General features: G+C 40.3%; 1 protein-coding gene across 1 annotated transcript; it reads right to left on the bottom strand.

The window, feature by feature from the left end:
- Positions 1–1,003: 1,003 nt before the first annotated feature.
- Positions 1,004–98,555, bottom strand: LOC125645055 (hyalin-like). Its single transcript, XM_048869979.2, has 9 exons — positions 98,492–98,555; positions 98,016–98,204; positions 31,298–31,396; positions 21,880–22,116; positions 15,399–15,644; positions 13,248–13,466; positions 5,528–5,794; positions 3,524–3,760; positions 1,004–1,468 (listed from the first exon to the last, which is right to left on the bottom strand). Exons 1-9 carry the CDS (start codon positions 98,553–98,555, stop codon positions 1,257–1,259), a joined length of 1,770 nt encoding a protein of 589 aa, XP_048725936.2. The 3' UTR covers positions 1,004–1,256.
- Positions 98,556–121,896: the final 23,341 nt, after the last annotated feature.

Raw genomic sequence — 121,896 nt, 5'->3', positions numbered from 1 at the left:
GCCCTGCAGGGGGGTGCCGGGGCTCAGGGCACTGGGTTTCAGCTGCGGGGCTCTGCACCCCCTCTTCCCCCAAAAGGGCTCACAGTCCCCCGGGGAGCAGCAAACCCTAGGTTAAGAACCTCTGGTACAGACAACTTAAGTGACTTACCCAACATTTCACAGCAAGTTAATGGCCAAACAAGGAACTTTCTCCTGACTTTCATTCCAGAGCCCTAATGAGTAGACTACATTTGTCTTCTATCTTTTTCTGCGAAAATAGCTATACGGGGCCAAATCATCAGCTGGTAAAAATGACACAACTGCATTTCAGTTAAGAGCGAGTGCAAGCTATGCCAGCGAAGGCTTAGGCCCAATGTCTTTATCTAATTCAGGCAACTACAGATCAGTTGCTAAGTAGTGATACTACCGATGCTGAATCCAAGACAACACATAAATATTGATATATTTTAATTCTGGACGGGATCTTGTTAGTTGTAAAATAATTTTACAGTCCAATTCACAATATAGAATAGAGGCCATTAACAGGCAGAGCTGGTCATAAAGTTGAAAGAAACATGGGGAAGGAAAAATCCCTCTATATTTTTCATGGAAAATTGTTTTTTTTCAGCCAGTTCTATTGATACTCAATATTTGCATGCCCTTATCACAAAGTTCTAATAGATACTTCCTATTCTAATGCTAGGATGAAAAAGACTGTCATAATCTTACATAACTCTGAGGTGCATAATTATTGACAAATACTGACTTTTTAATAGCAGCCACTCTACTCTGAAACAACTTAGTGTAACTTTGTGTTAACAAATATCCCCATAATGATGCTCCTACATATGACTTCAAAATTGCCCTCACCAGTTTTACATTATAATTAAAAAATAAAAAAGTGGAAGCCACCGAAAAGTCCCCCAATGTAACTCACTAGTATCCTGTCTCCTATCAGTCCATGTATGTAACTCACAATGCCAAATTTCTCAAGTAGTAGCAACAATAGGGGAAGCTCAAGATATTTGACCATTTTCTTTTGCACCAGTAAAAACCAACCAACCTGTGGTTTAAAGTTCAGTGTCATCCACTTCCACAGAAGAAAGAAAATGATAGTGATTATATTTTTACCCTAATTTTATTTTACAAGAGGAAATAAGGTTACAGCACAAACTGCTTTCAAGGAACAGTCTGAATACTTGGATAATATGTAGTTCTCACACATGCATGCAAATACATTCCAAAAAAAAAGTAACAAACAATACAGTCATTCCATCTCACGTGCTTCCACAGAACACTGTTACATTGCGGTAGCCATTCCACTTTCTGCAGAACTCTCTGTTTAATTCACAGTACTGATAAGCTGAAGTTTTCCTCTGAAAATATTCCAAGTGTCCTACCAGCATGTCTTGCACTGCTCTGTCATGGCAGTCACCATCAAAGTAAAAGTTCTGATCAACAACTTTTGGCTTTTTATGGATATTTGGTTCTAAAGAAACAGGCAAAGAAAACACAGGATTAATTTTGACCTAGCCGGTCACCTCAGTGATGCAGAGCATCCTATTTTGCAATTTAAACCAAATGCTATGAGGATAGTTTTGATTTTAATGTTTACATATCTGGAACTTTTAATACAACAAATATCATAAAAGAATGAATTGGTAAGATTAAAGGTAAGGACTAAGGCTCACATTGCTTTTAGTGGGTTTTGAATGAACCCGTAGGAAAAGGACCCTGCAAAGACTTACAGATGTGTTTGTAATCTGAAGTATATAAATTGACCCACTGGGTTTACTCTCATGCTTATCATGACACACGTGTATATGTTTTTGCAGGATCAGGGCCAAAATAAATAAAATGAATAGGACAGAATGCAATCAAAATTATGCCAACAATTTTCTGCATTTTGAGCATGGCAGGCTGAAGAGAGAGACTGAAGAAAAATTTTATAGCATAGACCCTTTTGCCTGGAACAATGCTTCATGTTCACTCTCTCTCTCTCTCTCTCTTTGGGCCTAAGATGAGTCAGGGGAGAGAGCATGGTCATGACCAAAGCATCCACAGTCTTCACGCATCCACCTTCTAGAAGCCACTATGAAGATGTATGGGCTATAGTTACTACTGTAACCCTGGGACTGTCGAAGCAACTAAAGATGAGCCACATGGATGTCTCAGGATGTGCTAGTGGGTTCTTATAATTATTTATACTGTGATAGCATTCAGAATGAGCGAGGCACTTTCCAAACACAAAGATAGACACAGTTCTGCCCCCAAAAGAGCCAAAAAACTTATATTCCAAGGATAGAAGGGACTGCTGTGATCATCATCTGAACTCATGTATAACACAGGCCACAGAACTTCCCCTGGAATAATTCTCAGAGCACAGTTTTCAGAAGAACATCAAATCTTAATTTAAAAATTATCTGTGATGAAGAAGCTACCTATGGTAAATGGTTCCAACGGTTAATTACTCTCACTGTTAAAAATGTTTTCCATACATCCTGTTTGAATTTGCCTAGCTTCAACTTCTAGCTACCTGATTGTGTTATACCTTTCTCTGCTAGACTGAAAAGTCCATTATCAAATATTTGTTCCCTATGTAGGCGCTTACAGAGTGTAACCAAGTCACCCCTTAATCTCCTCTTTATTAAATTAAATAGATTGAGCTCTTTAAATCTATCCCTATAAGACATGTTTTTTCTCGTCATTCTCATGGCTCTTCGCTGAGTCCTTCCCAATTTATCAACATCCTTCTTAAATTGTGAACAGCAGAACTGGAGACAGTGTTCCAGGAGCGGTCGCACCAGTGCCAAACAGAGAGGTAAAATAACCTCTCTACTTCTACTCGAGATTCCTGTGTTGGTGCAGCCAAGCATTATACGTTCACCTTTTTGGCCACAGCATTGCACTGGGAGCTCACATTCAGGTGATTCTCCACCACAACTCACAAATCTTTTTAAGAGTCATGTTTCCCAGGACAGAGTCCTCCATCCTGTGTGTATGGTGTACATGCTTTGTTTACAAATGTATACCTTTACATGTAGCCACATTAAAATGCTTATTGTTTGCTTGTGCCCAATATGCAAGCCCTTGAAAGGCCCCTGTGCAAGTCCCATATATTCAGGTTCTGTTCTTGTGAAAAGTAATCAGTTAATAAAGCTATGGTGCTTTATTCCTGTAATCCCCCACTGGTTAGAGAGTAGTATGGTCTCTCATTGATATGTCTCCATTTTCTGTGTAAAGACTCTGGATTGGTGATCAGAACAAAGCTCTTCATGGACATAATTAATGTGAAATATCTACACTCCCTCACCATATTTTTAATCTATAATTAAGTAAATCAAGCAGCTGAACTCAACCCACCTCAAGTGCTGATTTGAAAAATCTGACAAGTGTTATTTATAGAAAAAGGGTAAACTACTTTTAATGAATACTTGAAATATAATTTACATGCCATCAGGCTCATCAAAGTGGTGAAAATATAACATGAAAATAAGAATTTTTAATTAGTTACAAAGTTTTTCCTTCATTTAAACTTTCTTACCTTGGCACTTATGGTTTAAACTTGGCAAATTTGGGCCAATGGGCGTGAATGTGCTTGTGAAGGTCCACCAAAGTCCCTCCTCTGAGCATGCATATATTGGATATGGATCCCTGCTAAACTGGTATTTGCTTTGACACAGTACAATACAGTCAATGGTCATAAGGTCCATGCCTTCCACTGAAGGATAGCCACAGACTATGGCTCCATGCTCCGGCAATTCCATGGTGCATGCAATTGCTTTGTGTATACATAAAAAAAGACAACAATAAAAACTGAGTTAACAATGAGTGACACTGTTTACATGTACTAAAAAGTAAATTATGCAAAATATTAGACAGAAATTCTTAAAATATTTCTATAAATTAATATACATGATAAAAATGTTGCTGTTGGGTAAATCTTCAAGATGATGCGACTAGTCCCCTACAGTGTGTAAAGGGAAACTAGTTCTTATGTGCCTATTTGTGTAACATAGGAAACGTTTGGGATTGAACCCTTGCGTGGACGTAAGACTCAGCCAGTCTTCAGCAATTCATTATAGCATTATACTGGAAATAGTATTTGGGAGCATGTATGGACATAAGAACGGCCCTACTGGGTCAGACCAAAGGTCCATCTAGCCCAGTGTCCTGTCTTCCGACAGTGGCCAGTGCCAGGTGCCCCAGAGGGAATGAACAGAACAGGTCATCATCAGGAGGAACACAGCTAAAATTTTCAGAAGCAGTCAGGGAATTGGTGTGACCTGCTCCTGGGGTACTCTGTGGAAAGTGGGTTCTCAGTAGCCCTGAAAATCAGGCACAAGATGTCTCAAGTGGGATACCCCACACAACTGTGGCACACAAAGTGTGTGAGTGACCGCTTCTGAAAACGTGCTTGTTACAGATGATTTCTTTGAATAGAGAGGAGCCTGAATCAGAATGCCAGATCTTTCCCCTCAAGCCTTGTCTCGGCCCCAACTTCCAATCTGGAGCCAAACTTTGCATCTCAGGCTCATATTTCATTATAAGAAGTTGGTTTGAATTCTATAACTTGTGTGAAGATCTGTACCTGGAGCCATTGAAGGAAGCAATTCTTTACACAGAGCTGACACATAGGCTTCAGTGAAAAGCTAGTGTGCTGCGTGAGGACAGAGAGCAAAGCTGTAAGAACCGGGAAGGGCCATCCCTAGCCATTTTGGTGCACTACGCAGCGCCCCCCCCCCCACCACCACCAGGTGGCTGTGTGGGGCCCCAGGCCTCTGTGGGGGATGGGAGCAGGAGCACAAGCCGGCGGAGTGGAGTGGGTTGGGGCTGGGTCGTTCCATTTCCTGCCGCCCAGTGAGTGAAGGGCAGACCCGTCCCGCACTCATGGGTGGTGGGAAGTGGAGTGACCTGGCCCCAGCCTGCTCCGCTCTGCTCCCTTGGCTCCCAGGCTTCGGGGGTAGGAGGGGAACCATCCCCCAGCACTCATTGGTGTCACAGAGCAGGCTGGGGCTGGGTCGCTGCACTTCCTGCCACCGCCGGTGAGTGTAGGTCTGACCCTGCTGCAGTCCTCAGGGGAGTGTGGGGGTGGGGTGCGAAAAGGCTGGGCGGGGACAGAGCAGGGGCATGGCTTTGGGGAAGGGGTGGAGTGGGGTCAGAGCTGGAGCAGAGCAGGGGTGGGAAGAGGTGGGGCTGGGGGGGGAGCAGGGGCAGGGGCCATGGGGAAGAGGTGGAGCAGGGGCTGGAGCAGCACACAACTGTGTAGGGCACCAGGAAATTTGGTGCCCCAAAGTTCCTGGTCCCCTACGAAGCTGCGTACTTTGCTTATGGGTAGGGAGAGCCCTGGAGCCGGGGCAGGGGAACATTTGGGGATACATGTTTTCCCTTGCATATAAATGGCCTGTAGATGTAGACAAAATGTGAGAGTTTATATCCTAACCCCCACTTGGTATTAATAATCAAACAACAAATGCCACAGGACAATTAGCATTAATACTTCATTATATTCTATTCTGTTGACCTTAAGTATAAGCCAAACACATACATTTCACAGAGATCTCAAAGGAACATTTGGCTTGGTTTCCTGAAAGATCTGTTGCTATATATTCCACTGAATATTGGCCATATGCCAGTTTGTCTCCATTATTAACATTGGACCCTCCTTTTGTGATTGTCAGTGGACCCCTGGAGTTGTCTTCAAACACAGGCTCCTTCCAAGACAATTCGGGCAAGTCATTCCAGTAGGGGTTTCCTTTTTTGGTTTCTATCTCAATGTTCTGAGGACAGGAGATCACTACAGGTGGTTCAGTATCTGAGGAAAGAACAATATACATAATAATATATATCAGACTTTGGCTATTCCAAATGCTAAGAAGCATAAGAAAGTAATATTGATAGTCTATGTTTCACAATAAGATGCAATGAGACAACCCTGCTGCTCAGATCTAAGGTTATTTAACTGCATGTTTCTTAACTGAATAGAATTGCAATACACTTTATGCAAAGGCATTGTGCCATTGTACAGTATTTAAGACATTTGGACCAGATCTGGATCCCAAGAAAGTCAATGGGAGATTTGCCAATGCTTAGCAGTAGTGCCGGGATTTGGCCCATAATTAGTTCTCAACAAAGCATGTTGATTTTACTTACAGTGGGCTAAATTCTTCTCTCCATTACACCAGTTAAACTTTACTGAAGTCATCGGGCTTCCCACTGGGTGTAACAGAGAGGAGAATTTCACAAGGTCTTAGGGTTTGATGTTCAAAGGTATTTAGGGGCTTGCAGATCAGCACTTTAATATCTTTGAAAATATGGCTCTTAAAGCTTAAAAAAAAGAAATTAATTAGACTTATATCAGGATACTTTTAGGACATAAATGCTTCACCCGCCTTTGAAAAGTGACATCTACGCTGCCCACCGTGTAGCGCATACTCAGGAAAGGTTCTGCACTGCCTTTGGCACCTTATGTAACGTGTACCTGTGCAAAGGGAGTGCAATGTGGTGTAAATTACTGCCAGATCAGAATGTGAAAGTAAAAATTGCCTAAGCCAATTGAAACTACAGGAGCATTTGGGTTGAATAGAATACACTTACTCAACTGGAATTTAGTCAAGTCCCCACACCGCTCTTGGCCTTCCCCCAGAATCTTTATCCCCTTGTTCTGGGGCACAATTTTTCTATAATGGGGATCCTTTAAACTGGAATTTCAGAACATTCCCATAGCATTGTGTGATGTGGGCAAAATATTTCCATTCTGATTTTTAAAATGGCTATTTTTCACTTTTCTCTAAGGCTAAATAGCTCTTGTTTTCTACAGGGGCTTGTTCACTAGACTAAGAATCTCTAGTAAACAGCTTGCTGCAGCTGTAATTAAAAAGCTAATTACATTGGGCTCTATTTGAAATATATGAAATCTTTAATGAAGTACAAAATTGAATCAGGAAGCTTGCAGGGAAATAATAAAAAAATAATAATTTAAGGCAAAAATGGAAACATGTCAACAAAAGAATACAAATACAAAAAAAAGCCCCGATTTTTGGCACAGCATACAGATAGGATACGGTGACATGGCAGTATAAAGAAGCAAATTCAGGTAATCTTGAGAGACCTGAACACTTAAAAGCAGAGAGAGCCAAAAATAGTATCCCCAAAACTTCCCCCAGATTTGAAGGTGAACTAAATGTGACCTTTTTAAAAAGTCAGATAGATAGATAGATATAGATACATTGTTAAATAAATTTGCTCTGCCTATGTAACACAGGGTAAAACAGAAAGGGTTACACAACTAGCAGGCTAATTGCCCCTGATTCAACCTTTAGAGATAGATAAGCAGATAATAGCTGCGGTTTTTTGTGTGTTTACATATATATTGTTAGAGGTTGACAATGTAACCAAATGGTTCCTGTATGTCACTGTATTCTGTCAATTCAGAGATCAAAAGGAGATGTTAACATTTAGATGAACTGTGAGTGTAGTTTCAGAGTAGCAGCCGTGTTAGCCTGCATTCGCAAAAAGAAAAGGAGGACTTGTGGGAACTTAGAGACTATGCTCAAATAAATTTGTTAGTCTCTAAGGTGCCACAAGTACTCCTTTTCCTTTTGTGAGTGTAGTAATATCATTGTCTTCATTTCTCTTTGAAGTATGTAGTAAACTACCTGTAAATGCAAAAAGAAAAGGAGTACTTGTGGCACCTTAGAGACTAACCAATTTATTTGAGCATGAGCTTTCGTGAGCTACAGCTCACTTCATCAGATGCATACCGTGGAAACTGCAGCAGACTTTATATACACACAGAGAATATGAAACAATACCTCCTCCCACCCCACTGTCCTGCTGGTAATAGCTTATCTAAAGTGATCAACAGGTGGGCCATTTCCAGCACAAATCCAGGTTTTCTCACCCTCCACCCCCCCACACAAATTCACTCTCCTGCTGGTGCTAGCCTATCCAAAGTGACAACTCTTTACATAATCAAGTCGGGCTATTTCCTGCATAGATCCAGGTTTTCTCACATCCCCTCCACCCCCATACACACACAAACTCACTCTCCTGCTGGTAATAGCTCATCTAAACTGACCACTCTCCAAGTTTAAATCCAAGTTAAACCAGAACATCTGGGGGGGGGGGTAGGAAAAAACAAGAGGAAACAGGCTACCTTGCATAATGACTTAGCCACTCCCAGTCTCTATTTAAGCCTAAATCAATAGTATCCAATTTGCAAATGAATTCCAATTCAGCAGTTTCTCGCTGGAGTCTGGATTTGAAGTTTTTTTGTTTTAAGATAGCGACCTTCATGTCTGTGATTGCGTGACCAGAGAGATTGAAGTGTTCTCCAACTGGTTTATGAATGTTATAATTCTTGACATCTGATTTGTGTCCATTTATTCTTTTACGTAGAGACTGTCCAGTTTGACCAATGTACATGGCAGAGGGGCATTGCTGGCACATGATGGCATATATCACATTGGTGGATGTGCAGGTGAACGAGCCTCTGATAGTGTGGCTGATGTTATTAGGCCCTGTGATGGTGTCCCCTGAATAGATATGTGGGCACAATTGGCAACGGGCTTTGTTGCAAGGATAAGTTCCTGGGTTAGTGTTCTGTTGTGTGGTATGTGGTTGTTGGTGAGTATTTGCTTCAGGTTGCGGGGCTGTCTGTAGGCAAGGACTGGCCTGTCTCCCAAGACTTGTGAGAGTGTTGGGTCATCCTTTAGGATAGGTTGTAGATCCTTAATAATGCGTTGGAGGAATTTAGTTGGGGGCTGAAGGTGACCGCTAGTGGCGTTCTGTTATTTTCTTTGTTAGGCCTGTCCTGTAGTAGGTAACTTCTGGGAACTCTTCTGGCTCTATCAATCTGTTTCTTTACTTCTGCAGGTGGGTATTGTAGTTGTAAGAAAGCTTGACAGAGATCTTGTAGGTGTTTGTCTCTGTCTGAGGGTTTGGAGCAAATGCGGTTGTATCGCAGAGCTTGGCTGTAGACGATGGATCGTGTGGTGTGGTCAGGGTGAAAGCTGGAGGCATGCAGGTAGGAATAGCGGTCAGTAGGTTTCCGGTATAGGGTGGTGTTTATGTGGCCATTGTTTATTAGCACTGTAGTGTCCAGGAAGTGGATCTCTTGTGTGGACTGGACCAGGCTGAGGTTGGTGGTGGGATGGAAATTGTTGAAATCATGGTGGAATTCCTCAAGGGCTTCTTTTCCATGGGTCCAGATGATGAAGATGTCATCAATATAGCGCAAGTAGAGTAGGGGCTTTAGGGGACGAGAGCTGAGGAAGCGTTGTTCTAAATCAGCCATAAAAATGTTGGCATACTGTGGGGCCATGCGGGTACCCATAGCAGTGCCGCTGATCTGAAGGTATACATTGTCCCCAAATGTGAAATAGTTATGGGTAAGGACAAAGTCACAAAGTTCAGCCACCAGGTTAGCCGTGACATTATCGGGGATAGTGTTCTTGACGGCTTGTAATCCATCTTTGTGTGGAATGTTGGTGTAGAGGGCTTCTACATCCATAGTAGCCAGGATGGTGTTATCAGGAAGATCACCGATGGATTGAAGTTTCCTCAGGAAGTCAGTGGTGTCTCGAAGGTAGCTGGGAGTGCTGGTAGCGTAGGGCCTGAGGAGGGAGTCTACATAGCCAGACAATCCTGCTGTCAGGGTGCCAATGCCTGAGATGATGGGGCGTCCAGGATTTCCAGGTTTATGGATCTTGGGTAGTAGATAGAATATCCCAGGTCGGGGTTCCAGGGGTGTGTCTGTGCGGATTTGATCTTGTGCTTTTTCAGGAAGTTTCTTGAGCAAATGCTGTAGTTGCTTTTGGTAACTCTCAGTGGGATCAGCAATGGTTCCCTCACCCCACCTAGCAATATTGTTAACCTATCCAACTATACTCTCAGCCCAGCAGAAGCAGCTGTTCTATCTCGGGGCCTCTCCTTCTGCCCCTCCACCCCCACGAACATGATACAGTTCTGTGGTGACCTAGAATCCTATTTTCGACGTCTCCGTCTCAAGGAATATTTCCAAAATACCTCTGAACAACATACTAATCCACAGAGGTCTCCCTGCCAACACTACAGAAAGAGGGATTCTAGATGGACTCCTCCTGAAGGTCGAAACAGCAGACTGGACTTCTACATAGAGTGCTTCCGCCGACGTGCACGGGCTGAAATTGTAGAAAAGCAGCATCACTTGCCCCATAACCTCAGCCATGCGGAACGCAATGCCATCCACAGCCTCAGAAACAACTCTGACATCATAATCAAAAAGGCTGACAGAGGAGGTGCTGTTGTCGTCATGAATAGGTCGGAATATGAACAAGAGGCTGCTCGGCAGCTCTCCAACACGAGTTTCTACAAGCCATTACCCTATGATCCCACTGAGAGTTACCAAAAGCAACTACAGCATTTGCTCAAGAAACTTCCTGAAAAAGCACAAGATCAAATCCGTCACCTTCAGCCCCCAACTAAATTCCTCCAACGCATTATTAAGGATCTACAACCTATCCTAAAGGATGACCCAACACTCTCACAAGTCTTGGGAGACAGGCCAGTCCTTGCCTACAGACAGCCCCGCAACCTGAAGCAAATACTCACCAACAACCACATACCACACAACAGAACACTAACCCAGGAACTTATCCTTGCAACAAAGCCCGTTGCCAATTGTGCCCACATATCTATTCAGGGGACACCATCACAGGGCCTAATAACATCAGCCACACTATCAGAGGCTCGTTCACCTGCACATCCACCAATGTGATATATGCCATCATGTGCCAGCAATGCCCCTCTGCCATGTACATTGGTCAAACTGGACAGTCTCTACGTAAAAGAATAAATGGACACAAATCAGATGTCAAGAATTATAACATTCATAAACCAGTTGGAGAACACTTCAATCTCTCTGGTCACGCAATCACAGACATGAAGGTCGCTATCTTAAAACAAAAAAACTTCAAATCCAGACTCCAGCGAGAAACTGCTGAATTGGAATTCATTTGCAAATTGGATACTATTAATTTAGGCTTAAATAGAGACTGGGAGTGGCTAAGTCATTATGCAAGGTAGCCTGTTTCCTCTTGTTTTTTCCTACCCCCCCGCCCCAGATGTTCTGGTTTAACTTGGATTTAAACTTGGAGAGTGGTCAGTTTAGATGAGCTATTACCAGCAGGAGAGTGAGTTTGTGTGTGTATGGGGGTGGGGGGGATGTGAGAAAACCTGGATCTATGCAGGAAATAGCCCGACTTGATTATGTAAAGAGTTGTCACTTTGGATAGGCTAGCACCAGCAGGAGAGTGAATTTGTGTGGGGGGGTGGAGGGTGAGAAAACCTGGATTTGTGCTGGAAATGGCCCACCTGTTGATCACTTTAGATAAGCTATTACCAGCAGGACAGTGGGGTGGGAGGAGGTATTGTTTCATATTCTCTGTGTGTATATAAAGTCTGCTGCAGTTTCCACGGTATACATCTGATGAAGTGAGCTGTAGCTCACGAAAGCTCATGCTCAAATAAATTGGTTAGTCTCTAAGGTGCCACAAGTACTCCTTTTCTTTTTGCGAATACAGACTAACACGGCTGTTCCTCTGATACCTGTAAATGGTGGGAGATGGACAGTTGCCTTATGCTAACCTATATAGCTAACTACTGGTGATGCTTAGGAAATAGGAGGTTACTTCAAAGCCACTATTCTTCACCCAAGGAACACCTGCTGTCAAGAGTCTGACAATAGCCTGCCAGGGATTTATAAAAAGAGCTCTTGGGCCTCCATGTCAGATCTGCTTAAGCTTCCTCAGGGGAAGTTTGAGTCACAAGACTGAGATCTCCAGATCCAGCCTGGGCCACCCTGATATTGGCCATTGGACTGTGACCTACATAACTGATTCTGAAAGAACCTTTTGTAACACTGAAGCTCACCATCTCTACTATGAAACTGACCTAAGAACTTTATTCATAACTGTATGTATAATGACCTTTTAACCAATACTCTCTCTCTTTTCTTTTTAAATAAATTTTTAGTTTATTTAATAAGAATTGGCTGTAAGCGTGTATTTGGGTAACGTCTGAAATAATCAGTGACCTGGTGGGTAATGTGTCAGATCCTTTGGGCTTGGTAGAACTTTTTATATGATGAACAAGATTTTCAGTAATCCTCATCATATTTGACTTGGCTGTCTGGGTAGGAGCCCAAGGCTGTGTTGTTTTAAGGGAACTGTGCTTTTGGCTTCTGGGTAACCAGTAAGGTATTGTAGAAGCTGTTGTGTTGCTGGCTTGCTGAGTCTAATTATTACAATAACCTCCAGTTTTGGGGATCATCTGCCCCATTCTTTGCAGTTTGCCCTGATTGAACAATCTCAGTGTGGCCCCCGCCCCCAGAGCCGTGGTCACAACCCAGTTTTTGGCTTGAGCCGCAAGTAGCAAATAATAAAACATTGTGAGAGAGTTTATCCTATCAGTCTTTCACTCTGGACTGCAACTAAAATGAACAGCACCAAAAATTAACAGCAAAAGTCCAGAACAAAGAAGTTGAATTACAATGAAACAAAACTTTTTAATGTTTGTCCACCTTGCTTCTACCCAATCCACAAAAAGAGAGAAAGGGCTCATTGCCATCATGTTCCCAAACCAACGTCACCTACAGAAGTACTTGTATGGCAGATCCCCTGGAGTGCCTTTATTCTGGACTCGTTTTCATTCATCCCACTCCTGAGGACCTCTGCAGAATCATATATTTCAGCTAATACATTTTGGATTCAAGTAAAAGTTGACACACTGATCTTACAGCTGTCTGTCCTTCATAATTTCCACATAGCCTCTGAGAGATGCATTGGACTTTGACACATTACACACTTCTGTAAACTCATGCTCACCTGAAGTACTTTCTGAAAGCCAAAGTTTAGTATATTACAATACATCTGTTATATCTGTACTGTGTTTAGTACATTACAATACAGCTGTTATATTTTAAAATATATGATTTTGATGAGTTAAGTAGATGTAGTTCAAAGCAAGTAGAAAAGGATTTCCAGCTCCCATCAAGAATGATGGGAGCTAATGGTGCACATTAGTGATAGGTTAGGGCATTAAATATGTACGCCTTTAAGATTATGGTTTATGTTATGCTGCAGCTAATCGCAAATGATTGCATATTATGAATTACCACAGATGGAGAGAAGACATTATGAAGCATATTAAAAAACAGGTAGGAGAAAAAATACTGTCCACCACTACCACAGTGACATTAACAATGTTCTGAAAAGACAATTTGTTACCTCCTTGGTTGTTTCCAGGCCCACAGTTAACAGAAAGATCTGATATTCTGAAATTGCCACAGGTGTTTGGGTGCTTGTTACACTGGGAAATAACAGAGGGATCTTTGGCTACAATTTGTTCCACAGTTGCTAGGATGTTTTTTTTCACGGCCTGTTCATTGCAGTCACCCTCATAGTACTGTAGTGAATCTCCTCTTCTGGACCCTGTGCGACGCCTGACTGTTAATAGTTCATATAACATGAGGTTAGTTAATAAAGATATGTCCAAAATGCACAAAAGTGTTATGGAGTTTTCATAGAATAGAGAGTAGAGTCCTGGCAAGTGCAAATGTATCACATTACTTAAACACAAGGCCACAACAGAAAGCAGCATGAGGGATTTATCAAAACCATAAATATACTGCTCAATACTTGAATGAGGGGTAAAAATGTCACTTTGGTTTCACGGGTAAGACTCTAGCTCAAATAAAAAAGTAGCTATTTGTGATGGTTTATCACATACAACCTGACAGGAACAAATTTACCACCTGAGTAGCACACTGCCATTTCCGGTAACAGATCACAAACTTTCAGTGTTAACAGAGGGCTCTATGCAAAAAAAAAAAATTTTGCTCCACACTCTTGGTTTGAGCTTTCAGAAAGAAACTGGCCACGCTTTCTTTGTCATCTGCAATTGCTTACCATAGACAGATGACTGGGGACACCTCTGTTAGACCCTGTCTCCATCTATACGCCCCATTCAAATGATAAAACTATGTTTTGATGTTTAAAATTAATCCATCTGCAGATTAGATTAATTGCCTATGATGTCGCCAATCCCCAACAAGATACCTCTGTTTGATCCCCAAAGCCAAGAAAGCCTCTGCTGGGGGTAGTACAGAGCTGCACCAGCCAAGCAAGAGTTCCAGAATGCACTGTGCCTCAGGCAGGCCCGCGGGAGAACCCAGGGTAAGTAGTTATGACACCACCCTTGGCGGTATGGGACTGCTCTGCGTCCTTTGCAGAAGCTAATGCAGGCAGCGCTCTATGGTGCTATTCCATCTGGCCCTGTTTCCTTAAATATATGGTTCTCTTGCCTCCTTGGAGTCCTTCTTGGATCTGTTTAAGAAATTATGTTCTCTTTCAATTTCTATTTGAAAAGTATCTAATAAAAATGGCCAGTAGAGTACTCACCAGTAAGGGCTTGTCTACACTGGGAAATTTACCAAAATAGCTATTTCAGTATAACTCTACAAGTGGACACACTTATTCTGGAATAAGACTGCCCTTTTCTGATTTAACTTAATCCATTTAGAAATTATAAATTAAAATTTTAAATAATTATTCCAGAATAGCTATTTTGGTCAATGTCCAAGCATAGACAAGCACTAGGGTACACCATCCTTCTGTAGTGATGGGGAGGTGAGGGAATAGCATTAGGCTTGCAAGTCTCAGGAAGTATTTTGGAAGACCTCTAAGTCAAGAGTTAAAGGATCTTAGTTCAACAATTTAGTATTAGCCAGACAGTTGTGCTACCTTAAAAACATTAATAATGCTGAGAAATTGCCATCAAAATCTAAAATACCTGTTCTCCATAACCAACAAAAATAACTATATTTTGTAGGACCTACACACACTATTTGTGACTGCTCAACTCCTGACACTATACATGATGCTAGTGAATAATCATGGTAGTGAGCAATACTAAACCATAATGGCTTTTTTTATTAGAAACATGGGGAGGGAAGAAGAAGTAAAGATTTGCTAAAAGAAAACAGGCAAAATGTGTAGTGAGAGAGTTTATTGTCAAGCCACTTTGGAAGGCTGTCAATAAAGAGGGAAACCCCATTGCACATACACACAACTTTTATGATCAGACTTTGCAGGAGAAGCAAAGTGGGTAAATTCTCAGGCCAACTTCTGCTCTTAGTTACACCACTGTAACTCCACTGCATTCCTCTGTAACTGACATCAGAATGTTGCCCTGAGAACCAACACACTCTCATTGAAAATGGAGAAACAAAACATTCATTTCATGGCATAACTAGAATCCATATCTTCATGTTGTCTTATACAAAACTCTAATAGCCGCTGAATGTGTAAATCAATAAGCTGTCAGTCATCAAGAGTGTTTAAGAAAGCTAATCCATTGAAACTTTCAAGCCTGCTCACCTGTGCAAGTCTCTGGCATGTGAGCCTTTGTCATTTGCCAGGCTTCATCCAAATGAAACCAACTTGTCCCAGACTGAGAAGGCTGGCAGAAAAACACTGACCCTGCTCTCCGATGGAAACCAGTGCTTTTCATGCAGAATGGTACACAAAACTGCCATTTGTTCATTCCACTGCCAGGATAAGATAACGTTCCACAAGCCAAAGACCCATCAGTGGGAGGTTGGGCAGTGCATGAAAGATCTGGCTCTACGAGCAATATAAAAACATATTAAAGTATGAAGTCCATTAGTATCACTGTAGTAGAAATACAGTAAGTAAACTGCCCACAAAGAAATACATGCTTGTAATTTTTTTTAAACAGTTAAGTTCTTTACTGAATGATACCATTTTCAAGTGCTTAGGAGATCTGGGATGCTCAGAGTGGGTTATTTCTAGAACTCTTTGAAATTGTATGTTCAAAACTTTTTTTAATGAAACTTTTCCATTTTTCAAAACCAAGTACCTTCATGGAGTCTTCATTTTTTCCTCCAAGTTTTACTGGAAATGAAACTGAAAATATTAAACTTAAGACATTTCAAATGACAGCTATTCAGTTTTCTTGTTTGTTCCCCTTTGTGCCACTGTGTGCAGCAGAATGAAGCATATCTGGGACATGTTTCATTTTTCTTTTGTCATTTTGTCATTTTTCCAAAGTTGGAAAAGGGAACAATGTAGCAAAAGAAAAAAGAAAAAAATGTAACAGTGGGAAAAGCCTGGGGCATCGTTTTTTATAGCAGTCAGTACCAAAAAAATGGGGTGGGAGAGAAGGGAAAAGACATGCAAATCCAAAATTATTAAAATCAAAATTCAAGAAAGAAAGAAAGAAAGAAAGAAAGAAAGAAAGAAAGAAAGAAAGAAAGAAAGAAAGAAAGAAAGAAAGAAAGAAAGCTCTGATTTGAATTCTACAAAAGGGAAACAAATTGATTTTTTTTTTTTTTGCAAAATTAGTTCCCCATCATTTGATTAGCTGTGAATCTAGTTTTACTGTGTGGCAGAGCAATGACTTGAACCAGACAGGATATTATATCGGCTCATTTAGTTGTGCATACTCACGAACAGCGATAGATGACAAAAGCAAAATACAGCTGATGGGCCAAATCTGCAGCCAGAGTAAACTGGCATAAATAATGGAGCTAAACTGATTTACATCAGCTGAGGTGCTAGCTCTCTAACTCACATGTGTAACATGGCCCTTTCTATCTCCAGCAAACTCCTCTAAGTTCAGTGCCACCAGTCACTTTCTCCATTACTGCTCTTCAACCATCTCCCAAATGTCTCTGGGAAGATGTTTTTAACTCTATTCAAACCCATTATATCCTTTGCTATGACCATGTGACTGTAATGGAGTCATGCAGTCACAATACAGGCGTCAATCAAAACTGTTTCAGAGTAGCAGCCGTGTTAGTCTGTATCCGCAAAAAGAACAGGAGTACTTGTGGCACCTTAGAGACTAACAAATGTATTTGAGCATAAGCTTTCGTGAGCTACAGCCCACTTCATCGGATGTATTCCACTGAATGTATCCAATGAAGTGAGCAGTAGCTCACGAAAGCTTATGCTCAAATAAATCTGTTAGTCTCTAAGGTGCCACAAGTAATCAAAACTGTGTTGATGATGCTATGTCTGCCATCTGGGACTTAAGCGAAAGGGAGCTAATGAAACTTCAAAGCAATCTCTCACTCTAAATTCTTGCATTTCAAAGGAGTTACTGTCTTTGAGACAATGGATACTGTCAACTCCCCATCAAGAGAGACAGTGTATATTGTTCACACTTAAGTGTACGTCCACTAAAGTATTTAACTAACACCACTTGATATTGAAATAGGCGGATCTGGGTCTGTTTACCTCTTCTCCAGGGAGTCCCTTCCCCATTTAAAAAAACTCTTAAAGCAATAAATGCATGCTATGTAGCTTGAACACTTTTGCTCCATGAATTTTAGTTAATATATAGTGCACAACCTTTAGTCAACCATGGTATTTCAACCCCTCTTGTTTACAGTGACACAAGAAGGGGATGCTGCCTTTCAGAGCACAGTGTTTGCTCTGGCTTACACATTCCTGAGGAACCATTCCCCTAGGAATGTTTCATGGTTGGAGTATGTGGTGAAAGAAAGGAATCACAGTTATATAGGCCAGCCAGGGCTGACAGGAAAAATAGTATCATTTACTCTGTGTGTGTGTGTTAACCTATCAGTTGCGTTCTTCTTCTGAATAAAATAAAACATGCTTTTGGCATCTTTCCTCACATCCCACAATACTTTATAAATAGCTCTGCACTATGCACACATACATATCTGACACATCACTAAGCAACAAGCCGTTGTTACACGGAGACAGAGAGTTGATTGCAGAATTAGACCTAGAAATATAGTCTGGTGATTAAAGACCAGGCATGCGCACAGCAGTTCCTGACTCTGCCACAGGGTTTCCTTACTTTAAACCTCTATAAAATGGGCATAATGACACCTACCCATCTTTGTAAAGTACTTTGATATCTTTGAATATAAATCACTCTACATATGTGACATGTTCTTATTATTCAAAAAATTCTAGAGGATCTTAATATTTCAGCTAGACCCTAGGACCCAGAACAGTGTAGGGGAACCCCTCCCCACTCCCTTCTCTGGGGTCACTAGGATCCACATGGTGTATCCCCCTGTCCAGCCCTGTGGCCTCAGGGAAAACCACAGAGAGAACCCAGCCAGAGACTCCAGCCAGTAGAACCAGTAGCAGCTGAAGCAGGGATAGCTGCACTGGTGGGGTAAGAGTATATGGGACCCAGCCAGGGCACTATACCCCCGCAGCCAAAACTGTGCAGAAGGGCCCCACACACTCTGGGGGCACCAGGAGCCAGCCAGAGATTCCAATCAGTCAGACCAGAAGCAACAAAAGCAGGGACCTTTTCCACCATTGGCCATTTCAATGAAATTTGTACGAAGTTCTGTCTTTCTTGGCCCTGTGTTCCAATCCCGCCCCTCCCCTCACTTCTCCTCTCCCCAGTCTTTTCACCTCAACTTCACTCCACACCTGCCCCTCCTTAACCCCTTCTCCCCTGACCTGTCTCCCTCGCCTTCCTTCTCTTCCATTTTGTTTCCATATAGCTGATCCCCTCCAAAGTAACCTGAGGATTCTCTGATGGTTTGTCTCCAGCTGACCCATGCTTCCCAGGAGCAGAAGGGGCAAAGGGCCCAAGACTGATATGGAGGCACAGAGCTCTTCCCAGCTGATAGCCCTGGGAGCAGAACTATGGCTTGTCCCACACAATGGACTGATCACTTTGTAGATATTCATGGAATTTTCCATTTCCCTCTACAATCCCTACAAATTTCAGAGCAGCAGCCGTGTTAGTCTGTATTCGCAAAAAGAAAAGGAGTACTTGTGGTGCCTTAGAGACTAACCAATTTATTTGAGCATAAGCTTTCGTGAGCTACAGCTCACTTCATCGGATGCATACTGTGGAAACTACAGAAGATGTTTGTTTTTATACACACAAATCATGAAAAAATGGGTAAATAAAATATCAAATAAAATAAACACCCATTTTTTCATGATTTGCGTGTATAAAAACAAACATTTTCGGTATTTTCCACAGTATGCATCCGATGAAGTGAGCTGTAGCTCACGAAAGCTTATGCTCAAATAAATTGGCTAGTCTCTAAGGTGACACAAGTACTCTTTTTCTTTTTACGAATCCCTACAAAGCCACCTCCCTGTTTACAAGAGGGGATGATCAGGCCCCATGTCACCATAATGACCTATACAAGCTGTCATTATGCAAGGCACTGCATTTAGCCGTATGCAGTGGAAATCTATCAACTGCATGAAAAAACTTGTACAGATACAGACAGACATCATCTTCCTTTCCAAATGCAAACAGATGGACATCGTACCAAAAGGATTGAAGGTAAAAAATCCATTACAATCTACATACCACACAGACTATGCTGACAGCTTGTGCCACACGCTCTCAAAGAAACTGCGGAATCACCTGATCAACATCCTCTACAGCAAACAGGGAAAGATTAAGAATGAGCTCTCAAAAATGGATACTCTCATAAAAAATCAACCTTCCACACAAACTTCCTCATGGCTGGACTTTACTAAAACTAGACAAGCCATTTACAACACACACTTTGCTTCGCTATACAAGATGAGTAATTGTAAATAGATATTTTGTCTTATATTCAGCTCATGTGCATTTAGTTGACAGAGAGAAGTGTTTGATAATTGAATTACTGTGCTTCCTCATTGAAGTCACTTCCTGATAAACAGCCAAAGTATTTTTTTAAAATAAATATGACATCTTGAATCATCTAGGCTGCTTGGCTGGACAGAGCTGGTGTGGTGTTATCATGGTACAACATTATGTGTTATTAGTTCTCTTCTAAATAGCAGAACAGAGTCCAACTAAAAACATCATAAATTTATTGTTCTGTTTTGATATAATAATTTGTGGGAAAATAAAAACATGTAAACACAATTGCTCTAGTTCAACTCACATTAGTTTATAAATCCATTTAGTTAAACAGTGCAAACCCCCAGGTAGAGACTCTTATTTCAGTTTAAAACTGCCCTATTTCAATTTAGCTTAAACCAAATTCCTAATCAATTTAAGATAATCCAAAGTAAACATAGTGTAAACTGAAATAAGAATGTCCACACAGTCTTTTGCACCAGTTTAAGTAAATCACTATTGAGTATAGTATTAGACCATAATTTAAACTACTTCAGTTTTCTTGTGAAAAATAAATCCTACAAAAGTTAGTGCATTTTTTGCATCCATCTCCTACTGCAATTTGTGGGGTAAGTGTAGCATTCTGCAATGACATGGGTATTTAACTGTCTCATCAAATTCTACAGCTATTGTGCAAGCTGTAGTTATGGGGAAGATCCCATCATGAAAGGGGAAAAGGGAAAGAAAAGGTAAGGTATGGAATATTTATGGAAAAGGGAGTGCTCTTCTATTAATGTTATTTTTATATTAAAAATATGGCAAAAGAATAATAGCACTATACAATATACATCAGTAATATGTGCCCACACTTGGAGATTTGACAATAAAATCCTCATTCGTGCCAGCACCAGCCATGAGGTTCCAGCAATTGCTAGTATTTGACCACCTTAATTAAGCCTGTCAAAGCCTGTTCTGCATTTGATCGATGGTGAGGAAGGTTTTACAAAATTCCTTAATATAGACACAGCAGAAATGACACACATGATTGTGGGGTTTTGTACAATGAAACTGTTCACATCGTTACAAAACACAGATATTCAGTAAACGTCTTTAATGCTCTCTCCCACCACGTTGATGAATCTAGCTGTTACATTATGGCTTCTAGGAGATCTCAAACAGGAAAAGTAATTTTCTATTTCTTCTTTCTTCCACCTCTAATGATCAAGTTGTCAGCACTGTGGCTTAAGTCAAATATCACTTGCATTTTCCTTTTCATTTAAAAATGTTAATCAATGGTAGCAAAAAATCTTTGTGCTTAAAATAGAGCAGTTTAATTTACAGTGAGACCTAAGAAACAACCTGGCTAATTTCAGAGAAGTCCTAATTATTTTTTTAAAAAATCCAAACCCTACTGACTAAAGAACTGGTATATCCATTTGCCATTGATCTTCATCAGGATCTTTCAAATGCCAGGACTTTTCTACACATAAAAATTGTGCTAATTTAACTAAATCATTAGAAACTGATATAGTAAAGGAGGTGCAACCCCCTTGTGGGGACATTCTTAAATCAGTTGAGAAAGCCTTATATTCATTTAGCTTAAATCAATGTAAGGCACTCAAACCAATTTAAGATGGTCCACACAATGGTGATTGCACTGACTTAAATACATCAGTTTCTAAAACAGTTCAGCTAAAATCAGTACAGTTGGTGCGTGTAGACAAGGCATTACTAATGGGTATAGAGAAGTAGCAGGAAGAGTGTTACCAGTTTTAACTTCATTTTGGAAAGCACCGTTTTCGGAAGTCAGTGCTGCAGGGAATCAGTGTCGGACAACAAGTGCTTTCTGAATATTTCAGTCCTTGGCTGACTACTTCTTAGCTGTAGCTCACATCTCAGGGAAACAGTGGTTGTCATTAAAAAGATTTTCCAACAGTTACCACAACTGTTTCCTGGTGTTAATGAAGACCTATCTACTGAGGCCAGCAGAGGATCTGGCCAACTGGCAACAAAATGTACTTGAAAGATATAAGAATGCAATTCTTATTACACCTAATATAATCACATCACTTGGTACATAGGACTTGATATGAACAGCAAAATATTCATGGTTTGGTGAACATCCAACTGTTTACAGGAAATATTACTGCCAAAGAGGTAGCATTAAAGCAAACATCTCTATTTCTAATTTGTAAATCTAGTTAATAAAAGTTTTCAGGATCCTGATTGTTTTTCCTTTCTTAAACTTCAGTCAATAATAGCACTTACTTTTGATGGTAACTTTAAACTGGCAGGAGGCTTCATTTCCTGCTTCATCATGGGCGGTGTATTGCACTTGATGAGTTCCATACCGGAAGCAGGAGCCACTGGATATTGAAGCTATTGAAGTAAACACCCCACTGTTGTCGCTAATTTCAGGTTGTTCCCAGGTGACCTGTACTGGATCAGTCTCAGTGGTTATGGTGATGTCCCATGGGCAATTTGTTATGGTTGGAGGAATTGTATCTGTGGAGTTCAAGGGAGACAATTAAAAACATGACAAGCTGGCACTTGCTGCGGCACAGCAAAAGGCTTGAATAATGCATTCTTGCTAGCAGTAAGTTGCAACCTGCTAAGCAATAAAGGCTATTTAAGGAGAGAGAAAGCAAAAGATAATGAATGATATTACTGAGACAGCATTTGTTGCGCAATTAACTTTTGGAAACATTTCAGATCTAACTAGATTTATAAGCTGTTTTTGGTAGGAATGGGGTGACAATAGTGCAAACTGTGATTCTTCTCATACAACTGGGACTGTTCCTGTTATAGAAAACAGTTCAAAGTTTATTCTTCGTTGTGCACTAAATAACAGGATGCAAAAGCAAACACATATCAGACTGCACTAAGAGTCTTCTAGGTTTACTGTAGGTCTTTTGAACCACTTAAAAATCAAAAACTGTTGCAAGCATGCTCAAACCTTCATGGAAGTGCAGCAACCCTTTGTCCAATGTTTCAGGGATTTTCCTATCCTCCAAAGAAAGGAAAAGTCACCTTTTCTCAGTTCATCAGCCAAACGGACATGCCATGACATGGAGTTGGGGGCTGGGGCCATGGGACAAGGAGAAGAAGGGGAGGGATTTGTGTATGAAAGTTTTAGAAACCCACAAACAACAACAATAATTCGGTAAATTACCAAGCTAAAATAAAAAGATATCAGTTTGGTGCAAATTTTAGAGGACCCACTGAGGGGTTCATATCAGTTTAACTAAATTGAATTAGAAAATAAACTATCCAATGCGTAAAACATAGTTGTGTGTGTAGTCAAGTTCTAAGAATTAAAACTTTGGGCTAACACAGTAAATAGTGATACAATGAGGAAAGAGTCCTATATATTGTATGAAGGAAGGAAGAAATATTTTTCATACCCAGAAAAATATTTAAAATAATGTAATGTACATAAATTCTTACCTACGCCTCTATTATCAATGTTATTAGGGTTAGAATTCTATATTCACCTGGATCACCAGAGGTGGCCCCCATGATGGTCTTTGGTTGGAGCTTGGAACTCAGAGTCAGGAGACTCCCACTGGCTTTAGAGGGAGTTATTGTATACAGCTAAATCCTGTGCAACTCTTCAGTAAGTTAAAGCAACATTTTACTGCACCCTTGCAATACACCCTTTCAATCCCACAAACCCCAGGTTGCATAGGCATCACTGAGGACAGTGCTTGGCCCATGGCTCTTAACTCTTACAGCTATACTTAGAACACACTAAGACCAGACACTCTAAGAATATGACAATTCCCAGTATAACAAAGTTAAGTCACTGAGTTATTCTACTAGAGTAAAGATAATAGGCAGCATGTGCTTTTCCTACCCAAGGGTAATTTGCATTTCTTTTAAATAAATTTCCAATTGTAATTAAAACTGGAGGCTAAAGGGAGCAGGGAGGAAAGTTCTGTTCACATTTTTTGATGCAATCTGTGATATCATCCAGATTCTAGGCCACCACCATACCATTTAGATGCTTGTAACTTCAAAAATATATTTTAAAAATTGTACACACGATCTAGCACACAAAAAGCAAAAGTGTTCAAATCACCCTCATGAAAAAATTACAAGACACCTGTTTGCCGGTACTAAATAATTTTTAGGCTATTTGGCAATATTTCAATTTATTTTTAAAAACTCCTTGTAAATATGTGACTGAACAAGAAAAATTTAATTTAAAACAAATGTTCACCTCACTAATGATCATTTCTTCTCTCTCTTTTTTTCCTCTCTCTTTCTAACTTTCTAGGGCAAAAGTTCACAAAGAGCAGGGCTCTTCCATCTGTTTACAAGCTGCCTGTCAGTTCTTAGACTCTGAGCAACTTCTCTGCCAGTTTACAAAGTTTTGGCTGCAAAAATTCTCTTGTTCTGAGAAAAGAGATGATGTGCCTTTATGAATAATTGACTTTTTGTAACCTTGATCTAATCCTAACAGAAAATCATCATCGCCAACATAATAGTGATCACAGGGCTTATTTGAAAAGATTATTATGTCAATATCACTATTTGTTGTTGTTTTTTTTGTAACACTTAACAGCCCCATGTAGGTTTAGGACAACATGGTGGTAGATGCTGTATAAACACAGAAGAATACATTGTCTCTGCCCCAGGGAGCTTACAATCTGATCAGAACATAGAGTATAACAGATTATAAATAAATAAGTACAATCAGCTATCCCTGACTGGTTTCAGAGTAGCAGCCGTGTTAGTCTGTGTCCGCAAAAAGAAAAGGAGTACTTGTGGCACCTTAGAGACTAACACATTTATTTGAGCATAAGCTTTCGTGAGCTAAGGCTCACTTCATCAGATGCATGCAGTGGAAAATACAGTGGGGAGATTTTATATACACAGAGAATAGGAAACAGTGGGTGTTACCATACACACTGTAATGAGAGTGATCAGGTAAGGTGAGCTATTACCAGAAGGAGAGGAAAAAAAACATTTGGAGTGATAATCAAGGTGGGCCATTTCCAGCAGTTGACAAGAACGTGTGAGGAACAGCCCCGGGGGGGGGGAATAAACGTGGGGAAATAGTTTTACTTTGTGTAATGACACATCCACACCCAGTCTTTATTCAAGCCTAATGTAATGGTGTCCAGTTTGCAAGTTAATTCCAAGTCAGCAGTCTCTTATTGGAGTCTGTTTTTTGAAGTTTTTTTGTTGAAGAATTTAAACTTTTAGGTCTGTAATCGAGTGACCAGACTGTTATTCATGCAAGTTCATCTGTAGTTGGTTGATATCTTCTCGCCCCCAAGACAGAAGAGGGTCAGAAGCAAGGATTTGCAAGATGAGAAGAAGCAAGTTGATTCTTATGGATCACCTGAGGGAGATGTTCCATGTGGAGAGGGAAAAATGGAGACATTTGTGGGAATAGCAAACTAATGGCCATGCAGGGCTAGGATCTTCACTGAACAGAGGGGGGAAAACATGGTTAGAGCCAAGGATATAAAAGTAAATTGGGGACACTTTGTAAATGGCTTTGAAGACAAGGACAAAATATTTAAACTTGTGATGGAAAACAGGGACTCAGATGGAAGATTCATAAGGTGAGGTGGGAAAGATGTGGTCAGAGTGATGGGCAAGGTAAAAGATTTTAGCTGCTATGTTTTGTATGAACTGGATTGTGATTGTTAGGGGGGCCAGAGAGGGAGACATTACAGTAATCAAAATGTGAAACTATGAGGGTCAGATTCTAGCAATTCACTCTGTGAAACCAGCAGCTACAATATAATACAATGCCAGCACTGTAGTGGTAAGTAGCTCGACCTCATTAGACAGAGAACAACTTCAAAAATAAGGTCCTAAACGACTGTGTAAAAGTAACCATTGAGTGCTCTCTATCAGAGTGTAATCATGTTTGATTGATGAATCGTGTAACCATGAGTATATTTTAGGACAGATACACTATGTTGTAGATTTTTTCTTTGAGACTCAGGGAAATGTTTCGCATTTTAGTACAGAAATGATTACATTGTTTATGAACATCAGGATATGAATCACCTCAAAAATAGCTTTCTCCAGTGTACAGCATCTGTGCAAAAATAGTTTGTTGTTGAAATGTTCAGGAAAAATGTTCTGAAAGGCCTTGGGCCAAATGTTGCACTGATTTACACCCCATTACCTCGTTGATTGGCATGGGGTTTGAGTCAGCACAAATTCAACCCTGTGTTTAGATTTGGTTTATATTTGTGCCCATTAGGTACCACCCAAAACGCCCATCTAATCCTAGATATACCTGTGTCAAATCCATCACAGTACATGTATTTATTTATAAAAAATCCCACAAACACTCTAGGGCTACAGACAGAACCTTCCCAATACTATGAAGTGTCTTAAGCTCCAAGCCTTGTGATTTCTGAGGGCAGAATCCCATTGACTTCGCTTGGGCTTTTCCATGCAGGCACATAATGCAGGACTGGGGACTTACTCTTCAAGTAGTGCCATTGGTTTCAGTGGAACTAGCGCACTAAGGTACCACTGAATGTCATGGTGGTAGAATCTGGCCTGTAGACATTTCAACCACTGATTTTTAGACTTTGTACATCTTTTCAAGTATTTTAGGTGTGCTTTTCTTAACATGTAGGTTTACTTAAAGAGAAGTTGATCTGAATTTTAACTTGATACCCCACTTACCAGGAAAAGTTACTATATTGCATTCAGAATTTTTCTCTGAATTGGCTACATCCTAAATAGCAACCATATATACTGTAATAATATTGTGAATGTAGTCTATTTACAAAGATTGTTTTCTGAAATCACATTCAAATATGGCTTCGAAGGACAGTTCTGATAGAATTTGGTGAATGAAAGTTTTCACCACCAGCAACTGGGGCAGCAAAATCACATCCTCATGGACCCATAAAGAAGCAAAGCATCCTTAATTTTAGCTTAAAATTTTTAACAACATTTAAAGGCAAACATGACTAGTTGTAAAGCACAAAGCAGTGATTTCATGCTGCTGTGTTAGCAGACCAATACTTGTATTTGTCAGAAGGCACTGGATCTAAGTTGTTTTTCCCATTCTTTCATTTTGACCTGGATTTGTCTCATCATCAGACAACACTGAACATTTTACCTCTGAATTTTTCATCTTAATTTAGGACTGTAATTGATATCAGATACAAATCTAGTGGGAGCCAGTTGACAGAGAGATTAATAAGAGCAAAGTAAGCTGTGAAAACACAGTTCCAAGGGTACCTTGTGAATTATGATTTTAATAACAGACCTGTAATGTGAAAAATAGACACTTCTCAAATCTCATAGTTTATCTCTGAGACGCGTTATTTTTCTTTGTTAAATACACTTGATTTCTGATGTCATTTGGGCAAAAAATAACCCCACCCAAACTATACCTATTCATTTCAAAAGAGACTCAGGCCACCTCAGCATTTTGTTAATAGGGTCCAGAAGAGTTCTTTGAGGTTGAACAACGTAAAATGTGCATTGAGGTTCAACACTCTCCTCTCCTCATGCTGTTACTCTAAGGAAGGAGAGCCCTTTTTCATTAACTCTGATCAGTGTTTTTCATGGCCTTCTCAAACAAAAGAATAGCCGTCACATAAAAATAATAATTGACATTGTCATATTTTGGTTTTATCCATCTGTCACTGACTAAAATTTTCAAAAGACATCTAAGTGACTCAGGAGCCAAAAGTACTTTAGGAGGCACTTTGGAGCCTCAGTCTCGAAAGTGGAGACTCCTATGTGCCAAAAGAATGAGGAGGACTTGTGGCACTTAGAGACTAACGAATTTATTTGAGCATAAGCTTTCATGGGCTAAAGCCCACTTCATCAGATGCATGCCGTGGAAAATACAGTAGGAAGATATAGACACACAGAGAATATGAAACAATGGGGGTTGCCATAGCAGCTCTAACGAGACCAATCAATTAAGCTGGGCTATTATCAGCAGGAGAAAAAAAGCTTTTGTAGTGATAATCAATTGTGACTTTTAGGTCTGTAATTGAATGTCCAGGGAGGTTGAAGTGTTCTCCAACTGGTTTTTGAAAGCTATAATTCTTGACGTCTGATTTGTGTCCATTTATTCTTTTGCATAGAGACTGTCCAGTTTGGCCAATGTACATGGCAGAGGGGCATTGCTGGCACATGATGGCATATATCACATTGGTAGATGTGCAGGTGAATGAGCCTCTGATAGTGTGGCTGATGTGATTAGGTCCTATGATGGTGTCCCTTGAATAGATCTGTGGGCAGAGTTGGCAACAGGCTTTGCTGCAAGGATAGGTTCCTGGGTTAGTGCTTTTGTTGTATTTTGTTGTATGGTGCGTGGTTTCCGGTGAGTATTTACTTCAGGTTGGGGTCTGTCTGTAAGCAAGGACTGGCCTGTCTCCCAAGATCTGTGGGCTACGAGTGAAAGTCACTTTTGAAATGGCACTTAGTGCTCTCGGAGCTAGGCTCCTAGCTTGAGATGGGGCTCTCAGGACTTCCAGGGTCCTTGCCACAGAGTTAGGAACCTGGAAATCCTAGGACCAGCTCTCAGCATCCATGATTCTGGGGCAGCCTCTCCATGAAGAATGCCCCTGGCTGGGGACTCCAAGGCATCCAGAATCCAGGGCTGGTGGAGCAGGGAACCTACCAGTGCCAAGAGATCCAGCTCCAGCTCCTGCTGGGGTTCTGGGGGCTGTAAGGCTGTCTTCTGGGGATTCGGGAGCCTACTTACCAACAGAGGCCAGGCTCTAGCTGGAGTACTGGGGGGCTGGCAGGCTCCCTATCCCAGAGACCCGGCTCCAGTTCCTCAAGTTTTGTTGGAAAATATTCAAGGAGCTCTAGTAAGATGAAGAGAAGGGGAGAGTGATCAACAATACCAAGGGCAGTGCAAGTTTAAATATGGTAAGGCTGGCCTTGAAATCTAGCCAGGGAAATGATCCTTAAATTATTATAGCAGTTTCACTGGGGTGGACAGAACAGGTGCCTTTGCTCCGTGATTCAATATTTTCAATTTAATTTACCCTTAGTTTCCTCTTCTATAATATGAGGACATGATACTTACCCACCCTGTAAAAATCTTTGATAACTATGGAAGGAAATATTATACATGAATTACTCTTTATTTTTCTCCATCCATACTCACACACACACAATCTCAATACATGCCAACAAAGAAAATCCCTAACATGCACACAATTACACAACATTTCCACTGTTTTCTTGATCCAATTTATCTAACTTTACTTCAGTGAAGAAGGTTGGTGATGACTATCTAGCTGAATGACTGGTGACAAACGACATCCTCAACAACATGAGAATGAATCACCTCTGATCTTGGATATCTGTTGGTTTTGAATGTTACTTGTGGTAATTTCCTCTGCTACGTTCATCAAAGAACTTGGGAGTTCATTCAGGAAAGCAAAATTACAGCTATTCATTTGGAATCATTTCTTGCCTTGTAGTGCATAGGCCAATTACACTCATCTTTATTTCTTCATACTACGAGATCATTTTCAAAGCTACGCTTAGCTTGGCACTTTCACAAACATTTTTGTTTTCTTAACATTTCCCTGTTTACTTCTTCCATAAATTGCTTTTGGTTAGTACTTTTCCGCTAACTGGCAAATCAACAAAAAAACAACAATATTCTGTAGCAGAAAGATGAGAAAGCCATGCAGCCACTCACTGGAAAAAGCTAGAGGGCCCAATTTTGGAACTCATTGGTGAGAACTTCCTAAAACTATTAATCCCATTGGCTCTAGTAACCATGCAGCTATTTTCTTGAATGATTGTTCATCAACACAGTAAGGATTACACAGTTGGGTCCAAAATGTACAGGTTCAGATCAGCTTGGGCTTTAAGAACACCACCAAAATATTGCAGAACATATAATAAAATGGCAAGAGTAGGCAACAGTGCCTTATATTCAGCTCCTGCTGAGAAGTGATAGTGACTTCTGTGGCAACTGAACCAATTCACATGACCTTAGTTGTTAATGAGGTCCTGGGTTAATTTGAATCATAAAATCTAGGAAATAAAATTGGATATGATGTATTTTACTTTTGCAGTGACTGTATTTTAAATATCCCATATGAACACAAAAGCAATAGACGTATTTTATCACTTAAAAAAACCCATGCTTCATAGCTATGTCACCATATCTATTAAATAAAGACATGATTGCTTTTCATGTGGTTTTGATTAATATCACAGCTCCAAATTGTCAGGGGTATTAGCAAGATTTTTGTCATTTTTCTGGATTGTACACAAAGAGTCAACACATTTTGAGCTATGTGGAACACTTTGAGCAGAAGCAACATGGTGAGCCACCAGTCACCAGCAATCACAGTGTAGCAGTGGCCAAAGCACACAATTAAGACTCAAACATTTCTTTTCTACAGATATTCTATGCAACATGATTACGATTTATAGACTTGGGAGATTGGACATGTTACTCACCTGCACGCCATTCTGCTTTTGGGTACGTGGTGTACAGAACTATGTTAGTCGAGTACATCTAGCTAGCACATATTTGTGCACCAGGGAAGAATCCTGCGCATGATCAAGAATCCCTGTGCGCTATTCACTTTTCACCATATGGCCCCAGAACAATACAAGATTGATCCCGAGTATATATGCACGTATGTATTGCAGTTCAGAAGAGGAACATGAGAAGGAGCAGGACAGTTATCTCCCAGCTGAAATATTATGGTAACCTTCCCATTGTATAATGGAGCAATAAACATGGACAGATCAATTTCAGAGGTGACTAGATTTTAATACTTAAATCTACAAGAACTAATATCAATTATTCTGGATACCAAAATAAACAATCCTACTGTACAGAAAAATGAGTCATCCTCTTACCCTGTGTAAATAAATTAAAAAAACTTTCACAAAGCTTATCACTTTTGCCCTAAATTTGAGCTTCACAACATGTCTTGACTTCAATTGCAGTTGGATTTTGGTGTTGTTGCCACCTGGGGAAGATTTTCAAAAGTGCCTAAGGTATTTAAAAGCACATATCTCAATGACATTCAGGAAAGCTGAAAGTCAGTGCAACTTGTATTCCTAAATCATTTAGGCCCTTTTAAAACCCCCTCTCTTATTATCTTATATTTATTTGCATGACAACGAAAATTATTTTATTATTTCAAATTATTTCATAATATTTTATGTACATCCACAGAACTTAATTTTCACATCATGCACTCCAGCTCAAGGCATTTAGGATGCAAACTGAAAAGCATTTTTTTCAATGAATCAAACTGTCCAAGCACAAGTGTTGGCTAAAACCTGGATTTTACAATCTTCATGTTAGTCCTGACGTTCAACCACAACAAACTCAAAATATGTACTCCAAACCCACAGGAGGAAAAAAGAAGTTTGAAACAAAAATGCTTTAAAGTTGATGAATTTACTAGATGAGGGACGATGAGGCTGGGTTTTACATCTGCCAAACCTCATTGATGGGAATTTGATTTTGCAAAACTACAATCAGAAGTGTTTAGGATCCAGGATCTAATTTATCTGAATCATCACCAGATTCACAGCTGGTTTAGATCTGTGTAGCTCCTTTTAAGTCAACCAATTTACACCAGATGATGACCTGGACCATAAAGTTTCTGGATTAAAAAAAAAATAGTCCGCTTTTGTCCAATGTCTGTCACTTTCTCAGTAAAGTTGTGCAGTCAAAAGGAAATATTACCCGGTTGCTGTGATTTCTTTGGTCGTTTAATTTTCATAGCTGTAGCTCCACGTCCCTCTGCATGAGCTGTGTAGATCTCTGGAGACTTTTTCTGATTATCTGTAAGGGCAAAAGAGTTTAAAATTTCATGAAGATCCCTCCAGGACGGCACATCGCATAGAAAAACTCTTCAAGGAGATGTCAAAGATGAACTTTCTTTTCATGTTACACAATAATGTGTACTCTAGAGTATATTATCTGGAACATAATTAGGAACCTTTGAACTCAAAGGGAAAAGTTGCAGAAAGTTAAAAGTAGCAGACATAGTGAAAACTAAATTTTAAATTTGATCTTACTGGCGTCCTATACACAGAACTCTTCGTCTCTACAGCCACTGTCCTTGGCCTCTCTCTACTGATTGAGGCATTGTGCTGCACTTAGCTTATACCTTGTTTCTATCCTGTTAAGCTTAGTTCTAATCCAACCTTTTCCCTCAATACAATTATTGGTGCTAAACATTAACAAATGTTGGCCTCAGTCCTGCAATTCCCAACACATCAGAGCGGCCCTGACTTCAAAAATAGCTCTCCTAATGTAAATTTTAGGATTGGGGACTTGGTTAATTTTTCACCCCTAAACAATTTGCTCATAAAAGGCTGAAAGCTCAAAGATTTGGGTAATTATTTAATGGGATAAGTTTGGCTAAGATAATGTGATAAATAGAAAGTAAACGGTGGATGCCTGTGTCTTTTGATAATTATACTTCCATCCTCAAGTTAGACAAAATTACCTAAATTACCCAAAAACCTATGTCAAATCAACTTTATTAAGGTTGCAAAGGCAAGCACACAAAAGTAAGGAAATGCCAGAATTAAGGTTGTGCATTGTTAAAAACAAACAACAATTTTAGATTAGTCACATATGTAATGGGAAGCCCTGAATGCCCACTCTTACAATAGGGTTCAAAGGAGTTAGGCTGGAGTCATGGGCTGACAGAGACGGGGAATGAGAGAAAATGGTAACAAAGACGTAAGCGAGAGCAGAGATGTGGACAAAGCAAGAGTAGCTAATAAAGGGATTCAAGGACAGCAGTGCAATGCTTGGAGCAGCAGATGAGGATGAAGACCTCACAGCAGCATTCTGGTTGTCTGAATATTTTCATTTTCAGGTGTAAGCTTTTACTCGTGCTTTACCATTTTAAGAGAATGTTTACGTGTTCTGCTTTCAGTGAATTACATCAAACTAATAAAAATAGCTTGCTAGTCGACAGAAAGAAAGCTGAAAAATAGCTAGCGGCCACATGGAGCTTGCAGGCTGATAAGGTCCATCTACAGTAACTATCACAGAAAATTAGTTGCTCAAGATACTCATTTCAGAATGGGTAAATCTCAAACGCTATAGGATGGATAGACATGACTATTAAATATGTACTTAGGCAATATTGGAGGAGGGGTGCATGGAGAGTGAATAAAACCCATTGTACTGTAGAAGGAGACCCACAAGCACACATGAAGATGTACTTGTATTGTTATTTAATCCAAACAATGCAGAACAAATTATCTGCTAGATATTTATTAGAGTTACTGGAGGAGTGCTTATTTAACTGTTGGGTGGGAAGTGATAACTTTTTGGCTGCTAAAGTTTTAAGTTTATGTATGAAAGAGTGAAGGGTTTTTTACTTATAATTTTTATTAATTTTTCCAAATGCAAGAAATATACCAAAATACCAGATTAATCATAATGCACAAAGTAAATAAAGAGGGTTAGTATAAAGGGGAGGGTAGGGCAAGCGACATATCTATCTTCAGGGCCCATGTAAATCACAGACCACTAAAAGGTCAGCGCAAATTGCTTTGAATTTTTCAGGCATTCCTTTTCTGCAGGATTCCAGTTGTTCGTTCGCTGTGAGGTCAGCCATATCAACGAGCTGGGCATCAATATTTTTGGGATTGACTTTTCCATTTTTGCACGATTCATATTTTAGAGGACCAAACATGGAAGATAGACCCATGCACAATAGTGAGGTTTTGAAGTATTCATTGTTATTTATTTATTTGAATTGCAACAGCACTCAAAGATCCACTGAGGCCTGGGGCTCCATTGCACTAGGTATTGTACAAACACAAAGGAAGATGCAACCCCTACTCTAAAGAGCTTAAAATCTCATTTTAAACAAAAAGCAATAGAGTGTGGCAAACAATAGGAAGTAAATCATTGTTGATAAAGTTTGCAGATGAGAAAAGTTTAATCAGGTGAAAAATAATCACAAAGAGAGGCCCCTGTTAGGAAGTGATGTGCATTGCTTGGTTAGCTGAGCACAATCAAACAATATGTGTTTCAATATGGCTAAATGCAAGGCAAAACTTACAAGATAGGGGACTGTATCCCAAAAAGCAGTGGCTCAGACAAGTGCTTAGGAGTCATTGTGGCTAACCAACTGAACAGAAGCTCCCAGTGTGATGTTGTGGCGATAGGGTCTAATGAGATTCTTGGATGTATAAACAAGGAAATATCAAATACGAACAAGGAGGGTATTATACTTCATCTATACTGTACTGGTGAGTCCACTTCTGGAACACTGTATCTAGTTTGGGTATCCACACTGCAGACAGGATGTTGAAAATTTAGGAAGTGTACAACAATGTGCCACAGGAATGAACTGGACTGGCTAACATGCCTTACATTAAAAAACGTAGGGAACTCAATCTTTTTAGTTTATCAAAAACAAGCTTTAAAAGGAAACCTGATCACAATGTATGAGTACCTAGGCAGGGAGAAGATATTTGATAAAATGTAAGGCTCTTTAATCTACCAGACAAAACTGTAACAAGATAGACTGTCTGGAAACTAAAGCTAGACAAATTCAGATTAGAAATAAGGTACAAAGGTTTAACAAACAGTAATTAACATCCTCTATCACTTGGAGTCTTTCAATTAAAATTGAATGCTTTCTAAAAAATATGTTCAAACTCAACCACAAGTTACTGAACTGATGCACCAATTAGTAGGTGAAATTCAATGCCCTACACTGTTGCAGGAGGTCAGACTATCTAATATGATCACAATGGTCTTTTATGGCCTTAAAATTTATGAATCTATAGTGAGAAAGCAAAAGTTATTAGATCATTACATAGGCTAAAAATCATAGAACCATAGCAATATAGGGCTGAAAGGGATACACAAACCCCCATACTGAGGCACAACCAAGCATACCTGGAACATCCCTGACAGGTTTTGATCTAACCTGTTCTTTAAAACCTCCAGTGATGGCGATTCTACAATATCCCTTTGGAGCCTATTCTAATGCTTAATTCCCTTAGTTGGAAAGGTTTTCCTAATATCTCATCTAAATCTCCCTTGCTGTAGATTAAGCAGATTCCTTCTTGTCCTGTCTTCAGAGGACATAGAGAAGAATTGATCACCATCCTCTTTTTAACAGCTCTGAACATATTTGAAGACTATCATCAGGTCCAACTTCCATCTTCTTTTCTCAGGACTACATATACCCAGTTTTCTTAACCATTCCTTATAGGTGATTTTTTTCTAAACCTTTTATCATTTTTGTTGCTCTCCTCTGGACTCTCACCAATTTGTCCACAACTTTTTTGAAGTGCAGTGCCTAAAACTAGTCACAGTATTCCAGCTAAGACCTCACTAGTGCTGAGTACAGTGGAACAGTTACCTCCCGTGTCTTACATATGACACTTCCATTAATACATCCCAGAATGGTATTTACATTTTTCACAACTGCATCACATTGTTGACTCATATTCAATTTGTGCTCCACTGTAATGCTCAGATCTTTCTCAGCAGCACTGTTGCCTAGCCAATTATACCCCATTTTGCGTTTGATTTTTCCTTCCTAAGTGTAGTACTTTGCACTTCTCTTTATTGAATTTCATCTTGTAGATTTCACACCAATTCTTCAATTTATCAAGATCATTTTGACTTGTAATCCTATCCTCCAAAGTTCTTGCAACACCTCTCAGTTTGGTGTCATAAGCGTACTCTCCACTCCATTATCCAAGTCACCAATGGCCCTAGTTCAGCCAGATACTTAAGCATATGCATAACTTTAAAGATTGGAGTAGTCCCATTAACTTGGCTGGGACTGCTCGTGTGCCTAAAAGTTGTACATGTGTTGCAATGGGACCAATGAGCACACCTTGAAGGTTCCCAATCCTTTAAATTTTTTTGTTTGTTTGTTACTTATAAATAGAAATCAGCTAATGCCATGCATCTCTACTTACATCTCCCCAACAACTTAGTAAGTATACGTAATAACAGAGGAACTAAAAAAAGAACTGGAGAACAAAATCTTCCTTAAGCCATAACACATAAAGATATTCAAATAATTAGCTGTTGCTCTTTCAAGCATATGCTAATTAACAAGGAAGCTTGAAGCATAACTAGAAGGAAAAATCAGTTACACTTGGGACATTAACTTAAATTGTTGTGTTAGAAGGACAGTTAGCCTCTCACTGTAGGGAAAGGGGTATTTTCATTTTTTTCTATAGAAATATTGTGAACCTAGTAATGAGATATTTTGAAGGAATTCACTCTTCAAGGGATTATTTTAATCATCCATTTAGCAGTTAGCACCTCCTTCCCACTGGACATTCACCTGATTTGGCATCCTAGAGGGTGGGAGGTGGAATTATTCAGACATATTCTGCTTCTAGTTTACTGAAAATTTAAAGCAATCATTTAGAATGAAGCCTTAAGTGCAGTGTCACTAAAACACAGAAAAGGGCAGAGATTGCCAATAGGAGCCAGTACATTAGAGACCACTATTGGCAGATCACAGCAATGAGAACATCAGGGCCATACATTCTAGTATTCTGTCCTTTGCTTTTCCTGGATCCACTGGATGAAAGGTGGAGACCCTTCATTGGTGGGTAGAGCCTCCAAACCAGGTTCTCTAAAAGGGTAATGCTGCAATTCTTCATAGCTAATCCCCTCTTTCAAGGAGGAATGAGCTTGCAAAATGCCCATGCAAAGAGCTCGGGTCCAAAGTCATAAATCACCAGAAATAACTGCAGGTAATGGATACTACATATATTTAAAAAAGCTTATGTCCCTGTCCTGAATTGACCAATTATGATCCAGTGCTAGTATGTCATGTAGAATATACATGCAAAATGCTTCTAAATTAACTCCCATAAAGGTTAACAAGAGCGAAACAAATTACATAAGGACAACTTAAGAACCCTTGTTCCCCCTACAGAGGAATAACACGAATAGGTGCATAGATATGCTGAGTTTCTTCCTAATTATTTTTGGGTGGCAGATTATGTTGCCTCAGAAATTATAGAGGGTTTGCCTGCCACCAAACCCATGAATCCCCTCCCATGCCCCAATAGCCATCCTCCCATAGACTGTCAGCAAGAGCCCCCAATTCTTTTGGGGAACTCCAGTCTGTAATAACCATTTCCTTAGTCAGAGATTCTGTTCCAACCCCTAAGAAGTCCTTCTGCAGGAGCACTGGGAAGTGGTGGTTTTCCCCACTTTTGCACCTCTCAAGCTGAGATCTACTGGATTTAACTTCCCTCTAAAACAGAGGAAACCATGCAGCGCTTAGACCATAATGCAAAATTTAGAGACTTTAGTCTTCAGAGCTCATAACATGGTAAAGCTTCCTGATTATATATTGCCAGATAAATGCTTGTATAAAGCTCTGAGTATTATATAGTACACACTAGTTATACTAAGTATTTGAAAGAAAACAGATCTTAGCATCTGTACTCCATTCCACAGAACCTGTAGTAGAGGCAAAACATGAATGGTGACATAAGAACATAAGAACAGCTATAGTGGGTCAGACCAAAGGTCTATCTAGTCCAGTATCCTGTCTCCAGACAGTGGCCAATCCCAGGTGCCCCAGAGGGAATGAACAGAACAGGTAATCATCAAGTGATCCACCCCGTCACCCATTCCCAGCTTCTGACAAACAGAAGCTAGGGACACCATCCCTGCCCATCCTGGCTAATAGCCATTGCATACCATGAATTTATCTCGCTCCTTTTTGAACCCTATTATTGTCTTGGCCTTTACAACATCCTCTCGCAAAGAGTTCTACAGGCTGATTGTGCGTTGTGTGAAGAAATACTTCCTTTTGTTTGTTTTAATCCTGCTGCCTATTAATTTCATTTGGTGACCCCTAGTTTGTGTGTTATGAGAAGGAGTAAATAACACTTCCTTATTTACTTTCTCCACACCAGTCAGGATTTTATAGACCACTATCATATCCCCCCTTAGTCGTCTCTTTTCCAAGCTGAAAAATCCCAGTCTTATTAATCTCTCCTCATATAGCAGCTGTTCCATACCCCTAATAATTTTTGTTGCCCTTTTCTGAACCTTTTCCAGTTCCAATATATCTTTTTTGAGACAGAGCGACCACACCTGCACACCGTATTCAAGATGTGGGTGTACCATGGATTTATATAGAGGCAATATGATATTTTCTTTCTTATTATCTATTCCTTTCTTAATGATGCCAAACATGCTGTTCACTTTTGCTGCTACACATTGAGTAGATGTTTTCAGAAAACTATCCACAATGACTTCAAGATCTCTTTCTTGAGTAGTAACAGCTAATTTAGACCCCATCATTTTATATGTATAGTTGGGATTATGTTTTCCAATGTGCATTACTTTGTATTTATCAACATTGAATTTCATCTGCCATTTTGTTGCCCACTCATCCAGTTTTGAGAGATCCTTTTGTAGCTCTTCTCAGTCTGCCTGGGATTTAACTGTCTTGAGTAGTTTTGTATCATCTGCAAATTTTGCCACCTCACTGTTTACCCCTTTGACCAGATCATTTATGAATATGTTGAATACGACTGCCCCCAGTACAGACCCTTGGGGGACACCACTATTTACCTCTCTCCATTCTGAAAACTGACCATTTATTCCTACCCTTTGTTTCCTATCTTTTAACCAGTTACCAATCCATGAGAGAACCTTTCCTCTTATCTCATGACTGCTTACTTTGCTTAAGAGCCTTTGGTGAGGGACCTTGTCAAAGGCCTTCTGAAAATCTAAGTACACTATATCCACTGCACCCCCCTTGTTGACCCCCTCAAAGAATTCCAGTAGATTGGTGAGGCATGATTTCCGCTTACAAAAACCATGTTGACTCTTCCCCAACAAGTTATGTTTAACTCTGTGTCTGAGAATTTTGTTCTTTATTATAGTTTCAACTAGTTTGCCCAGTACTGAAGTCAGGCTTACTGGCCTGTAATTGCCGCGATCACCTCTGGAGCCCTTTTTAAAAATTGTTGTCACCTTAGCTATCCTATAGACAGCCTTATTAATGCTCCTTCAGCCTTATACCATGTGTTCCAATGGCAAAGGTTAACAAGGGGGAAAAGACTGCATATAAATGAACATCTTGTGCCAGCATTTTCAAATACTTTTTCTGAAAAAAAAAATGCCTATGATTGTTGGCATAATATACTCAATTTGATTAAGGAATGTACTAAAACAACAGTGACCCATCCAACTTATAAACAATATACTGTTCCTGTTTTTGAATGTTCATTTCAAAATGAGAATCTTAGTAGATTTTGAAATCAAAGACACCAAAAACACAATTAAATCAGGATAACCACATTTACATTTAATCACATGCTGGTAATTAGACATCCTCTTCATACTCATTGCATTTTGAAATAAATGTGTACAGCTGAAAGAAGAAGGCTGCTCTTTCAGTTAAAATCCTGCACTGAGAGTCAAATCATCTGGGTTCTACTCCTGGTTTTGACATAGACCTTTGGCAGGTCATTAAGGTCCAGATTTGTAAAGGTATTTTGCGTTGCTGTGCTCAGTGTTGCAACATATAACTGGTTTAGGATCCCAAGTCCCATTTTCGAAAGGGATGTTAACCCTTTGGAGTCTAAATCCCATTGATTGTTTCTGTTATCTATTAACAGTGCCTAGCACAATGGGGCTCTGATCTTGATTGGGGTCTGTAAATGGGGTGTACTCCCCACACTGGTTCTGAGAGGGCTGAATTAGGCCAGGCAGGCCCAACCAGCCAATCAAGCACCAAAAGAGGGAGCTGGGCTAGGAAGGAAGGTGAGAGCTCATGAATAGAGTAGGAGGGCCTGGCCCGCAGGGAAGGGCATACCCTAACGAGAGCAGGATGGAAAAGAGAACTTGTGAGATGGAGGGTAAGAAGCAGCCCACAGAGTAAGTAGCAACGTTGCGGACTGAACATACTTTGTCTGCATATTGTAGGATCCCTGGGCTGGAACCCAGAGTAGGGGGTGTGCCTGGGTCCCCTACCTGCCACTGGGGCAGTGAACTGGAAGGCTGCCTGTGTCACTGCAAGAGTGATGGGGTCAGGGCACCAGGTGTGAGGACTGGTGGATGCCGCTTGAACAGAAGAGATGTTGAAGGACTCTACCCCAGAAGGGGGAGATGCTGAGTGACCTGGCCAGAAGGCTGAGTCGTCACAAAAAAGCAGCAGCAACTTGTGGAGAGAGAGAGAGCGAGAGAGAGAGAGACTGTGTGCAACCACAGGAAGGGGTGTCAACCTTGTGAAGTTAATCCCCAGAATGGCCAGGAGGAGGTGAGTAGAGGACCCCGTCTCAGGGTCTCTAGGTGGTACAAATAATAATTGTTGTTAATAATAAATAAGATGGATTTAAAATATTCAATATAGCCAACATTCTGAAACTCAGAGTCTATTGTTAGAAACCTAAATCCAGGTTTAGGCACCTAAGTAGCTGAGCTGATTTTTAGAGATACTGAGCACCTGAAGATTCCATTCACTCTAATGAGAGCTGTGGCAATTCAGCCCCTCTCAACATTTTGTCCTTGTATTACTGATGAAATAACTTGAATGGTGTAAATGAGAAAGCACTTTTAATCTTATGTTAGCCCTAATTTATTCCTGCTTTATGTCACAAATATAAAAGTGAAATTATAGAAAATTAGTTCCCATCCTGCAAACCTCCATTTGTTCACATCCAAAATCGTCACATGACTGAGGCCCATTGTCTGTCTGTGCCGTAGGGGTGTCCCTAATTGAGCCAGCTGCTCCAGAGAAGCATTGGAGAATTGCAGGTGAGGAATGAGGTGTTGGCAGGCCAGGATGCAGATCCATCCACTGCATCTACATTTCCATCATTAAGCCTTACTCCAGCAAGTGATGTTATTCAGTTGATCTCATGAATACTAAACCATCCACAATATTTTAATACCAAATCTTGGATTTTCAATAAATCTACTAAATATTTTATTAATTAGAATAGCTTAGAGAGGCCATTCTTCAATTGTCACTGGGAAAACTCTGCATGTTGTTGTTTACTTCAGAACCCCTATCATTCCTGGAAGGGATCTGAACTGGAATTGGAGGTGTATAACTGAGGGCAGAGTTTGACCTGTTCTAGGTTGGGTGAGGCGAAGTTTTACCACTTAGTCTATATATAATTAGCAGATGAGTTTGTTATTTAAATACACTATCCAGCTTTTAGGGGAAAACAAACACCTCCCCTAATGCAGGAGCCGATGTGTGAGGTCATAGAGGGGTAATCGTACGCTTGACTCTGTAACAGGGCATAAGGAAAGGCACAGAGTAACTTCAGCATTTTTCTTTTTTACAGGTAACGGAGTATTCAAGAAAAGAGCCAACCTGACAACTCTCAAGACTGACTCTTCTGCTTATACAACAACAAAAAATTTATAGCACAGGTAGGGGCTATACAATTTTTTTTCCAAAGTGCACCTCAACCTTTACCCAGAAAGGACCAACTCAAGGGAGTGAGAGGATAGTTCTCACTTCTTCATGTTCTGCCTCCATGTCCATTCAGTCTTGCACAGGCAGTGGGAGAGGCCCCAAGTACAAACCTAAGGCTCCAGAGGGAACTACCCTTGGGGCGGCTAGCCCACCCATGCAGTGACGGCTACGCAGCTGTTTTTAGTATACTAGCTCTATCAGAGCTACAGTGGGCATGTCCACCTGAGCGGAGGATTACATCTCCAGCTCCACTGTAGACTGGCCCAGGGAGATTTGAAAATCCCACCTTCTGTCAACAGGAGTGCTAGTTCAATTGCAGGTCTGGCTTTTAGAATTCAACATTAAGAGCTGGACTGCAGCCACAAACACAGTCACACAACACACCAAAATCGCTTCATCTAGTCAAAATTTGCAATCACTAGGCTGGGTGCAAAATAGTGACATAAGGCAAAGGTAACGGGATACTTAGACTGCCTGCTTTGGTATATTCTGATGGCTTTGGAACTTCATTTCAAATACATGCACATTTTGTATCCAACACGGCTTTCAGATTAAAAAAAGCAATTGTGAAGAACCAGTACAACAAGCCTGAAATACAGCTGCCCAATAGCAGCAAATAAACTTTACAGAATGCCTTATGCAGGAAGAAGTAGGGTTTCCCTGCAGGACAAGAAGACCTGGGACGGTTAGCTCAGTGGTTTGAGCACTGGCCTGCTAAACCCAGGGTTGTGAACTCAATCCTTGAGAGGGCCATTTAAGGATCTGGGCCAAAAATCGGGGATTGGTCCTGCTTTGAGCAGGGGATTAGACTAGATGACCTCCTGAAGTCCCTTCTAAGCCTGATAGTCTATTTCAGAGTGAAAAGAAACATTGAATTTGCTTCTAGATGTAATGTGTTTCTTTGAGTTGCAAGGGAGAGACAGGTGGGCGAGTCTATCTGTGTGTTGCAGGGGGGATTCTTTCTGGATCAGCTTCTGAAATCTTTAGGATGATGAGCAAGCAGAGAGATTCAATGTAAGTAATCCTGCCTCTTCGTCTCCTCTATGAAAACTTTTCCATTTTTCATGTCCACAGCTTTGTTACTTATTTGCCACCTCTTATTCTGAAGTGGATTTTGCTCAGATGTGCCCTTCTGTCCTCTCAGCTTATTTATACACAACATAAACAAACACAGACAAATTCATTCAGGAATGTCTTCTCAGAATTGTCTGGTATCTGCTTGCCCTCATGCTTGTTTACTTTTACTTCTAGTTGAACTATGGTACAAGACCTTCCTACCTATGATGAAAGCCTGAAAGGGTAAGGACTCCTCACATAGAAAGCTGGCTTTCTAGCAGATGAACAGGAATTCTGGGGGGAGATAACAACTTTCTCTTTATGAGTCCTGCCATGCCCCTTATGAAACATAAGAAAGTGCATGTGACCGTGACATTCTTGAGAACAGATACCAGGCTTCCTGAGATCACTAGAAACCAAACCAAACCAAAAGCTAAGGGGGCTGATCCGGCCAGCATACCACTCAAAGAACTTTCATGGAAATAAATGGGAGTGCTGAGCAGCGAATGCCTACTGGATTGGGACCTAAAAAAGTCAACAACTGTGGAAAACTACTGCACAGCTAACCATGGATCTACTCTTCAAACACTAGACAAAACGTAGTAGTAGACGTAGTAGACAAAACGTAGTATAGTAGACAATACTATATTTACTAGCTTCTCTGAGTAAGCCACAGACCAGCACTGGGACATTATCCCTGAGGGAGCGCTGGAAAGACCGTGTCTCAGAGAGGACACAATGCCTACTGGTGAGCTCCAGCATGTATATTGTGCACACACTGCTTACTTAAATTGTAAGCTCTTTGGGGCAGGGACCATTTCTTTGTTCTGTGTGTGTACACTACCTAGCACAGTGGGTCCTGAGCCATCAATAGTGCAGACAGCATACGGGCTGCAGTTGTGCCTAACTTTAGCTCATTGGTGGCAAGAAGGGAAAAGCTCCTTGTGTTACCAAGGACACCTGTACAGGAGCCTGCCATAATCTAGCCCTCTATATTCTGCTGCTCAAGGGAGCTAAATGCATCCAAAGATATTTTTGTCTGGGAGTTGGGGACAGAACTTGGAATCAATTTCAGGAAAAGTAAATATCACAAGCCAGATGCTAGCAAAGGCTGAACATTATACATTGAGTTTAGGGATGAGTAAACTGGCACTATTAGCATAAACTAAAAACAAACTTAACCTTTCCCCCAACACTCAAGCTGAACCCCTAGCAAACTCTATTGTGAGAGCTACAAAAGCTTTTGAACTTCTGTTTTCTTCCATTTTTGTACCAATTAGCATTTCCTGGTTCTCGTAATAACCAGAAATGTCATAATGTCATGGGAAAGGCTATTCTCATGGTGTTTTTCCTCACTGGAAATCCATTCCATAGTTTTCCAGAGACAAGGTGGGTGAAGTAATATCTTTTATTGGACCAACTTCTGTCCGTGACAGAGACAAGCTTCCAAGCTTCCTCTTCAGGACTGGGAAAAGTACTCTGAGGATATGTTTACACTGCAATAAGACACCCATGGCTGGCCTGCATCAGCTGACTCATGCTTGTGGCACTCACAAGGAGGCTGTAAAACTACAGTGTAGATGTTTGGGCTCAGGCTGGATCCGAGGCTCTGGGATCCTCTCTCCTTATAGATCCAGCCCAAGCTCGAATGTCTACACTGCAATTGTATAGCCCCGCATCCTGAGTCCTGTGAGCCTGAATTAGCTTACATGGGACACCCATGTGTGTTTTATTGCAGTGTAGACATACCTAGAGTGTCACAGCTAAATAGAAGGTGGGGTACAGATTGTTTAGCATAGGCAGTTAATGTTGTAAGAGACTCTCAGGATGAAATGGGCAGTTAACAAACTCTTCTACAGTCTAGGACAAAGAAGGGTGAGTGGGTTATAGTTGTAATGAGCCATATATATCCAGTGGCTTTATTGAGTCCATGATTTTTCGTGTCTAACAAAGTTATGAATTTGAGCTCCCAGGTTTGTCTTTTAAATGCCCATTTCACTTTGCGTGGTGTCTTACAACATGTGCAGGATGAATATTTGAGACACTATTCCAACGCACAGTTGAATGAAGTTTTTAACTGTGTTACAAAAATCTTGTCATTACTGCTTTGCACAGTTTCTAATTCATTTTTCCCCCCCAGTGAAAATGCATCCCCTAATTATTTGAATGCCCTCTTTCTACAGTACTAGATGCATCTATCTACTATATATTAAATAAGTATATATAATATTAATGGGTTATTAAAACATATTTTATGATTTAACACATTTGTAGTAGATTCTACAAATCGGTACAAAATTGAAACCACTAACTAAACACCTTGAACTTCAGGGAAGTTCCAGTGCAAATAGGACCCTAACTTTGCTACAGATAGGCCTAAACTGGCTACATATTTATAAATTTACACGATTGTTACAGAATAGAAATCAATGTAAAGGCTATCACTGGTTTTTTTTCCTCCAAGGAACAAATCCTGGCCCCATTAAAGTCAATAGGAATTTTGTCCCTGACTCCAATAAGACCAGAAGTGACCCTATTTGAAGAATTTACATCAACTATGTGCGAGCAAAATTAATTCGCTATGTTTCTATTGTAAACTTAATAGTAGTTTTAGAGCATATTTGAGTAAGGGTGTAAAAGCTTCTTAGGGCAAGGCCAATCTCTTAATATTTAAACAGTACCTAGCACAATGGAGCCCTGGGCTGGATCTTCTAGGTGCTACTGAAATACACATAATAAAATACAAATGTGTCACTGTCCACTGGACCTTTGAGCTGTTTACTTTTCTCTCTAGACTACCAGCAAGTTATGACTGACTCCCTTATGCTGCAGATAGGACATTTTTCTCTTTCTGCTACACTGTTTTTATACAATTCTGTGTTTTTTCATATTGTCAGAAAAGTGTTTTGCTAATATTTAACTCCTTTGAATTCCCCTGGATCTCTTGTTTTAAAGCTACCAACTAGCTGTGCAGCACAAGTTTTGGCTGGTTTCAGAGTAGCAGCCGTGTTAGTCTGTATCCACAAAAAGAAAAGGAGGACTTGTGGCACCTTAGAGACTAACAAATTTATTAGAGCATAAGCTTTCGTGGGCTACAGCCCACTTCATCAGATGCATAGAATGGAACATATAGTAAGAATATATATATATATATATATATATACATACAGATAAATTAGAAGTTGCCATACAAACTGTGAGAGGCTAATTAGTTAAGATGAGCTATTATCAGCAGGAGAAAAAAAAACTTTTGTAGTGATAATCAAGATGGCCCATTTAGACAGTTGACAAGAAGGTGTGAGGATACTTAACTTAGGGAAATAGATTCAATATGTGTAATGATCCAGCCACTCCCAGTCTCTATTCAAACCAAGTTAATGGTATCTAGTTTGCATATTAATTCAAGCTCAGCAGTTTCTCATTGGCGTCTGTTTTTGAAGCTTTTCTGTTGCAAAATTGCCACCCTTAAATCTTTTACTGAGTGGCCAGAGAGTTTGAAGTGTTCTCCTACTGGTTTTTGAATGTTATGATTCCTGATGTCAGATTTGTGTCCATTTATTCTTTTGTGTAGAGACTGTCCAGTGGGGCATTGCTGGCACATAATGGTATATATCACATTGGTAGATGTGCAGGTGAATGAGCCCCTGCTGGCGTGGCTAATGTGATTAGGTCCTATGATGGTGTCACTTGAATAAATATGTTGACAGAGTTGGCATCAGGCTTTGTTGCAAGAATAGGTTCCTGGGTTAGTATTTTTGTTGTGTGGTGTGTGGTTGCTGAAGAGTATTTGCTTCAGGTTGCGGGGCTGTCTGTAAGCGAGTACTGGTCTGTCTCCCAAGATCTGTGAGAGTGAGGGATCATTTTTCAGGATAGGTTGTAAATCTTTGATGATGCACTGGAGAGGTTTTAGTTGAGGGCTGAAGGTAACAGCTAGTGGCGTTCTGTTATTTTCTTTTCTGGGCCTGTCCTGTAGTAGGTGACTTCTGGGTACTCTTCTGGCTCTGTCAATCTGTTTTTTCACTTCATCAGGTGGGTATTGTAGTTTTAAGAATGCTTGATAAAGATCTTGTAGGTGTTTGTCTCTGTCTGACTGTCATTCTTATATCACTAATAGGCCTTTGTGAGGTGTCATTGTTCCATCAAGCATTCACTCTGGTTACTTGAGTGACATATTACAGACCCTGCTTCAAATATTTCTTTGAAAATAAGATTGTCAAGACATGACCGCAAAAGAACTGTACAAGTATTAAAAACCTCCAAATCTTTCTGTATTTTTCACAGATCCATAGATTTTAAGGTCAGAAGGGACCACTGTGATCATGTAGTCCGATCTCCTGCATAACGCAGGCCATTGAGCTTCATCCACTGTGCTGTACAATTTACAATCAAACATACATGGCTGAAGATATAGAAGCTGAAAAAGATTACTAATGTGATACTGAGGTTTTCATCTTCAGGTCTGTCTCATATCAGTAGTGACTGAAAAACCGTTTTCAGACAGTGATTTGACATGTGTAAAATTAAATGATTATTTCAGTCCAGTTCCTGATAGACAAGCATCCGTATCACAAAATCTGCCAGCATAATGTGCCTCCCTTTTTGACAGCCGCAGCAGAGAGGCAAATGGAATGGGCATGGAGATCAACATACCCTCAGGCCTATAGCAACTTCTTCTAGAACAGATTCTCATTCTATCCTCATACAGGACAATAATCACAACATCCTTGGAAACAGCGTGGTTACACTAGTTTGTGTATTAAAGCTGGTCCATTCAGCCATAACACTACCTTACTGGAAAGCAAGGTTCACAGCTATTTTATCCAAGTAGGAATCTGAAAGAAAATCATATCTTACTTCATCTCTGATATGAATAATGTCACGTTATCTTCCTCCAAGATCCAGCGACAGTGCAGCATAAAGTACACATATGTACTAACAGAAGATTGACATGCTCTGATCTGACTTTGCTCTTCTGCCTCCATTTCCCTCCCACTGCCTATTGTTCCCAGCAACTGTTCCTCCTCCGTATTTGTTGACAATAAGGTTTCTCACCTTTTCTCACCCTCTAATCTTTCCATCTGCCCAGTTACCCCATCTCACTCCTGACCTTCCTTGCCCTAGCTCTTACCCGCTTCTTCACCCTGCTCCTTACCCTCTGACTCGCCTCTGGTTCTTTCTGCTCACAATGAAAACATGTTCTGGTCCTCCCCATCCTAATAAAACTACCCTTGACTCCATGTATTTCTCCAGCTCCAGCTCCCTTTCCCCCTTCACCTCTAAAATGTACTGAGTGCCCTTCTACAAACACTGCATAAGGTTCCTCTCCTCTAACTCCATTCTGAATCTCTCCACTCACGTTTCGCCATCTCCACTCCACTGAACTGCCCGCACCAAAGCTTTTAATAACCTCTTCCTGGCCAAGCCTAAGAGCTTGTAGTTTCTCCTCATCGTCTCTGCTGCTTTAACACTGTTCATCACACTCGCTTTGAAATGTTCTCCTCTCTTGACTTTCAGACACTGTCCTCTACTGGTTCTGCTCCTACCTCTCTAGTCATTCCTTTCACATAGAAGTTATGTCTTCACTGACAAAAAAGGCATATTTTTAGAGCAAGATATCTAATGTGTGCTAGCTGTCTCAGTGTGAAATCCTAGCAGAGACAAGGCATAGGTATTTTTTTTATCATGAAGTAACTTGGCATGATCAACCGCAGGTGGGAGAGACAGTCTTAGTATTTACACTCCTCTTCTCATTCTATACCCTTTCTTTGGCAGATTGTATCTAGTATTTCAGCTAGTCTCTCTAAATCTACTGGATGTCTCACCAGCAACTTAACATGCTCAAACCCTATCTCCTCAACATTCTTCATAAGGTCTCCTCTCTCCTCCTCCTCTGTTACAGTAGACACCACATCAGATTCAAGCTTCTTGTCTTTACCCTTTAAAATCCTTCACAATTTTGCCTCACCCCTCTAATCCACTCATTTTTTAAAAGAAACATATATCTTTAATTTTCCTTTCAAGTGGGGTAATATGGATTGCATTCTGATACGCCTGAGAGTTATAGCAAGACTGAGATCATTCTTTCTCTGTCAGCGCACAGACTTGAAATCACAGATGAGGTAAACCTGTTGACTCAGAGGAGTAGGAGAAAGTTTGCCTCAGCCAAATATCTACAAGGCAATGTGCATGTGATTGCATGGTTAATATTCCTAGGGAATCTGTAATGTCACTTATCCTGTTACGTGCATGCAGGGTTGATTTTTTAATATATAATTGAGCAGATTCTGGCTGGACCTACAGTAATCTAACTTCCCATCTTGCAAAGGGATGAACCCATAGGGGTGGGGAGTAAAGGCAGTGGCCTGAACTCTCACCACTGTCAGCGACAGACTCCCCATTCCATAGTCCTGATTCTTTCCGCACCAATCAATCAGTGTAGTTTGCCAGCAAAAAAGACTGAACTGTTTGTATGCTGCACCCAGTGAAAATGTGCTGTCGCTCCCAGTCCAGATCCCAGAGATCCCAGAGGAATGCTAGTTGAAACGGAAATACTTGACTCAGGCATTTCCAGTCTGAGCCAACTGTTAATTACCTGCAGCAATTAATTTGAATAGCACATCTCTACTACCTGAATTAAATTCTATTTTGATTTCCAAAAAATTTCCCATATGGCACAACACACTGTAGCATCTTTGTCTGACCTTATGACATTCTGTATGACTTCATTATCCTGCCCAGGAGTATTGCTTTCATATAGATCTTGACATACAGAGCCAGAAGCCAGATGCAATTATTTCAAATACCCCTCTCTCCACAGATATGTGACCTAACTTTCAGAGGTGCTAAGCACCACTGAAATCAATGGAGTTGTATGTACCCAGTGCCCCTGAAAGTCATGCCATTGGTGAATATGGAAATAAATATGTAATACAGATATCTAATGGATGGATGACTAATAAATAGATTTTTGAAAAGGTATGACAGATATTCGTAGATTTTAAGGCCACCAAGGGACATCTTGTTATGCCTTTTTCTGCTGAACTGTTTCCTATGAGAAATTTCTTCCCTATGTCTTTGAAAACTGTTATCAAGGTGTCTCTTAATTTTATCTTGTATAGCGTAGGTAGATTGAGCTTCCTTAGTCACTCTTTATAAAGTATGTTTTCCATTCATCCATCCTTCTACCCACTCACCCACTTCAGAGACAGATATTTAGAGTGGGATTTTCAAGGGCATTCAGCACTGGCCTAACTCTGCTCTCATTTTCTTCAGGTTCACTCTTGGGGCTAGATTCACAAAAGGACTTAAGTGCCTAACTACCACTTCAGACACCTAAATCCCAGAATCAGGTCCCACTGGGTTTAAAAAAAAACCCAAAAAACTCAGATGCTGCCACACACTGTAGGTCCTAAACTCACTCAGCTTCTAAGGTTTTGCAGTAAGCTTTTCGAAGGTGCCTGTCTTCCTAACTCTACCCATGTGCACGACAGCCTCACTCTATGCATCTGGATGCCTAAACCCTAGTGAGGTGCCACAAACTGGTGGAAGATAAGCATTCCCTTGCCTAACTCACCTGCAGTAAATTCACCAACCTGAGCATGACCTGTGTGTAAACTCACATAAAACAGTGAGGAGGAGGGGAGCTCCTCATAAACTTTAGTCCAATGGTTAGCATATTCACCTGGGATGTGGGAAACCACAGTTCAAGTCCCCCCTCCACTTAATACATAAGAAAAAACATCAAAACATATCTCTCACTTCGAACTAATCAAGTAAGTCTTATCTGTAGTTAGTTAATTTAACTTATTGTTTCTGGTTATCATGTCCTTCAGGATTTTAGAACCAGTAGATCTCTTCCTCTCACACCCAATTTTTTATTCATAGATTGGAAGAGGAAAACAAGCTTTCCTGCTTTTTCAACTCTCAACTAGTTTCTTAACTTCGAATGAATGAATAGCTAGTCATAGAACTGAACTGACTGAATAAACTGAAATTCAGAAAATATTCTCTCTTCACCTGAAGTAAAACCTACTGATGTCAAAAGCTGGGTTTAGCACTTGAACAAACTGATGCTTAACCAGTGGCTTCCACCAGAGCAGTTTCTTTAAAACCTGGCAGCAAACATGCACTGCTTAATATTTTTAATGAATGTAAATGATTTAATAGTAAGCATTAACATAGGTTGTCATAATTTCAAATTTAATTTTAAGTACAGATTTATTTTTTTTTTTAAAAAAGTTATTTAATTTAAACTAAAAACTTTTGTTTTTTTAAATCATCAATTTTTATCCACCCTGACCAGTACTAAGGAAGGAAAGAATTACAATGTTATTCTTATTTTGGCAAGAAAACAGCAAGACAGACCATGTAGAAAGTGAGTTTTCCACAAAAGGAGTAATGCAGTAAAAACCCACTTATTTTCAAATATTTGTTTTGTACAGATAGGCAGATGATACAAAGCCAAACTGCTCTGAAAAGACCTGTGGAGAAAATGTAAAAAGGAAGCAATTTGTGCTAATCCCCCTGATGATAAACTATTGAATTAATCTTTAATTGTAATGCTCACAAAGTACCTCAAGTGTCTACCTGGAGTCAAATACAGGATTGCTGCTAAATGCAAACTAGGCACGTGCACCATGAGAGGCCTTCTGTTCAGAAATGCATACAAATACCCTCTGTGAGCCCAAGATGAACTGTGGTAGGATTTTTCAGACAACAGAAAGGGAGTGCCATTAAAAATTGAAATGTAAACACTGTAGTACCATAAACGTGCATTTTTCATGGTGCCCACTGCACTCAGTTCACTAGAAGTTGTTCTTCAACAGCAGTTTAAGGACACTGAACTCTTTTACAAAAATGTATAATGCTGATTTACACAAGTGGGAATTGAACATGAATATTGAGACAAGAATAATTGATTTGCCATCTATCATCCAAAAAGGCTGGATTCAGTTCATTCACCACTGATTTGCAGATACTTCTGGGATGAAATCCAGGAATATTATGCAACAATCTGGGACAGTGAGTAAATACTATATCTAACTGATACTGTAAAAAAAATTTAGGCACCTGAAATTACCTGAGCAGGAACTTGATCAGAACACCTGGATAAACACCTGTATTCTTACAACAATTTCATAGGACTTTTTATTATTAATTATTATTATTATAAGTAGTCAGGAATTCACAGTTTTATTTCAGCTGGAAGATGGCATGTAAAACAGTATATGTTCCAGTATGTTCAATGTTACACTATGATGGAACACTGGTTCAATTCCGACTCAGGAAGGAAGAGTGTGACTTATTAAAATACCAATACCGCCTATTGCAAACCTTATCGTTCATTAAATGTATGTTATCTAAGGGCCAGGCTGTCCTTTTATGCACCACTGCCCCAGATAAGATATGGAGAGCAGCAGCACCCCAGAAATAGCACCTGGAGGCACTGTGCTTCAGAGGGTGGCATAAGGCGAGTTAGTAGTTTGCTGTTGGCCTATACCCACTGCACATTAGGACACTCCAATGCCAGTTTTGCTCTGGCAAAACTGTGCCCATTCCCAATAAGATTAAGACGTGAGCTAAGAGTGGATAGATTCAGTGCATGACACAGGCATGCAATATTATGTGAGAGTGAGACGCTAAGAACAGGCTCAGTATGTTCAATCTTACACTCTGCTTAGCCATTGGGATAGCGTCATTGCAAAAATGGCATTCACTAATGAGGGACTAATATCAATAAAAAAGAATGAATGTGTTTCATGTATAAAATTAATATGAAGTCCTCTCTCTGTCCCTGCACAGGTCAAAACAGATTTCCAGGACAATTTTTACCATGATTAGAATAGTCCAATTCTTAGATCAGAGCACATGTTTGATGGTTCACTAAATCACATCTTAACCTTCCTGCAAATAATTGGCTGAGTAAAAGGGCTTTTATACCTGCCCCTGCTGAAAATAATGTCTTTGTTTTCTATGAAATAGCATTTAATTTCCATGTCATGCTGCTTTCTCCTCCCATTCCTCATTCCTCATTTGACATTTTACTTTTTTCTTTCATTATAAAAGGTATAAAGGTCTGAAAAAGCTAATTTTACCTTTCTTTACACATTTTACTGCTTACAATTTAACATGTGTAATGTAATATACAGAAAATAGTATTGTAAAATGTAATGGAGATAATAGGATGTACCTAGAAGTGAAAATAATTCTGTGGTTTTGCTCAGCGGATCAAATTAGAATATTCTATGATAGCAGAAGAAAAGTAAGTTATTGTTTTCACTGATGATATGACTCTATTAGAAAGATTTCTAGTAATTTGTAAAAGGATTCTGATTTTCAAGCTTTTCTCCAGTTTGCCACCATTTGTATTTGTTTTTTATACATAATGGCCACAATTTTCAAACCTAAAATTAGATTTCTAAGACCATCCATGTGGGAAATATTGACCTACATTCTAAATTTGGACCTTGATCCTACCGTATAATTCATGCAAGCAGATTCTTGCCTGTGTGGAGACTCACTGACTTTAGTGAAGCTTCACAGGGCAGAAGGTCCATTCACACCGATCAGAATGCAGGATCGGGCCATAGGAATCAAATTATCAAAGTTACCTCAACTTCACCTCTAATTCTCTGCACATCGGTTTTGCATGTTCAGTCAAGTGCAGGTGCAAATGATAACTTAGATGTCAAAATGTTGTTTGCTAGAAAATATCAGGGAGACAGACATCTAATGTGAAATCCTAGCCAATGAAAAATTTGCGATTTGACTTCAAATGGGAACAGGATTTCACCAATAAATTCTACTAACTGCATCTGCAGTTGATTGCACCCACTAAACTATTCAATAGTAGAGGCTTTTAATTTTTTTGGACTAATTCTATAAACTGCATTCCAGCAGTTTCCATGTATAATGTGATTTAGTTGGTTCTGAGTTGTACGTATTAAAGTAAAATGAATAGTAAAAAAATTCAGGACAATTGCAGCTAGTCCAAAACACAACAAAGGAAGTAATAACAGTTCACATTGACAGATTGAGAATGCAGAGGCCTTGTGCTAGAATCATTAAGACATTATCTATTCTATACATGAGGATGTAGAGAGCCTAGTTTTAGTTGATGCGGGGGATAGTAAGTAGTCATAGTTAGCCAAACAATAAAAAACAATTAAGTTCTAGCCATCATTGTCCTGTAGTACTATTTGCTCCATGCATGGGATCTCTGGTTCCCAAATACTGCAGTCTTACAGGGAAAGATTATGTTCTTGACTCTGCATTGCAGCTGTACGTTTATTTCATAGACAACGCTAGTTCCATGCATAGTAATTACACTGACATCAATAAAAACTCCACATACAGAATATGCCATACAGACCCAGAGTGTAAGCCAGAGAGAATTATGCCACATAGTGTTGTCAGCTGGTTTTGAGCAAGTGCACTAGGAATTATAATGGCCAGATAGTGACGTAATGGACCATTTTTTGCTCACAACGTTGGGATTCACAACAGGATATTTTGTTTATCCTTTAGCCTCCTACCTTTCCATGATAAGGCCATTGTATGGTACTGCACTCTCACTGTAAAAACACAATGATGACAAAGAAGGAAACTATATCAGACTCACCGCATCTGCTGAATAAATGCATCATATTCTTTTTTTCTGTAGCAATACCACCTTTAGCTCCTCTTTTAAAAAAAATTACAAAGACATATAAATAGAAATATATAAGAAAAATGAGTTATGTTGTTATGTAATAGGTGATAATGGTATGAAGAAACACTGAAAGACGATGACAAATATGCCTGTTCCTTAGAACAGTGGCTCTCAACCAGGGGTACGTGTACCCCCGGGGTACATCAACTCATCTAGATACTTGCCTAGTTTTACAACAGGCTGCACAAAAAGCACAGGCGAAGCAAGTACAAACTAAAGTTTCATACAGACAAGGACTTGTTTATATTGCTCTATATACTATGCACCAATGGTCACCAACCAATCGATTGTGATCTTCGGTGGTGTAGTGTGGGCTGCCGCTAAGGCAGGCTCCCTGCCTGCCCCAGACCCCGTCCCACACCACTCTCAGAAGCGGCCAGCATGGCCCCACGGCCTTGGGGGAAGGGGTCTCCCGCCGTGCACTGACCCTCTCTGCAAGCACCGCCCCTGCCGCTCCCATTGGCTGGGAATGGGGAGCTGTGGCCAATGGGAGCTGCAGGAGCAGTGCTTGCAGAGAGGGGCAGCACACAGAAACATGTGCCCCCCAACCTCCCCAGGGGCCACAGAGGCATGTTGGCCCCTTCTGGAAGTGGTGTGGGGCCAGGGTAGGCAGGAAGCCACGCTGTGCCACCAACTGGGAGCCGCCGGAGGTAAGTGCTGCCTGGCAGGAGGCAGCACCCCATCCTCCAGTCCTGAGCCCCCTCCCAGAGCCAGCATCCCATACCCCCTCCTCCACCCCAAACCCCCTTTGTTTTATCCATCTATTTGTGAAATTTCCGTTTGTTTTATCCATCTATTTGTGAAAACCCCAGCCTAAGCACTTCCTATTTATTGTAATCTGGTACCTTTAATCAATTGTGTGTGGTCTGACTAAAAGCTAAAATATCTGGCAACACCTGCCCATTCAATTTTGAATGTCACAGATTGTAATTAATTTCTGTTTTGCACTGGTTTTCTATTTACTACACCTTTCCTTAATAAATGTGTTTCGGTTGGTTATGCTTTTTCACAGTCTAGTAAACCTTGATTTGTACACAAAGCTTTTAACATTAAATGACATCAACATGGGAATGAAGTCCAATTAACTCTAATACCTTTTATATCACTGATCATATAATTAGTACTCTTATTGATTCCCAGAAATGTTGGATTCAAGGTTATCAGAGACCATTATGCTTTGTAATTAGATGTACCTACCTGTCCTACTAATTAGGAAAAAGTAGGAGGCTTCGTTAGCCTCTCATTAGATTCTGAATTCTCTTTTACACAGCCTGAATTTTGATAGTTAGAGCTTATCCTTGAGAGATTAGAATTTAAATGGTGATATTCTGAGTTGAAGAGGGAGGTTGGTTATATTCAAAGTATAGCAAAATATTCCTGATGGTCCTTATTAAAAAGAAAATAAAAGTTTGAAAATCTTCAAAACATCTATATATTACAAATGTGCAAGATCCATAATTATTTCAAAGAATTCAGCCACACTTTCTTTTACCATATATATAAGAGTGTGCAGACGTTCACTTCAGCTGTGTATTGAAAGAACATGAGCCAAGTCAAAATGTATTACTATTTCAATTCATTTTAAGGTGTCTTATTATTATTATTACTCATAAACACCCTAATCAGGAGTGATGTCCTACTGTGTTGGGCGCTGTAGAAATATATAACAAAAGACAAAGATTTTAGTCTAGATTAAAACAAAACACAGCAGACAAGATTTAGGAGGGGTGATGAAGGTCACAGCAACAGGAACACAAGGTTACACAGATCATCTGATGCATAATTTTCAGGTTTCAAGTCAGAATTTAAAAATATAAATATGAGAAATTAATGAATCATTGCTAGCCATCCATCCAGTCATTAACAGTTGACTGCATCTGCATCTCAGGGTTACATATTTTGGGATAAAAGACAGTATATAACTTTCAACTATTACAATCACATAGCCAATAGTTTAAAATCTCCATAACCTTTAATCACTGAGAAGATTAAGTGAATTTTGTATAAGTTTAATGTGATACTTTAGTGACTATCTGGGTAATGGAATGCTCTGTGGGCAACATCTATGTGAAATTAGAACTTCATCGTGCTGTTGATTCTGCCACGTTTCTGCATGGAAGTGTAATACATGTAGCACTTACTTGACCATGCATTTTTTTAAACTGTCTTTCTTGAGCAAACATTTCTGTTGATCATACAGTTACTAATATGCATGATGGGAATTCCTCCCCTCTTTTACTGCATCAGAGTCTACATCTATATTCCACAGTCCTATCATTACTGTAACATATGAGGACTTTTCTGACACAGAGCAAATACTAACTTTTAATGACCTACGGATGGAGTAATTCTGTGGGTTTGTGGATGGAAATTCATTTTTTCCTCCTGACACATACACTGACGAGTGCCCTTTAATCCCTTGCCAGAGACTCTGCACATGACAATGACAACAGCTGGTGAAGTTTTTCAATCAAAACTTTTTTTCAACAAACAATTCAGATTAGTTGATACTGAAACATTTAGGAAATTTGTGTCAATTTTGCCAAATTGTTTTTGGTTGAATAAAGCCTAAAAAAAATCTAAAATTTTGTTTCAATATCTTCAAAATTAAATATTTCAATTTTTTATTTGAAATGACTGTTCATTTTCAGTTTTATTTGTAAATCTTTTTAAAGTTATAAAAGACAGCTCCAAATCTAATTTAAAAAAAAATTATTTACTTATTTATTTTTACCTTTCAATTTGCAGAAAATTTTGGGGGAAAAAATGGTTTTGGTGTAACCCCTAACTGATTTCCACCCTCCCATCCGCCTATTGTTTGGAATTGCCAGTGAACTGAAAGAGTCATTATTCACCCAGCTCTATCAACAACAGAAAAAAGTTACTGTATTAGGGATATTTCAATGATAAGCCTGTATCAAAACACTTTTCTTGGCCTATACTTAAAATAGGAATAACTTACATCAGTGGTGGGCAACCTGCGGCCCATCAGGGTAATCCACTGGTAGGCCGCCAGACAGTTTGTTTACATTTGCATGGCCACCCACAGCTCCCAATGGTCATGGTTTGCTGTTCCCAGCCAATGGGAGCTGTGGGAAGCAGTACAAGCCACAGGGATGTGCTGGCCACCACTTCCCACAGCTCCCATTGGCCGGGAATTGTGAACCGCGGCCACTGGGAGCTGCGGGCGGCCGTGCAAATATAAACAAACTGTCTGGCAGCCTGCCAGCAGATTCCCTGATGGGTCACATGCGACCCGCAGTCCACGGGTTGCCCACCACTGACTTACATGGTCTGAATATATAAGGATGTGAACTGCAGTTTATACGATAAAAAGGGAATTTTTGACATTTGCATAGTTTGAAAGAAATGCTTAAATGTAAAGTAAAGTAGCCATAATTCTGCCAAAATGCTTAGGTTTGAACTAAGTACCTGATATGGTACAGTACTACATATTTCTCTTGGGGCTAAATTCATCCCTGATATAACTCTATACAGGGTCAGTAGAGTTACTAAAATAAATATATTTGGTCACTTGTTTTTATTGATGCATCCTACACAAATAGTGCACTTAAACCGGGCACCCTTAAAGGGTATTTCTGTTTGTTTTGTTTTAGTTAGTTAGTTTTTGTTTGTTTGTTTCAGCTAGGTAAGTTATTGCTGGCTTGAGCAATTATTTCCCCTTCAAATTATAGGGACCTTAACCCAATGGCAAAAAGTTAAATGCAACTTAATATGTGGCCTGGGTGGGCTGTATCTGATTGCTAGAGAAATCATTTGAAAATGGAGTTGTGGTGGATACATTTAATAGTGAACTAATTCAGTATATTCAAGATGGTCATACGTGCAGAATCAAGCACAGCTGAACTTATTAAGAATTTAATTCCAAAGTAAATAACGTACAGTTTAAATAGTAGGAAGAATAGAAAATCTCACCACTTTAAACTATGAATATCCCAGATAAAAGTGTACTCAAGAATAAACACATGAAATTATCACCACTACTATCAAAACACTGCATCACTGAAATTGCAGGAATTCACCTGGCACAGAGAGGAGATAAATCACAGACAAAACAAAAGCTTTACGTGAAAGAAGAAGAGGAATGAACTTAACCTGTCAAGGAACCAGGAGGGTGTAATGCATTGAACTAGACAAGGAAACAAACATGGAGAAAGTAAGAAAATTAATGAGAAAGCAATTGGAAAAGCACCAAAAAAATGGCATACGTAATGCAGTAACGCAACAAAACCTGGCCAACGGGATAAAGTATAAAGCACTCAGAGAAGATTAGTGAAAATTATGAACTATTTGTATATCAACTGGGAATTTAAAGACTTTGAAAATAGCAGGCAACATCCAAAAAGGCAGCACTTTACAATGAAGGGCAAACAATTTAAATTGTTATGCAGTAGAACAAAGTATTAATGTGCATTTCATATATTTTTAATAGGCCTGAAAAATAACATCCATACATTTTATTATATTCATAGCATCTACATGGAAATCTCAGAATTTTCATTACACAAATAAAGATTAACCTGAGAAAGACAGAGGCAAGGGAACACTAGGCAGTGGTTGATTGGGTATACATTGGCGGTGTTCAGCTTTGAAAAGAGTTGACTAAGATGGGATACGATACAGGTCTAGAAAATCAAGAATGGTGCAGAGCAAGTGAATAAGGAAGTGTTATTTACCCCTTCACATGACACAAGAACCAGTCATCAGCCAATGAAATTAAAAGGCAGTAGGTTTAAAAATACCAAAAGGATGTACTTCTTCACACAACACACAGTGACCCTGTGGAACTCATTGCCAGGGGATGCTGTGAAGGCCAAAAGTACAATTGGTTTCAAAACTGAATTAGATAAGTTCCTGGAAGATAGGTCCATCAACGGCTATGAGCCAAGATGGCCAAGGATGCAACCCCATGCTCTGGGTGTCCCTAAGCGTTTGACTGACAGATGCTGGGATTTGGTGACAGGCAGGGCCAGCTCCAGGCCCCAGCTTTCCAAGCAGGTGCTTGGGGCAGCATTGAGAATGGGGAGGCAGTCCGTATCCTGCAGCGGCTTTTGGGTGCTCTTCCGGGGGCGGTGGCAATTCTGCGGCAGCTCCGCCACTGTTGCAGCAGCGGCAATTCGGCGGCGACTGCTTGGGGCGGCAAAATTGGTGGAGCCGCCCCTGGTGACAGGGGATGGATCACTCTATAATTGCCCTGTTCTGTTCATTCCTTTGAAGCATCTGACATTGGCCACTCCTGGAAGACAGGATACTGGGCTCGATGGACCATTGGTCTGACCCACTATGGCCGTTCTGATGTTCTTAACTCGGGTGTTAAAGATTTTGTGCAGGAATAGGAGATTAAAGCTAAGTAAAAAATGATTAATAATGCTCTATTTCATTTGCCACTTTTAATATGACATACATGATAAAACTTGAAAATCTGCTTCCTGAGAACATTTCATCTGTAGACTGAAAAAAGTACAAATCACCATGTGTGTCTGTCTCTCCTTCCTTTTTGTGAAAGGCATCTTTAATTTTTTAAGGCCCCCTGGATGGTAATCTGAGAAAAACACCAACAGATCGTAGACTGGTGCACTGGAAATCCTGGCTGAGGTTTTCAAAGGAATCCAAGGGATTTAGGCACACACCTTCCATTGAGATTAAAATTAATGGAAGATATGTGTTTAAATCCTTTGTATTCACTTGAAAATATCAACCTCTACTTTTATGCATTTACAAATTTTAAGATGCATATTTTATATTACAACTTGCTTTTGGTGTACATATTTATCAGGACACATGAAACCATTAAGAAGGCAGCATCCTCAATATACATAACATACAATATAACATTTGCTGCATCTATTAACACACAAGTCAGCATCTGACTGGCTTTGAAAGTAAAAGTTTTGTCAAACCCTTCCACTGTCTTTAAAGCAAGGACTTCCTATCTTCAGTCCAAAGCCATGTTAAAAATAGGAGTTCTTAGAAGGAGAATATAATGCATACTGAATTGAAATATATACAAGAGAGCACAATGCCAGGGAAATAGTATTAACTACACAGAATAAATGCACAGCTGCAAACAGTTTCATATCCCAGAATGTACTCTTTAACATTTGTTGTCCATTGGGGGGAAGAGACAGAAAGAGATGGTAGCATGAATTGAATTCAATCAAGGCATTACAATATTTGCTAGATAGATCAGAACAATAATCTCTTTTCTCGTGCTCCTTAAATAGGCTACAGCTCAGCTGTTCAAAAACTCCTCTTCGGTCCTGATTCTACCCTGACAAGTGTCTTGACAGGAAACGTTGCATCAATGATTTCCAAATCCAAAGTGTTGGGTTTGGTTTTTTTAGTGAAAACAAAGTGATCTTTTTCCATGTCCTGCAAACACATTCAGGGTCTGAAACCCAAGCTGTGGTGCTTTCTGGCTCATTCATCGTTGCCAGTAATAAAGATGCTGCAGGCTAAATTCTGCCTAAATTCTGTGACATGTGAGGAACCCGACTGTGCTGATTGTTCCCTCAGGCCTTGTAGATACTGTGGAGTTCAGCTGTGAGCCACCAGCGCTCCACTGCTTTACATCAGCTGGCGAGCTGGCCCATGGGTCTCTCAAGTGTGATCAGAGAAGAGGTTTCATAAAAAAATAGTCTTCTTACTCACCCGATCTGCTCCTTTTGTGCTGATTTCAGAGGCAAAATATGCATTTTACTACTTTTACTGTCATTAATATTCCAGAGTGAATACAGCTATGGGAGAGTGTGATGCACTCTTTATTGGCTTATGCTTCACAAACAGAATCATGACATTTCAACTGCAGAAGCTTTATTACTAAGGATGGTCACTTTCCACTACTATAATAGCTTCTGTAACTGGAGTGACATGAAAGCATTCCAACTGCAAATTTTGCAGATGCTCACTATACCATAAAGAATGTCTCAAATAAAATCAATGTATTTTTCTCATCTTGTAGCCAGCTACAGTGAGCGATAAGTCTAGTAAAATGCCAAGGAAAGCAGAAATCTGCTATCTATTGAAATCCAAGAATCTCTGTTAGCAATTTTGGAAGTCACCACATTAATAAAAAAGAAAAATGGAAAATAAATATTTCTATAACAGTAGCACCCTGAGGCCTCAATCAGGATTAGGGCCCCATTGTGCTAAGTATTTTACAAAGCACACAGTTACACATACTCCCTGCACCATGGAGTCCACGATCTATAGCAGTGATACTCAGACCTCAGTGGTTCAGGAACCAAATTAGCGATCAACATTACCCAAAACAGCCACAGTAGTGTGAATTCAGTTTTGTTCACTATATATATATATATATATAATATATATATATTAGGGCTGTCAATTAATCGCAGTTAACTCACGCGATTAACTCAAAAAAATTAACTGTGATTAAAAAATTAATCGTGATTAATCTCACTGTTAAACAATAGAATACCAATTGAAATGTATTAAATATTTTTGGATGCTTTTCTACATTTTCAAATACATTGATTTATATTACAAAACAGAATACAAAGTGTACACTGCTCACTTTATATTATTATTTTTATTACAAATATTTGCACTGTAAAAATGATAAACAAAAGAAAGTATTTTTCAATTCACCTCATACAAGTACTGTAGTGCAATCTCTTTACCGTGAAAGTGTAACTTACAAATGTAGATTTTTTTTTGTTACATAACCACTCAAAAACAAAACAATGTAAAACTTTAGAGCCTACAATTCCATTCAGTCTTACTTCTTATTCAGTCAATTGCTAAAACAAACAACTTTGTTTACATTTACAGGAGATACTGCTGACTGCTTCTTATTTACAATGTCACCTGAAAGTGAGAGGAGGCGTTTGCATGGCACATTTGTATCCAGCGTTCCAAGGTATTTATGTGCCAGATATGCTAAATATTTATATGCCCCTTCATGTTCGGCCACCATTCCAGAGGACATGCTTCCATACTGATGATGCTCGTTAAAAAAATAATGCATTAATTAAATTTGTGACTGAACTCCTTGGGGGAGAATTGTACATCTCCTGTTCTGTTTTACCTGCATTCTGTCATATATTTCATGTTATAGCAGTCTTGGATGATGACCTAGCACACATTCGTTTTAAGAACACCTTCTCAGCAGATTTGACAAAATGCAAAGAAGGTACAAATGTGAGATTTCTAAGGACAGATACAGCATTCAACCCAAGGTTTGAGAATCTGAAGTGCCTTCCAAAATCTGAGAGGGGCGAGGTGTGGAGCATGCTTTCAGATGTCTTAATAGCAACACTCCAGTGCAGAAACTACAGAACCTGACCCAGTAAAAAATAAAATCAACCTTCTGCTGGTGGCATCTGACTCAGATGATGAAAATGAACATGGATGCATGTCCCCTGGAATAGTGGTTGAAGCATGAAGGGACATATGAATCTTTAGCACATCTGGCACATAAATATCTTGCAATGCCGGCCACAACAGTGCCATGCGAACGCCTGTTCTCACTTACAGGTGACATTGTAAACAAGATGTGAGCAGCTTGATCTCCTGCAAATTGTAACCAAACTTCTTTGTCTGAGCAATTGACTGAACAAGAAGTAGGACTGAGTAGACTTGCAGATTCTAAAGTTTTACATGGTTTTATTTTTGAATGCAGTTATTTTTTGTACATCATTCTACATTTGTAAGATCAACTTTCATTATAAAGAGATTGCACTACAGTACTTGTATTAGGTGAATTGAAAAATCTCATTTCTTTTGTTTTTTACACTGCAAATATTTGTAATCAAAATAAATATAAAGTGAGCACTGTAAACTTTGTATTCTGAGTTGCAGTTGAAATCAATATATTTGAAAATGTAGAAAAATCCAAAAATATTTAAATAAATGGTATTCTATTATTGTTTAACAGTGCAATTAATCTCAATTCTTTTTAATCACGCGATTAATCGTGATTAATTTTTTTAATCTCTTGAGAGCCCTAATATAGATATATTATTCTCACAGTAAAATGATTGACCAAGTATTCTACAATTGGTTAATAACATAGTAAAAGCATACTGATTGGTTAATAATTAAATCATGCAGTGTTTTCATATCATGTGCTGCAAAGAGCTGCAGGAGACACATTAAAGAGTCAGTTGCATCTCCCAAGCCTCAGTCTGAATATTACTGAGCTATAGAGACCAAAAATACATCCTATGAACTATGAAGTCACAGTCAAGTTCAATGTTGTGCATAGCAAAGGTCACATATGGCAGATTATGGCAAAAATCTAACCTTCTGAACCTTCAGATGCATGGATGACAAAATCATAGAAATGTAGAATTGAAAGGGGCCTCGATAGGTCATCTAGTCCAGTCACCTGCACTGAGGCAGGACTCCAGATCATCCCTGATAGGTGTTTGTCTTATCACTTATCAACAGGTTTCCTTTAAAAGTTCTGTCATATAATATGCTCTAATTATCACAAGCATAATATATTACGGGTAGAGAAAACTATTCTAATATACCAAGAGGATACTGTCCTGTTCTTTTTCTCTTTTATTTCCCTGTTGTGCTAGCCCCAGACACACAGACAGGGATTGTTCTTGCACTAAGGAGTTAAATTATTGCATACAAAATTATTTACACTGCTGAGAATCTGGCCCTGTGTGAAGTCAATAAAGCCATGCCACTTGACACCATTTGCGGATCTTGCTCATTATATGTTATACAACCACACACTTGCTATCCTATACTTTGTAGAAGACACATGACAAATAGAAACAAAATTGTGAAGTACTCATATTTTTGGTTTGACTAAACCAAATGAGATTGCAAAAAAAGGAAGATTCAGTTAATATGCCACATCTAACACCTTTAAAAGGCACATTTTATTTTTGGTATAAAGATCATAATAGTATCAATAATATATAGATCATCATAATTTACTTACAGTTAAAACAAGCAATGAAATATTTTTGGGCTTTTATTAATGTTTCAGTGATCTCTTCCCTTGACTTCTAGAAAAGATAAATTGGCACTTGATAAAAGATAAGGACTCCCATTCTCAAGTCATTTGTCAATTATCACAAATAATTTTTGGACTACCTGGGGTTCTTGTCTTTTCCATAATTCAAGGATTGTACATGTGGTTGTCACAAGTTAATGTTAGGTCAGTAGTGTAGTGTATATATATTAATCCCAATACAACAACCAAGGGATCACAAGGCTAATTTACTCTGTGATTTTCAGAATTAGGGATAGGATTTGGGTCCAGTAGCCCTGAATTTTAGCATGTGGGACACTGCTATTTCAATATGATTTGCATTAAGATAGTGTAAAAATGACTTTCATCTGAGTTACTCTGCTGGTCTAACTCAAAGAATGGCAATTTCATCTTCTTCATTTGAAAAATAAGTTAAGTCGAGTATTTGACCACAACACAGTTACTCCCATTTGTTATTCTGATATTCAAGCTGAAACAATTAGAAATGCTGTTCAATTCATTATCTTCCCATTTGTGCTAGTCTAAACACAAAGGGCTTGATACTGCTCCCACTGAAAGTTTTGCCATCCATTTCATTGGCAGCAGGATTGGACTGGCATACAGGACAGGCAGCTAAAAAAGAAAGGGTGGAAGGCATTGTGTATATAATAATACCCACCCTTCCATATTATAAATACTTGATATCGTGTTCCATTATGAAAGTGGGTGTATTATTATAATGATCCAACAAAAGTTTATACTTGTTTATCAGACCTTTGCCCCAGTTTACACTACATTGTTTCTTATCAATGTCTTTCCTTTCTCATGGGAATTTGCTTGAATAGAGACAACTCAATTTTAAACAATGACCCAATAGGCTTTAGTAATTACGTATACATTGCAATAATGGCTTTTTCACCCAAACATGATAAACTTAACTGAGAGGCAGTGTTCTGGAAAAATTGGGCATGATTACAAGGAAAAGCGATGGTGCCAGTGGCATCAAGGAATTATCTCTGGTACCATCTGAACTCTGCAAAAGAACACAGCCCATTCTGTACTAAAAGCACAGCACGGGAATGCACTCATTTTTTAAACATAAGTAGATGAAGTATCCTGTTATATAATTTTGATCGTTTGCCCTTTCCTTCCTGATCCACTTGTTTATTCTCCTGTACCATTATCTGGAATAGCTTTCTGTGTTTACACATAGGTTCTGTAAGAGTCCGATCCTGGGAATGATTACACAGCCCAAGCAGCAATTACATGCTGGTGTTTCTGTCAGGATGTGGAGAGAGAATACTTCACACCTGGATTTACAATGGCTGGGGAGCCACTCCCTGGTTGCCATTGACCAAAGGCTCCTGAATCCTCACTCCATTTGGAGCAATGGCTGTGGATCAAAACATCAGATGCTCTCCCACTCAAAACCCCCCTGCAGGATAGTGGGAAAAGCTTTGGCATGCAGGAGGTGGGCTCATCAAATTCTCCCCAAGCTCTGGTTCTATTTCATCAGAGGGGGTAGCTCACCATGTGTCAAGGTTCCTCCCCCACTCTGAACTCTAGGGTACAGATGTGGGGACCTGCATGAAAAACCTCCTAAGCTTATCTTTACCAGCTTAGGTCAAAACTTCCCCAAGGTACAAAATATTACACCCGTTATCCTTGGAATGGCCGCTACCACCACCAAACTAATACTGGTTACTGGGGAAGAGCTGTTTGGACGCGTCTTTCCCCCCAAAATACTTCCCAAAACCTTGCACCCCACTTCCTGGACAAGGTTTGGTAAAAGCCTCACCAATTTGCCTAGGTGACTACAGACCCAGACCCTTGGATCTGAAGAACAATGAACAATCCTCCCAACACTTGCACCCCCCCTTTCCTGGGAAATGTTGGATAAAAAGCCTCACCAATTTGCATAGGTGACCACAGACCCAAACCCTTGGATCTGAGAACAATGAAAAAGCATTCAGTGTTTTACAAGAAGACTTTTAATAAAAATAGCAGTAAATAGAAATAAAGAAATCCCCCCTGTAAAATCAGGATGGTAGATATCTTACAGGGTAATTAGATTCAAAAACATAGAGAACCCCTCTAGGCAAAACCTTAAGTTACAAAAAAGATACACAGACAGAAATAGTTATTCTATTCAGCACAATTCTTTTCTCAGCCATTTAAAGAAATCATAATCTAACACATACCTAGCTAGATTACTTACTAAAAGTTCTAAGACTCCATTCCTGTTCTGTCTCTGGCAAGAGCAGCACACAGACAGACCCTTTGTTCCTCTCCCTCCTCCCAGCTTTTGAAAGTATCTTGTCTCCTCATTGGTCATTTTGGTCAGGTGCCAGCGAGGTTACCTTTAGCTTCTTAACCCTTTACAGGTGAGAGGAGCTTTCCCCTGGCCAGGAGGGATTTCAAAGGGGTTTACCCTTCCCTTTATATTTATGACACCATGAAACTAGGGGGGACAGGATCAGTTAATGACTTGGGATATTTAGATGATTATTTGTGTTTTTTAAATAAAAACAAAAATTCTTCATGTAATTATTTATTTGGTGGGCAGGGGGGCCAGAGGAGCTCAATTCACCTTCTTTTTAAAACAGAACTGGGGATTCATAGAGTTTAAGGTCCGAAGGAACATTCCATCATCTAGTCTGACCTCCTGTATAACACAGAACATTAAATTTCACCATTACCCCTTTATTCATCAAATAATTTGCAGCAGATAGAAGCATAATTTCATTTGTCTGAAGCATATCCACCAGAAAGGCATCCAGCTTTGATTTGAAGACATCATGGAGAACTTCCTTTGGCAGATGGTTACTCACCCTCACTTGTAAAAAACAAAAAATAAAAGGTGTCTAATCATTTGAATTTGTTTGGTTTCAACTTCCAGCCATTAGTTCTTGTTATGCCACTCTCCACTAAATTTAAAACCCCTTTAGTGCCTGGTACTTTCTCCCCATGATTATACACTATAATCAAGTCTCAGAGTAACAGCCGTGTTAGTCTGTATTCGCAAAAAGAAAAGGAGTACTTGTGGCACCTTAGAGACTAACCAATTTATTTGAGCATGAGCTTTCGTGAGCTACAGCTCACTTCATCCATCCGATGAAGTGAGCTGTAGCTCACGAAAGCTCATGCTCAAATAAATTGTATAATCAAGTCACTGCTCAATCTTCTTTTTTGATAAACTAAACAGATTGAACTCTAAGTCTCTCACCGTGAGGTAATTTTCCAGCTCTCAAATAATTTGTGTGGATTTTTCTGCATCCTTTCAAATTTTTCACCATTCTTTTTAAAATGTGGACATCAGAACTGAGTGCAGTGTTCCGGCATTGGTCTCACCAATGCTGAACACACAGGTAAAATCACCTCCCTACTTCTACTTATTACTCCCCTGTTTGTACAAATATTGCAAAACCCTTTCTGCAACAGCATCACATTGGGAGCTCATGTTCAGTTGCTTGTCCACTATGGATCCTAAATCATTGACTGAGTCACTGCTTTCCAGGATACAGTTTCCCGAGCTTTAGGTATGGCTTTCATTCCTTGTTCCTAGATGTAAAACTTTGCATCTGGCTGAATTAAAACACATTTTGTTTGACCAGGCCCATCTTATCAAGCAATCCCAATCACCTTGTATGACTGCCCTGACCTCTTCATTACTTACCACTCTGCCTATCTTTGTACATCATCCTGGCTCTTTCAAATTCAAAACAGAAATATTTATTGAACACTTCTGCCTTTTCTGCATCGTTAAGAACAATTTTACCATTTCCATCTAATAATGGGTCTATACCATTACTAGGATTTCTTTTGTTCCTTGTTTTCTTAGAAAATTTCTTCTTGTCCTTTGCCCTAACAGCCATGGATTTTTCCCTGTTATCTGCAGCTTTCCTTATCAATTTTCTATACTTCATAACTTCTCATTTATATCAATTGACATCTATTTCCCCTACTTTTCATTTGTTATATACTTGCATTTTTATTTCTAATAGCTGCCTTCACTTTGCCACCAAACCATTATTGGTTTTCAAACAAAGTTGTCCTTTTCTTCATTGTAGAATGGTGGCTTTTTTGGCCATCTAATACACTCCTCTTAAAGACCTCCCAATTCTCGTTCCCATTTTTCTGTCTAAATTTCTCCTTCCAGTCAATTTTGCTCATAATTTTCCTTAGCTTTGGAAATTAGCCCTTCTGAAACAAAGTGTGTAAATATATAAAACATTACTGGCTTGGACTGTCCTGTTTACCTATATTAAATGTCATATGGTTATAATCATTGGTTCCTAGGCAGCCACTAATTTCCAGCCAAGTGATCAATTCATCTTTATCCATCATAATGAGGTCAAAAATAGAGTAACCATAGAGACACATTTTGTGTTAGAAAATTATCTATAATTTTTTAGAAACTCTAATTATGTTTTATTCTAGCTGCATGAGATTGCTAGCATATGTCTGCCAAATTAAAATACCCTGAACATCACAATTTTCCCACACATTACAGACACGTACTTAAGGAGAAACTCATCCTGTTCTCTGGTTTAATTCAGTGGTCTGTAGTGGTCTACTCTGAAACCTGTAATAGAAGGTTAGTAGTACTATCTTCCCCCTCACCTCCTCCCTCCAGGCTTTGTTAGTTAGCACAACGCTCTACATGTCTTCAAGCCTCTGTAGTTCTGGTTTATCAATTACTCTAAAACAGGTAATGGTATCTTTAATGTAGAGTGCCACCACCATACACACACCTCTTTTACCCACTGTATCCTTCCTGGACAAGTTATAACCAGTGATTTTAACATTCCAATCATGTAAATCATCCCATCAGCTTTCAGTAATACCAATTATATCTATTTTCTTCTCATCAGTGAGAATTTCCCATTTGTCTTGCTTGTTATCCAGACTCGTAGAACTGGTATTCAGGCAACTGAAAAAGAAAATCTACTCTTCACATTCTTTGCCACATTGGTTCAATTTGCTTGTCACATGCTGAGTTGGAGTTGTATCACAGTTGCCTTCTTAGCATCCTTCCCTTACATTGTTAGTTTAATGTCCTTGTGGCTGCCCCAGCTAGTCTCCAACAAAGATTAGCCCCCTCAACCTATGAGATGCAGGTTGTCGTTCATACAGCCCCCTCTCTGTGATGGAATACATCTCTGTATTCACACCCTACATACTACTGTAATAAACTTAGTACAAGATATGCCTTGTATTTGAAAACTCATAGTTTGCTGGTCAGTATGTCCTGATAAAATATGTGTAACAACATTGTATGTGACATTATAAGATTCCCCTATATGATGTTAATAACACATCTTCCAAACCCCACAGTCCTGCTGGGAGTTCAAACAGGTGAAAAAAGCAGCAGGGAACATCTTTTCACACAGATTCTTCATCTCCTGGCTCTCAGCTATAAATGTTTTTCAAAGAGGGACTAAAACACGACAAAAAGGAGGGCCAAACACCCCTCCCTCTCACTCTGTCCATCACATTCTCTGCACCTGAGAAGACAAGAGGAAACAGCTTTTGGACTCTGGCAGGGGAGTCCTGACCTGAAGAGTTTGGTCAGTAATCTTGCTAGAAGCATGTGGTGACAAATTTTGCTTTGAATCTAATATAGTTTGCTATTTTAGGTACTAGAAGGTGTTTTATCTTAATTTTTCTGGTAACCATTTCTGATTCTTATGCCGCATTACTTGTACTCACTTAAAATCTCTCTTTGTAATTAATATACTTGTTTTATTGTTTCATCTAATCCAGTGTGTTTAAGTTAAAGTGTCTGGGTAACTCCATTTATCATGATAAGCTCATGTGCTCTTGGTTCTACTCTCTCCAAGTCTCTTATTGCCAATCCTTCCTCTTGTGGGGTCTAAGTAATGATTTCACAATTTGGTTGTCCAAGAAGTCTTTGTTTTCTCACCTGCTGCACAATGTTGAAACTTGTTGTGACAGATACAGCACTTTCCTGCAATATCCTTGGAAGACCTTACTGTAATAAGTTTATGTATGATTATGGGCTGCAAGTGTATGTAATCTCTCTAGGGGGGAGATGTGATACATTGAGATCTGGGAGTTCAAAAACCAATATGCACTTTTGCCAAGTGGAGGTGGGAGCATGTAGGTTCTTTTATTGTTTTAATATTTTTCACTGTAATGCTTTTACATTCAGAACAAATGTGGTTGCTTAGAAGGAGCTTTATGGTAACTTACAACTGCGGGAAATACACTGGTCAGAGAGAAAGCAAAGTGCAGATGCTGACTTTTAAGCAGTCTGGCTTGCTGGGAGCTGTGCAATCTTAAAATCCTGTCAGGAGACAGTGAGATGTATGTATCTGCTGAGAGCTACATGCTGATGATGGCTAGGAGCTGGAAGTTTAAAGTGGGTGCCCTCGAGGGACCAGAGAAAGGGGGTAATGCAGGTGCAGTTACCTTTAAACTGTGACACTTGTACTTGCAGACAATGTATATTCTTCTTCAATATGGCCTTCGGTGATGTTCTGTACCTCATGGGAACATCCTGCACCCCCATGTTCATCCTTATAATATGATTGTGTGGTATCCAATGCAAAGTTTGTCATGAAAGGTGTCTTCGGAAAGCTCACAATGCACTGAGCATTGTTGTTATAGTAATGTTATAGTAATTGTTGTTATAGTAATGTTATAGGTTGTGTGATACAGCATGGCCAGAGGGCAGCAGGAGAGTGTTAGAAGAGAGGGAAGAAAGTTTGCTATAGATAAATTAAAGCACCTGAAGCCAATTAGAGCACCTGAAGCCAGTCACCTGACAAAACCCCCTTGCTTCAATCAGACAAGAAAAGGAGTTGAAGTAGAGTCGATTGGCGTTGGAGCAGAGAGCAGTTTGGAGGGAAGCAGAGGAGAGTTTGGAGAAGTGCTGTGGTGGGCTAAGAAGACCAAGACCCTAGGTAAAGGGACACCTGGCTTCTGCAGAGGGAGGGTAGGAAGCCCCAGAAGCTGAAGGGCAGGAGAGGGAAGTAGCCCAGGGGAAAGAACCGATAGTTCAAGAGGTTTACCGCTATCCCTAGGGCTCCTGGGCTGGGATCTGGAATAGAGGGCAGGCCCGGGTCCCTCCCTCTCCTCTCCCCTCCTCTAGGACACTTGTGGGGCAGTTAATACCCCAGTTCAGGGGCAAGAAACAGTGCCCTGAACCCTCCCCAAGAAGAGAAAGTGCGAGACCCATCAAAGTAGTGCAGGCAATTTGCCACAGTTGTAATTTCATGTATATAGTTATGAGGCTGAAAATGTGTCCTCATGGCTTAAAATAAGCCCATGCAAAAATTCTCCAAGAGCAAAGGGGCAGTTCACACCTCATCAGGTCATGTATGGGACAAACCCAGCCCAGCCTCACAGGAACAAAGAACGCTGGCCTAGGCAGCAACAAAGGATCTGTTGGACTCTCAAGTGAGTCACCCCCCTTCCTTTGGTCAGTTTGGGATTATGATGAGGTAATGCTCATGTGACTCTGAAGCGGGGGGCGGGGGCAAAGCCAAGAGGGAAGAAAGAACATGATAAAAGGTAGAGATGTTTGCCATGCTCTTCCTCTCTTCCACCTCGATCACCACCAAGCAACAGAAGCGCTGATCAAAGGGGAGAGCCTGGCTGAAGAGCAACCAGCCAGCCTGTGGTGAGATGCATCTAAGTTTGCAAGGGTACTGAAAGTGTTAAGATCAGCTTAGAATGCGTTTTGCTTTTATTTCATTTGAACAAATTTGACTTGTTGTGCTTTGACTTATAATAACTTAAAATCTATCTTTGTAGTTAATACGTTTGTTTGTTTGTTTTTTCCTGAAGCAGTGTGTTTGGTTTGATGCATGTCAGAGACTCACCTTGGGATAACAAGCCTGGTACATATCAATTTCTTTCTTAAACTGACAAACTCATATAAACTTGCAGCATCCAGCGGGCATAACTGGACACTGCAAGACAGAGATTCCTAGGGTTGTGTCTGGGACTGGAGATATTGGCTAGTGTCATTCGGTTGCACAATCCAAGCAGCTTACATGCTAGATGCTTTGCATGAACAGCCCAAGAGTGGGGGTTCTCACAGCAAGACAGGGTAAGGCTGGCTCCCAAGGTCAAGGACTGGAGGGACCTAGCAGATCACCAATCCAGATAACAACAGGGGAATGTCACACCTTCAGCTTGCTCTTCATGCACCAAAATTCTCGTCTGTCTTTTCGCAGAAAGGAAAACATAGCATATCCAAGGAAGGACACAGCAAATGTTCTCTAACTGTCCACATCTGCTAGCTATTTGAGCCATACCTAAACCAGGAGGAACCATACTTGCTCTCAAACCTCCTCCAGAACTCCCATTCCCCATTCCTGTTCACCTGTTTGAAGTAATTTATCTAGCCACAGTGCATTTGCCCCACACTATCTCTAATAAGTGCCTTGGCATTGAATTGGAGAGACTACTCTTAATAGCTATCCTTTAAGACTGCTATTGGGGTGGTGACTTTTCTTAACTGGACTGAAACTGACATTTTATGTAGCACCCTGAGCATCTTTCTGTGGACAACTGATTTCAGTCACTACAAACCTTGAACCAGAGATGTAAAACCTCCTCCACTGCATTATCAATCTTTTTTTATTTTTTCACACAACACACAACTAACCTGTGAAACTTTTTGTCTTGAGATGTTGCAATGGTCAAAAGTATAACTGGGTTCAAAAAAGTTCATGAGGCTAGGTCCATCAATGGCTATTAGCCAAGATGATCAGGGATGCAGCACCAAGCTCGGGGCAACCCTGAACCTCTGGCTACCAGAAGCAAGGAGTGGAAGACAGGGTGGATCACCTGTAATTGTTCTGTACACTCCCTCTGAAGTTCTGGAATGGGCCACTGTCAGAGACAGGATACTGGACATGATGGACCATGGTCTGCCTCAGTATGGCAGTTCTTATGTTCTTAATCGCCTGAGTGATATAGTGCCTACAAAGTAGAGCTGAGTAGAGCGGGATAATTCTGTTTTGTGGAGGATTTTGATATTTCAAATTTTGTATGATTCGAATTCAAAACAAAAACCAAATTCTTCTAAATTCACTACAAAACAGAATCACAGGCTGCTCTCAACTCATGGACCTTGGAGGCTCTCAGCTTACTGTCAGCAGAGGAGACAGGCAAGTGTGCTGGCAGGATACAGGCAGTTAGGTTTTGAAAATCAAACAGTCTCTGCAGAAGGTTTCAGTTTTGACAAATTGGGAAATTCTAACAAAAAAAAGTCTTCTCTGAATTTTATGACGATCTCTACCACTGTGCACTGTGATTAGATGGCAAGGTGCCGATGCTGCAAAGTGTCAAGTGCACCCATCTCTTATTGGCTGCAATAGGAGTAGAAGGTGTTCAGTACTTTGCATCGTTCAGGCCCTAAAACTACACCATAATGATAGTTTGTGACTATCCGGTTACTTTTGAAAATATATCTTGTGAGACAAACCAAACCAAAGCGACTGTAATACAGTCAGATCTGAGTAAGACTCTTTACCTGGTAATTGAATGTGCAGCATTTAAGATCCATTTGTACATGTTATTGTGAAGTTTAGTCATCTCAGAGGAAAAAGAATTTGATGATTCAATATTAATGAAGTCATCATACATATTCCTTTGTACTCCCTTCAGGGTCATGGGAGAGTTCTGGTTTATCTCGCAGAAAGAAACCCTTTTCCAATTTTTTTGACCTGTAATATTCTTGGTTGCCCAGTCATTTGAGGCAGCTGCACCTTAAACTGATGCAAACAAAATCATTGGTGAAGATGTGCTGGAAAGTGTCCTTTCTGAAAATCAGCACATAGAACCTTAAAAGCAATCGGGTCACAGAGTAAGAACCAAGGGTTACACACCTGGGAGATGCACTTATTTGTACTCAGGTACAATGTTACTCTCACCAAGAAAAAGGTTGGTCAAATAAATGCATCTCAGTTTTCTCTAAATGTCTTATGGGCCCGAAATGCAAAGTAAAAGTCAGTCAAACCACCTTCTCCCACTTCTGCTTGAAACTAGGCTTGGGTACACATGAAATTGCTGGAGAGTTAACCTTATGAACAAAATCTTTTAACAAAACTGGGATAACTTTTAAGTACGTAATGAAAAACAAAACCAGGAAAGTTCTTTTTGGGTGGGATTTTGTTGTCAACAATAGTGTAGCACTGTAAAGAAAGGCTAATATATCTTTTATCAGATGGACTCCACCACAATCGCAGCAGGAAGTTCAGTCAATCTTTCTAATTTCAAGGCCCCTTTTCTCCAGAGAAAGATTTTAAGAATATAGATATACCTTGAGCTATCAAGTGTGGGAAACTGCTTTCAGCTAATATTAATTCTGAAAAACACTACTGAGCCCCATTAAGAGTTGTCAAGAGTTTAGATTTATCAGTCATTACCTGCTAGCAGGCATACATCATGACTCTTTATACTATTTCAATAGGTCTTTGTGACATCGATTTTAGCCACTCTGCTTGAATTAGAGCAGCCATACAGGCACTCTGAGTGATGTGACAGTGTAAAAGCAGATGTTACCATCATGCCTCTTTGTGTTCCTCTTGTGTTTCTTCAAATAACCCTTCTCTATCATAACTCAGTTAGTCAATGCTGAATGACATTGCCCATGTTATTCCTGAAGTATAAGAAAATGATCTCCCAGTAGAATCAATTGATATTCACAGGATGGAATGCAGCACAGTGGAAACATCAGTATGAGATAAACTGATCACTGTACTGTTGCAGTGTCAGAGATACTGCCTGTCTCCATCTTATCAAAATACCGGTTTGTCTCGCTAAATATTTTAATGGATTCAGGCCTGAATTCACAAAAGGAGTTAGACACGTAAGTCCCTATTTTAGGCTCCTAAAACCCATTTTTGGCTCCACTTCTATGCACAAAACCCCTAATCCCTGTGATGTCTAAACTCACTCAGCACCTAAATTTGGAGAGTAAAAATTCCCTGGGTGCCTGTGTTTCTGCCTCTGGGAATACATACTGCTGCCTCCCTGTGGGCATCCGATCACCCATCTCCCAACTAAGCCCCAGAGCGATTCACAAATTGAGCAAGCCGAGTGGATCTCTTTACCTCAAATGAATCTTAAGAACAGAATTTATTGAAGGACCATTAACACTGCATTTCACATAGTATTGCCTGACTGCTGGAAATGGGGGAGACACTGCTTAGAATCTAAATAAGATGTATCCAACACAAAGTGGGTGGATCCAAAAGTGAGTCCGTTTAAATGTAACCACTTGGAGATGTCTGAGCACTGTCAGCTGTATTGGCTAGATTTCTCAAATGTAAGAGGCAATACATGAAGCCAGTGAGTTTAGGTGCCTTAGTTCTGAGGTCATAAAGTGCTGAGAACCACTGCTCCCTACCTCTGAAAATCAGGCCCCTTTAAGTGACTCACATTGGGCACCTTAAAACTGAGGCACCCAAAAGCATTAACTACATTTTGAAAAGCTTGGTCCAGGAGACATAGATGAGCTCTCAAATCTTACTAAGTAACTAAGCTTTCCACTGTATCACTAAAATCTTTTAACTACTTTCCCATAAGACTTTTTCTCTATAACCTACTTCTGTTTTGAACATCTTTATACTTGTCTGCATGAGTCTGACCTGGCTGCATGCAATCTGGAAATTTGGGCCACTGTTTATCATTCACTTTGACTGCACTGTTTAAGGAAATTCACACTTGGCCCAGCTTTTAAAAGCCTGTTACCAGGGGGTCCATTGCAGGCAAAGGTATTAGTCTACATTTGCTGGGCTCAAGAAAATGGAGAGTGTTTGAATCAGAGCTTCAGCATTACAAGTGTCTCATTGTTTTAAGCTGAAGGCCAACCACGGCTATGGTTTCAACCGAAGTTTTTGTATTTATGCTTTGACCCTGTGTCATGCAAGTGCTCCCAGAATGGAAGTGGAGATGCCTGGGAGAAAGCATTTGTTACTGCTGCCAAAAGAAACTCAAATATATTATTACTGTAGTGACACAAGAAAAAATAAATCCAATTAATACTAACTATTTAGAATCCCCTGCCTACTCGTAGTAATTATAAAGGACTAAACTTTCTCTCATCAGTCACAGCAAAGCATATAACAACTTCCTGACACCTCTCTCCAAAAGAGAAGTCTCTTCATTCCATAGAGTTTTAATCTAAAATTATGTTTCAGTCTCATATAATGGGGGCACACACAAAAAATCCCTATCAAAACCTAAAAATTCTCTCTTTGAGTAAGTGGCAGTACTGAATAACAAATGTGCATGTGCCCCCTGTCCTGTCTCTTTGTGGAATTAAAAAGTGCTCTGGGGATCTATTTGAATAACAAAAAGAACTGTTAATCTGCAAGTTGTGTGCTTGATATCACTCATGCAGCTCATGAGATCACTTTGTAGCTCCATCAGGAGGCAGACAGGGGAGTCATTATGAGTAATTACAATGGAACACATATACAGTGTATGTATATATAGTGTCTTGCATTCCAAAGAATTCCAATTTGTTATACAGTCTGATATTTTAAGAATCATTTACATGGGATGAAACAACTGTCATTCTGCTAAAGCACGCTTCTATTTTCTTAAAGAGGTTAGCGTCCCAGATACAGCTAGTCCATTGCACTGGTAACAGGAGGGAAGCCTGCACCAAGGTCACGTACTACCTGGATGCTGTAGAGCCCAGGTCTGAGTGGCATCCCCAAGTGTCCCTTTGCAGTGGGACCAAGGCAGTGTTTTCCCCAGGAATTGAAATTAGGGGAGGTGTTCAAATTTACAGGGGGAGAGGGGGTCAGGGCCGATAAGGGGTGAGACTGTGAGGGAGAAGGTGGGCTGTATGGCACCATAGTAAAACTGAAATATGTCTCATGACCATTTTATTATATTTTAAAATCATCTCACAAATTAAAGTTGGCTACTCAAGCATTCTATGAAGCACATCATTTACATCCTTCTTGGTTTCTTGTTATAATTTTGCACAACTCTGTTAATGAACTTCTTGAATGCAATGCGTTCATCTTTGGTGGCTTCTCGTGTGTCTGGTACTTCCATTCCTTCAATTGATATGCTCTTTAGTTCATTCACATGATCAGGCAGAAGGCGACTTCTTTCAAAACACAAAATTCTATTCAATGGTGTAAAAGAACGCTCAACTGTAGTTGTTGTTACTGAGAGTGGCAAGAGATGAATTCCTACTTCTTTCAGCCCAAGAAACATAGCATAAAGATCAGGTCGAGCCACTAGTAATGATAAAAAAGATGTTGAAGTCAAATCTTCATTCATTCGTCATATGATATTCCACTCTGTGTTCAAATTCTCTATTCTGTCCTGAGCACATGGCAGCCCCATTGCTGGTAGTGCCTCACTCCACTCAACTGTCGGTGTTTTATAAGACAGGGATCTGTAAAAGTTACTTAAAGGTTGAGTAGAATCTAGAAGTCGCTTTTGTAGATTTTTAAGAATCAAGTCTGTGTACTTTTTCAGTTGTCTTAACAAACACTTCTTGTCCTCTTCACTTAAAGATTCAATATAAATGCCTTCATTAGTCAACTTCTGGACTAAAGTCTTTGCTTCTTCCAGTACTTTTTGAATGGCTAGCTCTCTGATTGATCCAAATGTAGCTTCTATTGCTGGACAAAGATCTACTACTGTTGTAGCAGATGCCTGGATGGCATTGTTTAATGACCCAAGTGGTTTCAACAGTAGATTTATAAGAGAGAGAATGTCAATAGTCTTCTCTGAACGTAACAGCAAAAGTAATCCACCAGCCTCACTACTTAGATCCATCCCATCTTGGTAGATACCTTCCAAAGCCAGTAATAATGGCTGGAATTTTAAGACAACAGCCAAGGATCACTCATGAGAAAGACAGAGGGTTTTCCCAGGTTGGACTAATTTGAACTTCAGTCCCAGTGTATCTTCTATATTTTCCAAGATAGTCAGTCTTTTTGGACTCTTGCTGAAAAAAGAATACAAAGACATTAAATGTATAGCTTTTTAATGTCTTTTGAAGAATCTGCAGCTCGTACTAGCGCTAGTTGGAGTAGATGGCCTCTGCAGTGTGTATAGGAGAGATTAGGTTTACACTTTTCTCTGAGCAAAGCTTGTGCTCCACCATGTCTTCCAGAGAAGTTTGCAGCTCCATCAAATGCACAAGCAGCCATCTGTTTGGGGTCCCATTGACAAGCATTTAACTCTTCTAAGATGTGGGTTGTCACAGATGCAGCCAATCTGTCTTCTATAATTTGAATATCTAGAAATGCATCTACTGGCTTACCACTGATATCAAGATAATGTACACAGTGACTTAATACTTAATGACCATTTGCATTGGTGCATTCATCAGCCATGTATGCAAATTTTTTGAACGTGGTGAGAGAGTTCTTCACTTTCTCAACTGTTGAGTCTTTCATTGTTGCACCACATGCATCTAGCCAGTCAGTTGAGTTTCTTGCAGAAACATAATGAGCAGTTGCTGGTCTTCTTCAGAACCAGCGTTCAACTTCAGGATGAACAAGGGACAATGCACTTAACATTGGTCTCCAGTTTGTGGTGTGCGGTGTCTCTTGCTTAACTGGAAAGTAGGAGGCCGCGGCCATGTTTGTTCGCATGGATTGTGTTGTGTCTCCAGCATTCTTAACAGTCTCATGAACACTCACCGGCGTTGTCCTTGGTCAGTGGAGACTCAGAGCTCAGAGGTGCTTTCACATGAGTTCACCTCCCAGGTGGGGGGCAAGAAGGCACCTTGCTCGTTCCTCCAGCTGCTCTCTGTTCGCTCTGGACACTGTTGTTCGTTGTGCCACCGTTCACTCCATCGCTCTGTTGCCAATGGCCCTGCACCGTCACCTTCTGCTGCCACCTGCCACTGTGACCTCTGCGGGTTGGTCTCTTGAGCTTCCACCCAGCTCTCAGTAATTTCAGCTGAGCTCTCACTGGGGGAACCTCGCTGCTAGTGCAGCCTGGGCCGTCTCTTCCACAGAAACACTGTCCCACAGCAGGTCTCAGCGCTTAGACCTGATTATCAGTGATTTCAGCTGCAGTGGTCACTTAATAGAACAAAAGACTATCTATGGAGCCTAATCAGCTCTGTCTTTAAATAGTGGAGAGGGGCAGGTCAAATAGTACTCTGACTCAGGCAGACCATCAAACAAAACACCTGTCCCCACCCTCTCTCTTGATTGCCCCCAATCAGCAGAGGCTAAGTACAGTTCTACTGCCCTTTACTCATACAATAAGAATAACAACATTTCTTTACCCCCCGCATTCAAATGATTTGTAACCCAACCCCAGCCAAAATCTATCACTTGGGCAACACAGCTCTGTTTGCTGGACACCTAGGTAGATTAGGTGTGAATGTAAATACAATCTGGTCCTGAAGCCTCCCCCCCACCCCCGCCACCGCAGCCCCCAGCTCATCACTGGCTGTCAGGAAGAGCTCATTTAGACTTTGCTTACAAATCATAATTTAAAATTATTAGGATGGCCAACATCACTGAAATGAAAGGGGGGAGGGATAGCTCAGTGGTTTGAACATTGACCTGCTAAACCTAGGGTTGTGAGGGGGCCATTTAGGGATCTGGGGCAAAAAAAATTGGGGATTGAGCAGGGGGTTGGACTAGATGATCTCCTGAGGTCCCTTCCAACCCTATTATTCTATGAATGCACTGACATGAACATAAAAACAACAGCTGTACAAGGAAGCTAGTCTATGTTCATACTTTTCAAATCTATTATACTTTTTCAGAGACACATATTTTATGATACACTTTATATGCTTTTAAAGTGTGTATTAATGTTTCAATTTCAATTCAAATTTCCAAACAATCACTATATTGGCAACACTGCCTGTAACTAGTTCACAAAACTGGGCTGGGGGCGGCGGGGGAGGGGAGCATTGGGGAAATTCAGTGGGGGTGTAGGGAAATCCCTGGACCTAGGATTATAGTGCATGGGAGCAATGGGGAGGGCCCACTAGAACTACCACCACTGGTCACAGTCCCCCAAAGAGTGGAAGCATATTAGAAGTGGGAGTCAGAGTTGCTGCTTGAAGGGATTAGCTGCCATAAGAATCCCACACATCAAGCCTGGCTACTCACACTGGTGCATGGGAAAGAATGTGTGGATTTGTATTAGAATATAGAGATGAGCAATAACATTTCAGTTGGAAATCCACACTCAGAAGTTAAATGGAATATGCAGAGTATCAATAACACATTATAAAATTGTCACTCTCTGCATTGCGAGTGAAGAAATTTTATTATAGAGGGAGCAGATGGAGAACCCGGGGAGATGGGCAATGGATATAATTAACAATCCCCACCAAAGGGGAAAAAAAGCAGAAGCAAAAATTATATACTGTGTATAAAATTTACTTAACTGGAATTTGTAGGACAGCAGTCAGTAAAGAGTTCAACGTATTTATGTTTTGACAAAAAGCAGATATCACTTTCCACAAAGAAGGCAATAACAGCCAGACATATGCAAAACAAACAATGAATGAAATGAGTCCAGTGCCGGAAAAACACCATCTGCTGTTCATCAGACGAATGCAAAGAAGCTATACAAAGCAGTCACCTTCAAGGCCACTTAAAATTAGTATAGTGAATCTGATGGAGAAAATTCTTTCTAAAAGTCATGAAAATATAGAAGTCCAGTCAGTGTGAGTAAAGAGAAAATGTGCTTATTATAGCTAGGTCATGCTTGGGGTTATTTATTAGCAACAGTAAATTTTTTCACATGAACTTTTCATGATTGTTATGAACGGGACCACACTAACAACAGAAAAGATGCAAATGCACACATAAATGTACACAGTAGGAGTTGTAAGAAGTGATTTGATAACTAATCTAAAAGCGGCTAGATGGGGAACAAATTTCTGATAGGAGACAGCTACTTAATCTAGCAAAAGTTTAAACTATACAAACTCAAATTAGAAATAAGGCACACATTTTTAACCATTGGAACAATTTACCCAGGAATGTGGTGGATTGATTCTTCACCACTTGGAGTCTGTAAGCCATGACTGGATATATTGCTAAAAGATATGTTATACTGCAACCAAAAGATGTAGACTAGAGGCAGAAATTACTGGGTGAGGTACTTTTGGCCTGTGTTATGCAGGAGATCCAATTAGAGGATCATAATGGTCCCTCTGCTATTAAAATCAATCTATGAAGATTAAGCAACTACAACAAAACTCAAATATTTTATTGTCACAGACCTGTTTAAGCTTCCCCTGCTAGACCCACACACTGGGGTCAATGTGCTTTTAAGCTCCCCTAAGCCTCAGTAGGCTCCAGCCACTGTCTCTGGCTCCAGCATCTCTGCCATACTTCGTAGGCACAGACTCTGTCTGTTAACCTTTTGGAAGTGGGAACCCACAGCTGTAGAGCCCCAAGACCTGCAGTCATTTGCAACAACATGTGGCTGTGGGGTTGCCCACTGGATGGAAAAATCAACGTAAACATATTGGAAACTTGATAAAATATAATTGTCGGTACCAATATTTTTTTTTAAGAGGTGGGAAATAGACAGGCTTAAGAGTCAGTCCTGTCCCTCTCTTTCTCCTGCTCTCCACAGGCAATTCCTTTAAATATTATTAAATTCCTGTACTGAACACACTTCCTGCAGGACAGAGAGAATTTTAAAGGGCCAGGCCTATAGGTCAGGTTTCTAACGGGCATAGTGCACATACTAGTGAGTTTAACTGAGTTGGAATAGAGACCCCAAGAACTGCTAGTAGGATTAGTCTATGAGGCATGAGCTTGTTGGAGAGAGTGAAGCATGCTGCCAGAGATCTGCCAACAACGGTTGGACCTGTTCCTGCGTGTGCCTGAACTATACGATACCAAAAAAAGACAGTGGATATGTTGCAATTTGCCCATTTCAGTCCATTTCTGGTTGATGTCACATATTCAAAAAATTCAGAAACAGGCAATCTTCTTGCGACCACAGTGTTAGCACTGTATTTATCACTGTCAATATAAAAATATACTTTCACATTTTCATAATTGCAACAGAACCCTCCTGCAATGTAGAAAGATTTCTCTGGCATAACAAAACCATCCACAAAAAACAAACACAGGATTTCTTTACACATTCTTAGATATTTTTAATTCATCATATTTATTTTTGTAGCAAAATGGCCATATTAATTAAAGCACACTAATAAAAAATAAATGTGGGTTGACCTGACCTGATTTGAAGATATGGCCACTTGTTTCAGTGCCTATTTTAGTGCATTCTTTTGATAATTGGGCCCCATTTGCGGGTGCTGAGCCTTTCAGAAGTTTGGGTCTAATTCATCATAGTTTTTCAAAGACAGACAATTGTGATTACATAGTTTAACTGCAGTGGCAAAATTCATATCACAACCCAGTATACGCCTAGCGTTGACTTCAGAAGTCACTCTACAGTAGTGTAAAATCACCAGTGTCAAACAAGTGTATATGAGAACAGAAGCCAGCCTTGTAACTAATGGAAACTATTTTCTTTCTGTCCTTGACCAACACTGATAAACTGATCCAGGCAGTTAAGTAAATGTTATTGATATTGTATTATTATAAATTATTAATTGTTGTGGAAAAGTATATGTAACTTTCCCTAAATTGTTCAGCCTATGCAAGGAACAGAGTAGCTTGGATCATATACAGTACTTTGCCAGGAAGTGCCTATGCTGTCTATATCAACTGCATTTAATAATGCATGTGTACTAATAATCTCATATTGCTCAAGCTATGTGATTGTGCTGGCTCATGAGAATCCATTATTTACAAAGCTGTTTTCTTCTATTTTACTGTCATGTTTTCAGGACCAGACTCTTCTCTCAGTTACACAGACGGTACTTAGAGAGTGATTTCTGAAATCAACAGAATTCATTTTGGCGTATATTGGGATGAGATATGGATCTTGCCACTGGAGCTCGTGCAAAAACTATGGGATCAGAACAATTTGCCTTCGCTTCAAAAACTATAATACAGTAGAAACAAGCTTCCAAAGTGCTCAGCACCCACAACTGGGGACAGAATTTCAAAATAAGACAGCTCCCATTGAGGCAGTAAAGTAGGTGGACGGATTTTCCAAAGAGCACTGCACATTTGATGCACACCTCACAAAACCCCCTCTTTGTAGCTATCTGGACCTTAGGAGTAGGTGTACAGGAATAAGTGAAAGCTGCATACTTGTTTACTCTTCTCTCCCTCTACTGCCCTACATCCAGCCCAGAGCAGGCTGGTGGAGAAGGTTCTGCCCACCTTAGCACAACTGAGCTGGCATAGAGAAGTTGTAATTTGATGCTGGTAGAGGCCAGAAGCCAATTACTGCCTAGTTCACCCCTTCACCCCAGGAAGCAAGGGAGAATCAGGGATGAAAGTGTCTGAGAATTATCACAATGCCTCTTTAGTCAACTCCTGGGATGGTGCGATATATGGACCACCTCTGGCTCAAGGCTGTGCAAGATCTTAGGTTCTCAATGGATCTGACCACTCTCCAGTTTCTGATGGGTAGATTGAAGGGGAAGAGTCCTATGGGTTTTTTTTTTTTACTGAAATATTGAATGGAAAAGTTTTAGAACCACTGCCTGAGTGTGTAGTCTTCAGAGCATGGATGGTCTATATTTCCATTGTTACAGCCTATTGTCTGCACTTAACTAATAATAAGCAAAATCTTGCTAGTAGAATAACATTGCATCCTAAAATAATGCTACTTATTTTATCAAGAGACATGTCAAGTGAACCATTAATAGATAACATGTGTAAGCTTTTCTATATTGAATACATACATGCCTTTCAATTATTAATAGACACCTGTTGTAAAACCATTCCTAAATATGAAAGTTGGATGGAATTTTTTAAAACATCTAAGTGAGTTAAAAACACAACTGACCTTCACTGGGAGCTGTGGCCTAATTCACTTAGGCACTTTTGTAAATCCCACTGTGACACTGGCAGTCCAGGTCATGCTAGCGTGTATTCAGGTCACTTCACTTGTGTATTAGTAAAGATCAAAATGACTGTAAATGTAAGAGTGTATATTCAAGTGTTTAAACTTCATGATAACTAGTGGAATGTTACTTGTATTGTTTTCATTTATCTGTTCCTGTTATAATGTAATAGCAAATATTTACATTGTGTATACCCTTGTAACTCAATTACCCATCAAAGAAATCTTGTGAAATGGTAATGGGAGATGAGCCAGGCTAAATCTTTATAGATGAGAAGGGTTCGGGTACTGCTTTTACCTGTAAGCTTTTGCTTTTGTACATCCAGACAGCCAATTTCTCCTCTGGCTGACACTGGTTTTACAATAGTTAACCTCTGTTGACTTCAGTGGAGTTACTTCTGGTTCACACTGCCATAAGAGTGGAATCCAATCCATTATTTTGATGCTGCCTGAGTGCATCTAGTCCTCTAAATGCTCAAATCTAATCAACTTTTAATTCTTAAAAAGATGGAGGAGTGCTTGATCATTCTTGGGCAAGTAAGAAAACGTATTAAGGCCCAAATTTTTGACATTTGTTCTCTCTTTCGAAACACTGAGATTCATGGAAGTACTGACAATGAAAAGCATTACTTCATTACATTATTTTACAGCATCAAGAAATGCCAAAACAAACAGAGTGGAGGCAATATTTCCAGGAACGATGAGAAATGGCATTGTTTGGAATACCCATGGGCGCAGTGGCTACCATTGATGGGCCTCCCAGCTAATGGGTATTTATTGGTCTTTTAGTCCCTTCTATTAAATTATTACAAGCAAGTGATTGTCTTTAACCATTTTAAAACAGATATTATCTTTCATTTTATTATATATGTGGCTTGCATAAGCCAGGCACATTTTTCAACAGAAGATAAAAGAGAACATTGTTTCATATCCTTTTTGCAATGGCAAAACCAATTACGTTTCTCAAGCATGTATTCCTTCCATTATTTAACTAAGGTTTGTAATGTGCTTTGAGATCAACAGATAAAACATGCTAGATAAGTACAAAGAATTATTATATTATCATCATTTATTAATGAAGGTGGATAGTTTCAAAGGCATAAATGGCAAGTTATGGCAGAAGCATGGTATATGATTTATTTTGTAAGGGTCTACACCAATGCCCCTGAAAGTCAGTGGGAATCTGCTCCTACAGAACAACCCTACTGAAGTCAATGGAGCTGGGCCCTCTGATGCCAGTGGTGAATTTGGCCCATATACTACCATAAGAGGTCTCTTTGTAGCTGTTGTTTTAAGAAATTATTTTGATACATTTATATTTAACAATCCAAGAACAGAAGGGATGAAAGACAATCATTAATTTTTAGCATGACCGTTTTTGCTGCAGGGGAGAATACACTGTGTGATCTCATATTCATTCCAAAACAGATTACATCAACAGTATCATCACCAGTTACTTAAATATCATAGACTAGATTTGGACAGGTTTCTTCTTAAAAATATGGAAATATGTTCTCTTAGAGAAGAAACATTTTCATTGAAGTCTTCACATGGCATTAAATGCACAATTATGGTGAAACAGGAACAATATTTAAATGATTCTGGAGCTCCATGGTCTAGTAGGTGGAAATTTTGTCTTTCAAGTCTATTTCAGACCAACAGGGAGGAAAGTATTTATATAAACTACTCATTTTTAACAGAATAGCAAGCAGGGAGAGGATTTACTCTCAGGAATTTTCCAATTAGGTACTATACTATACTTCCCATTTTCTCATGCCTTTGGAGTACATTGTTTCCATCCACTACCAATAGGTAAGAGTGGCTAGCACCATGTGCAATATTGATATAAAGAAAACATTTGCATTCCACATGTCCTTTGACTATGGTGTAAGGGGTTGTTCCCCCTACACAAACACTGAGGCTATTTCTACACTAGCGCAGTAAGTCTACCTAAGTTACGCAACTCCAGCTATGTGAATAATGTAGCTGGAGTTGACATAGCTTAGGTCGACTTACTGTGGTGCCTACATCATGCTGGGTCGACAGGAGACACTCTCCTGTCGACTTAGCTTACTCCTCTCGTTCCCGGTGGAGTACTGGGGTCAACCAGAGAGCGCTCTGCCATCGATTTAGTGGGTCTTCATTAGACCCACTAAATCAACCCCCTGGTGCATCAATCGCCACAGCATCAATCCTGCAGTAGTGTAGACATGGCCTGAGGCTGCTCTGATTTATACCAGCTGCCAACAGCTCCAAGGAGCTGAAACTGCAGCAAGGGTCTGGTGAAGTGTCAGGCCATCCTGTCTACACTCCATGTGCTGGCAGCAAGCTGGGGTGCAGGAAGAGGGGCAGCATAAAATGTTGTAGTATGGAGGCATCAGAGCAGGAGCCTCTAAACTGGCTCTGCATCACTGGAAGTACCCAGTGGAGCGTTGATCAGAAGAGGACATCCTAGACCTACCCTTTCACTTTTCAGAGTAGTGTACATTGATTTCATCACACAACAGCCAACTAAGCCCATAGGATTTCCATGCCTAAAACTGCATGAAAAAGCATTTGAACATTTTTATTCCCTGTTAGTTTCTTCCAGCAATGAACTAGATGTTGCAGTAAGTGAGAATTGTAGGGGATGAACGAATGCCTCATTGCTGAATACTAATTAAAACGCATCTTAAATCACAATCAACTCAAATTTGGTGGTAACCATTGTGACAGGGTGGGGCCAGATGGCTATAGGAGAGTAATAGAAGGCAGATATATTAACCCCAGGCTAAGTAGGTCCCTTTTCCCTGGGTAAGGTAACAGAACAATCAGGAACCTTCTGGAGACAATTAAGACAGGCTGATTAGAACACCTGCAGCCAATCAAGAAGCTGCTAGAATCAATTAAGGCAGGCTAATCAGGGCACCTCATTTTTAAAAAGGAGCTCACTTCAGTTTGTGGTGTGTGTGTGAGGAGCTGGAAGCAAGAGGCACTAGGAGCTGAGAGTGAGAACGCGGACTGTCGGAGGACTGAGGAGTACAAGCATTATCAGACACCAGGAGGAAGGTCCTACAGTGAGGATAAAGAAGGTGTTGGGAGGAGGCCATGGGGAAGTAGCCCAAGGAGTTGTATCTGTCGTACAGCTGTTCCAGGAGGCACTCTAGACAGCTGCATTCCACAGGGCCCTGGGCTGGAACCCGGAGTAGAGAGTGGGCCCGGGTTCCGCCCAAACCTCCCAACTCCTGGTCAGACACAGGAGGAGTCGACCTGGACTGTGAATTCAGAAAAACAGCCAAGCTGAGAGCTGCCGTGAAGCTTCAAGGCGAGCAAATCCGCCAATAAGCGCAAGACCCACCAAGGTAGAGCAGGAACTTTGTCACACCATACATTATTTCTACCAAAGGCCCAAAAGTGGAACAGCTGATTTCATACAGATTAGAATGGAGTGTATTGATAGAACTGTATGGGAAAACCCACTCAACTTAGTTTAAAGGCTATGATATAAATTTAACCCATAATATAATGAAGAGGGTTAGTGGCTGCAGTGCAATGGGGTGAAGTGAAAGCCAGTGCAAGTGTGTGGCTTCAGGGAGGCAGATACAAATAAATTCAGCACACAGGAGTATGGGAAATGAATTGGGAAAGGAAGACAGCAGTATGGATGCAGACATGTGTAATCCAAAGAAAAATATTTAAACAGAATATGTCTGTGCTGCAAATTTTGTTACAAATAGCAAATCCTAACCCAAATTATTAAAAAAAACAATCAGAGTTCTTCAACCAGAGAAGACACTGAACTGCTAATAGATTTCAAGTATTTATGAGGAACATATTCATATACAAATCACCTCATAAAAGTTTCATATGCACTAAAGGAGCACAGAAATTTTAGAACACAGTTTAATAATGCACTACAGTACATTAAACCAAACCTATCGGAAAAAAGTATTGTACTCCCAGACTGTACTTACAGAAGAGGCTGTATAAGTTCCCAAGACTACGTTTGCTGAACATTTTCATGAAGTTTCCAACACTTTCCGGAGCTGACTTAAAAAAACACATTTTTTAGACTGACATGCAGGACTCTAAGGTTACAGAAACAAATTGCAATTAAAAAGGGTGTAAAAAGGAAAGGTCATGTAAAATGAATAGGAACATGACCTACCCTACACAGCACTGATGTATAAAAACATACAGGATGGGAAGGCGCCAGCCGCATGCTTCCCTATCTAATCAGCTGTGCCTGTGATAAAGAAGGAAATAAGTTAAAGGGAGGAACTCTTCAACACTTAAACAATCCCCAAGACTCCAGTCCTGCAGTAGTTGTATTGTGTCTTTAGGATTCAGGCCAACTGAATAGCTAAAACTGTAAAAGAAAATTTAGCAGTCATCCATTGTCCACTTTATGTTTGTTCATGGATAAAGACTTGCTTGTGCAGGGATGATAAATACTATTCTTCACAAGTTATACAGTGAGGCAAATTCTGCATCACGTAGCCCTGCTACATGAACAATGCTGTACAGCTCCATAGAGGGCAGTACAGAAGCTACTGCTATAATGACTTTCCTATTCCCTTCTGTCAAAACACCTCACTAATGTGTCTCCTGTTCCAATTCTTCACCTTTCGTAGTAATACATTGGGATGTATCTGAAAGAGGTATGCCTACTTAAAACTGGGTTTGGTAGCAGTAATATTAATTAATTCCCTCAAATTTCTAAAAAGCAACAGAGTGTCAAGGGATTTAAGATCTCTGAACCTTAGATTCATAGAGATTAAGTCTGGAAAGGACCACTAGATCATCTAGTCTGATCTCCTGTAAATCACAGGCTATTAAATTATACCCGGTTACTCCTGTATTGAGCCCAATACCTTATGTTTGGCCAAACCATAACTTCCAGAAAGGCATCTAGTCTTGATCTGAAGGCATCAAGAGATGGAAAATCCACCACTTCCTTTGGTAGTTTGTTCCAGTTAAACACCCTCACTGTTAAAAACACATGCCTAATTTATCATTTGAATTTGTCTGGCTTCAGTTTCCAGCCACTGGTTCTTGTTATGCCTTTCTCCACTAGATAAAAGAGCCCTTCAATACCCAGTATTTTCTCTCCATAAAGATATTTATACATCATAATCAAGTCACCTTTCATCTAGAGTCTGGTGTCCTCTCCTATTTCCATCTGCTGCCTGACTCTGGGGGTTGCTCCCTCTGACTCTTTTTTGCCTGGACAATTTTTGTAAAATGGCTGTTTATTGCTTGGGTCAAATTTTGCCTTCATTGACACCTGTGTAACCCCACTGTCTTCAAAAGGGTGGCACAGCTGTACAGGAGACCATTAAACAGGTTTTTTATCATCCATACCTTTTAAATTTACCTTGATAATTTCCTATTCCAATTATAGGGAATGCTGTAAATTCTGCACCACAGATAAATACAAGCAGCTAAGAAGTAGTGGCAAGAGTTCCGTTAATTCACAGAATAGGGTCAAGTATTGTGAAAGCTGAGTCCAGCCCATGGGCTGTCTGACTTTGATGGATGAGGTCATTTGTTACAATAAATGGGCTTCCTTATATTTATTGTTATGATACTAAGAAGTCAATATTTCTGTATTATTTTGGGGTTGCATAAGGGAGGGGAATTTTGTGGGCAAGGGGCTATTTTTGTTGCTTCCATAGGGGCCCCTTAAGGTCTAGCTAGGTGCTCCCTTTCTATTATTGTAGAAATCCAAAGAAACAGGCATATGAAACTTGTATGGCCGGGAAAATAGAAGGAGAATGTAGTAAAGAAGGGAGATTGGTGTTTCTATAAAAAGAAAAGGAGTACTTGTGGCACCTTAGAGACTAACAAATTTATTTGAGCATTTCTATGACATCCACCTCAACCTCCTCTAACCCTAGGCAGGGTTGGGGCAGTACTGCTCTCCCACCAAACCTGTGTGAATTCCATATTTACGTTAATACTGCTCAGTTCACTGTAACCCGCCCTACTTGAGAAAAGAGCGAGTCCAGGTCCAGAGGCAGGCAGGGGAATTCCCTGGTAGCATGGTTGGTCAAGAGCATCACCGCAAGAAGTTAAAGGAGACCAAGAGACCAGCAAGGAAACACAAATCTCTGCCCATATGGTCCTGTGCCTCCAAAAATTCTGGTTTTATATATAATTCATGCATGAAAATACATTTCTGTGATTTGCCCCCTTGACTCTGAACAGCACACTGCCCCAGAACTGTGATATATTTGAAATGACCAGACTGGCTTTGATTTAATAGTTGTTTTTCTCATTAAAGCGAGCTGTTTATACAAAGATATCTTGCTTAAACAAGACAAGCTGCTCCACTACAGAAGGAATTCATTAGTCGTCATTATAGCTAATGTACAACAAATTTCAGGTCCCTGTTTAACAGATTTTGTGTAATTTTTAAAAGCTCCAAAAGAAGGTGCACTTTTTAATTTGGGAACGTTCAGAAGTGTTTGATTCATAAAGGACAACTTGATTTTTATTTTCTTCTTTGAAATCTGAGAGCAAAAGAGAATGATCAAAGTGTCTGAATATTTCAATGTGATTACTGCAATTGAAACAAATTATATCTATATCTAAATAAATGCCTCTAGCTTGTAAAAGCTATAGCCTCTATAAAGACAGTCAGAGATATATTTTGTACCTTGCCCTGTTTACTAAAATGAGCCACTACTCTTTTGTTGTGAAGAGTAAAGTACATATTTTAGAAGTCATCTAACTTTTGATACTTTCCTGCACTTCCAGATATAAAGCCACAAACAATACAGTAAATAAAAAGAACTAGCACCTGCAGTTGTACAGATCATTTTAATAATGGATTTTGAAACTCACCAAGGTTCATCAAACCTCTGAATGAATTTTAAGAAGATCTGCCCTAGACCTAAAACAACAACCAAGATAATTTTCACTTGTGTTCAGATTTCATTTGAGGGTGACCAGCCTAGGATCGCCTTCCTTCCTTCCATAAGCTAGACTATCTCTCCCTTCAGACTGAATTATCTTCTCGGAGGTCCACTCACTTGATTCCCCCTCCTGTATATTTTTTGAAACTGGCATATAAGATGTATTTCATTGAACACTCTCTTTAGCATCTTCTGGGGGAAGGCTATAGGCAGGCTGCAGCATCAGGACTGAAAACAGAGTGGTTTCAGTGGAGTATGAGCATATTTGACTCTATAAGGATAAGAGAATCCACTAGGCAAAAAAAGACAATCTCATTCTCGTGAGACACTAGAATGAGAGATATCAGATGGTAACGACATATAGGTAACACATATGAACTGTTGACCTGGAGGGCAAAGATCCTTTATCTCTTTTTACATAGGCAAATACACAAATGTATTAAAGTAATCTTATCCCAACTATTCAAACTTCTTTAGTCTTCAAAAACTGTATTTTTAACTCATAAATTAAGAGGCACAAAAATGAAAAAAATCAATGAAGGGTAACCATACTTCTCAAACTTCTGAGATGATGTGGACTTGTATGGAGTCCCCACTGTAGCAAAGTTATGGAGGCTGGCCCTGCCCTCCAATTGGCTGGGGATGAGCAGGCAGAAGGAGCTGGCCTCTCCAGGCTTCCAGAGCTCTGCCTGGCTAAAGAGCTAGCAGGAAATCCAGGCCCTACTTCTTGCTGCAGATAGGAAGATAGGGTTGTCTTTCGAGTAAGGAATATATGGGCTGAAGCCATGGCACAGTGCTGCTGCAGGGAGACAATAGACCATGAGTCTGAACTTCAGGCTGGAGGAGAGGCCGAGGGAGTAGCCTGTCTGCATGACCACTGTGAGCATGCAGTGCACGTGAGAAACACCCAGAGCCCAGATGACGGCCTGATCTGTGACTGAGGGACTGATGCTGAAGGGGCTTTTGGATGGTTTGTTGACCAGTGAAGGCTCTGGAGTGACTTCTGCATGAATTCCTGCCTCGCGAAAAGCTGTAGGGGAGAGTTTGGAACTAACGTACAGTAAAAGGAGCCACGGTATCAACTTAAACTTTCGGTAAAGGGCATGGATTGGTTCTCATTATAATTGATTGGTCCATCCCTAGTATAGTTGAACTATGCAGTCCTCTCATCAAATCTGTCTTTGAGAATGTTGGCCATATTCTCAGCTAATAGCAACTGGTGTAGCTCCATTTTTACTTCAATAAGGCTATGCCAATTTACATTAGCTGAGGATCTGTTCCTCCATTTTTCCCATTTTAAAATAAATTGTCATTGTTTGAAACAGATGTGTTTATTTCCAACTGACAGAATCAAATATGTCAGTGGAATTATACCAAGTATAAACTTAAATGGAGTTAGAATGGTTTTAAGTCAATAAGTAATTAGAATAATGTTTCAAATACATGCGATCTGGAGGAAAATAAATTAAAAATCATTGTTGCTTGAATCACTTCATCATTTGCTAAGCATGTGGTTTTAAAATTCATCATTTACAGTTCAGTTCAATAATGAAAAAGTTACCATAGCAACTCTAAATCTCATGGCACTTCTAATACTTCCACAGTATAGTATAGGTCACTTTCCTAGCAAACACTAAAATGATACATAATATATGCTAATTTTGTATCTTGGACTTGATGAAAATCAAAATAAGTGTCTACATTTGAACATAGACATATCTTCATTTATGGCTGTAATCTAGCTCTCAACTGGTGTTTAAAGTGCCTGTTTTGCCTCCTTGCTTCTAGATCTCACCAACCCCGGATTAAGCAAAAGATGAGACTAGCCTGTCCTCACCTTGAAGTCATTCTTATCATAAGGAATGCTGAGAGACAATTGTGCCAATATATTTTCTATGTTACTTTCCCTATTATTTTGATACTTGAAATACTTGTAGGAAAACAGGAATTTTTTTTTCTTTCCAGGAGTCAATGTGCTCCTGCTACATACTCCCCATCTGAAGTAGTAATCCTGTTTACAATATCAGAATTGGTTGCTGTATAAATAACTGTGTTTTGACAAACATGAGTTCATGTGGGGAATAAGCAGCAGAGTCTAATGAATTTGTTAGAAACGAAGATGCTATTTTTGTTCAAATGAATACAGAGTGCCTGCTTCTGACCTCATTTACACAGGATTGACACCAGTGTACATCATTGCCTTCAACTGAGTAACCTCTGATTTATACCAGGGCAACATCAAAATTAGGCCCAGAAAACCTATGCTAACTTAAAAGAGAATTATCTCTAAATAGACTTTCAAAGTTTCTCAAGGGGTCTCAGCAGGTTTTTATACATTTAAATCACTAAAGAATGAGGATGGGTATTAGGTGATATTACTAAGGTGCTGAGAAATGGTACACTTCCTGAGTTAAAGGGGTGTTACAGAATAGAGCAGATGGATTGGAGTGCAGCATTAGAGGTTGTGACTTCCAAAATATTTGACTGGCAATTTTAAACTGGATAATAACTATGAAGACTATCTCTCTTTACTTCCCTTCTCATCTGTGTACATCCCGCAAAGGAAATCAGACCTGGGTTTTCAACAGTGATGGGCAAATTCAGAAAGCTTTGTTCAGAGAAGTACCCAAACGTTTGGATGTTTATCCAAACTATTCCAAAACCCTGGCCATGCAGAACCCTGGCCATCTCAGAACACCCTTTCTCATGAAGTTTCCTGGTTTTGATCAAGCTGGAAATAGCACTAAAACAGTCTGACCTGTGGTACTTGACGCATCAGTTTCTGGTACTGCCCAGAAGTCAGAGTACAGAAATGCAGTTAGGGATCAGACCCTCATGTGCTGGTGATGCACCTGGAACAGCTGGCAGGGGGTAGTAAAAAGTGTTTTTATGGCCTCCCTATACTGGGGTGAACTGGGACCCACTCACCGAGCCAACCCCCAACATGTCTCCTATATTTAGGGACATGGTGAGGGTGGTGTAAAACTTGTTATGTTGACGCTATGCCACTCAGATATGTCCCTTATGCTAAACTAATCTCAAATTAGCTGCTTATGTCAAACTTCTAGCTGCAGCCGCTCTGCACTGCAGGACTGGCCCAAACAACTGGAAGGGGAGCGAAGATCTGGCCCTACATGTCTATCTACATGTTTACATCCACAAAATGCAGTAACCATTTTTGACCCTATAAAGTTGGGGTTTCTGTGTGAACTGTGTCTTTTGCTCATAGCCACAGGCCCAATCAGAGAGCAGGGAAAGGCTTACACGCGTGAAAATTAATCACTACAACTTTAAATGGTTAGTATGATGCCCAAGGTAATGTCTCATTATTTCCTAGTGTTCTCTCTGTCCGTTTCTGTATCCCTCCAAACAATATTTATATTTATTACACACCTGACCACCCACTACTGCACTCTGAAATAAGTGACTTCATTTCATTAAACAGTTACTGATACAAATGCAGTGTAGTTCTTTTCAGCACACTCTTTTTTATCTCCTTTTACATTTATGTAAGGCTTTGGGAATCATTGAGCTGCTCTGTAAGTTAAACATTTTCAAGACAAACACTTTTCAGAGCAGCCTATAAGATAAATATTTAAAGCAATCTCCTCCACCCCCCAGGCCTCCCCTGTGTCTGGCAAATAACCCTGTTTAAGACTTGCATATTGTAACAATACTGATATTGAGCCAAATTCAGCACTGGTGTAAATGACACACAACTCCACTGACTTAAGTGGAACTGCATCCCCTTAGAACAATGGTGAACTTATCCGACTCTGTTTTGGTTTCATCCTTTATACACACATCTTCAGATGCACATGCCACACAAAAGCCAAACTAGGACATGTCATTATCACGTGTGTCAGAATCTATTTATGAGGAAATGGTGTTGTGTGTCAAAAAACACAGAGACCAGTAGTTACTCATGTTGCATAGCACCTTAACCACAAGAGGTCTAATTCACTTCAGTGGAACCACTTATATAATAAAGCTCTATTTCACATGAGTAGGGCCCTGCCAAATTCACGGCCATGAAAAACGCGTCACGGACCATGAAATCTGGTCTTTTACCCTATACTATACAGATTTAATGGGGGAGACCAGTGTTTCTCAAATTGGGGGTCCTGACCCAAAAAGTCAGCTGCAGAGGGGTCACAAAGTTATTTTAGGGGGGTCGCAGTATTGCCACTCTTACTTCTGTGCTGTCTTCAGAGCTGGGTGGCTGCAGAACAGTGCAGAAGGATGGTGACACAGTATCCAGCGTGGCCTGGGGAGCTAGTGGGGGACCTGGTGCAAGCAGCAGCAAGTGACCCAGCCCCAGCCTGCCCTGCTCTGCCCGGCATTGCTCAGGGGAGGGGGCAGAAGTCAGAAAGAGGCAGTGCAGGGGCTCGGGGTGGAATGGGAGCGGGGCACGGGCAGAGCAGGGATGGGAAGAGGCGGGGCGGGAACTTGCGGGAAGGGGTGGAGTGGGGCCGGGGCCTGGGGTGGAGGGTGACCCGGGCCCCACACTCTCCTAGGGACAGCCCTGAGAATTGCAATACTGTACCAGGCCACCCTTACTTCTGCACTGCTGCCTTCAGAGTTGGGCAGCTGGAGAGTTGTGGCTCCTGACTGAGGGCCCAGCTCTGCAGGCAGCAGAACAGAAGTAAGGGTGGCAATACCACACCATGCCACCCTCCCTTCTGCACTACTGCTGCTGGCAGCGGGTCTGCCTTCAGAGCTGGGATCCCGGCCAGCAGCCACCGCTCTCCAGCTGCCCAGCTCTGAAGGCAGGGCCGCTGCCAGCAGCGGCACAGAAGTAAGGGTAGCAGAACCGCAACCCCCCCTACAATAATCTTGCAGACCCCACCCCCCACAACAACTCCTTTTTGGGTCAGGACCCCTACAATGACAACACCATGAAATTTATGTTTTTTTAAAATCCTGTGACCATGAAATTGACCAAAATGGACCGTGAATTTTGGTAGGGCCCTACACATGAGCAAGGCAATCTGACCCATAAAGTTTAGTGATGAGAAAAATTCAAAATAACTAGAAGTTTAACTGAATCCTGTCTGAAAAAAATATATCATGAATGAATGAATGGTAGCATCAGCAGCAAAAACACAAGAATAATATATTTTGCATTAACTCAGGGCTTTACATGTTCAAAATGCTGTACAAACAAACTAATCCTTGGGTAGGTTTTGTAGGAAAAAATTTTCTTCAGAAAGTGAATCCAATATAATGGCTAAATAATACAGAGTAATTAGCTAAAGCATACACTATGAGTTTGTCCCGCTTTCACTGCAGTCAATTAATGACTCCCATTGACTGCAACAAGAGCTGGTGCACACCTTAAGGGTATGTCTACACTGCAATTAAAAACCCTGTGAGGTGGGAGGTCCCAGAGCTCAGGCTGCAACCTGAGCCCAAAAGTCTACACCACAATTAAACAGTCCCTTAGCCCAAGCCCTGCAAGCCTGGCATGGACAAGCCACAGGTGTCTAATTGTAGCGTAGACATAATAAGCTACTACCAGTGCTTAACCTCTCTTATCAATGGTTCCCTTGAAGATAACCGGAAGACTGAAATTATGATAGATATCACCTTACTTCTGTCAAATGTGGATATAGACATCAAAGGATATTCAGAACAAAAGGGGTTCCGACGACATCTTCTTCCTCCTTATCTCCAGCTCAGTTGAAAAACTAGAGGAACCAAGTTTGCCCTCACATCCATGGGGATAGGTGAACCATATAATGTGCTGACACTTTGCACAGAAGTTTAACATTATTGCTCTTTACATAATCACATGAGAAATACACAGATCTATACAAAAAGAATAAACCCTACAATCATTTCCCTGACTCAGTTTCCTCACCACTCCAAAGCATTCTTTGGGCTAGAGTCAGGGTCCTCTGTGGGATCCTGGGTCCCCATGCAGCTGCATGACTTCTTTTCCAAACCATGGAGCCTATCTTCCTAAGTAAGTTGGCTTCCAACGATCCTGGTAATCCGCCCCATTTTCCTATCCTGCCCAATTTCCTGAGTATGTCTCTGTAAGTATTTCCCATGTGAGTCTTTTGGCTTTGTCCTTCAGTAACTCTCCATTGCTCTCCACTTCCCTCTCTTCAGACAGGAGGAGGAAGTATCTACTCCCAGATCAAGCAAACCCATTGTACCAAGGTACTTTACCTATGATCACTGAGTTATAATGACTCCCCATTGTCTCTAGCCTGGCAGAGATGTGGAAACGGTGCCAGCTCATGGGGAAACGCATACAGAGGAGCACTTGTGATATGGCAATTTTCATAGTAATAACTTTATAATATGAACCAGGATACATAAGTGGTACAGACAGACTCCCCAAATTGTCACACTGTGCAAGTAACATTTAACAAAGGGGTCACAATCTGGCCTTACGAAAGGAGTTGCATGTCAGAATCTTTTAGTGCATTGGAAGTGCAATGGGGCTCTTCCTTAATCAGAAACACAAATCAAAAAATGCACACCAGATTCTTTGCATTTACAGTTCATACCACTGAGCACCTGGTCCTGCCTTTCAGTGCTAATGACAATCCATTCTCTGCTAATCTCTGTCAGAGCTCTCAATAACCCCGAAATGGTGGCACAGACTTAAATGAGGCTGTCTCCAGCGCTGGACCCCAGCATAACACAGGGCCTGCTCTTGTAAGATTCTCAGTTGTCATTCTCAATGGTAAAACTGCCATTGGCTGTAATGGGCGCATGCGGAATCCCATTGTGATCTAGAAGAAAGTCAGCAGCAGTACTGATAGATAGTGAATTTAAAGGAAACCTGTAATTCTATATCCTGTAATAAACAGATCATAAGGTCTGAGTAGAACAACAATGGAGCAGGCAAAGAGCAGCAGTGGGGCCCAAAGGCTGATGTTAAAGAACCCCCCTAAAGCTTTAAGAAATGTGTATTACACAAATACACAGGCCCAAACCTTCAAAGCATAATGCTATGAGGAGCTGTGCATCTTCAGCTCCTACCGAAGTCACCCTTCCTAGAGGCACTCAGCACCTCACAAGATTGGGCTCCTCAATGTCTTTTTCCTGGGGTTCTAAGAGGAAGTCCTACCTCACAAGATAACAAGGGAAAAACACAATAGGAATGAGTGAGCCAACTACAAAGGTTAGGATGAGAAACAGGACTATTGGAACCATTCACTCTCAGAAGTAGCTGATGTTCCTCCACTCCTTACTAAAGGTTCCTAATTTGGTTCCTGACATCTACCAAAAAGCTGACAGCTGAATCCAGACCAAGTTAAAGATAATATACAAATTTCAACAAACTCCAGCATCACCAATGGCTAAAGCATGCATAACTTTACTTTATAAATCACCACAGCATTAACTATCTGTTGGGAAAAAGAGAGCAACAGTCAGTATTTAGCTACCTTTCAATGTGCAGTTAGGCCAAGGAACACTTTCTTCTGGAGGCACTGCAGTCCACACTCCTGTTGGATGGCACAAATAGCCATTTGCCGGTTCACTGTCAAACTGGAAACCATCTTTGCAACGAATAATGCAGTAATCAGCTCGACAGTACAAAAATCCATTTGTGGGAGATGGAAATTTCTTGCATGCTGAGAAAAACAAGCAAGATCCTTTTAGATTTAAAAAAATAATTTGAAAATATTAAAAGTTGATTTTTGTGTGTGTTACAAAGCCATTTATTAAGTCAATAACTGTACCTGTAGTTTATCTGTGCATTTCAGTTACTTTGCTGTCAAACTCCAGCATTTGTTAACCTGTCATTTAACTTCAAATGAGGAAAAAGCATGTTGTCGGTCTGCAATCCAGAAGGAGATTGGTATGTTTCAACTGGATTCCCCATTGCATGTGCTGTTAAAATCTTCGCAATTATAATTACCTGAAGGTGGCATCTGTCCTGGGGATAGCAAGGAAGACACTGTCAGAAGACAAACGGATGCCATGGTTGTGAGAAAAAGCAGCATGATTTGGATATTTTTTTTAATTGAAGCATCAACTCCTTTACAGCACAGAGATGCTGGTACTCTTCATCTAATCGAGAAACCCTGTTTACTTAACAGTTAAACATTTAACTGGGGACAAATAAACCTTACAAACATTACCAAGGCTAAAGGGGAAGAGCCGTAGATAGACATGTTAATGATCATAAAGAAGACAAAGGGCAGTGAATGTATTCACTGAGGTGCATAACATTTATACAAATTGATTAGCTATTTTAAAGTGATGGCCCAGGTTGACGTTGATACCATTCCTAAATTCACGGAGCAGCCTTAGGAGATGATTGGCTCACCTTTCATTAATTTGCTCCTCCTGCATTCCAGGGTCTAAGTGGTTTTCTTGTCACTTTTGTCAATATTTTGGGATGGATCCTCTGCCAAACTAGTTTTAATAAAATTTCAATAGTCTCATCCATCTGTTCCGCAATGATCACTGCTTCTAAATAGATTTCTTTTTCTTTTTAGGTATTTGAATACATTTCATATCATATAAATAAAATCAATATTAAAGACTACTGATGCAAGAAACTAGGAATGGCACACACCAAGATTATTGTCTACTACCATCTGTGCTATGCAGTGCAAAGAGGAGAACCTTCCCTCAAGGAGTTTACAACTTCAATCCCATTATGCTCCCCTACTATTTAAAATAAGTAGAAGGAAACTTACTAATGTGAGAACTGAATGGCCCTAATATAACCCGAATGTCTAAGCATTCTTCTCCCCACCACGCGGAACCAGAAGCAGTTGCTGGGGCTGTGGACAGTTTGAGTATATTCTGGCTGACTTTATTGAAGAAATCTCTGAACAGTGCTTCCTATCAACAGCAGTACAGCAGGACCAATAACTGTGCTGCTATGAGCTGCTGGCTCCCAGCTGCAACCTAGGACTGGCACAAGGCAATCAGAGCAGATGTTAATGCTATGTGGAGACTGGGCAGCACCTTTCTTAGCTACTTGCCTATTCCACAAACTCTCTCTATAGATTTAATCCCGTCTGCACTCTGCAGTGAGTAGAGGAGTAGCATGTGGTGCTATGTGGTTAATGTAGTCAGTAAAATGCACTTAAAGCATGTATCTAAGATCAAAGAGCATATAAGAATAAAGAATCCATATTCACTCATTCACTGACTGAGCACAGATAAACACAATGCTGTGTGATACATAAACAGCAAGACCCTGTCTCAGGAGGGCAGGGAAGGGAAGGAATTAAAATCTTAGTTAAAGAACAAATCTTGTATAAAGGTTGTCAAGTAAGGTGTCTATGGAAAGGTTATGATTTGCTGAATATGATTATGTTATTCTTATGCATGTATCATTTTTGTATTTGATGTTATGAGTATTGGCTCTACACCTGGATTTCAAATGTTTCCTCCTGGGATAACACCCACAAGGTATTTAGCCAGCACATTTTGGAGGGCCCATCAAATTGAATGGCCCATCAAAAGAACATTTAACTCACAATGGAAGATGCCCACCTACCCTGAATGGACTTTCCTGTGAACGTGCTGTTTGAGGTATAGGTAATGACTTCTACTGTGACTAAGCAAAATTATGCATGGACATGTGACTTGCCCATGTGACTCCAAACACCACCTTGTCACCTGTGATTTGTTTCAACCAATGGGTTTACCTCCACATGGCAGAAGCTATAAAAGGCCCTGGAAACACCTCCATTTTGCCTCTTTCCTGCTTGAAGCATGGACTATGGACTTATACTAATAGGAGCATTCTAACCAAGGGACTGAGGTCCTTCCAATTTTTTGGAAGCAAACAGAAACTTGACTTAAATCAGTAGTTTATTCCATCACTGCTACAAGCCTGAACCAAGAACTTTGGAATTACTGTATGTATTTGACTCCTTTAGCCAATTTTAACTCTCACCTTTCTTTCTTCCCTTTTGTGATACTAAAGGATTGGCAACAACGTGGTTTTTTGGGTAAGATCTGAGTTGTGTGTGACCTGGGTGTGTGGCTGGTCCTTTGGGATCAGAAGAACCTTTTATTTGATGAGATTGGTTTTAAAGAACCACTCATATCTAAATCTAGTAGTTTTTGGTGGTGATGCAAAGACTGGAATGCCTAAGAAACTGCTGTTCTAACTTCTTGTTAGCCAGTGTGGTGAAACAGAAGTTTACTTTTATTGCTGGTTTGGTATACCTCATGGGAGAGTAACCTCCAGTTTTAGAGTATATCTGCTCTATTTCTCAGCAGTTTGTCCTGAATTTGGTATTCTCAGTTGTGACCCACAAATGCACCATTACACCTCCATTTTGTGGGATGGAGGGCAGGGTAGACATGGAGCTGCTCTGTAATAATTTATAAATACTGTATGTTGACCTGGCTCTTGGGGTGTTTACTAAATAAATAAGTTGGTTTAGTTTTAACAGTGTAAGGGAAACAAGCAGGAAGAATGGCTCAAGATAAGCCATCCTGCAGTAAACACTCAATGACTGCTAAGAGAACATGCCCAAGCTAGTTGCTGTGAAGGTTCTATCTCCTGACTCCAGTCAATTATAGCACTGGTTTTTGACAAGCTGGGCTGACAGTCCAGGAATGGACAAAAACTAAAGGATCTCTGGTTGGATAAGAACAGCCTCTCTCTTTCCAGAGCGGAGTTTGTTGTTGGGGAGCTGTTCAGACTGTGACAGACACCTGCTAGAGTGTTCAAAGAAGCTAAGCCTGACTAGCCCACTAGCACAGGATGGTAGGGCTTTAGGTAAGATAGGTGTGTATAGTGTGTTTGTTGTTTTAAAATCCTTCTTTATTCTATATTTGTTCATTTTTAAAATGAAACAATGGCTTGATTTAAGACTATCTGTCCGATCACTGTATTCAAAACTGGTCACAGATTCTCAAAGGGAGGAAACACAGCACCCAGTCAGAGCTGTCAATTATGTAAGCATGGTTGATGCACATTGTTGCAGCTTGGGCTAAGCTCAGGTTCTGAAGCCCACCCCGCACCTGACGCTTCAGAGCCAGAGATACAGCCCAAGCTGGAACTTTTATGCAACTATTTTTGAGCACTAGCATGAGCCCTGCAAACCTGAGTCTATCAACCTGGGCTGGGACACCTGGTCCTGCAGGCTCCAAATGCTTTGTAGACATAAGGGCTCAGAAAAAGCAAAACTATCTGTGACCATTTGGTTTGCAAGGGACAATTCTGCCGTTTGCTGAGTCCTAAAGATGAAGCAAGAAAAACGTATTTATTTTTCATTTCCCTTTCGCTTACATGAACCTCCCTTGAAGGGAACTGAAACTTCCCTAGAGACACCAGCCTTTACCATTTGAGGAACATGCTATGGAAATGTTTTTTCACATATACTGTATGACCTTAAAATGAGCCTGACTTGCTTCATGGTATGTTTGAAATGCGGGGAAAAAAAATACTGGATGTTGAAAAAAAAACCTGGGGAAATCTGTTTCCTCCTACATTTCTACATTTAGCACTGAGCTTGACATGACCTTCAATTTCCCATGATATAATCAGATATAAATGTATGTTTACTTAATCGTGATGAAATAATACGGGTTACAGAGATTTTGTGTAAAATACAAGTTTATAGCCTAGACTATAGTTACACATGTCTACAGTTTTTACGAGTCTCTAAAATAGATTTCTTCTACTCTTCAAATTATTGCATGCACACACATCCAATCTAGATTATATTTAGGAAACTCATTTTCTTTTTGGTAAAAACTCATTTCAAAGAAAATATCCAAGTCTGTACTATATGCACAGTGCAATATTCTAATAAATGGATGGACTAATTTACCAGCTAAAAATTTAATCATTTCACAGCATATGTAACTTCTTACTACGTCCTCTTTTGTAAAACCTGAAGCAAATAATAAAAGCACCACTGTTCACTGTTCTGTTCTTCCAAACATGAGGAGCAATCATATAATTAGAACCTCAGATCATTTATTTTTTAATTAAGGAAAAGAAGAAAAAAAGAACAAAAGTAAAGTTTATATGCAATACAGTGAGGGGGTGTATTTTCTCTAACAAGACTGCAGCTACTCTGACAGCACAATGTTCATGCACTCAGATGTGTGCTCTTCAAAATCTAAAGATGCATTACAAAGAAAGACATTATAATTTCATCAGCACAGGACCTGACCCCTTTAATTCTGAATATCCAATACATGCAATGAACTGTTTGCAACTGGGTTGCAGACCAAGAATTATTCACAGAAATTACTGACAAATAATTTTGATTAAACAAATATATCTGAGAAAACTATGATCTGTTTGTGGACACTTCACACACCAGAAAAAGAGGTGTGATTCATCAAATAAGTTACTCAGTACAAGTTATGGCCCTGATTCAGCAAAACAGTGACATGTGCCTAAATGCTTTGCTGAATTCACGCCTATTGTCCACCTCTAATTATCAGCCAGAAACATGTATCTGAAGTGCTGCATATTTTGGTAAAAAAAATCTTGTATTTATATGCCTTGAAGAAGACAGGAAGCTGCATGTAGTGTAAGTTATGACGCTGTTGTACAACTGAATGCTTTCAACCCCTATCCAAAATTGTATCTTTTGGTTTATTTGTTTTCCCTTTATTAATGTTTGTTCTTTTCCACCCCAAATTGTGATCCTGTAAAACAGAAAATGAATCCTTCCCTAAACAGAGCATTCAGCATACAAACAGCAGCAAAGGGCTGGAATGTACAAGCCCTTATTCACACCAACATTTTCATTCAAGTTAGCAGAGCTACTCTTGTCAGCGAAGAGTCCTCACATAAGTAAAGACCTTGCACAATTGAGTCCATAACCACCTTTTAAAAAATCTATTTTGATTCCCCCAGTGATATGCTGGCTGGTTCCAATGTGCAGTGAAGCATCATGATGGTCCCACAGATATCTGATGAAGTGAACTGTAGCTCACGAAAGCTTATGCTCAAATAAATTTGTTAGTCTCTAAGGTGCGACAAGTACTCCTTTTCTTTTTAGGAAAGCCTGGCTTTTTTTCATCATTTCATTTAGCTATCAACATTTACTATTATTTTATATCCTTGAGGATCTGAAAATAAATATTTTAAAGCTTACTTCTTGTTAACTTGCTGAATGCCCATTTTAGCAGTTGTGGGACCTTGAGCACATACTGAGGAAACAGATGAATTTCCTTACTGTTTCAATTGCATCAATTACTCTTCACTTGCTTTCTTACTCTGTTGTATAACGTCCCTGTGCACTACTAAACACCTGCTTTATTTCACACAAAATGTGGCATGCAGCACTCTTAAAGGGACACTACCAACTTAAAAAGCACATTCTGCCTGAAACTCTAACCTTCTATTGCAACAGGTAACACTTGGCATTTATAACTAAATACACTAGTTGTACAAAAGTATTTGTCTGTTTTTGTAGATTTGACTGTACGTTGGCCAAGATTTTAAAAAAATAAGATCCTAAAGTTAGGTTCTGACATCGATGTTTAAGCACCTAAACAAATGGACAGATTTTCCAAAGTACTGGGCGTGTTTAAAGTTAAGTATATAAGTACGTGTTTACATGATCAGGACCTAAGATTTTAAAACTATGAACCAAAAGTTGTTCCTTTTCTACAGAAAATAGCATCTTCGACTGATTAAGCTTTAAGAGACAATATTACTATTCATTTTTGTTCAGATCTAAAAATTGGCCCAAATCATTTTAAACAAATATAAACATCAAGCTTTTTGTCCATCCTTATTTCCTAAGAGACAAAGGGCATTGTGCTAAGGAAAATAGAAATTTTGACCTTGGGGAAACCAAAAGCACTTGCAGGTACACTCGTTACAATATCTGGAATGGTTTGTGGAGTCTTCCAAAAATAGAAATATATTAAATTGAATATTTGGACTTTGGATAATTCACAGATCTTCTCATTTAAACTTTGCTTAATAACAGAAAATCTTCTTTCAGTTGAGTAAGAGTGCTCAATAATACAGTTGTAATTTGTCACCACACACACATGCAAAACAAAACGTTCACTAATTTTGTGCCTCAGTTTTTGGGGGGCCATCTTGATATACCCGCAGGTGTCAAGTTTGGCACTCAAAAAGTGAGACATCCAAAATTAATAGACACTACTGAAAATTTACAGCACATTGTCTAGATAATTGTTCTTTTAAACACTTTCGTCAAATGTTTTGAGAATGCCCACTTCATTATGCACACCCGACTATATGGATACCAAACAAAAGATTATCAATATATATGGCAAAGATCATTACACAACGGTAGAACAGACTTTCCTTCTTAGACCTTATAATCATCAAGCAGGTCATTTTTCTCTCAATAATTCAACCTCCATGTTACCATTGTGATGGAAGAACTAATAACTTTTGTGGCCTGCTACAGGGAATAGTATAAGAAATACAAGCACTTCATTCCTTTGTAGTTAATACATTCATGCAATCTGCAAGAAGCTGGCTCAAAGACCCCAGTGCTCTACGCAAAGGCACAATAAAGCTATCTGTGATACCTAGATGGCTCGTTACAGTCGTATCTTAGCAGCTCACAACACTCCTGTGAGGTAAGGAAGGACTACTATGCCCATTTTACTGATTAGAAACTGAACTACGGTGCAGGGAGACTAAGTGGTCAAACAGGAAGCCTATGACAGACCAGGGACTTGAACCTACATATCTAGGTTAGCACCCTAACTACTGGGCCATCTTTGCAACATTACCTACAGCTGCTGCTCCTGAAGATCTCATATGGCTGGTCAGGACCGGAAGCTGCTGTGACACGAGCACTGACGGGCATGCACTTGTATGCATTGGGGTAAAGTGAGTCACCCAGCCATGGTGATATCAGCATTCGCACTAGTACCGTAGGTGCACAGTTACAACAGTTCTAGATGAAGCCTTTTTCTAACCCTTTTATTAAACAAAAACTAGAGGTTAGGCCTAAACTACTTGATTAATTTAGTGAATAGAATTATGTTAATACAAGTACATTACACTACGACCACTTAATAAAAAAGTCACAGATAGATGCAGTTAAAAAAAGGGAGGGAAAGTGTGTTTTCTTTGGAGTCTGGAAGAGCATTTACTGGCAACTTGCAGCACCTGAGCTCCACCTACCAGTCAGTTTGCTTTGGTTTACAATCAGTGAACGGAAGGAGCCCAACCTTGTTGTTATAATTATTATTTTACAACTTTTGGCATTGAATTCAACAGCCGACCTAGCCCATCTGGTTACATTTCCTTCAGTGGTATCTTCATTTCCCCTGGAGGATTTTCTGTTTCTTCAATATTGACTCATATTGTGTAACCATAAAATCAAGAGGATATACTCCTAGTTCCAGCCTCCCAAAGGAGGACTGAGATTTGCCCCTATAAAAAGTTGTTATTGCTAGAGGTATTGCTGGAGCTGCTAACCTTTCCTCAGTCTCTTTGAGCTCTGTTCTCTGCTGTCTTGTAAAAGCTGGCAAACACTATGGCACGTTCTCTGAGCGAGGCCTTTGACACTCTGTCAGGAAGCTGGACTTAAATTCTACAACAAAACCACCTAGTTTTATGGCAGGCTGGGGCATCAGACCGGAAATTCTGCAACAGCTTCACTTATATTAATAAAGGAACATTTTTATTAAATAAAATTAAATATGAAAACCATTCATACAGCTAACACTGTAATCCCTAGATTACTTATTTTGATGTTATGTGCAATGTATTATATACTCTGCCCACCTTTTCACTTTGGAAAGTGTCAGAGATATTTGCACTGACAGTGCACAGCTACGTCATAGAAGCTGTCCAGAGAATTTGGAGGTGTTGGCAACGGGTTGGGAGGCAGTTATGACTCTTGGCACTCCAGAAAACATGGCAGATAGTTTGGAACTGTGGGGTAAGTATAACAGCCAGCTGCTTCAGATAAAGGAGCAGCAGCAGAAAGAGTTAACAACATTTTACATTGATCACTCATCTTTAGGTTTCATAGTTAAACCATTGGGACGAATGCGATAGGTCACACTTCAGTGCTCTTGTTTAAGGCTGTATGCAAACTCAGGGACACAACAGTGCAGTTTATGTTTTAAACGTGTTCTTTGAAACCATAAAAGTTAGAAACATAATTTGGACTCTGTGGAATGACGTTGTGGCCAGGGGCTCCAGTCGCAAAATCAAAAAATTGCAAAACACGCCAACCCCATTTCTGAACTCCCTCTTTCTCCCACTTATTCTCACCCTTCTACAACCAAGAAGTGAGAAAACACATACCTACTTGCTGTAGTTTTCCTGGTCCTTTTTAACTTAATGAAAAATTATACAATTTACCTATCATGAAGTTTTTCAATTCAGATCGCACAATGTTTTATTTAATTATAACTGTAATATATTTTGTTAAAACAAACAAAAATAAAAAAACAAGTTCAAAATTAAGGGTTGGCCCTTCAGAAAAACAGAGATCTAACTAGAACTTCAGTCCACATACCAGACTGTACTCAGTTGAATCTAAACCTTTACCTAAGTTAACTTCCCCCCAGTCTTCTACTCCTAGCCCTTACATGATTCAGAGAATGTTTATGCCTTCCACTTTTCTGATATCCTAAATCCAGTTCAAGGTCTCCGCTAGTTAGGAATCTCTAGTAGGTCGGCGGCTACATTCAAATGATAATGGCTGCAGTCTTCATATTGATTGAGTTACCAAACTTTAGGCACCCAAGTCTGGAAACTAGACTCAACACTTTTCAGCACCTATATACATCTTTTGTTAGATAAAGCATTCTACAAACAGCTCAATCATTTTCATAATAGCCCTTTGACATGTTATTACCCACATTTTAAGTGATGCCATAAGGCTGGGGAGTGAATCAGGATCAGAGTTGAGATTAAAATTGACCAAGTGATTCATAATTTATGCTCCATCAAGTCCTTCCTGGTCCAAAAATTACCATCACCCCCAATGTTTTACTTTTTTTGTAATCTGAACTCCTAATTATATCATTTAAAATCTAAATCTAGAATAAACAAAAAAAAAATGGAGAAGGGAAAAGTAATCCATAAACAATTATTTTCATTAAGGGATAATATTCAAACCAGCTGAGTATACAAAACAATAAACATCTTTTTATGTATGAGTAGTTCAAGAAATGGAGCTGAAGAATTTGAAAACAGAATAAAGCTGATTACTCCAAGTACATTCAAATGTCACCATTCTTATAACTCAACAAAGTGAATTATCTTTGAATACCTATTGGAAGTGTGTTTTCAAATCAGGAACATTCATCACATAAATCAACACATTAAAATAAAATATATTTAACTATAAGACATAATATATAGCTTTCTTTCCTTGAGAAGATTTGGTAGTGTTATGCTGCTCCTATATTGCCCTTTTCAGTTTCATCATACTGGGGAATTGGCCAGGATGAATAAAGTGTTGAGGGACAGGTTTTTAAAATGAGTAATCATTTAAGGGATCAGCCAGTGGGGAAAAGGAAAGGTGTAACTGGATGCTCTAAAGGGCAGATCTGCTATTAGTGAAGTCTATGGACTTTTGGCCATTGGCTACGATGGGATCAGGATCAGTTGACAAAGGTAGCTGAAATTTTTCACACAATTTTTTTCCCCATCAAAAAATTTTCTTTATTTCCAAAAAAATGGTCATAATCAAAATTTTGTATTTTCACATAATTTCTTGCAATATTCTTTTACTAAAATTGATATTGAGAGCGTTTCTCATTTTGATAAAAATTTCAATCAAAATTTTGGTAAAACTCATCAGAGAAAATTTCATGAAAAACTGAAGACTAAATCCCTTTCACCATTTCAAAATAAAAGCAAATTTGAAATTTCAAAAATTTTGGTACATTCATTTTCCTGGTTTTTGCTCAGCTCTATGAGATACGAGACTGGTTTTAAATGACCGAGGGACAAGGACAACTCATTAAGCAGAACTTTAACTAAATGCATCCTTCAGAATGCTACTGGAAATCTTGGGTATACTGTAAAATATTGCTGAAGCAAGGGGGTTACCTTGGGGGGTGATTGTTAGAATAGTTTTCATTGTATTGTCAGCAAGACTTCCACTATAATTCATGATTTATGGTAAGAGATCAGCTGAAACCTCTTTCTTGTCTTGCAATTGTGTTTATGCTGGCAATGCACTTTCTACTAAAATCGTAGAATCATAGAATATCAGGGTTGGAAGGGACCTCAGGAGGTCATCTAGTCCAACCCCTTGCTCAAAGCAGGACCAATCCCCAACTAAATCATCCCAGCCAGGGCTTTGTCAAGCCTGACCTTAAAAACTTCTAAGGAAGGAGATTCCACCACCTCCCTAGGTAACGCATTCCAGTGTTTCACCACCCTCATAGTGAAAAAGTTTTTCCTAATATCCAACCTAAACCTTCCCCACTGCAACTTGAGACCATTACTCCTTGTTCTGTCATCTGCTACCACTGAGAACAGTCTAGAGCCATCCTATTTGGAACCCCCTTTCAGGTAGTTGAAAGCAGCTATCAAATCCCCCCTCATTCTTCTCTTCCGCAGATTAAACAATCCCAGTTCCCTCAGCCTCTCCTCATAAGTCATGTGTTCCAGTCCCCTAATCATTTTTGTTGCCCTCCGCTGGACTCTTTCCAATTTTTCCACATCCTTCTTGCAGTGTGCGGCCCAAAACTGGACACAGTACTCCAGATGAGGCCTCAGCAATGTTGAATAGAGGGGAATGATCACGTCCCTCGATCTGCTGGCAATGCCCCTACGTATACATCCCAAAATGCATTTGCCTTCTTGGCAACAAGGGCATACTGTTGACTCATATCCAGCTTCTCGTCCACTGTAACCCCTAGGTCCTTTTCTGCAGAACTGCTGCCGAGCCATTCGGTCCCTAGTCTGTAGCGGTGCATGGGATTCTTCCATCCTAAGTGCAGGACTCTGCTCTTGTCCTTGTTGAAACTCATCAGATTTCTTTTGGCCCAGTCCTCCAATTTGTCTAGGGCCCTCTGCATCCTATCCCTACTCTCCAGCAAATCTACCTCTCCTCCCAGTTTAGTGTCATCTGCAAACTTGCTGAGGGTGCAATCCACACCATCCTCCAGATCATTTATGAAGATATTGAACAAAACCGGCCCCAGGAACGACCCTTGGGGCACTCCACTTGATACTGGCTGCCAACTAGACATGGAGCCATTGATCACTACCCGTTGAGCCCGACAATCTAGCCAACTTTCTATCCACCTTATAGTCCATTCATCCAGCCCATACTTCTTTAACTTGCTGGCAAGAATACTGTGGGAGACCGTGTCAAAAGCTTTGCTAAAGTCAAGGAACAACACGTCCACCGCTTTCCCTTCATCCACAGAGCCAGTTATCTCGTCATAGAAGGCAATTAGATTAGTCAGGAATGACTTGCCTTTGGTGAATCCATGCTGACTGTTCCTGATCACTTTCCTCTCCTCTAAGTGCTTCAGAATTGATTCCTTGAGGACCTGCTCCATGATTTTTCCAGGGACTGAGGTGAGGCTGACTGCCCTGTAGTTCCCAGGATCCTCCTTCTTCCCCTTTTTAAAGATGGGCACTACATTAGCCTTTTTCCAGTCGTCCAGGACTTCCCCCGATCGCCATGAGTTTTCAAAGATAATGGCCAATGGCTCTGCAAGCACATCCGCCAACTCCTTTAGCACTCTTGGATGCAGCGCATCTGGCCCCATGGACTTGTGTTCGTCCAGCTTTTCTAAATACTCCTGAACCACTTCTTTCTCCACAGAGGGCTGGTCACCTCATCCCCATGCTGTGCTGCCCAGTTCAGTAGTCTGGGAGCTGACCTTGTTCGTGAAGACAGAGGCAAAAAAAGCATTGAGTACATTAGCTTTTTCCACATCCTCTGTCACTAGGTTGCCTCCCTCATTCAGTAAGGGGCCCAAACTTTCCTTGACTTTCTTCTTCTTGCTAACATACCTGAAGAAACCCTTCTTGTTACTTTTAACATCTCTTGCTAGCTGCAACTCCAGGTCTGATTTGGCCTTCCTGATTTCACTCCTGCATCCCCGAGCAATATTTTTATACTCTTCCCTGGTCATTTGTCCAATCTTCCACTTCTTGTAAGCTTCATTTTTGTGTTCAAGATCAGCAAGGATTTCACTGTTAAGCCAAGCTGGTCGCCTGCTATATTTATTATTTTTTCTACACATCGGGATGGTTTGTCCCTGTAACCTCAATAAAGATTCTTTAAAATACAGCCAGGTCTCCTGGACTCCTTTCCCCCTCATGTTATTCTCCCAGGGGATCCTGCCCATCAGTTCCCTGAGGGAGTCAAAGTCTGCTTTTCTGAAGTCCAGGGTCCGTATTCTGCTGCTTTCCTTTCTTCCCTGTGTCAGTATCCTGAACTCAACCATCTCATGGTCACTGCCTCCCAGGTTCCCATCCACTTTAGCTTCCCCTACTAATTCTTCCCGGTTTGTGAGCAGCAGGTCAAGAAGAGCTCTGCCCCTAGTTGGTTCCTCCAGCACTTGCACCAGGAAATTGTCCCCTACCCTTTCCAAAAACTTCTTGGACTGTCTGTGCATCGCTGTATTGCTCTCCCAGCAGATATCTGGGTGATTGAAGTCTCCCATGAGAACCAGGGCTTGCGATCTAGTAACTTCCGTGAGTTGCCGGAAGAAAGCCTCGTCCACTTCATCCCCCTGGTCCGGTGGTCTATCGCAGACTCCCACCATGACATCACCCTTGTTGCTCACACGTCTAAACTTAATCCAGAAACACTCAGGTTTTTCTGCAGTTTCATACTTGAGCTCAGAGCAGTCATATGGCTCCCTTACATACAGTGCAACTCCCCCACCTTTTCTGCCCTGCCTGTCCTTCCTGAACAGTTTATAACCATCCATGACAGTACTCCAGTCATGTGAGTTATCCCACCAAGTCTGTTATTCCAATCACGTCATAATTCCTTGACATCACCAGGACCTCCAGTTCTCCCTGCTTGTTTCCAAGGCTTTGTGCATTCGTATATAAGCACTTGAGATAACCTGCTGATCGCCTCTCTTTCTCAGTATGAGGCAAGACCCCTGCCCTCTCACGCGCTCCTGCTTCCTCCTGGTATCCCACTTCCCCACTTACCTGAGGGCTTTGGTCTCCTTCCCCCGGTGAACCTAGTTCAAAGCCCTCCTCACTAGGTTAGCCAGCCTGCTTGCGAAGATGCTCTTCCCTCTCTTCGTTAGGTGGAATCCGTCTCTGCCGAGCACTCCTCCTTCTTGGAACACCATCCCATGGTCAAAGAATCCAAAGCCTTCTCTCCGACACCACCTGCGTAGCCATTCGTTGACTTCTGAGTTACAAGGTAACTGTCAAATATACTATTAGAGCACTCTATAAGAAAAATAGTTAACAGATTAGTGTCGAGGCCTCCCACTACATCATTACATATTATATTAGGACAACTTCTTTCTTGTTGCTTAAATTATGTGAATTAGTTAAATTTTTTCTTCTTTTAGCTTTAAATATTCAGCCAGGAAAAGTAAAAATAAAATAACCTCCCCCAGATTTTCTACCTCAGACCTGACATTATAGTATGTTACTGCACTGCAAAGTACCATCTATTGATTTCTTAGAAATGCATTATTGTGGTTTCTATGAATGATAAAGTTTTCAGCAGGCTTTCACACAGCAGCACTATACAGCAAGAGTCATGACAAATGAGACAATGGGGCTTTTTTCTTCACACTTGTAAATCATTAATCCTACCATGATATTAGTAAAATACTTGAAGGCTGTAAAATAGGACTGACTATCCTTCAAAAGGTTTCAGAGGAACAGCCGTGTTAGTCTGTAGAAATTATGGGCTTGATGCAGAAATTACTGGGTGAGGTTCTATAGCCTGTGTTATGCAGACAATTAAATTAGATTATCACAATGGTCCCTTCCAGCCCTAAAATCTTTGACTATGAACAGCAGTAGGAATACAGAAATCAGATTAAAATTTGTAACACACACTGGCCAATCTTTTATCCACCTTCTCTTATTAATTTATACCTGGCAAAGTCTGATTGATTGCTTAATTATCCAAACTTCCTCCTGCCTTCTGTCGTCATGGCAATAGGGCTACCCCTGGATCACACCAGTTTTCAGATGTGTCTTCTGAGGATGTTTGGAAAACAAACAAATGAGGCAAACAACAACAAAGGATAGATATGGCAATTTCCTGTAATATCCTAAACAAATGTTATTGAATTAAATTAAACCTTACTAAATTAAACTTAATTCAATAAAGTTTGAGTATCTTAGTAATTCATTCTACTACAAATGCACATGTATTATTGGGGGATTATATTTAACTTTTGTAAAGGGGAGACAGACCTAATATAAATCCAGGGAAGCATTAAGAGATTTTAAAACAATGGACCAGATAAGATTGAATTTTTACCTCAGTGGGTTTCCTATGAAATACCTGGGAGAAGAGGAATGCTAATTACCCACCTCTGGACCCATCCTTTTGAAGCTGTGCCCTGAGGAGAAACCCATTGTCTCCTGATCACCTGTTAACTTAAGACAACATCAGAAGCCCAGACTGCATAGAAGACTGACTCTCAGATTCATGGGGTACTTGCTTTGCATTAACAGCTGTTATGAACATAGGTATGTCTATGCTGAAATAAAAGTCCCACAGCATGGCTGCGGCTGGCCCAGGTCAGCTGACTCAGACTCGGGCTGTGGGGCTATAAGTTGCTGTGTAAACATTCAGGCTTGGGTTGGAGCCCTGACTCTGGGTACCTCCCCACTCATGGTGTCCCAGAGCATGAACCCAAAAGCCTACACAGCAATTTTACAGTCCCGCAGCCTGAGCTCTTTGAGCTTTAACCAGCTGATCAGGGCCAGCCATGGATGTTTAACTGCTGTGTAGACGTATCCCTTGTGACCACAGAAAAACCCACTGGTGTGGTTTGAGGGACTGATCACTGGCCAGAGCCCTTACCTAATCTCTGGTACCGTTTTAACATGTGTGTAGGTTCTTTTATCATTTTAAACATGTTTTTCTGTAATGCTTTTGCCTTAAGAAGAAATGTGCTTACTTACAGAGAGCTTGTGGTAACTTATGTCTGTGGCAATTACCCTGTTCAGAGCCTTCAAAAATAAAGCAAAGCACAGCAGGTCTGCTTGGATAGTGTGACTTTGCTAGGGGATTCACAGTGTAGGCAGGGAACTGTGCAGCCTGTATACACCCCGGTCAGCAGGGAGACCGTCTACATGTCTACATCCAAGAGACGGGACATCTGGGGAACTGGAAGCCTCAGAGTGGGTGTTCTTCCTGGACTGCAAGAGGGGAGTTCAGTCTACCCAACTTTTAAATCCCTCCTTCTACTTGTTTTGCACCCACAATTTTCACATTTCTCTGATTCTCTCCTTCTTAATGGGGCTTGTGATACTTCTGGGGGATTCACAAGGCTGTGGGGCACCTTGCTTACACCTGGCTTTTGTGTGAGGGTGCCTACCCCTTACACTTGAGATTGCTACTCAGTTTAACACACAGCATTTAGATAAGTTTAGTGTGAAACAAGCAGAAGTTTATTTAACAAAGTGTAGAGATTTGAGTGAAAGCAAGTAAAAGGATTGGAAACAAATGGTTTCATATAAAATAAAATAATAAATCTCATCCTAGAATTTAGGCTTATTTAACTAAATACTTTTCTGTCTTATAGATCAATACTTACTCAAAGTCCTTCAGGTTTCAGAGTAACAGCCGTGTTAGTCTGTATTCGCAAAAAGAAAAGGAGTACTTGTGGCACCTTAGAGACTAACCAATTTATTTGAGCATGAGCTTTCGTGATGCATCCGATGAAGTGAGCTGTAGCTCACGAAAGCTCATGCTCAAATAAATTGGTTAGTCTCTAAGGTGCCACAAGTACTCCTTTTCTTTTTTCAAAGACCTTCCAGCATCTTAGAGCCAGACTTGGCTGTGATCATCTGTCAGCTTACTCCTAGGTGAAAGAAAAAACCTTAACTCCCACCCTTGCTATGTAGTTAAGGACAATTGTTTTGTACCCCTGTAGGTCCCCTCTTCAGAGACTTAATTTGGGGTTCCTTTGTCTTTGAAAATTTTCAGGCCTATGCCTGACCCAGGCAGTAGACAGAGCCTGTCTCAACAGATGATTATTGTTCTATATGCTGTCCGAGTCAGCTCTGATGTTCACCAGGTGACAAGCTTTACTTCCACTGTTTTGGAATCTAATATTTTACATATCTCAAACTACTTCCTGTACAAACATCTTGCAGGGCAACAAAAATGAGTAGGGGTATGGAACAGCTTCTGTATGAGGAGAGATTAAAAAAACTGGGACCATTCAGCTTGAAAAAGAGATGACTAAGGGGCGATATGATAGAGATCTATAAAATCATGACTGGTGTGGAGAAAGTTAATAAGGAAGTGTTATTTACTCCTTCCCATAACACAAGAAATAGGGGTCACTAAATGAAATTAATAGGCAGCAGGTTTAAACCAAACAAAAGGAAGTATTTCTTCACACAACATACAGTAAACCTGTGGAACTCCTTGCCAGAAGATGTTGTGAAGGCCAAGACTATCACAGGGTTCAAAAAAGAACTAGATAAGTTCATGGAAGATTGGGCCATCAATGGCTGTTAGCCAGGATGGGCAGGTATGGTGTCCATAGCCTCCATTTGCCAGAAGCTGGGAATGGGCAACAGGGGATGGATCACTTGATTATCTATTCTGTTCATTCCTTCTGAGGCTCCTGGCATTGACTACAATTGGAAGACAGGATACTGGGCTAGATGGACCTTTGTTCTGACCCAGTATGGCCATTCATATGTTCTTGCAACAATTAGGAAGACCAAAAGACTAGCTCTTGGCAGAGATCTCACGTGCCACCTTTTGTTGAACTATATGCATATCTCTGTAAAACCCTGTGTATCCCCTTTGCCTTCTACCATTTGGTATCAAGGTGTTCCTGGGACACAGGGCTCAGACTGTTTAAGGCGCTGGGCACACCCAGCGAAGAGCTCAGCAGCCAAGTCTAAGCTTCACTGCTCACAGGACATTCAGGACCAGGCGCTTAGACAGTAGGTCCTCTGCAGACTTTCGTCTTGCTAGCCTTGTCAGCAAGAAGATTCCTCTAAGGGTATATCTTCACTACCTGCCTGATTGGCGGGCAGCAATCGATCCAGTGGGGATCGATTTATCACGTCTAGTTTAGATTCGATAAATCGATCCCCGAGCACTCTCCTGTCAACTCCTGTACTCCAGTGCCGTGAGAGGCACAGGCAGCGTCAAAGGGGGAATGGCAGCAGTCAACTCACTGCGGTGAAGACACCACGGTAAGTCAACCTAAGTACGTCGACTTCAGCTACGTTATTCACATAGCTGAAGTTGCGTAACTTAAATCGATTCTCCCCTTTCCTCCCCCCACTGTAGACCAGGGCTAAGATACTAATGCAAATACCTTTAGGTGATACAAGAAGCTAGTGGGATTTGTGGAAGGCTTCTAGAATACAAATATGTCATCTCTGGACCACAGTACACTACAGATCCACAAGATTAAGCAACCTATAACTCCTGGGGCACATTTCAGAAGCTTTTACTGACTTTGTTGGGAGTGGCAGCTGAAAAATCAAGTGATGTCTCCACACTTCTCTCTTTCCACTTTACTCCTACTTTCTTCTCTCTTGCCTTCATTTCCTGTCACTTCCCATGCACACTTGTTCTCAGTTAACCCTTTGCATGCTTGCTTTCACTCTCTCCCTTTTGATTATTCTACCCTCCTTCCCCTACTCCTTTAAGTTTATCTTTTTTTTCCCCATGAGGAAAAAAATATATGAAAAAAAATCTTATAGTGTCTTTAAAAATCAGTTGAATTTAATCTGGTACCATGGACACTAACATTCATTAATCATAACAGTATGGATATTGCATGGTGCCACTACAGGGCAGAATTAAGATGGTTTTGGAGCATTAACTGTGCATTTCTATACCTTACCATATTTGCATTTCTTTTCAATTTAACCTTTATGTGGGCTTGGGGAATAATCACACTATGCCTATTATGCTAAATTACTGATGTGCACTCTCAACTTTAAAGTACTTTTGGCTAGAATTATCCATTAGAATATGGCAAACAATTTAGCTTTGTCAAGATGGGACACAGGTGATTATCTTCTTCCCAGAATTAGGTACTCAGATCCCACTATGAGCACATCTAAAAATATCTTACTCTCCAACATAGGATGTTCTCCGATTGCCAAAATACATGGTTGTCACTGATATTTTTTTAGTCCATGTATCGCTCAGGAAAGTTCCCTGGATGTGGAACCCCACTGTTTCTTCAGGTAGCAGCAGATCAAGATTCCTCACACTGCTGCATAATGGCAGCCTTTAGGGACCACATCTAGGCGTTGAGAGTAGATTTCAGTTTCCACAGCTATTCAGTCCTTGGTCTGTCCTTCAGTTATGATAGTGACTACATATGTTTACTTGTCTGGTATTTCTTTGCCACTACAAACTAAACTCAGACCACAGATCAGCTGGATAAATCCAACAGATTTAAGAGAATGACAACTTTCAGTTCCTTTGGGTCAATGAAATGCCCATAGCCAGTTACCATGTAGCTTTAGAATGATTTAGAGACTCTTAGCTCAAGTTCTTGGTCCGGTTTTTCTGCTATACACAAGTGAAGCATTACACCTGGGATTAGGAGCTGCTCCTAACAACGCTTTCCATAAATACAGGAAATGGTTGTGTCATCCCAAGTGTTCAGTCCTTACACATTAAACAGGTGGGAAAACTGCAAAGGAAATCTTTTGAACTTGAATAATTAGCAGTTTGGGTGGAGCACTGGATTAAGGCTTCTCTTTACTGTACTGGCCTTTCACCTCTGGAACTTGAGCTTCTAGCCAGAGTGATGTAATGGAATAGTCTTTGAACAGGACATTTAATAATAGAACATGAAATTAGCTAGAGAAAGATAATGGTCTCCATAACTATTTTTTCTTGGCCAATAAGTCTTAAGGACAGTGTACAGTTGAGACCTAATATTCAATTTGTGCAGGTTTATATTTTTAAAGAATAGCAAATGCTGAAAACAAATGCTATTAAACTGCTCCTTATCTTCAGTATCTGCTCCTGTCTTCTAATGGGTTGCTACCCAAAGGCTCAACTCCAGAAAGGAGCTGAAGGAGCCAGGATTCATCACCGAATTTGATCCTGTGGTTGGATCATTAGCTTCCCTAGCATGGGCTGGTACCGATAGGGAGTGCGACATGAAAGCTAATCCATGCCGCCCGCATATAAATGGATGTTGGTATTAAGAATAAGTATACAGAGAGTCCCTATGAGATTGAGCGGGGAAGGACATGATGCTGTGTAAATGCCCCCGGTCGTGTTCTCTCCTGCACTCAGTCCAACCTTAGAAGTCAATCCCAACAGTGTGCAGGCAGAGGGTTTCTGCAGAGATCAGGGAAGGGGGTGAAATGCTACGGAACTGGCACTCAGTCCTTCTACACCATACCCATGTCCAAATCTATAGCTTTTTGCTTCACTTGGCTCATGAAAGTAGATGGAAGCCCATGCCCAATTGAATCTAATTTAGTAAGCTATTGCTTATTAAACACTGTTCCCTTAAAAGGCTGTCCAAATGTCTCTGAAATAATCTAACCTACTATTCCCTCTAAAATGGCTAGCAGTGAGATATGTCTAACTCACTCATGGATGTCTAGTACTGCAGGATCTCTCCCATTGCAATGAGGAGTTAATTCTCGTAACATAAATCTTTCATTGGCCTTCGTTATGCAAGACCCTTACTGGTATTTACGTAGGTCTCTCCACGTCCTAGCTCCAAGCAGCATCGGTACCAAAATATCTTGAGAAAGGCAGTTTTCATTGTATTTTTGATCTTCCCAAAAGAAAGAAACCCTGGAAATCCTGCTAGCAAGGGCAGTTCCCCTGAGATTTCCAACCGGATCTCTAGAACAAAGACTTCTCAATAGGCATCAGTACTCTTAGGTGCTCACTTAAACTGAGCCTTTAACATTCACTCATCACTGCCACAGCTATATAAACATGAGTATTTTACAGCCACTGACAATCATGTAAGAGCCTTGCCATAAAACAGCTTCAGTGTGTCTTTCTTCTATAAGCCCCTAGCCAGCAAGAACAGAACCATCCAAACATTAGTACAGAACCACAGATGTGTATCCTCTGCTATCTAAATTACTCCCAAGATAACGTACACACCACAACAAAGTAACTCGTTGCCACAGCACCGATGAGTGGTCTGGGGAAGGTGAATGAGACCAAAGATGGTTAATAGAGAATGCAGCATTCAGTCTCCAGTCACTGTCTTGAATAAAGTTCCAGGTCAGCAGGGAATGCATCTCATTGGCCTCTGAGGGCTGGACAGTAGCTATGTGAAATGAGTTGGTGGCCTCCATATAATTTGTAGTGAACAGGGATCCATATTTCAAAAGCTACAGTCACAACTGGTGGTCTTTCTTGTCAAGACTGAAACACATGAATATCATTAAGAGGAAATTTTGGGATGCTTTCAGCACCACTGCTCATCCTATACCTGTACAATGCGTAAACGGATATTCAATATGGTATCTTATATGAGCAATATATTTCTTTAGTATCAGAGGGGCAGCCGGGTTAGTCCGTATCCACAAAAACAACAAGGAGTCTGGTGGCACCTTAAAGACTAACAGATTTACTTGGTCATAAGCTTTTGTGGGTAAAAAACTCACTTCTTCAGATGCATGGAGTGAAAATTACAGATGCAGGAGTAAATATATATGAAGAGAAGGAAGTTACCTTACAAGTGGAGAACCAGTGTCGACAGGACCAATACAATCAGGGTGTATGTGGTCCACTCTCAATAACTGATGAGGAGGAATCAAAACCAAGAAAGGGAAAACTGCTTTTGTAGTGAGCCAGCCATTCCCAGTCCCTATTCAAGCCCAAATTAATGGTGTTAAATTTGCAAATGAACTGTAGCTCTGCAGTTTCTCTTTGAAGTCTGTTTTTGAAGTCTTTTTGTTGTAAGTATAGCTACTTTTAAATCTGTTATAAAATGTCCACAGAGATTGAAGTGTTCTCCTACTGGCTTTTGTATGTTACCATTCCTGATGTCTGATTTGTGTCCATTTATTCTTTTACATAGAGACTATCCGGTTTGGCCAATGTACATGGCAAAGGGGCATTGCTGGCACATGATGGCATATATAACATTAGTAGATGTGCAGGTGAATGAGCCCCTGATGGTGTTGCTGATGTGGTTGGGTCCTATGATGGTGTCCCTTGAATAGATATGGGGACAGAGAAGGCAATGGGGTTTGTTACAGGGATTGGTTCCTGGGTTAGTGTTTCTGTGGTGTGTAGTTCCTGGTGAGTATTTGCTTCAGGTTGGGGGGCTGTCTGTAAGCGAGGATTGGCCTGCCTCCCAAGGCCTGTGAGAGTGGGGGATCAATTTCCAGGATAGGTTGTAGATCAATGATGACGTGCTGGAGACGTTTTACCTGGGGGCTGTACGTGATGGCCAGTGGTGTTCTGTTATTTTCCTTGTTGGGCCTGTCCTGTAGTAGGTGACTTCTGGGTACCCATCTCGCTCTGTCAATCTGTTTCTTCACTTCTCCAGGTGGGTATTGTTTTAAGAATGCTTGATAAAGATCTTGTTGGTGTTTGTCTCTGTCTGAGGGATTGAGCAAATTCGGTTGTATCTTGGGGCTTGGCTGTAGACAATGGATCATGTGATGTGTCCTGGATGGAAGATGGAGGCATGTAGGTAAGTATAGCAGTCAGCAGGTTTCTGGTATAGGGTGGTGTTTATGGGACCATCACTTATTTGCACTGCAGTGTCCAAGAAGTGGATCTTGTGTGTGGACTGGTCCGGGCTGAGGTTGATGGTGGGGTGGAAATTCTTGAAATCCAGGTGGAATTCTTCAAGGACCTCTTTCCTGTGGGTCCATATGATGAAGATGTCATCAATGTAGCCCAAGTAGAGGAGGGGCGCTAGGGGACGAGAGCTGAGGAATCATTGTTCTAAGTCAGCCATAAATATGTTGGCATACTGTGGGGCCATGCGGGTACCCATAGCAGTGCCGCTGACTTGAAGGTATAAGTTGTTCCCAAATCTGAAATGGTTGTGGGTGAGGACAAAATCATTCAACTGAAATGCAATGGTTTCTGTTAAAATAACCAGTTAGAAGCCATGTGACTCTAATGTGTTCCGCATAGTGATCTTGTACAAAAACTATCTCCCTCTTCTTCCCCCATACACTAAGATTCCAACGAGAACTACTTTAAACTACTGTTTTTGACAGAGCCCTCTGATAAACGGGTGCACTGGGGGAAAATAGTAACGCAAGTCCGGCATGACATGAACAACTCAGATCCAGCTTAGCTTTAGATGTATTCCCCTTTGATGGATCTTTGTGGTTGGCTGCAAGACAGAATTGCTTACAGATCACTGATGGATCTTCTTTGACACATAATAATGCTGCAAAATCAGAAACAAAGAGCTTCAAATAATAGCTAAAATATTGATGAAAATTTTTTGAAATATTATTTTCCTAGCAGCAGAGTCCCCACTCCTCTTCTTATCCTCCAAGGAAAACCTTTTGGGTTGAGCAGCCTGACTTCAAAAGCAAGGATTTGATCAATAAAACTTAGATTTATTATGACTGTCAGCAAAGTACCTTATTTGACTGTTCATACTATTACATGCTGTGCTGTAACCCAACAGAAGAGACAAGACACACCATGATGACTTGAGTTTAAATGAAGTTTTTTCCTTTCCCTTGCACTTCCCCTCCTCACCCTCCACCCAGTCTGGAGAAAACCATCCCATTGTCTAGGCCTTAAATGAGTTTGAGACATCAGAGCGAAAATAAGTGACATGAAAAATGTTTTAATCTATCAGTTCTGAGGGGTAGTGCAACCTCCTGGTGCTGAAGGAATTAATCAGTTTAGAGCTTGCCTCATTCATAGCTCTGTATCACATTCACCCAGCCAAGCTATATGAATATACTCTTTCTTTATACAAATCATTTTTTCACCCATGGGACTAATGCTTGGTGTTTCATACTAATGTGTAATGAAGAAATCATGCCCAGCATCCATATAAAAGGATCATTTTCTGTCTGACTGCTTCAAGTTCATGCATCACTATGGGTGAAACAGGTCAGGTTGGAAGTTGAAATCTTCACATGCAATCAAAAAATATCCATCTTTTTGTTTTGTGTTGGTATAATGCCTAGCACAAAGATGTCCTGGTTCATGACTGGGGCTCCTAGCACTATGATAATACAAATAATAAATAATAATCATATACATTTATCAAGGT

This window comes from Caretta caretta, chromosome 11 (genome assembly GCF_965140235.1).
Source record: "Caretta caretta isolate rCarCar2 chromosome 11, rCarCar1.hap1, whole genome shotgun sequence".
In the NCBI taxonomy this organism is placed as follows: Eukaryota; Metazoa; Chordata; order Testudines; family Cheloniidae; genus Caretta; species Caretta caretta.
Note: the sequence above shows the minus strand (reverse complement) of the source record. Positions and strands in the feature narration are given on the sequence as shown.

Excerpts from the sequence above, each read along its gene's own strand:
- LOC125645055 (XM_048869979.2), bottom strand. The coding sequence starts at position 98,555 with ATGGCATCCGTTTGTCTTCTGACAGTGTCTTCCTTGCTATCCCCAGGA. Across the intron at positions 22,117-31,297 it reads AAAGAAATCACAGCAACCGG|ATACAATTCCTCCAACCATA; the intron begins GTAATATTTCCT and ends TGAACTCCACAG. Across the intron at positions 15,645-21,879 it reads GTTTAAAGTTACCATCAAAA|AGCCAGATCTTTCATGCACT; the intron begins GTAAGTGCTATT and ends TATTGCTCGTAG.